General features: G+C 33.3%; 17 protein-coding genes and 1 pseudogene across 24 annotated transcripts; 3 read left to right on the top strand and 15 right to left on the bottom strand.

Moving 5' to 3' along the window:
- Positions 1–12368: 12368 nt before the first annotated feature.
- Positions 12369–13981, bottom strand: LOC137825476 (receptor-like protein kinase ANXUR2). Of its 2 annotated transcripts, none has more exons than XM_090293886.1 (3): positions 13686–13981; positions 12988–13560; positions 12369–12911 (listed from the first exon to the last, which is right to left on the bottom strand). In XM_090293886.1, the coding sequence occupies exons 2-3, from the start codon at positions 13247–13249 to the stop codon at positions 12529–12531; spliced, it is 645 nt and encodes a 214-aa protein (XP_090150012.1). In that variant the 5' UTR covers positions 13250–13560; positions 13686–13981; the 3' UTR covers positions 12369–12528. The 2 variants fall into 2 exon arrangements, with proteins under 2 accessions (XP_090150012.1, XP_090150011.1); XM_090293885.1 differs by having other exon boundaries at positions 12988–13514; positions 13686–13965.
- Positions 13982–22544: 8563 nt separating this feature from the next.
- LOC137825474 (receptor-like protein kinase ANXUR2) lies at positions 22545–24263 on the bottom strand. Its single transcript, XM_068631141.2, has 2 exons — positions 23144–24263; positions 22545–23062 (listed from the first exon to the last, which is right to left on the bottom strand). The coding sequence occupies exons 1-2, from the start codon at positions 23787–23789 to the stop codon at positions 22677–22679; spliced, it is 1032 nt and encodes a 343-aa protein (XP_068487242.2). The 5' UTR covers positions 23790–24263; the 3' UTR covers positions 22545–22676.
- Positions 24264–25868: 1605 nt separating this feature from the next.
- LOC137825473 (coumaroyl-CoA:anthocyanidin 3-O-glucoside-6''-O-coumaroyltransferase 1) lies at positions 25869–27626 on the bottom strand. Its single transcript, XM_090293881.1, has one exon. It carries the CDS (start codon positions 27352–27354, stop codon positions 25951–25953), a length of 1404 nt encoding a protein of 467 aa, XP_090150007.1. The 5' UTR covers positions 27355–27626; the 3' UTR covers positions 25869–25950.
- A 1721-nt stretch (positions 27627–29347) lies between these two features.
- Positions 29348–34625, bottom strand: LOC137825472 (uncharacterized). Of its 5 annotated transcripts, XR_016514670.1 has the most exons (7): positions 34218–34625; positions 33362–33743; positions 32396–32592; positions 31866–32005; positions 31624–31768; positions 31051–31204; positions 29348–29779 (listed from the first exon to the last, which is right to left on the bottom strand). XR_016514670.1 is itself a non-coding variant. In XM_068631139.2 (6 exons), exons 1-6 carry the CDS (start codon positions 34256–34258, stop codon positions 29754–29756), a joined length of 945 nt encoding a protein of 314 aa, XP_068487240.2. In that variant the 5' UTR covers positions 34259–34625; the 3' UTR covers positions 29348–29753. The 5 variants fall into 5 exon arrangements, 4 of the variants coding, with proteins under 4 accessions (XP_068487240.2, XP_090149793.1, XP_090149794.1 ...); XM_068631139.2 differs by lacking the exon at positions 31866–32005; XM_090293667.1 differs by lacking the exon at positions 31866–32005 and having other exon boundaries at positions 33412–33743.
- A 1257-nt stretch (positions 34626–35882) lies between these two features.
- LOC137825471 (protein COBRA) lies at positions 35883–39698 on the top strand. The gene is made up of 6 exons (XM_068631138.2): positions 35883–36333; positions 37185–37264; positions 37443–37899; positions 38500–38659; positions 38761–39038; positions 39173–39698. The coding sequence occupies exons 1-6, from the start codon at positions 36252–36254 to the stop codon at positions 39376–39378; spliced, it is 1263 nt and encodes a 420-aa protein (XP_068487239.2). The 5' UTR covers positions 35883–36251; the 3' UTR covers positions 39379–39698.
- Positions 39699–45391: 5693 nt separating this feature from the next.
- LOC137823440 (protein COBRA) lies at positions 45392–49248 on the top strand. Its single transcript, XM_068628576.2, has 6 exons — positions 45392–45794; positions 46729–46808; positions 47234–47690; positions 47896–48055; positions 48141–48418; positions 48578–49248. Exons 1-6 carry the CDS (start codon positions 45713–45715, stop codon positions 48865–48867), a joined length of 1347 nt encoding a protein of 448 aa, XP_068484677.1. The 5' UTR covers positions 45392–45712; the 3' UTR covers positions 48868–49248.
- A 29-nt stretch (positions 49249–49277) lies between these two features.
- LOC137823441 (COBRA-like protein 4) lies at positions 49278–51690 on the bottom strand. Its single transcript, XM_068628577.2, has 6 exons — positions 51473–51690; positions 51300–51379; positions 50501–50957; positions 50269–50416; positions 49913–50190; positions 49278–49820 (listed from the first exon to the last, which is right to left on the bottom strand). Exons 1-6 carry the CDS (start codon positions 51525–51527, stop codon positions 49540–49542), a joined length of 1299 nt encoding a protein of 432 aa, XP_068484678.1. The 5' UTR covers positions 51528–51690; the 3' UTR covers positions 49278–49539.
- Positions 51691–55167: 3477 nt separating this feature from the next.
- On the bottom strand, positions 55168–57568 carry LOC137825879 (UDP-arabinopyranose mutase 1). Its single transcript, XM_068631678.2, has 4 exons — positions 57159–57568; positions 56185–56435; positions 55934–56102; positions 55168–55826 (listed from the first exon to the last, which is right to left on the bottom strand). The coding sequence occupies exons 1-4, from the start codon at positions 57468–57470 to the stop codon at positions 55497–55499; spliced, it is 1062 nt and encodes a 353-aa protein (XP_068487779.1). The 5' UTR covers positions 57471–57568; the 3' UTR covers positions 55168–55496.
- Positions 57569–61473: 3905 nt separating this feature from the next.
- Positions 61474–65658, bottom strand: LOC137825481 (cytochrome P450 85A). Of its 2 annotated transcripts, XM_068631147.2 has the most exons (9): positions 64882–65658; positions 63762–64083; positions 63514–63663; positions 62896–63141; positions 62724–62810; positions 62524–62602; positions 62034–62140; positions 61819–61943; positions 61474–61684 (listed from the first exon to the last, which is right to left on the bottom strand). In XM_068631147.2, exons 1-9 carry the CDS (start codon positions 65070–65072, stop codon positions 61591–61593), a joined length of 1401 nt encoding a protein of 466 aa, XP_068487248.2. In that variant the 5' UTR covers positions 65073–65658; the 3' UTR covers positions 61474–61590. The 2 variants fall into 2 exon arrangements, with proteins under 2 accessions (XP_068487248.2, XP_090150125.1); XM_090293999.1 differs by having other exon boundaries at positions 61819–62140; positions 64882–65329.
- An 18301-nt stretch (positions 65659–83959) lies between these two features.
- On the bottom strand, positions 83960–84943 carry LOC137825805 (uncharacterized). The gene is made up of 3 exons (XM_068631594.2): positions 84820–84943; positions 84645–84733; positions 83960–84341 (listed from the first exon to the last, which is right to left on the bottom strand). The coding sequence occupies exons 1-3, from the start codon at positions 84928–84930 to the stop codon at positions 84194–84196; spliced, it is 348 nt and encodes a 115-aa protein (XP_068487695.1). The 5' UTR covers positions 84931–84943; the 3' UTR covers positions 83960–84193.
- A 3185-nt stretch (positions 84944–88128) lies between these two features.
- Positions 88129–89575, bottom strand: LOC137825508 (receptor-like protein kinase FERONIA). The gene is made up of 2 exons (XM_068631191.2): positions 88813–89575; positions 88129–88733 (listed from the first exon to the last, which is right to left on the bottom strand). The coding sequence occupies exons 1-2, from the start codon at positions 89441–89443 to the stop codon at positions 88333–88335; spliced, it is 1032 nt and encodes a 343-aa protein (XP_068487292.2). The 5' UTR covers positions 89444–89575; the 3' UTR covers positions 88129–88332.
- Positions 89576–96072: 6497 nt separating this feature from the next.
- Positions 96073–97493, bottom strand: LOC150025342 (putative receptor-like protein kinase At5g39000). Of its 2 annotated transcripts, none has more exons than XM_090294337.1 (2): positions 96863–97493; positions 96073–96781 (listed from the first exon to the last, which is right to left on the bottom strand). In XM_090294337.1, exons 1-2 carry the CDS (start codon positions 97491–97493, stop codon positions 96369–96371), a joined length of 1044 nt encoding a protein of 347 aa, XP_090150463.1. In that variant the 3' UTR covers positions 96073–96368. The 2 variants fall into 2 exon arrangements, with proteins under 2 accessions (XP_090150463.1, XP_090150464.1); XM_090294338.1 differs by having other exon boundaries at positions 96550–96781; positions 96879–97493.
- A 3-nt stretch (positions 97494–97496) lies between these two features.
- LOC137824202 (receptor-like protein kinase FERONIA) lies at positions 97497–100659 on the bottom strand. Its single transcript, XM_090294336.1, is given in 4 exon segments — positions 97497–97637; positions 99637–99982; positions 100064–100530; positions 100532–100659. Coding segments are annotated over 4 exon segments (1047 nt in total). The 3' UTR covers positions 97497–97531.
- A 7556-nt stretch (positions 100660–108215) lies between these two features.
- LOC137824201 (receptor-like protein kinase FERONIA) lies at positions 108216–109861 on the bottom strand. The gene is made up of 2 exons (XM_090294653.1): positions 108982–109861; positions 108216–108900 (listed from the first exon to the last, which is right to left on the bottom strand). The coding sequence occupies exons 1-2, from the start codon at positions 109610–109612 to the stop codon at positions 108485–108487; spliced, it is 1047 nt and encodes a 348-aa protein (XP_090150779.1). The 5' UTR covers positions 109613–109861; the 3' UTR covers positions 108216–108484.
- Positions 109862–110167: 306 nt separating this feature from the next.
- On the bottom strand, positions 110168–110939 carry LOC150025341 (receptor-like protein kinase ANXUR2; annotated as a pseudogene).
- A 1090-nt stretch (positions 110940–112029) lies between these two features.
- LOC137825722 (receptor-like protein kinase ANXUR2) lies at positions 112030–114112 on the bottom strand. Its single transcript, XM_068631465.2, has 2 exons — positions 113271–114112; positions 112030–112726 (listed from the first exon to the last, which is right to left on the bottom strand). Exons 1-2 carry the CDS (start codon positions 113875–113877, stop codon positions 112299–112301), a joined length of 1035 nt encoding a protein of 344 aa, XP_068487566.2. The 5' UTR covers positions 113878–114112; the 3' UTR covers positions 112030–112298.
- Positions 114113–115953: 1841 nt separating this feature from the next.
- On the top strand, positions 115954–121863 carry LOC150025340 (uncharacterized). The gene is made up of 3 exons (XM_090293573.1): positions 115954–116163; positions 116238–120408; positions 121027–121863. Exons 1-3 carry the CDS (start codon positions 116111–116113, stop codon positions 121861–121863), a joined length of 5061 nt encoding a protein of 1686 aa, XP_090149699.1. The 5' UTR covers positions 115954–116110.
- Positions 121864–123688: 1825 nt separating this feature from the next.
- Positions 123689–133785, bottom strand: LOC137826950 (protein DOWNY MILDEW RESISTANCE 6-like). Its single transcript, XM_090294606.1, has 5 exons — positions 133534–133785; positions 132747–132997; positions 131812–131882; positions 124249–124499; positions 123689–124079 (listed from the first exon to the last, which is right to left on the bottom strand). The coding sequence occupies exons 1-5, from the start codon at positions 133729–133731 to the stop codon at positions 123822–123824; spliced, it is 1029 nt and encodes a 342-aa protein (XP_090150732.1). The 5' UTR covers positions 133732–133785; the 3' UTR covers positions 123689–123821.
- Between the last annotated feature and the right edge of the window lie 8176 nt (positions 133786–141961).

Raw genomic sequence — 141961 nt, 5'->3', positions numbered from 1 at the left:
TGACATTTTGTGTGATATTCCAAATAGTTATGTTCTCTATTTCTAAAAATATGCAAAACTCCCCGACTTGTATTCTTTTTCTGAGATATCTATTGATGTTTTTTTTTTTAGAAATCTTACATCAACTAGGTGTAATCCTCATCTTATAAGTCAGTTTTATGAGGTTGAGTTAGGTTTAAAGTCCACTTCTTAATATGTTATCAGAGTCATTTAAATCATATCTTAAACGAGAGTTTGTTGGACCTATTGGACCATCCATTATCAGATCATTATCGAATCACTCATAACATAAATTTTCATACACGAGTTGTAACCTTGACGTGAAGGATGTGAGTACAAATCTTATCTTATAAGCCGGTTTTATGTAGTCAAGTCCAGCCGTATAAAATATGTTTCTTTGTAAATCCATGTAAGAATAATCCCCGTGAAAGAATTTGGTGTGAACTATATAGTTATATTCTGCCCTATAGCAGTTCCTGAATAATCAACATATCAGAACATGCAAGGTTAATCTCGTCCAGACAAATCAAAAGCTGGATACTTGTTAACAAAGCAAGTAAATTTTAAGAGACCACACTAGGGCTAGTTTAGTTTGTGACTAATTTCAGTTGATCCACCCCTCTCCTCTCAAACAAATAACAGGGAAACAAAAGTTCAGATGCTTTAATAAGGAAATGAATGATCAATAAGTTACTGCAAAAAAGATTGAGTAATACATAAAGAAAGTATATTTCTTGAATCTCTATGTATCTAATTCATATGCCATCTGCATTTCATATGTTTGTTTGATTGTAATTTGCTTTCTATCTTTTTTCATTACATAGATGGATGCAATGTTACTTTTACTGATATGGGGGAGATGAATCTCAATCTATGAAACTATCATCACTTCTAGCTGAACAAATTATTTGATGGTGATATGCAAAATATTAGAATTAAAGACACATTATTTCCTCTATCTTTCCTTTATTTTCCATTTTGAAATGAAACACAGGGAAATATGAGTACATTTCCTCTATCACTTCTCTTGTTATCTATACAATCACATTTCAGTTACATACTTTTCTACCAATTTTCTCCTGAGTCATGTTTTCTAACAGGTATCTAAAATTGGACAATGTGTATAAAAAAATTGATCTTCTGCTGTTTTAAGCATACTGGTTCATCTCGGGGACGGTATCCAACTGTGATAGAAGAGCTATGCCCTCAATTTTCTTTAGCCGATCTTAGAAAATCCACAAACAACTTTGACGAAAACAAAGGAAGCCCTTATATGGTTTTTCCAATTGTTACGAGCATATGTCACACCTCACTCAAATTTATGCATGATTACGGATAAAGGAACAACAATATTATCAACATTAAAATCTCCAGAAGTTGCTTCCGAAGATGGTTTAACCTCAGTGTATTGCATACGCAATATAGCATCCAATTTCAATAAGAGGTTTAAAAATGTTGACTTAAAGCAGAAACTAATCAACATGGGTAAACATTTCTTAACTTCAATCACACACTTCAAACATTTCACAACATTTTTCTTTAATACCTTTTTTGAAATTCTTACAAGTTATGAAATGAAGCAGCCAACTCTACAAGCAAAGTTATCAGCTATGCGAGCAGAATTTCCACAGGCAGTCTCTTGGATTGATCAAATACCATTGGAAAAATGGACACAAGCCTATGACGGGGGCAAGAGGTACGGGCATATGACAACAAATCTTGCTGAAAGCATCAACTCCGTTTTGAAAGGGTCCCGATCCTTACCGATTTGTGCTTTGGTTAAGACCATATTTGAAAGAACAAATGCTTGGTTTGTTGAACGAGCGACCAAAATACAATGCATGTTGCGAGTCGAACATCAATTCCCAGATGATATAGTCGCTTTGCTACGAAAGAATGAAGCACAATCTGCTATGTGCCATGTGCAAAGATATGACCGAGAAAATTCAGTTTTTGACGTTTAAGATATGCTGACTATCGAACATTGACGCTACCCAATAACATACATAGTTAAATTAAATGAATGGTGGTGTGATTGTGGGGAATTTCAAGCTTTACATCTGCCTTGTTCACATGTAATTGTTGTTTGCTCATTTTGTCATTTACAGGTAACGACATTTGTGGCCCCAGTATACAGTCTGCATAATATTTTAAAGGCTTATGAGGTCCAATTTAATCCAGTTCGAAATCAGGATTATTGGTCTACTTACACGGGACCAAATTTCTTACCTGACCCCATCATGCGTCTACATCAACCAGGAAGACCTAGCACTCAACGCATTCATAACGAAATGAATGATTCAATTCCAAATAAGCCAAAAAAATGTTCATATTGTAGAACGGAAGGTCACAATAAAAGCAATAGTCCGCACAAACAAGCTTAATAATAAAATTCAATTCAAGTTTGATTATTAATTTCCTCATTTTCTTTATCTATGTATTTATTCATTCATAACACTCTTAGAACATTCATTTTCTTTATCTATGTATTTATTCATTCAATTCAAACATAATCCATACACAATTATCCAATTTTTTGTTCTTTAAAACTAACACTCTTAAAAAATTATATATAAAATTAATTTTTAAAATTACATAACTTACTACCCAATATATAAACAATAAAATTAAAAAATAAAAAATAAAAAATTATGACGTGGCAGAAGTCGTGCCAAGTTGGCACGACTTCTGTATGACAGGGCAGAAGTCGTGCCAAGTTGGTACGACTTCAGTATGACGGGGCAGAAGTCGTGCCAAGTTGGCATGACTTCAGTATGACAAGGCAGAAGTCGTGTCAAGTTGGCACGACTTTAGTATGACATGGCAGAAGTCGTGCCTAATTGGTAAATTATTCATTATACACACATATATATTCTCGTTATAAAATATTTTATAATTTTGTGATAAATTTAATTTTTTTATTGTTTCTTTCTATTAAATATTATGAATAGGTTATAAAAGAAAAGGCTAAGGTATTTTTATAATAAAATATATAAAGTTTATAACTAAATATAAATAATAATATTCTAAAAACAAGTAATTAATTTTTTGTTGATGAATGTTTTACTAAAATGTCAAAATTGTTTAATTTCAGAAAACTGAAACATGAAATTAATATGATATATTTAATCATTGTAAAATTAAAAAGTTTACAAAATTATAGAAATAAAAAATAGATTGAAATTTTTGTATTTATAGTGAGTCAACAAGTCATGCAATTATCTATTTATTAAGTAGAATAAATATCTGTGGCTAGAAACCATAGTTGCTAACAAAATATGTAATTTTCTATCCTTCTGGCATTGATAGAAGCTGATATAAAAGCTGAAGTTGAAAGAAAAGACCTATGGAAGCATCCCATTGCGTCCAAATAAATGTTTATAATAATTTTATCAAGTCTTCACCTTCGTTCTTTGGTAGTTCAATATTTATTGTCCTTTCCTTTTCTCATTAAAAATACAAGTTTATGTGACTTTAAATTTCTATAACTAATTAAACTAAGTTAGTGTTCTTACCAGGAATTCATCTTTTAACGGAACATTTAATGATGTGAAATCTTTGATTTATTATACAAGATGAGGTGTGGACGATAAGGAAGAAAACATTCAAAAAATCAAGATGATTTTTTAATAGATCAGAAACAATTATTAAAAGTTATTAAGTATAATAGGGATGGTTACAAACAATAAAAAACATACACTTTACAAACCAATAAAATAATATTTGAATCATATTTAATTTATTTTTTAATTTTAAATATTATTATATTATTATAATATGATATCAACTACCTATAAAAAAAATAAAAATATTTGACACGGTTTATAATATAAAAAAATATATATAAAAAAAATATTAAAAAAAAATTAATTTGTTAAAGTATGAAGGGAATTTTTTATTCTTCTTATGTAGGTTAATACTGGGTTTTGACAATAAGATACAATCATCATGGATGTTTGTGATATCTGCTTGTTCTTGCAACGACAGAGCATACTCAAGTTGCACCTCCACTTCACCCATTGTTGGTCGTTCTTCTGCTTCAGAATCCATACATCTTTGGATGATATCTATAAACACTTTCCAACACTCTGGCACAATCTTTCCTTTGATCTCCAAATCAATATTCTCCTCAACAGGCTTCTCCAGATCAATCCGTCAAGGTCAATGAACCTCTTACGATCAAAGTTGTTGGTTGATTTCCTAATATCGGCAAGAGAGAAGTGATGACACAGGTCTTCTATTCTTGTTGTATACTGACATGAACTTGTGCGCTTAGAATGGCAGAAGCCCCAATATTTGAGAAACATTCTTGTTCCTAATTTCTTTACTCCTATGATTGTCTCTAGTTTCTAATATATAATTCACATTTGGCTACCCCGTCTTCTTTCATTGCCTATTTCCTTTGATTTTGTCAGAGTTTCCATGTTTTGGCTCTACACATTTCTTTCTCATAATATATTGATTACATTGTATTCCATATCTATTTTTTAATGTAGTGTTTTGTATCCAAAGTTTGTTTTTCAAGCTAAATCAGGTACATATACAGCGCAGAGTGGGGTTGACAGTGGAAGAAACAAACAAAAAGGATTAAAATGATTTCTAAACGCCGTCGTAAGTGACCATTTCATATAAGACAGATGAATGAAGGGATAGGGAAGAAGTCTGATATGAACTATTGTGCAACACGTTTTGATCTTCCTTTTCAAAGGGGAAACGCGTAAATTAAACCAAAACAGAGATGAATTCTAATGCGAAAGTGACTTGAGGAGTAATTAATGAAGACGGTATCACAAGCACACAAGTTTATCCCAGAGGAAGTATCCAACGATAAATGTTTTACTAAAAGTTCAAATGTTTTTAATTGTTGTTGATGAATGTTTTACTAAAAGATCAAAATTGTTTAATTTCAGAAAACTGAAACATGAAATTAATATGATATATTTAATCTTTGTAAAATTAAAAAAATTATAGAAATAAAAAATATATTGGAATTCTTATATTTATAGAGAGTCAACAAGTCAATGAGCAAGTCATGCAAGTAGAAGAAATATTTGTGGCTAGAAACCATAGTTGCAAACAAATCTATATAATTATCTATCCTTCTGGCATTGATAGAAGATCATAAAAGCTGAATAATAAGTGCTGTAAGTGACAAAGTGTTGAAGCTGAAAGAAAAGAGCTATGGAAGCATCCCATTGCGTCCGAATAAATGTTTTAATAATTTTATCAACTCTTCTTACAAGTCTTCGCCCTTGTTCTTGTTGGGAAAAACGGGTAATTCTTCCACTAAAACAAAACCTTAACAGAGCTACCCGACAAATAATATTGAATAAATAAAGCGGAATAATAAAAGAGATAAAGAGGAAAGAACACACCCGAAAATTGTTAATGGAGTTCGGCCTGTTTAACCTAATCTCTGAGCACAGCAAAAACAACTCACTTTTATTATGATGAGAGAAGATATTACAAATTGGGATATATAACAGTGAAGGAGAAGAGTTTAATTCATAACCCTCAAACCTCATTCCCAAACAATGAACCCACCGATGTGGGACTTGGGATTAAGCTAAAATCAACAAATCTCCACCTTGGCTTAATTTCAAGTCCCACTTAAAACAAATCTTCTCAAAACATAACAAAAACAAACTTTACAGTGCTTCAAATTTGCGCCTCCGGGCGCCAACTTCAAATGTGCAAAATATTAACCAAGTCTAAACAATGTTCAAACTTGGCCTTTGTAACCACCTTGCCTTGTAGCGAACATCTTCTTTATTAGAAAATTCTTCTTTCTTTGCAAATACCCATTTGCACCCAATTGCCTTCTTACCTTTCGGTAATTGTGCCAACTTCCACGTCTTGTTCTTCTTCAAAGACTGCATCTCCTCTTCCATCGCACCTGCCTAATTACCACTCTCTGAACTCAGAATGGCTTCTGGGTAAGTTGATGGAATGTCATCAACAACTGGAAGTGCATAGGCAACCATATCCATGAAACGAGCAGGCTTCTGAATATCCCTTCTCTGTCTTCTAACTGCAATTGACGCTGATTGCTGTTGAGATTCTTGGGTAGGAACCTCTTCCTCATCTGACTCTTCTTCTGCCATAGGAGAGTCACTTGTGGTATCTCGTGTTGGGATCACCACTGTCTGCTCAAACTCCACCTGCTTCCGAACACACTCCACCTGTTGTGGAGTACTATCAGCTCCTTCTGGATTTACCTTCTTTAACATGGCAGATTCATCAAAGGTAACATCCCTGCTGATAATCGTCTTCTTTGCCTCTAGACACCACAAACGGTATCCCTTCACTCCAGGACTAAAGCCCATGAAAAGAGCTTTCTTTGCCCGTGGATCCAACTTTGATTCAATCACATGAAAATATGCAATAGAACCAAAAACATGCAAAGAATCATAATCAGTTGCAGGTTTTCCAGACCATACCTCTAACGGGGTTTTGCCATCTATAGCAGATGATGGCAAACGATTGACGAGATGTTGAGCGTATGTCACAGCCTCAGCCCAAAACTCTCTGCCTAACTCAGCATTAGACAACATACAACGAACTTTCTCCACAAGTGTCTTGTTCATACGCTCCGAAACCCCATTCTGCTGTGGTGTTTTTCTAACAGTGAAGTGCCGAACTATGCCACAATCTTGGCATACCTTCAGGAACGGATCACTCTTGTATTCTCCTCCATTATCTGTTCGGAGAACCTTAATCTTCCTTCCTGTCTGGTTTTCAACTTGAGCTTTCCACTTAAGGAAAATTCCAAGCACATCATTTTTGTTCTTCATAGTAAACACCCAAACTCTCCTGGAAAAATCATCAACAAAAGTGACAAAATAATGCCTACCTCCGATTGACGGAGTCTTGGCAGGTCCCCACACATCTGAATGCACATAATCCAGAATACCCTTGGTATTGTGAATTGCAGTGCCAAACTTCACTCTTCGTTGTTTTCCCAGAACACAATGCTCACAAAATTCAAGTTTGCAAGCCTTCGTACCTTTCAACAATCCCTGCTTGGTAAGAATTTGCAAGGATTTCTCTCCAGCATGTCCCAACCTCATATGCCACAACTTCGCTGCCTCAGCATCCTTCTTAGAGTTAGAAGTTGCTGCCGCTACTGTCCCTACCACTGTACTACCTTGATAGTAATACAAATTGTTCTTCATCACGCCTTTCAACATCACCAGTGCTCCTGAAGTTGCTTTAAGAATTCCATCTCGCATCGTCACGACTAGGCCTTTAGATTCTAAAGCCCCCAATGAGATGAGATTCTTCTTCAACTTTGGCACGTACCGTACATCCCGCAAAATCCTGGTGGATCCATCATGATTCCGCAGCTTGATTGAACCTATTCCAGCTGTCTTACATGGATTATCATTACCCATGTAAACAACCCCGCCATCAAGTTCTTGAAATTCAAAGAACCAATCCCGAATGGGACACATATGATAGGTACAACCTGAATCCAATATCCACTCATCTGGATACGATGATGCTGAAAGCGATACAATTAAAGAGATATCTGATTCCACATCACTTTTGCATTCTGCAACATTTGCATCTTGCGGAACCTTCTCTTTCTTCTGTAGTTTTGGACAGTCTTTCTTCCAATGTCCTTTCTCATGACAGAAAGCACACTCATCTTTGGCAACGACTCGACCTTTAGACTTACACATCCCTCTTCTCTCCTTTGTTTGGCTTTGCTGACGACCTCTTGTCACCAATGCTTCTTCTGATGTCGTTGATTTGGTTTTCATCTTATCTTGCTTTCTCAATTCATGACTATATAAAGCTGAACAAACAACATCTAACGACACATTCTCCTTCCCGTGAAGGAGCGTAGTCTCCAAATGTTCAAATTCATCAGGAAGAGATGATAACAACATCAAAGCCAAATCCTCATCCTCAAACTTCACATCTAAATTCAACAGGTATGCTACTAATTGATTAAACATAGTGATGTGTGCATTCATAGTAGTACCTTGTTGGTAGTCAAATCGGAACAACCTTTTCTTCATCAGGAGCTTGTTCTGACCACTCTTCTTCAGAAACTTGTCCTCCAATGCCTTCCACAGTTTGTGTGCAGAAGTCTCGTTTTTTACAACGTACTTCTGCTCTCTGGACAGGCAGGATCGAATAGTTCCGCATGCTAACCGGTTGATGATACTCCAGTCTTTCTCCTCTACCTCTTTTGGTTTCTCTCCTTCAATAGCAATATCAAGACCCTGCTGAACACACCCGAAAATTGTTAACGGAGTTCGGCCTGTTTAGCCTAATCTCCGAGCACAGCAAAAACAACTCACTTTTATTATGATGAGAGAAGATATTACAAATTGGGATATATAACAGTGAAGGAGAAGAGTTTAATTTATAACCCTCAAACCTCCTTTCCAAACAATGAACCCACCGATGTGGGACTTGAGATTAAGCCAAAATCAACAGTTCTTTGGGAAGTTCAATATTTACTGTCCTTTCTTTTTCTCATTAAATTAAATTAATGTTCTTACTTCAAATTCAACTTTTTTTAACGGAACATTTGTGAAATCTTTGATTCACATTTATAACTTTTGCCTTTTTAGAAAATACAAGCTTGGTGTGATAATCAAATGATGTAATTTTGATTTTTATATACAAGTTATAATTTACAATTCTAATTAAAAATTTAAACATTATAAGCTATATGAAATTATTGAATCATTTATTATTATTACTTGTGAAAAACAAAATGAAAAAAAAAATTATGAGTAAATATCTCCGTATGTTGTGCACAATGGTCCAATGGACAGAGGACTACCTTATCAATTGCATGTGGACTTAATCTTATATGGGACATTTCTTATGGAATAATATCCCATGTTTTTCTCTTTGTTAGGAAAAAATATCATTCTTTATATTTTATATATATATATATATATATAAAGATAAAGTATATAAAAAGATGAAATAATTGACAAAATAAGAAACGTGAGTCTTATCACTGCAAGAAAATCATGAAATAAAAATCAATTTTTAGAGACAACATAATTAGTTGCAATAGTAACTAAATTATAGACGATTTTAGAAACTAAAAAAAAATGGTTTCTAAATTAGTTTTTATTATTGTTAAATACTTTCTAAATTGGTATCTAATTAATAATCAATGTTTTTGGTATCTACGAAACCTAACTTTGGGACGCCGCTGCAGCTGCAATTTTCCCGTTTCGTCGATTAATTTCTGCTGATCGAATCTCTAGTGTGTAAACGAATCAAGCTCTGATGTCACTTGATAGAAAAAACGCATGTGGAAGCAACACAAATAATCATGAATCAACTGCAGAAAAATAACGACACAAGATTTTCACCAACTGCAACCTACATCCACACAGACAACTATTAGGTTTTCATTATATGTGTTGCACACCAATTACAAGTACAAATATCTCTTTAAATAGAGATTATAAAAGAAACACAATGATTAAGCTCACTCACTAAATCTGGTGCCTAGTCAGCCCAACTAGTTCTGACTTCCTACCCAACCGAAAATAAATTTTATAATTTTAAACAAAAGATAATCCTAAGAGGTGACATTTTTGAAAAATCTTCGTGTTACATTTAAAAAAAATTATAATTAAATATATTCATTGGTCCACTTATTTCTTTTTTTACTCTTTATTTCGAGACATATTATATATTAATTTTTTAGGTTGTCATTTAATCCATAAAAATAAAATAAAACAATTAAATTTATTTAATAGATGAATCACTAAAATATTTAATTATATTTTAATATGAATCATGAGATTAAAAATGTGTAAATAATAATAAATTTAATTAATGGAAACTGAAAACATGATCGGATTATAACGAAGGAAAAATAAGGGAAACATTAGATTAAAAAAAGCACACTGATAGCTTGGACTTCCATACTTTTTTTTGCTAGAACAAGTATAAATTTAAAAACAGTGAAGAAATTCTTATTTTCACTAAAAACGTTATTAAAATCTCATTTCAATGATTTTATTCTCCCTGAACAGAAATGGAAAGATATTGTTGTCTGTAAGAAAATATTGTCAGTAATATTTTAAAGTGCCTATATATGTAGTTGAACCATGATTTTTTTTATATCAATGTTGTAGTTCCCTTAATGGTTGTATCATATTTATGTTGAAATATTCTATTAAAACTTCCAATTATGACAAAGCTAGTGTCTACAATGATCAGCAGTTATATTTTAATTTATATTCGTGTGATATTAAATAACAAAAATATAAGTGTTTTAAATTGAATTAACAGGACATAAAAAGTTAAATAAATAAATAAGATATTAATTAATTAAAATACATAAAAATATCACAAATTGAGTTCTGATATGCTTAAGCCATGATTTCATTTGTAATTTAATTTTTGGTACTATACCCCACATGTTGATTGAAAACTGAAAGGAAGCTACTCAGAATACAGAACATAAATGTTATGTATGCCCACACCGATACCCACCTTCCACACTCAAATATATATTAAACAAAACTTGTTTTAATTGAATATATATATATATATCGACCTTTTAATACTAATAAACACGCAGAAGCAGAAATTCAGAGATTGTGAAACACCCTTTCACTTCTTTCTTATGAAACGGGAAAACACGAAAATGAGACAGAGAGAAAAGAATAATGTTTCTTTCACATTATATTTATAGTAAAATTAAGTATTCTATAATTGATTTTTAGAATAAAATTGTTTCGGTATGGGCGAGGCCGACCCCTGACCTCCCTACCCGAGACCTGGTCAACCTGACTAAAATCAAAGGAAAGCCGATCGAGACTTGAGAGACTTGGCCGAGATGACGAGGTCGACTGCTTGCTTAACCGAGACCTTGGAAGACTTGGTCGAGACCTTAAGAGACTTGGCCGAGACGACCGACACCATTGGAATTTGGTCGAGGGTCGGCCCATACCATGGGTACTTGGTCGCCGGCAGACCCCTACTACAGTTAAAGCTCAAACCAAGATTAGTGAAGTTAATCCATCATTAAGAATTAGGTAATGCAACCTTAACCGGTATCCACATCAATAAACGAGTCCAACAAGGTAAGCCCATTAGAATAATATAAATAGTACGTATTCCAATGAATAAGGTATGTCATTTATTATTGTTCACCTACCTGAGAGTTGACCACCCGCTTTACTGACTTGAGCGTTGGAGTGTCTTCGCAGGTACCCCCACCATCCGGTGTTGGTCGAGACCGAGTGCCAAAGGAGAAGCAGGAGGACGAGAAGAATCCCAGCTCATCACCCAGTCACCTGACCGACCGAGGGAAGGAGAAGAAGACTTCAATAGTTCTCTAGTTCCATCTCCCTAGTCGGAACAAAAATGTTATATTATAATAAAATAATAATTTACCATCTCCCTAGCAGGAAAAAAAATGTTATATTATAATAAAATAATAATTTATTTAAATATTAAAGGAATGTAATGGCTGTAAGATATCATTACTCAAGATAGATTTTGTTACGATGTAAATAATACAATAAAATCATTCAATACAAACCAATTTTTAGAAAAAAATAATAATTAGTTGCAATAGTAACTAAATTAGAAACATTTTAGAAATTAAAAAAAAAATTCTAAATTAGTTTATATTATTGTTAAATAGTTTCTCATATCTAATTAGCTATCAAGATTTTAATTAACAATTATTTAGATTCTAAATTTGGTAACAAAAATTTTGGTCTCTAATTAGATACAAATTTAAAATCATTTAACAATAATATAAACTAATTTAGAAATCAAAAATTTATTTAGTCCCTAAAATAGTTTATAATTTAGTTACTATAGCAATTAATTCTTTTTTTTTCTATAAAATATATTTCTATTTCATAATTTTATTATAGTGAGATTTCGTTAAAAATTACTTAAAAAAGTAATTTTTTAAAATATTATATTTGTAGATATGTCTTATACGATAAATATGATTTTATTGTAAAGAAATTGCGTTTATAAATAAGACTTCAAACTCTAGGTACTATAAATTTTTAAAAGAAAATGATAGAGGAACATCTAAACCTTACTATAAATAATTTTAAATAAGAAGTCATGACGCATATTCACGAGCTTCTTTGTATTCAAAAGACAAAAAAAATTCATCACTTAATATTTTTTACAATAATTTTTAATTATACACATAGAAAATATAATTTTTTTAATAGATCAGAAACAATTATTAAAAGTTATTGAGTATAATAGGAATGGTGATATGTTGACACCACAAACAATAAAGAATAAAAAAAACATGTATATGTGTTTTACCGTGTGTCCAAGAGATCTTTTTCATGTTATAGATTTACAAGAACAGAAAAATTTGTTTTATACTATAAAAATAAAAATAAGAAACATATATTGACAATGTTTATAATATAAAACAAAATCATTTTTCAAAAAATGATTTTTTTACACCTTTGGATTACTTATGTGATAGGGGTATTCTTGTAAAATAATAGGTAAAAAGTAGATGTAATTTGGAGCATTGGAGGTCAAATTTTAATAATCGTTAATAATGGTTTTTGCCAATAAGATATAATGATGATGGATGTTTGTGATATCTGCTTGTTCTTGCAAGGACAGAGCATACTCAAGTTGCACCTCCACTTCACCCATTGTTGGTCGCTCTTCTGCTTCATAATCCACACATCTTTGGATGATATCTATAAACACTTTCCAACACTCTGGCGCAATCTTTCCTTTGATATCCATATCAATATTCTCCTCAACAGACTCCAGAAATCCATCTATTTCTCTCATGGAAAAATAGTTATTCTTTCCACACGCAACTTGTAATAGAACAATACCAAATGAGTAAACATCGGTTTTATCTGAGACGATACTGTTCTTGAAACACTCCTGAGCCAAGTAGCCAATAGCACCTATAAATGAAGTATGATCTTAGTCTATCTGACAAAATTTCATTACAGTAAGTAAAGTCATAAAATAAAACTTTACCAGCAATAGTATCTACTTTAATTGGCTTTGGCTTTGACATAAAACGTTGTCCCTGTAAGCTAATCCCAAAATTTGAAAGCTTTGGCTCCATGTTTGCATCCAAAAGAATGTTGAGAGGGTTGATATCACGATGAATGATGGTGCGCTTTGCTCCAGCATGAAGGTAGTGCAATCCCCTTGCTGCTCCTATGCATATCTCTAGCCTCTTCTTCCATGACAGTTCCCCACGTTGTAGGTGACTATACAGAGATCCATTGGGCATGTACTCCAACACAACAATCTTCTCTTTCTCGTGGTTGCAGAATCCAGTAAGAGAGATAATATTAGGGTGACGAAGCTGGCAGAGCAACTCAATTTCATTCTTAAACTGGTTCCATTGCTCCCCTCTTTCATGCGCATCCTTATTAAATCGCTTTATAGTGACTGTATAATCAGAACCATCGTACTGAAGACAACCTTTATATAGTTCGACACCAAATCCTTCATGGTCAATGAGCCTCTTATGATCAAAGTTGTTGGTTGATTTCCTAATATCGGCAAGAGAGAAGTGATGACACTGTTGTAAAAAAGAACCTAATATAGCAAAACAAAAACGAAAAACAGAGTGTGTGAAACGGAAATGGTTTGTGCGTGGAAAACCCTAGCTTTTTGATTCTGTTGGAGGAGATCTCGGAAGTGCAGTAGAAACTGGAACTTACCGAGATCTTCGCACTCGTTGCCCTCTCCACCCTGGATCGTGGCCGCATGACTGGGAAAGCACTACCTTGCCCTTCGAAAGTTGAAGAACGTTGCTCCGCTTCCGCGCACGCTGTGCCGCAGTTGCAAGGTTGGACGGAAACACGTGGGTTTGGAAGTTGGAACGGATTCTTGGATCCTCTCCCTATATAAGAGAGCTCCACCCTCTTCAGAAATGCATCTCTCACTCTCACTACTTCATCTTCTTCCTCCGATTCATCATCTTCTTCCTTTCCCCAATTTTTCTCTTTTTAATTTCTCTTTCCTCTTTATTTTAATATTATAATATTCTGGGTTCTATTTGATATTACTCTTTTAGAAGAGAAACTTGCTAGTTCTGATCCTCGGAAATTACCGGGAAGTTCCTGTTGTATCCTGGGGGATTTGCGGAATACACCGCGGATAAGTCCTTACGGACAGTGATTACTCACGCCTCGGGAAACCTTTTTGTTCGTTTTAAAGCCTATATTACTACAATCGTAAGGACTTATGGCTGAAAATCCGAACAACAACGACAACACTGCTCCGGAAACATCAAATGTTGTTTCCGCAACGCAAACCATTTTTGCGAAACTTTTTCCGGACGTCTCCAAAATTGAAGTCTTCACCGGTCAGAACTTCCGACGTTGGCAAGAACGCGTGTCCACCCTATTGGACATGTACGGAGTTGCTCATGCACTTACAACTGCCAAACCCGACTCAACCACGGCTGCGAAACAAGTTGACGACTGGATCCATGCGAATAAGGTATGCCGTCACACTTTACTCAGTGTGTTATCTAACGATCTGTTCGATGTTTATGCTTCTTATAAGAATGCGAAAGATATTTGGGATTCTCTTATCCTCAAATATACTGCTGAAGACATCGTCAGACAAAGGTTCGTAATTGCAAAATACTACCGCTGGGAGATGATCAAAGGCAAAGACATCAAAATCCAAATAAACGAATATCACAAGCTGATTGAAGATATCAAAACTGAAAGCATAAAATTGCCAGATGAATTCGTGTCTGAACTCTTGATCGAAAAGCTTCCGCAGTCTTGGACGGATTACAAACAACAACTGAAGCACAGACAGAAACAGATGTCTCTATCAGATTTGATCACCCACATCATCATTGAAGACACAAACAGGAAGGAGTGCGCTGCTGCAAAGGCCAAAGCTTTGTCTGCCAAAGCAAACGTGATAGAAGACAAACCAGCTCCAAAAAGGTACGAGAAAAAATTTGATCACAAAAAGAAACCTAATAACAAATTCTCTCGTCCCAGTGGAACTAACCCCACTTTCAAGAAAAAGGGTAATTGCTTTGTCTGTGGAAAGCCAGGCCATCATGCACCTCAGTGCAGACATAGGGCTAAAAACGACTATCCTCCTAAGGCAAATCTAGCCGAAGGGGAAGATACTATTGTGGCAGTCGTTTCACAAGTAAACCTTGTGACAAATGTGAGCAAATGGGTGGTAGACTCTGGGGCTACCAGACACATCTGTGCAAACAGAAATGTGTTCACCTCCTACACAAGTGTGGGGGATGGAGAAGAACAAGTATATCTCGGTGACTCCAGGACAACTCCTGTCCTAGGAAAAGGAAAAGTTCTTCTGAAGCTCACATCTGGTAAAACTCTAGCTTTGAATGATGTGCTACATGTACCATCAATTAGAGTTAATTTGGTCTCTGTGGCATTACTAAGCAAAGTTGGGGTTAAAGTGTCATTTGAATCTGATAAGATTGTTATAACAAAAAACAATGTTTTTGTGGGAAAGGGATATTGTGATCAAGGCCTTTTTGTATTAAACATTTCTGAAATTATGAATGAATCTACATCTTCTGCTTATATTGTTGACTCGTATGATATATGGCATGCTAGATTAGGACATGTGAATTCTTTGTATGTTATAAAATTGCAACGACTAGGATTAATCAACATGCATGACAAAGAAAGTAGTAAATGTGATGTATGCGTAGAATCTAAAATAACGAAGAAAACATGTCACTCTGTAGAAAATTCTTGGTTTAATTCATACCGACCTTGCTGATTTAAAACAAACCATGTCTAGAGGTGGTAAAAATTATTTTGTAACCTTTATAGATGATTTTTCTAGATACACCAAAGTGTATTTAATTAAACATAAGGATGAAGCTTTTGACATGTTTTTAACTTACAAAGCGGAAGTAGAAAATCAACTTAATAAGAAAATTAAGAGAATTAGATCAGATAGAGGTGGTGAATATGTTTTATTTAATGACTATTGTGTAAAAGAAGGTATTATTCATGAAGTAACCCCACCATATTCACCTGAGTCTAATGGAGTAGCTGAAAGGAAAAATAGGACTCTTAAAGAAATGATGAATGCCATGCTTATTAGTTCTAATGCTCCTGATAACTTATGGGGTGAATCTCTGCTTACTGCGTGTTTTTTACAAAATAGGATACCACATAGGAAAACTGGTAAAACACCCTATGAATTGTGGAAAGGTTATCAACCTAATTTGAAATACCTAAGAGTGTGGGGGAGTTTAGCTAAAGTGATGTTACCTGATCCTAAGAAAAGGAAAATAGGCTCTAAAACATCTGATTGTATGTTCTTAGGATATGCAGAACATAGTGCTGCCTATAGGTTTCTGGTTCTTAATAGTGACATAATTGAACGCAACACTATAGTAGAGACAAAAAACGCTGAGTTCTTTGAACACATCTTTCCGCTAAAGAGTAGTGGTACATCTGAACAACCTATAGATAGTGTTAGTGATACCTTGAGTGAGGATGTTAGAAGAAGTAAAAGACAGAGAAAGGAAACATCTTTTGGAAATGACTTTTATACTTATCTAGTTGAGAATGATCCAATAAGTTTTGTAGAAGCTACTAGTGCTCCTGATGCTAAACATTGGGATAAGGCCATTAAAACAGAGCTTGAATCAATTAAGAAAAATAATACGTGGACCTTAGTAGATCTGCCTAAAGGAGCAAAACCCATTGGTTGTAAGTGGATCTTTAAGAAGAAGTATCATCCTGATGGATCCATAGAGAAATATAAGGCAAGATTAGTTGCTAAAGGGTTTACTCAAAAACATAACATAGATTACTTTGATACTTTTGCACCTGTTACTAGGATTTCCTCTATTCGTGTATTGCTAGCCTTAGCATCTATCCATAAGTTAGTAATTCACCAAATGGATGTTAAAACAACTTTTCTGAATGGTGAATTAGAAGAGGAAATTTATATGACTCAACCTGAAGGTTGTGTAGTCCTAGGTCAAAAGGAAAAAGTATGCAAACTTTTAAAATCTTTGTATGGTTTGAAACAAGCACCAAAACAATGGCATGAAAAACTTGATAATGTTTTACTTTGTGAAGGTTTTTCTACCAATGATGCTGATAAATGTGTGTATTCTAGATCTGAGAATGGTGAATATGTCATTATATGTTTGTATGTGGATGACATGCTAATTTTTGGTACATGCAATGATATAGTTTTTAAAACAAAATTATTTCTTGGATCTAAGTTTGAGATGAAAGACATGGGTGAAGCAAGTGTGATTCTAGGAGTTAAAATCATAAGGAAGGGAGATAGTATATTACTATCCCAAGAAAAATACACTGAGAAACTTCTAAAGAAGTTTGGTTACTATGACTTTAAGTCAGTGAGTACCCCTTATGATGCTAACTCTAAATTAAAGAAGAACAGAGGAGAATCTATTTCTCAAACTCAGTATGCCCAGATAATTGGGAGCTTATTGCATTTAATGAGCTTTTCTAGACCAGATATTGCTTATGCAGTAGGTAGATTGAGTAGATGCACTCAATGTCCTAGTCAGGATCATTGGGAAGCACTTGCGAGACTCATGAAATACTTGAGAGGTACAATGGATTATGCCATTGAATATAGTGGATTTCCCGCTGTGCTAGAAGGGTACAGTGATGCTAACTGGATCTCTGATTCAGATGAGACAAAATCCACTAGTGGTTATGTATTTACACTTGGGGGTGGTGCAGTTACATGGAGATCAGCCAGACAAACTATTATTGCAAGATCAACAATGGAATCTGAGTTTGTTGCTCTAGAAATGGCTGGTAGTGAAGCTGAGTGGTTGAAAAACTTCTTAGCAAACATTCCTTTAGGAATGAAACCAACCCCATCTGTATCAATGCATTGTGATTGCCAATCGGCAATAGCCATAGCTAAAAATAAGAGCTATAATGGAAAGAATAGACATATACAATTAAGACACAATTTGGTGAAACAGCTGTTAAAGAGTGGAACGATTTCTATTGACTATGTCAAGTCAGAACGGGATTTGGCAGATCCTCTGACAAAACCCCTAGGGAGAAAAATGATTTTAGAAACATCGAGGGGAATGGGACTTAAGCCACTTGCAAACAAACAAGAGATGGAAACCCAACCTTTGTGATTGGAGATCCCATGAATAAGGTTCATATGGGTAAAAACAAGTCACTTGTTAGTTCTGTTAGCACTAATATTGATTTTAAATCAAGTTTGTCCATTCCTATGGTGTGTGTGAAAGTGCTAGATACTACATTATCGAGAGGATAACCTTTGTGGTTAAAATTCAGAAGTAAGAGAGTTTTAACGATTTACAAAGTTCTAATGATTTTCATATCCCTTATGGGTGGTGTATGATTTGTAGCATACACTTGATGAAATCACCTATATAAGTGTCAAGTGGGGCCGCTTGCATGAGATCTTGGCAAGATCTCTAGAGCACTCATGAATACCGGGCACGCGCATGGCCTAGTAGCGCAACACAGCGATAACAGCAAGTAATGTGGGGGTGTATTGTGACTGATAAACCTCTAACACATACTAAGTGTCTTGGTTCATATAGCTTGCTATACCAACTACACTATGTGTTACGTTCATCAATCTAAGACTGGTTCATATAGCTTGCTATACCAGATCTGATGCATTACATTTTAGATGAACCCAGAATATTCTTTTCTTTCTCTATCTCTATGTTTTATCTTTTGCAATATGTGGGGGATTGTTGTAAAACAGAACCTAATATAGCAAAACAAAAACGAAAAACAGAGTGTGTGAAACGGAAATGGTTTGTGCGTGGAAAACCCTAGCCTTTTGATTCTGTTGGAGGAGATCTCGGAAGTGCAGTAGAAACTGGAACTTACCAAGATCTTCGCACTCGTTGCCCTCTCCACCCTGGATCGTGGCCGCATGACTGGGAAAGCACTACCTTGCCCTTCGAAAGTTGAAGAACGTTGCTCCGCTTCCGCGCACGCTGTGCCGCAGTTGCAAGGTTGGACGGAAACACGTGGGTTTGGAAGTTGGAATGGATTCTTGGATCCTCTCCCTATATAAGAGAGCTCCACCCTCTTCAGAAATGCATCTCTCACTCTCACTACTTCATCTTCTTCCTCCGATTCATCATCTTCTTCCTTTCCCCAATTTTTCTCTTTTTAATTTCTCTTTCCTCTTTATTTTAATATTATAATATTCTGGGTTCTATTTGATATTACTCTTTTAGAAGAGAAACTTGCTAGTTCTGATCCTCGGAAATTACCAGGAAGTTCCTGTTGTATCCTGGGGGATTTGCGGAATACACCGCGGATAAGTCCTTACGGACAGTGATTACTCACGCCTCGGGAAACCTTTTTGTTCGTTTTAAAGCCTATATTACTACAGACACAGGTCTTCTATTCTTGTTGTATACTGACATGAACTTGTGCGCTTAGAATGGCAGAAGCCACAATATTTGAGAAACATTCTTGTTCCTAATTTCTTTACTCCAATGATTGTCTCTAGTTTCTAATATATAATTGACATTTGGCAACCCCGTCTTCTTTCATTGCCTATTTCCTTTGAGTTTCTCAGAGCTTCCATGTTTTGGCCCTACACGTTTCTTTCTCACAATATATTTATTACATTGTTTCCATATCTACTTTTTAATGTAGTGTTTTGTATCCAAAGTTTGTTTTTCAAGCTAAATCAGGAACATGTACAGCGCAGAGTGGGGTTGACAGTGGAAGAAACAAACAAAAAAGATTCAAATTATTTCTAAACGCCGTCCTAATTGACCATTTCATATATGACAGATGAATGAAGGGATAAGGAAGAAGTCTATATGGACTATTGTGCAACACGTTTTGATCTTCTTTTTCAAAAGGAGACGCGTAAATGAAACCAAAACAGAGATGAATGCTACTGGGAAAGTGACTTGACGAGTAATTAATGAAGACGGTATCACAAATTTTAACAATATTTGTCAAATGTGTGGGGTTCAACTGTTCCAAGCACACAAGTTCAAATCAGAGGAAGTATCTGCTTTAAAGATACTCTAAGTCTGATTTATTAAGCGTATTTAATTAACATCTAAATAATAGACACAAATATTTTTAGTTATTTAAAAAATTAGAAATTAATCATAAAAAAATAAATATTTTAGTTTTTTAAAAATCGTTAGAAACTAGTCTTCCAAAATAATTGACCTAACTCATCGAATTAATTTCATTTCTAGTGGAAATATTTGTGTTTAAAACTTAAGGTTCTTTAAATTAGTTTTTAAAGAACTAAAAATATAATTGTAGTTTTTTAGAGGTCTAATTTTTGCATCCTACGTAAGAATGTTTTTATTCACGCTCTCTGTGTTTCCTTAATTAAAATATAACGTTGATTATTAACTTCTAATTTTGTAGTGTTTTCTTCAAACTACTAAATTACCCTTTCTATTGAAATCCATGGTATTTCCTGTAAAATATTTTATAATTTTTATGATACATTAAATTTTTTATTGTTTGTTTCTATTAAATATTATGAATATGTTATAAAAAAATGCTAAGGGATTTGTATAATTAAAGTGTAAAGTTTATAATTAAATATAAATAATAATATTCTAAAACAAGTAATTAATTTGTTGTTGATGAATGTTTTACTAAAAGATCAAAATTGTTTAATTTCAGAAAACTGAAACATGAAATATATATATGATATTTAATCTTTGTAAAATTAAAAAAATTACAAAATTATAGAAATAAAAAATATATTGAAATTTTTATCTTTATAGTGAGTCCACAAGTCAATGAGCAAGTCATGCAACTATCTTTTTATTTATTAAGTAGAAAAGAAATATGTGTGGCTAGAAAGCATAGTTGCCGACAAATATATATAATTTTCTCTCTTTCTGGCATTGATAGAAGATGGTATAAAAGCTGAATAATAAGTGCTATAAGTGACAAAATGTTGAAGTTGAAAGAAAAGACCTATGGAAGCATCCCATTGCTCCAAATAAATGTTTATAATAATTTTATCAACTCTTCACCTTCGTTATTTGGTAGTTCAATATTTATTGTCCTTTCTTTTTCTCATTAAATTAAATTAGTGTTCTTACTTGGAATTCAACTTTTTTTAACGGAACATTTGTGAAATCTTTGATTTATTAGTATATAAGATGAGGTGTGGAAAATAAGGAAGAAAACATTTTTTTAATAACTAAAAGATGAATTATTTGGTTTAAGTTTAACAACTAAAGTAGGCTTTAAGTAATTATTTAAAGAAAAAGCAAATACCATTGAAAATCACTTTTTATATATCTCAATCAAATTGAATAAATAAACCTTAATTTCTTTTAAGTTAAATAAATGTGAACTATTTATCTAAAGTAAATAAAAGAGTATAAATTCTATATAATCAACTAATAATGGTTATTAAGAAGCTAAGACTTTTATAATTTATCACATATAATTATCTGTTTTATTATTTTTCTAGTTTTTAACTTTTAATTCACATTTATAATTTTTCTCTTTTACAAAATACAAAGTTTGGGTGTGATAATCAAAATGATGCACTTTTGATTTTTATATATATATAAGTTATAATTTACAATTCTAATAAAAAATTTAAACATTATATGCGATATGAAATTATTGAATCATTTATTTTTATTTGTGAAAAAAAGAAAAAGAAATTATCAGTAAATATCTCCCGTTGTATATGTTCCTAGTACGTGCACAATGATCCAATCGACAGAGAACTACCTAATCATTTGCATAAAAAACTTCATTCTTTATATATATATATATATATATATATATATATATATATATATATATATATATATATAAAAGATGAAATAATTGAGAAAATAAGAAAGGTGAGTCTTATTCTCTATAATAAAGATGTTTTTGTGTGTGTGTGTTTGTACGAAGATAACAAATGATCTTACTCTCTCATTATAATGTTAATTGTTATGTTTAAATAATGCTCCAGACAATAACTTTGTTGGTAATTACTCTTATACGGAAAATATAAAAAATACAATTTTCAATAAAAAAAAAATTATAAGTTGAAATCCAACAACAAATACTTTAATTTTTGCGAGAAAATCATGGTTTAAATTTAAAAAAAAAATATTAATTACATAAATTAATTTAAAATACAGATAAAAATTAAATTATTTTGTATTTGAGAAGTGCATGTCTAGAAGAAAAAATATTTATAATATTTGAGAAGTGTATGTCTACAATGATCAGCAGTTGTATTTTAATTTATATTCATGTGATATTAAGTAACAAAATATACGTGTTTTAAATTGAATTAACAGGACATAAAAAGTTAAGTAAATAAATAATATATTAATTAATTATTTAATTAAGATAGATAAAAATATCACAAATTGAGTTCTGTGAGGCTTAAGCATGATTTCATCTCTATTTTAATTATGGGTACTATACCCCCACCTGTTAATTAATTGAAAAGTGAAAGGAGGCTAACTTATGCCCACACCAATTGTCGTAATTGACCATATTAGTCAACCTTTTAATACTAATAAACACGCAGAAGCAGAGATTCAGAGATGGTGAAACACGCTTTCACTTCTTTGTATTCAAAGACAAAAAAAACACTTGAATATGGAATCACTTCCGTTACGTAATTTGTTTTTAATATATCGGAAACAATAACTAAAATTTATGACTCTCATCTTCCAACTAAGGCTTTAGGTTAACAATGGTTTTAGACAATAAGATATAATCACCATGGATGTTTGTGCTATCTGCTTGTTCCTGCAACGACAGAGCATACTCAAGTTGCACCTCTACCTCACCCATTGTTGGTCGCTCATCTGCTGCAGAATTCACACATCTTTGGATGATATCTATAAACACTTTCCAACACTCTGGCGCAATCTTTCCTTTTATATCCATATCAATATTCTCCTCAACAGGCTTCTCCAGAAATCCATCTATTTCCTTCATGGCAAAATACCTTCTTCCCCAGACTATTTCAAGAAGAAGCATACCAAATGTAAAAACATCACATTTATCTGTGACGATAGTGTCTCTGAAGTGCTGCATAGGATGGTAGCCATAACTACCTACAATTAAAATTATTAGCTTTGTTTAACTCACAAAAAATTCATAGCAGTAATGTCTTTATTAAATAAAATATTACGTACCCCAAGTATCATCATCTATTGGAATTGTTTTTGGCTTTGACATAAAGCGTGCTCCCTGTATGCTACGGCCGAAACCTGCTAGTTTTGGCTCCATTTGGTCGTCCAGAAGAATGTTTGAGAGACAAACGTCACGGTGAAAGATGGTGCGTTTGGCTCCAGCATGAAGGTAGTGCAGTCCACGAGCAACTCCTATGCATATCTCTATCCTTTTCCTCCATGACAGTGCTTCTCTAAACCTACCTTGTATGTATTGATCTAGAGATCCATTGGACATGTACTCGTACACAAGAATTTTCTCTTTTTTGTGATTGCAGAATCCTATAAGAGAGACACAATTAGGGTGATGAAGCTGACAGAGCAACTCTACTTCTTTGTTAAACTGGTTGTTTCCTTCGATGTTATCTTCTCCATATAATGGCTTTATTGTAACTGAATATTCAGAACCATCGTCGTGTTGGAGGCAACCTTTGTATAGTTTACCAAAGCTTGAGTATCCAATTAGTCTGGTATGATGAAAGTTGTTTGTCGATTTCTTAAGATCGGTGAGAGAAAATTGCTGGCACAACTCATGTATTAGCGTTGGATGCTGTTGCTGAGATGAACTAGTGTGCTTCCAACCGCAGAAACCCAAACATTTTGGAAACATGGTTCGAATTTGTGACTCCTCTGCTTGCTTATTACTTGTCACTTGTCAAAATCATTCAGCAATCTCTACATCTAACTTCTTAACTATTGGTAAGAAACTAAGGTTGTTCTCTTTCTGTCTCATTTACGCGTTTGGTTTCATAAGAAAAAAGTGAAAGCGTGTTGCACCATCTATGAGGTCAATTAAGACAACTTTTGTTTATTATATATTCGCTGTTGAAGGTGGGGATCGCTGTCAGAACCGGCAAAAACGCAGGAAGCTACAGAGTAAACGCGCATCAAGGAGTATCCAAATACTTGGCTAAAGCCAAGACGTGTATTTAACATGCAAAAAAACTTGTTGGATTCGAGTTTATGAAGTTAGTGTCACGATTAAGGCAAAGACTAGAAATAACCCATAGTTATTTTTTCTTACTAACTCTGTAATCATTTTCATTGACTAGACATGTTCCTTTGTAGTGAAGTCTTGTTCAATGTGATGTTTTTTTCATTTCTGATCACCATTTTATCTTCCCTTCTTTTAAATTGAAACAGTAAAAAGTTTAGCTTTTCAAATTTTTTGCTGTGAAAAAATTGAGAGAAAATGAAGATAGATGAAGATTTTTTTCCAAAATGCACCATTGAAAGTATGCATAGTGTGACATAACAAGAGAAAGCTACTTGGGTCTACTTAAAATATACAGAGATAAACACAATCCAAAAACTTACATAGGACAGAAAAGTTGTTGGAAGATAACGAAGAAAGTCAAATTCTAGACAAGGGTTCAAAAGACTTTATACATCTCAGTTACTGAATTAAATCAACAATGTCTGAGAGAGGTTGTTGTTAACGTTCAAACTCACATCAATTAGTTATCACTTTGAAGATTTTAAAAACATGACAATAATTCTTTATCTCTAAAACAAGACAATATTTAGTAGCATCTTCAAAGCCTTGATCTTGCTGATAATGACTTTAATCAATCTCAAATTCCCTCTAGGATAGGTGAGCTTCAACAGTTAAGATATCTGAACCTTTCTGAAGCCAATTATTTTGGCGAAATTCCATAAGAAGTTTCGCATTTGACCAAGTTACTGTCTCTTGATCTATGTAGTTTATTCTATTCACCAGAGCCAGTCAATCTGTTGAGTTTGAAAATATCCACTCTAAGAAGCTTAATTCGAAACTCAACTAATCTTGAAAGTATTCGTCTTAGTTATGTGTCGATTTCATCACCTGTACCTGATATATTCATAAATCTTACTTCATTAAAACAACTCTCTCTTTACAATTGTGAACTACATGGGGAATTTCCTAATGGAATATTTCCAAATTTTAATTCAAGTGCACAAATTACCATGTTACAACTTTCTTCCACAAGTTTCTATGGTACACTGCCTGCATCCTTTGGAAATCTTAAGTCTCTGAAATTTTTATTAATTTCACAGTGCAAATTTTTTGGTTTTATCCCTTCTACATTTGGAAACCTCACTGGGCTTACGTATCTAGATGTTGGATACAACAATTTCAAGGGTCATCTTTCCTCTTTATTGGTAAATCTTACCAAATTAAGCACCCTGAGAGCAGGTTTTAATGAATTTTCTAGTGACACCATCTCATGGATTTGTAAGCTGCCAGGAATAACTGATTTAGAACTAGACTTTGTAAATATTGGCTTCCACAGTCCACTCTGTTCTGCAAATCTCACCCAGCTATCTGTACTATCCCTACTTTACACCAATTCAAGTGGACTATTTCCATCTTGGATAACCAACCTAACCAACTTAGCTTTTAGGGTTTAGGATTTACATTTGCAAGGAACAAGAAGTTGGTCACAAAATGTTGTAGCTCTATCTACTACACAAGTCGAGAACATGACAACTACTTAAGCTTGCAAAGAAGTTATCTGGATTCATAGTTAATGGAGGAACTTGGACGTGAGCAATAAAAATGTATTGTATATTGTGATAATTGGAATGTCTTGCACATTGGAAGAAATAATAGGATATATCAAGATCTCTTCCTTTTATTTTCTATTGTTTTAGTGTTTGATAGGACAATAAACTTAAGAAAGAAAATTAGTTTTATATACCCAACATATTAATGAATGAACATGTGTTTATTGCAGTATAAAGAGACATAAACCTTCCCGGCTTAAGACAACTCATCAATATGAATTTGTTCAGTCAAGAACTCTAATCTCTGTGAGGTGCTCTTCCAAAATGGTACTGAATTTCTTCATTTGAATCTTCTGAAGTGCTAACCCAACTTCAATTCGACCTTCTTTGTCTCTACAGTCAGAAAGGGAAATTGTTCCTGAATTATCTACATGAACCACGTCACTCTTCTTAGGCTTTCCCCACCCAAAGTCAGTTTCATACACTTCCAGATTTGGCGACCCTGCAATTATTGTCATATGCTTCCCCAACGTGGCAAATTCAGTAAAATTTGACATCAATGTTTCAGCCCCTTCGAATGTTCCATGTTGCAAATGTCTAACTTCACTACCAATAGCAATGGCTGCCTCCAAAATACCATTTTCCCCAACAAGCTTGCTCCTCTTGACTTCAGCATTGCCACAAACCAGACAATTTCCAAAATATTCCACTGGAATTGAAAATTCAGGACGATTACGACAATCTGCCATAAAGGCCAAGATGTAGGACTCATCATTATTGGCAAGTACAGTAGCAGATTTAATCTCTTCTGATTTGACCTTACAAAACCAAATCAAAGCAGAAGTCACTACAAAGGTTGTTATGTGTGGTAATTCTAGACCATGGCTTTTGCATTTAATAGAGACCCATCTCTTGAGTTTCTCAACATGTTCATGACTAAAGACAAACGTGTGCCGCACCATGTCACTAGGAACATCACGTATTTCGCCCTTGGACTCTACATTTTCCGGTAAAAAATTCAACAATTTTTGTAAGAAAATGTGCTTAAGGCCTTTTGGGTCTTGAATGATATCCCTATTGTGCAGTGGCAGGGCAATGGAAGCCAAACCCAAGTCTCCATTAGACTTACAAACAGAGGCCCAGAATTTCATGAAGTGATGAAAAGCTCTCCCATCAGCAGCCGCGTGTCTGAAAGTGATGCATATGGTGAAGCCAGAATGGGGCATAACAGTGACCTGAATGGCCATGATAGGGATAAAAAACGTGCCATCTTCTAGAGTTTGTGGTGGAGGCAACACAGGAACAAAAGGGTGCAAAGCTGTGACATCTTTTGGGGAATCAGAGACAAGGGTGATGAAATCTGCTGAGGACTGAGCTACTGTGAAGGAGACAGAATGAGGTTGTGTGTAGACGATGTGAGGGGGGTTTGGCTTTGGAGGGAAGACAAGGTTGGAAGAGAAAGGGAAGAAGTGTTGGAGAGTGAGGGAAAGAGAGTTCTTGAGAGTTGGAAGGAGAGTTTGGAAGAAGTGTTGGGTGGAATAAGGGAAGTTATAGAAGAAGATACGTTTGAGAGGGGGGCAACAAAGCCATGGAAGATCGAAGAAAGTTAGAGGGATAGAGGTTGAAGGAACAGAACCTGGTGGAGGACTAACTTCACACTGTTCTATCACCTTCAGTGTGTCAGCCATGGATTACTGGGTTGAACTTGGATGTGAATGTGTGATTTTCACTGCTAGACAAGAACAAACACAGTTACACAGCACTCCAAATCCAAATTCTGATCTATACTGATATAATCATTACAAAGAGACAGTGCTCATTGAAAGATATACATAGAAACTTCCACCATGAAGTTGAGTAATCCAATTTGCCATTTTGTAATCGAATCTTATTTTATTTTAATGGTTGTCTTCTTCTTGCAAGTTTTTATTTTTTAATCAGATTGGTTAGGTGTTCAGTTGAATAACTACATTTTATTTTGTTTTACTTAATAATGATTTGGCTCCTTTCTAACTACAGTTTCTGACAGCTGATGTCAACGATTGCTTTTTAATTAGCATCAAATAAAATATATTTTTAACCAATAGTTAATTTAATATTATTTTTTTCAATAATGAGTAAAAATAAATGTAAGAAATCATAATACTTCTTCCTTTGTTCCTAATAGTAAGATATTATTTTTCAATTTTCTAGTCTTTTTTATGAAACTATTTTTTTTATTGTCTCCTATATTAATTCTTTTTTATTAAAATACTAGCTACTATTTTAATTCATAAATAATAAATATTATAAATTATTTTTATTTCTTATAAAAGCTTCAGAAGTAAGGAATTTAATTTTTAAAAAATCTTCAATATTTTTCCCATAGGTTAATTACTTATAGAAATTTTGAAAAAGAATTAAAATTTAATAGTATTAACTAAATTAACTAACTTTATCATAAGTATGAATTAGTCATCATTTTTACACATTTCGGATTAAAAAGAGTATATGTGGATGATAATCGTTGCTACTTATTATATTATTTTAACATTACAATATATAAATAAACAATAACCACAATCTCAAAAAATAGTTCTTGAAAGGACGAGTCGTGATTTTTTTTTTCATTCAAACACCAACTTTGTGGATAAAGAATAAGAAAATGCTTTAAGATCATTTTATTAAGTGGTACCTTGGTACTATAATTATAAATGTTTTTTATATATAAAATATAACATTTATAATAAATAAATACTTATATATTATATATAATAAATTTTGTACGGACATACATTAAAAGGCTGCATCCCTATATTTTTCTTTCTGTACCTAACAATTTTTTAAATCCCAAGATCTTCACCTTTTATTTGAAATCGGGATTTGGAAATGTGTTATGAATTCATAAATCTGAAAGTGAATCATGTTGCTTTCTGGATAAGGGGATATTCTGGAAGTAAAGTTTGCATAAATTGTTAATTTCTAGATTGTTGAATCTGGAAGCCTAATTTCTATTACAGATTAGTGGATCTGGAATGTTTTTTTCAATTATGGATTTCTGAATCAAAATGCATATTTTGAATTAAGGATTGACGAATCCAGAATGTTTTTTTCAATTATGGATGTTCTGCATTTTTTTAGTTTGGTTTAACACTATCACTAATGTACTACCGGAAACACCAATCCAAGAGGTTACCAGATGCGCCAATCCAAAATTTTACCGGAAGCGTCAATCTGAAAATTTACCAGATTTCATAATCCATAATGAAAAAAATAAATGTACAGTTTTATATAGGGACATTGTTGTCTTTGCACAACATTGTGGGGTGCATGAAGAAAAATTTAGGGGTGCAGGAAGGAAGAAACTGCCTACATTAAATTGAAAGCTTATTAATACATAATCCAACAAAACCCATCCAACACTTTTTCTCCATTCTGATAAAAAAAAAACATGGATGCTGTTTATCTTCGTGTTTTGACCAATGTGCTCACCATTTCTTCTTCAAAAGCATTTTGGAAAATCCTCAATCAGAGTTAAAGGAAGATAACATTGCGTAGAGAGCTTCTTAGTTATATTCTCGAACAAGAAAAACAAGTCCATATATTGTAGAGCTACACTCATGCTTGTAATAAAAACTATTATCAATTTAGAAACATAATTTTAACAATATGTAAATAAGAGCATCTGCAATAACTTCCCCGTTTGGAGTAAACAAGACTTAAAAGTTCAAATTTATTCTTCACATTTCTTTACAATACATTTATTTGCAATCTATTTCCTTCCCTTCCATAATACAGTATCCACGCCAATACAACAAAAAAAATACCCCAAATCCAATATAACTATTAAAAAGAATGATTCAACTCATCTTCTACTGAGAAGTTTTCTATATTTATATCCAGCAGGTGTTTAAAGAGTAATTGTTAGCATAGCTTTACTGCAAAAGTTTAACTCTAGTCATAGACTGATAAATGTTGAACAGCAACTCCAATGCTGAAGGTGCAGGTGTGCAGGGTTATTAAGCTATTGTGTGCTTAGCCAACATCATCATCCTAATCTTGGTTAATCAATCAATCAGTAAAATACAAGCTTTCAGATCAATTGCCTCTATTCATCTTTTGCGCATACACGTTCTGCACAAAGAAAAAGTTGAAATGCTTTTAGGTTAGTTATATATATGTACACAGAAACAAATGCAATGATAAATGAGGATTCATAGTTTAGCATATTTATTCCAAACTCGATAACCAATAACATAGCAATAGATGCAGCAGCAGCAGAAGAAAAATGTAACTTATTCAATAAATATGCAAATAAAATAAGAATGAAGAAGGGAATCAAAAGAAAAATGCGAGCAATCGGAAGATCAAATTAGATGGTGGACATAGATTGTGTGGTGTCACAGCTAAACAGTTTGAGAACTATTTTCTACAAGGCCAACAGGGATAATTCCCCTTTAGACAAATTTAGAGAAACTTGTAACACATAGCTTCTTGTCAAGAACATGTAAATAGATCATTTATAAAAGCCAAAGTTGTTATTAATTGGCATATCTAATAAGAAACGTGATGACCAAACCTTTGGCTACATTAATGGAATACCAAGAAAGGCTCTATACTGGAAAGTGTTGATCACAAGGAATACAGTTCAATAAAAAGGGCAAAGGGAATATCTTAAGAATCATTACATGAACAATTAAAAGAACTTTTTTTAACTAAATTACTTAAATAAAAAAGAAGGTTTTTTAGGAGAACTCAATGATGTAAACTTATCCACATGGGTCACTGCACCTGGTAGGCTAAAGCTTGGTTGTTGTATGATATATGGGTATTTTGATAGACAGATGCATGTGACTCTAAGGATATCTCTATCTCTCTCTTCCTTATCAATCTTCTTAGATAGGATTGTGTTAATGTCCTCTCTTTTACTCTTTGTTCATGTTGTTCAAAAGGAATTCCTATTGCTGTATGAAAAAATATTGGACAGCTTTGCAGTATACTCTTTTAGCTGGCCCACTGTTTTCTTTTCTATTTCCTTCAATTCAGGGGGGGATTTCTTATGCTCCCTCCAAATGTACTTTCTCAAATATATTGTTCTTCCACAATTTTGAAGACTAAAGAACATTCTACTGTAACTAAATTTTATCTTTTTTACTGTAACTGCTTTTAGGTTCAGTTTCATTTCAGTTGCTTTCTCAAGGGCAACATTGGATCTAAATATAAATACTAGGACGATGACATTAGCTGCCATTAATTAAATCATTCATTATACCAAAGTTTAAGTTGAACTATTATTCCAATATTTGCTTGCACTAAACCAGAGAGCACAAACAGATAATAAACATAAAAACAAGTGCACACACACATAAATAAAATGTAATAACCAGAGAGGAAGAGTTTCTTACTCAGATACTCATAAGTCAATATCATCGAAGTGCCCCATGCTGACATGCTAAAGAATCTTGGGCCAAACCCTCTATAAAAGCCTTTCCAACCATCTTCATTGATTAAATCTTTAGCAACTTGTTTTATAGAGCTTTTATTTTCATGACCCATTACCTGAAGTGTAGAACTAGCCACTCAGAAAAATTTAAACAGGGGGTAATTGGAATAAAAGTATTTTCGCGCGTAAAATGAAAATACTATGTTCATGAAATGTTCATTTCATTCTTTTATTCTCCTTTTAGTCTTCTCGTGGAGAATGAGGGTGCAATCTACCTGCCATTCACTCTAATAGTTCAATGAACTAATTCTGTATATACACTGAAGCAATAAGTGTATAATTATCTCTTCATCTTTACAATCTAAAGAGAAGATGATATGCACATAGAGAGAAGATGATGAGAGCTAAGAAAAGATTCATGAACAGAACTACACGAAAGAAGAAAAACCTGCTCTAGGGGTTGTAGTGATCAGTGACCACCGAAAATAATGAACTAAAAAACAGAAATAAACCTGTTCAATGAAACTATGCAAACCTGTAATCGTGTCTTGATAGTATCCAATGGGGTTGTAATGCAGGATGAAGATGCACCAGCAATAATCCCTCCCAAAGCCTGAACTAACATTATTTTCTGCATACTAGGAATGTGTTCATCATATTTGGTATCATGGCCCAAGAATCTGTTCATGCAAACAGGTGCTAATTGCTTTTAATATAGAAAGTTTGCATGATAAGAAATAAAAATAATAGCAAGCACGTGTACTAAAAGTGAATTACCATATTATTTACAAAAAGCACCACCATAAAAAATATTGAACCAGAAGCTTACAGCAGAAACTGCTATTCTCTTTTGGCAGGGTTTCTCTCACCAAATAAGAAATTCTACCTTTCCTGACTTAATATAATTTACTGTCAGCCTGCAGAATGGCAGATGCAAACACAGCATCATACACTTCAACTGGTGTAACTCCATGATTAGAGACTGAATCTGTTACCTTATCTGACCAAGATCACATTGAACTTAAACATGTCCTAGGAACACAACAGGCTTCCATAACTCTAACATAGATGGAAGACAGACCTATATGCGATGTTGTGCATACATCATAATTAACATTTGTATAGAAGACACCGTGTATTTTAATAAAGAATAACCTTTTAAATGGATTAAGACTTAAGAACACTATCAACGGGCACTCATACTATAATCAAAGAGATATATATTTTCTTATCATCTGTCAATTGATATAGTATAAAAATAACTTAAAAGGTAATGCAACAAAGATTCAGTTAGTATCATATTTTACCTCCAAATGTAGCGTTGGCTTGAACCATAGCTTGCCCACCATACTGCACTAGCAGGTGAATAAGTAATAACAGACAGACCAAACCCTCTATACAATCCCCGGATGCCATCAGATCTTAAAACCTTGCGAGCAACATCCAAACCCCCGCTATATTGGGCATGGCCTGAGTATCCTTGCACCATCAACTTTTGGCTAACCTGAATATCATTCAATGTGAATTAGATATTAGAATTATCCATAATGAGGTAAAGCAAGAAAAGAAATGAGACCAAATTAATAGAATAAGGAACTTCCATACCACCAAAGAAAGGGCAGAAAAAATAAAAATAAAAAATAGCTTTCTGTATGTTTCTGAACATCAACCATTACAATGCTTTAAAAGAAGCACCACTAGAACACCATGACAGACAAAATATATTTATAACAAAAAACTAAAAAGTTTGCGATTTGTAAGGTGTTACATCATTATACAATGGAATACACCATTGGTACAAAGACTAACACATCACTGCTAAACATTGCTTTCCATCCTTCATCCAAATAAATCTTCTGAGCTTTTAAAGAACCAATTTTGCATTTTATGTGTCCTACGTTGTAAATTCTAAAAAAATTACGAGCATTATTTTCCCAGTGGGAGTTTTACTTAAGAACATTGGGAAGCATTTAAAATAAACACTTAATATTACTTTTAAACACTTAAACAAAAATGAGAAGAAGAAACACTTATTTTGAATTGATTCAAATGAATCAGACATGATAGAACATTAGTAAACAAACTCCAAGTTCCCAACTAGTCAAAATGAGGAATGGATTGTTGAGCTGCCTAAAGAGCATGTTTAATAATGTATCATCATATTCATATGTATATAGAATGGCCGAGAGTCAGTCCAAAACAAAAGTATTTTGAGTTCAACAATATAAACACATGCAGTCAATCTCAAGGTTACACAAATTGGATTATCATACCACATCAATTGGTACAAACACAGATTGAGCAAAAATCGATGATGTCATGCCTGCAACTCCATTTGCAATGGCAGCTTGGGTCGTTTCAGATAGTTTAAACGGTTCAAGCATTCTGAAAGCAGCCACTTTTGTGGTCTCTAGAGTGGAGAGGAATATTATTCGGGCAGGAATAGCACCAGTGATAACTGTGCCAAACCCTCTATACAGACCAGGGACGCCATCTGTTTTAAGTATTCCTTTCATAACAGATAACACATTTCTCTCTACAGCATCCTTTGTGGCAACCTGCAGCCTAGTTTTCACAACCGAAATGGGGTAAAGTGCCACCGAAACACCTGTAAAGAGTCCAGCTCCTACGACATAGAACCTAGTTTTATCTAGCCTGTAGAATTGGGAGAAGTTCATTAGGATAAAAGCTTGTAGATGCAAAGTTCAATATAATACCATGGTCAAAAAGGTCAAAACATCTGCAAGATATTTTATTAATAAATCAAAGTAAGGGCAAGAAAGAAGATGGCCTCAATCTGCAAGATATGTTTTTCACTTTTCAGCGGTTCCCATCAAATCTGGAACTTCAGAAGATTTTTTTCTCCCTTTTCCTTTCATGAAAATTAGCTTACCCTTTTATAATTTTCACTGGATTCAGAGAATACAAACACAGCAGGAGTCATAACTCCTCCACCCCCAAAATAATTATTCCAAAGGAAAAAACTTTAGGGACCATGGTATATCAATTGATAATTTTTAAATGATGGGTATGTCGAAATACAGCAAACAAGAACAAAAATAAGAAAACAACTGCATCATTCAGAAAATTAAAATAAAAAAGGAGAAGAAGAAGAAGAAGAAACAGTACTTGTCCCAGTTTATCTCGGTCTGACCGAAGGACTGGGCCATTGGAAGAATGAAAAAATCTCTCTCAGAATAGAATCTAAGAACACGATCTGAGGTTGGCTTCCTTGTCTTGTAAAATTGTAAATTCTAATTCAAAGAACACGATAGTTGCAAATAAGGAAAATGGTTTGTTGAAGATTTGGTGAAAAGGCTGCGGCGTACGCGGAGTTGTCTTTGTGTTGTGGGAGAAGCACGCATCCCACGCCTTCCAATTTCAATTCCTTCATTTTTATTTTACTTTGACCATTCTCTATTCTCTTCTTCTCAACGCAGACCAATCCAATGGAATTATAATCTTCACATTTCTCATCATTTCCTCCAATACAAACCCCTATTAATTTAATTTATAATCACCAAGTGAATCTTGTTCAGAGGGAGAAGACTTCATTCAATTTTTTATATTCGTATTTTTTTTTATTGAATATTTGTGTAAATTTTTTTACGATATCCTGTGTACAAACTAAACTTTTACTTTTCTCAACTTTATCCACTCAAAAAATAATTTATTCAAATGTTATTTTCATTCTCATTTTATTTGTTATAAACTTGTTACGTAAATTAACATAACAATAATATTTACTGCAATATACTTGAAGTGTAAAATTCAGAACTTATCATTGACTTCATCTTTATTTTATGGATATAATTTATATATATTTTAATGTAAATAACTTCTTATAATTTTATTTTTTAAGTAACTATTTTTAAAAAAATAGTATTAATAAAAATATTCTCTTTATACTTACTTTTTTATATATATATACAATCTGATTTTAGTTTTTAAATATTTTTTTAATTCAAATAACTATTCACAGTAAAAAAATTATATGCATAATAAAAAAATTATGTTATTATTAAATTATTTTTCATAAAAACAGTGATTAAAAGATCATTTAATTCAAATAGTTAAAAAAAATAAAAGAAGATAAATGTTATATAAAATAAAGACTAGTACTCTAAAAAAATGTGGCATGTAATTTCTAAAATTGAGATATTACTCCTTCTTTATTCGTATTCTTAAAAGTAGAAATATGTTATATCTCACAATGATAAAAAGAATAAAGTATAAAATTAATCTTGAATTTTTAAAACAATATCAAGTAAATGTTAATAAGCTTACTTATTACAAACTATTCTTATTTAGAAATTTTAAATAAAATAACATATTGTAAAAGAGAAAAGTTATATAATAAAAACTATAAAAAATGAAATATTTTACAATAAACAAAAATAGTGACTTAAATAATATTATTTATATACTTAAATTATTAAATAAATAAAAAACTATCTAATACTACTACTAGGGGAAAAAAGTACTTTATGCCTCCATATTTTTTATAATTACAAAAATTATATATATGTAAGTTTCTTTCCATTACGTTTCATGTTTATTTTCTACATTTCATTTTTTGTTTTGTTATATATATTTTTAATTATATTAGTATTCATTATTATAAAAAAATTCACTGTAACTTTAAAATACTATTAAAAAAAATAGGAAAAGATTTTTGTCGGTAGAAAAATTCATTACATTATATTGTTGTAAGATTATACATTAATGGAGTCAACTAACTTAACTATATTTCTAGTCTAATATATTACAAGATTAAACTAAAACTTCAGGGCCAAATCTCTCAAGTAGTTCCTTCTCTGCATTTATAAGCTTCTACCTCACAGGAAAGATACTCTGCAGATTTTGTTGACTTTTATAAACATGATCTGCTTTTATTGTACGAATTTTAATGAGTTTGAGTTTCTTTGACCAAAAATAAGAAAATTAAAAATTCATAAATTATTATCTTAAAATTTTGTTGTTTGATAGTTTGTTAATAATGAATCTTCCCTTTTTCAATATATATTGACGCTAGCGCTTCTTGTGCCTCTTACTATGCAATGATGTGTTTGTAACCTTTAAAAGTTTGTTGACTTTGAGGTCAGCGCTTGAGGTTCTTCTGGTGCAAAGGTGTTGCTAAAATATTTTGCAGCAAGAAAAAAAATGGGATTCTCTCTGTTACCAAAACCAACTCCTTGCATTTTGTTCTTGGTTCTGCTTTCTTCTACTTGCTTCACTTCAACAGGTTCACTCCTTTGCTATTGTTTTCTTTCTTCCTCGTCTATGTCTTGAAAATGTAATTGCTTCCTTGTTTTTTGAATAATGGGTTCTTCAGTTTTCGTTAAATGCATAACCTTTTTATGGTGGTCTTCTGTTATGTTGTATATGGACCTTGCGTCCTGTTGGATTTTGATGTGCATAGGTATGCCTGAGAAAGATGCTACATTTGAACTTGATAAAGAAAATGTGGAAACTTTTTACCATTTCTTAACTTCTGGCTGCTGATCTAGTTGATGTCAAGTATATTTAGTTAAAGTGTGTCGTTTAGCTTGATCTGATTCTATGAAGATCTAGATATGGAACAAAAAAATTATATAAAATTGTGTTATGACTATTTGGTAATTAGAATAGTTGCTTTGGCATTTGAGTCATCTGAGAAATAAAGTTATGATTTTTTTATTTTTTTTTAAATATGTTTCTAAGTTGGAGATTGCACGAGATTTGTCCCCAAGAACTTCTGCAACTGGGAAAACTCCCCATGAGTGGGTGGTGATCACCAATAGAGATTTGTTTTGGCTGTAAATGGAATAATTCGTGTGTAAAGCTCCTCTCAGATTTTGGATCCAGTATATATAACTCGCAGTTCTTTGTCATTATTAGTATACGGATCATGAATCATTCTACAAGAAATAAATATGCAAAGATGAAGAACTATATCTTCACCCATAAAGAAAATGTGTGCTTGCTTCTTGCTTTCCTTTTTTATGACTACATAAGCAAGTAAATGATTGGAATATTTAGAGGTTCACCATTTATTTGCTTACTTTCTTTTCCTTTTAATCACTTTCCACTTGATGTTGGTTGTTTATCTTTCAGATGCTTATGATCCGCTTGACCCAAATGGGAATATCACAATCAAATGGGATGTTTTATCCTGGACCCCTGATGGATATGTAGTAAGTACATTCATCACCCATTAATATGAGAACATATGTTGTACATTATGCATGCTGTTGAAATGTCTTTTTTTGCTTTTCTTTCCACTGCTTGGTTGCATCTTTTGTAAATGATTTGTTTTGGCTTAGTTTTGTCGGGTTAGTTATTCAGAAATCTAAGAAAGAATTGAATGTACAGGCTGTTGTTACAATGAACAACTTCCAAAGATATCGTCACATTACATCACCTGGCTGGTCACTAGGATGGACATGGGCAAAAAGGGAGGTAATATGGAGCATGATGGGAGGGCAGACCACTGAACAAGGAGACTGCTCAAAATTTAAGGGAAATATTCCACATTCTTGTAAGAAAAATCCAACAGTGGTAGATTTGCTTCCTGGGACACCTTACAATCAACAAATTGCAAATTGTTGCAAAGGTGGGGTGCTCAGTTCATGGGTGCAGGATCCAAGCAGAGCAGCTGCATCTTTTCAAGTCAGTGTTGGTGATGCTGGAAACTCAAAGAGAACTGTCAAACTCCCAACAAACTTCACCTTGAAAACACCTGGACCAGGTTATACTTGTGGAAAAGCTAGGATTGTCAGACCCACTAAGTTCATTACTCCAGACAAAAGGAGAACGACCCAAGCACTGAGTAAGTTATAGGATTTTAATTGCATTTTCACAGTTGTCCACTCAATATGATCTCTATTTTCATCCTGCCTCCTATCAGCCTCATATTCTGTTGTTGGCAACTAGTAGTTAAGGATCCAGAGTTAATTCTTATTCTCCCTATAAATGTGGGTTTGATTCTTCTTAAAACTCTTTAGTCTTCCCTAGTGAGCAAACTTCTCCTGGAAGATCTTCTTGTTCCAAGGGACTAGTTGACTAATTGTGATTGAGTAAAACTGCTTGTGATTTAAGCTTGTGAAGTAGTCCTTTGGTTGGCCACTATTAACATGTCCGTGTTTGAAAACCCAATAAGTTAAGTTGGTGTTAAGGTCACTTGTTTTGTTAGCTTGTGGTTTTTATTAAAGATGTTTCAAGTGTTTCTCCTCCTGGGATTACTTACCACTTTTGTTTTCCAGTCTCATACTCTTCATTCATCAAAGTTTGTTGATACCAACATCTAGGACACACGTAGCTAATTCTCTGCTTAAATTTAAAACCAATTGAAGTTTACAGTTGTTATGAAGAACTGTCAGCAAATTCCTACAATTTATTGAATCCTTAATTTCGTTCTTATTCATTGCAGTGACATGGCAGGTGGTATGCACATATTCACTATTTCTAGCTCATAAAACTCCCACTTGCTGCCTCTCGCTTTCATCTTTCCATAATAATACTATTGTGCCTTGCCCAACATGTTCATGTGGCTGCCAACGTAATTCATCTCAGTCAGGGAAATGTGTAAAGTAGGTTTACAATCTATGAATCTCCATCGTAAAAGTATAGTGATTTCCTTGTACATACTAAGTTGTAAAGTCATATTTTTCCTTTCTTTGTGTGGTTACAGTCCAGGTACACCACATTTGGCCTCATTTGTTTCTGGCTTTGGGGAGAACAATCTTTCACCTATGGTTCAATGTTCTAATCACATGTGTCCAATCCGAGTCCACTGGCATGTTAAGTTCAGCTCCGAGAAGTACTGGCATGTGAAGGTTATGATTACTAATTTTAATTACAGGATGAAATATTCTGACTGGAACTTGGCTATTCAACATCCGAACTTTGACCATCGGACTCAAGTGTCCGGTTTCAACTACAAGCTAATAACTCCTTATGCTTCAATAAGTAAGTGTGTGATGTGAACCTAAATTGTATGTTTCAAAATTCTGGGGCTACAAATTTTCTTAAATGCTGTTAAATTTCTGTCTTAATTCTTGGTCATAAAATATCAAACTTTTCATATATTTTGGTTTGAACAGATGATACAGCAGAGTTGTGGGGAATGAAGTCCCAGCATAATGATGTTCTCAATCTAGCTGGCCCGAATGGCAAGGTTCAAGGAGATATACTCTTCCGAAAGGATAAAGCATCTTTAAGTTTTGATAAGGGTTGGGCTTTCCCTAGAAGGATCTACTTCAATGGTGACATGTGTGTGATGCCACCACCCAGTGCTTATCCCTTTTAGATTATAATCAGATTGCAGTTTTCGATCTCAACAAGTGTCCTATACTGAAGACAATGAGAATGAGGATAAGGAAACGAAACAAGTTGTCAAAGTTTGCTGAAAAATTTTCTGCATTATTTCTTTTAAGACCATAGTCTTTGCTTTGTTGCTTTAAAAGCTCAATAAGGTTGGTATTCGGATATAATCATGTAAGCATTGTGAAGTGTTTTCGTAGTATTATTAGTAAAGGCTGAAAACAAAGTATCATACATGTGATGATTGCAAACATTAGATTAAGATGAACAATAACAAAAAAGAGAAAGACAGAATGAATGTTTTAACTTGGATCCCCCATACTTTTTTGTTAGAACATTTTTAGCTTCCACCATGCAACAGGTAAATCATCAATCATGCACCATTCCAAGAAATGCAAACGATAAGAAGGAAGATAGCACAAGAGGAGGAAGTGATGGAATTATCACAATAATAGAAAAGATGGAGAAGCAAAATGAAAAGATGATGGAGGAGTCACAAAGGATGCAGGAGCTCTAGGGAAAGTAAATAATAAATGCCTATGGTGAAGTTTCACGAGAAGAGTGTGGAGTGTTGGGGACCACAAAGGAATTGATCACTTCAAATTACTTCATAATTTCTGTTCAGCTTTTTCTATACCTCTCAATTAGTTGATAATAAAGGATTCTGCAATCTACAACAAATAGTTTCATAATATGCATTAGAAATACCTTCACTTTTTTTGAAAAAAAATTAAATGATTACAAGTTCCATGTTTTTTTATGAGCAGCTTAAGGTCCAAGAAGATCTCACTAAAATACTTGAAGTTTATACCAAATTTATAGATTTGGAATTCATTATCGAAATACATCGTACACTTGATTTCATCACCAAATGTATATACACTTGGCATGGGTCGTCAATTGATGTTATTGTTAGGCCTATAGTTGAAGTTGTTGTCAAGTTTATGCACTTGTTATTAATTTCTTGATGTTTTGTCGCTAAGTATATGTGATTGATATTAATCACTTGATGTGGAGTAATCAATTAATGAAGATAACATTTCTAAAATTGCTATAATAAAAAGGTGTGCGAGTTCAAGACCATTTTTTCAGGTTTGACTTATAGGAGTGCATGATCAATTCATCCATTCTTTTAGTTTCTGGGTTCAAAATCCAAATTTAAAGGTTATGTATTGTTATGATCCAGATCCAATCGTCTTCACCCCAATCTCAGTACAGTAATATCTATAGTAAATCGTTGACCGACTTATAAAGATAAGATATGAAAATTAAATTTATCTAATAAGTGAGTCCTGAAAATATCATTAAGACATTTAAATCATTTTTAATATAAATCATGATAATAAAGAGGTGTAATTAGTAATAAATATAATGAGGCTGAAAACAATGTGAAAGAAAAAAAAGAGAGCAAATATTAAACTAAGATGAAGAATGACAAAAGAAGAAAGACAAAATAAATACTTTAGTTAAAGATCTCCACGTACCAGTCTCTAATCTAGAAGACAAAACAAATTTTCAATAAATAATTTAGAAAGAAAATCAGAAGATTTCTGAACCAGGCTGGCTCCAAAGGCAACAATGTTGAAGCAGAGCTACTCCTTCCACAGGATTACGTAACTGTACTTTTAGTAAAATGTTCGAGCTTTTCCTCCAAAGATTTATTTGACAATTGTGTGAAGGCACCACCTACACCTTTATCTGTTTTAGAGCATCATATTCAGTTTGCAGAGTTCGATCTCAAGAAGCGTGCTATATTGAAGACAATGAAAACGAGGTTAAGGAAAAGAAACATGTTGTTCAAGAGTTTCTTGCAAATTTTTCTTCATAAATTTTTTCAAGAGTAGGGGTGCGTACTAAGCGGGTATGAACGGGTTCAGATTTGAAATGGTTGTTCGATACCAATTCATTTTCACTTTCAATATTGGTTTGACTTTTTGTGTCCTATATAATTGCCGTTACATCCTTTTTCTTAAATAAACTTTCAATATTTTTTCGTCAAAATAAAAATAGTTTACATAAATAAGTCTCACTAATGTCTCCTAAATATTTAAGGAAATTTAAGTAGAAAATAAAGTGTTATAAAGATAATTTGAATATTTAACAACGAATAAAAACTTAAATAAGGATCAGATACAAGAACAGAAGGAACAGAAAATAAGCATAAAAGAAATATCCTAAGTATGAAAAAGACAACCAGTTAAAATCCTTCTTTCTGTCTACTTTTGAGCTATGTAGCACACGACACGGATACGGATACGGAGATACGTATAATTTTTAAAATATAGGATACGCCAACATGGATCTATATACTATATAATTTTAAATTATATAAATTGAAAATAAATATTTATGTGCAAAAGTATGTTCCAAATTCTTTTGAGAGTAATAAGATATTTTTCATGACTGGTTCAAAAGAATTTATTCCTTCTTTTTATAATCATAATAAAAATTTATACAATAAATTTGAGTTTTTAGAAAATTATTGTATTTATACATTTTAAAATTATGTTAGAACCGTGCTAGAATTTTCAAAAATCCAACAAATATTTTTTGAATTGAACATTTCACCGATAAGTGTCATACGAGTGTCAACACCGATACGTGTATTCGACATGAATACATCATTTAAGAGAAGTGTCTGAGCCTCATACCTTTTTGAGTGCTCTAATTAGAAGTGTTTTGATAGAAGAATATGTATAGTAGTTTTATTTTCGACAAAATAATTGAAAAATGAAAGCATGCAACAAAATAATTAAAAAAAAGGAAAAGCATGCGAGAGACTTTAGAAAAATAATAGCTGGCAATGACATTACAGTGTCAAACACAATATGACAAGTTGAGGACACACCAATTCTTACTTCCAGACCTTCCCGGGAGCTGTTTGTTCCTTTGTTTGGTCGGGTTTAGTTGTCTCGTGCTTACGAAAACGACAACAATAATGTTCACTATAATTATATATATATCATTCTACTATCTTATTTTTGTGGGGCTTATCAACCTACAATTTACTAAATCAATGAATACAAAATGTTCAAAATTATGTTTCTCAAATCCAAGTTTATCTATTAAGAACTGAAGTTTTAAGTTTAGTTCAATTCCATAAAATTAATTTAAAATTAATTTTTAAGATGAAATTTACACCTACTCGTATATAATTAGTTTTCTTTAGTTAATTTGAATCTCCAACATTATCACTATTTCAAAACTTAAATATCTATTCAAATTAAAAAAAAAATACAAAAAGAAAATCTTAAAAAAAAATGAAAAATTTCACAATAAAATAAAACAATATGTTTTATCCTATAAAATATATACCCTTAATCTAAATTTAAATTCTAGTTTTGTACTATCAAATGTCCCAAAAAAGAAAGAACCCCATTAACCAACTGTGTCGGTAAGCCATATATATATATATATATATATAACACAACCCTAAACCCTAATGTACAGCATAACACAAAATGCCCCACCGACACAACAAGTTATTCTGATTCATGTACAAATAAGTTTGTCCAACCACAAAAAGCCACGTGTAATTGTACTTCACAGAAAATATTTCTTTATTTAGAAAATAAATATGAAGCAGAAGAAATTATGAAAGAGCTGACCCAATGGGAAGGGTTGCTTTCATGAATCTTCAGACTTAGTTGGTTTGATTATGATGGGGATTAAGCAATAGCTGTTTATATTATTAATTAATTTGCATTCGTCTACTTTTTTTTGTTCTATTGTGCAATTAAAAACCATTAGGAAAACCATTGATATGGTAGGTGCAACTAAAGTTTATTTATTTTATTAGTTTTATATTTTAATCTTGACCACATTGCAAAAGTATATAAATTTAGGTTCGCAATAAAAAAAATACTAAATAGTAAAACGTGTTTTATAAAATCAAAATTGTTGTTTTTGGTGAAACACTTAATTATAGTTTATGAGACTAAGATACTACATATTACTCATTACTCGTATGACACTCGTAGAACACGTATCAGTGAATTGTCAAATTCAAAAAATATTTATTGAATTTATGACAATTCTAACACAATTTTTAAATTAAAAAATACATTAATTTTGTAAACCTAAAACTTATTATTGTATAAATTTTTAGTATGATTATAAAAATAAAGAATAATTTCTTATGAACCGGTCATGAAAAACATTTTTTTTTGTTAAAAAATATAAAATATATTTGTGCACATAAATCTTTATTTTTAATTTATATAATTCATAATTATATAATATATATATATATATATTCATGTTTTCATATCCTACACTTTAAAAATTATACGTATTTCTGTGTCCAAATCCATGTCGTATCAGTATTCACATAAGTATATTTGTTATACTCATGTAACCTTTGTATTAAATAATTTATATAATTTATATGATTAAATGTGAAAATATTTTGCATCGCTTATACATAAATTAAGCAAGTTTATTCAATTTGCCTTTTGGGTTTGGAGTACTTTGGGATGGGAGTATGTATTAGCAAAATAGAAGAAAACAAATAATTTATCTTCTAGGTCTGAAAATAGTGGCATATTTGTGTTGACTTCCTTTGTTTTTCTATACTCGTAATTCTTAATATTATTCTTTTGTTGGAGTGTTTTTGTCTTTAATTAAGGGGTGTTTATGGATATATTAATTGAATATCAATCCCATTTTATTAAATGCTTTACATTATTTTAAAAAATAATTTTAGAAGGTTTTTAATTTTATTAAATAAACAAATTTTTAATATCTTTTATGATTAAGTTAAAATTTACTTTTTAAATATGATATTAAAATGAATGCATCCGTCACTCATTTATTATATATTTTTTAAAATATATTTTAAAATATATGCAATTTCAACAAAGTATTTTTTAAAATTATTTTCAAAATAAAATTAATTTAGATTTGAAATAAAATATTTAACATAAAAATTTAAAATAATTGATTTAAGATTTTGAAGCTCAAAAATTTAACATAAAGAAAAATAATTGAAAAATTAAATTAAAATACCTACTAAATAATAGTAACATTCAGAATTATTAAACTTTGTCTTTATATTAAGAAAATGAATACTCAAATTTTAAATGTACGTATTAACCATGGTAAGTGTAGTATTGATTAAATCCTAAAAATGATGCACATTGATTAATAAAAGACAAATTCAATTAAAGCCGTTTCATTGTCATCCTACAAGTCAAACTAATTAAATGAAATCAAAATCTACAACAATTTTATGAAAAACATCTTAACATTTAGTAGGTTCTCTAAGTTTTTTCTAAGAGTAATTCACGTTTTCCAAGTAAAGTGTTAATGCAATAAGATTAATTTTCTGAAGAAACGCAACGTGAGAAAAAAAAAGAGTCAAAAATGATAAATTTCCATGCCAATTTTTTTTTTCCACATGTCATACAATACCACATTATTATATGTTAGAGAATCTGTTATAATTCATTGCATTATATTTTTACCATTTGACTTCAAATAAATAATGCACATAATTTTTAATTAATGTCGTGCAAAAAATAATTTCGTTTTAATACACTATTCCTAACACGGTCTGTCACCAACAAAAAAAAAAACATTTAAAATTACATATTTGAGAGAAATCACTTATAAATCAAGATAAATAATTATTAAATAAAAATCTTTAAAAAATGTAACTTTTAACAAATTTCTGTTAATAACAGACTATAAAAAAAGTATAGTTAACTTTTCTTTACATTGTAAATATAAAAAATTCTAAACGTAATTTTAAAAATTATTATTATAAAAAAAATCCTGTTATACACTATTGTACATTCTTAATTGACTTTTTTATTTTCTATATCTTAAATTGGATTGTTCTCATCATACACTAATCATATTCCTCTTTTACCATAACTTTTGCAGAGTATTAAGCTTCTTTCATTGTTGTCTTGTGGGGAAAATCAAAACCCATTTTGTTTCACCTAACAATCTTTAGTTTTTGTAAAAGGTAAGAGTTTGTCATCACAAATTTGCAAGGAAAAACATTTTTTTATGTTCAAAAAGCAATAGTTGTAGTTTATTTTAGAACACCGTCAATAATGAGTTTAGGTACTTGCATAGTATTTTATTTTATAGATACCAATTTGCATATATACCTTTCTTAAACACTGATGATGAGCCAACTGGGACAAACTAGATAGTCAGTTTCTGGCGCTCATCTTTTCCACTCTCTCTCTTTCTTTTCTTCACTCTCTCTCTCTCTCTTCTTTTTTTTCTTTATTGCTGGTTTTCTCTGTCACAGATCTTGAATTGTTCAGGCAAGAACTCAGACCAGTTATCATCTTGTACCATCCAAAATGGGTTTCTCTCTGTTACCAAAAGCAACTCCTTGCATTTTGCTCTTGGTTCTGCTGTATTGCACTTGCTTCACTTCAACAGGTTCACCCCATTACTGTTCTCTTGGGATTTTCTTTGTTTCTGTGACTTTGTTCACTCTTCATTAGATGCTTAAAGTTTTCAATTTTCTTGTGGTCTTCATTTTATGCTGCGTGGACCTTACGCCCTTTGGGTTCTTTAAATGAAGGCGTGTGAGTTATGAAAGATGCTTCCTTTGTTCTTTTGAATTTGATAAAGAAAGTGGGGTTTGTCCTATTGTGGAAAAGTTTGATCATTTATTAGCCTCTGGCGGCTAATCTTGTTGGTGCCAAATGTTTTATGTAGAAAATATGCTGTTTAGGTTGTTTTGTTACTATAAAGATTTACATTTTAAACTTGGAACTTAATGAAAATTGTGTTCTGACTATCTTTTAATTACAATTGATTTGGCATTTGAGTTTTCGTAGAGTCAAGTGAGAAGTAAGTCCATGGTTTGTCTTTCTTCTTCTTCTTTTTTTTTACCTATTGGCGTTTGTAAGAGTTTTAAGTTTGAAATTACTATTGCTTCCACGAGATTTCTGCCTAAGAACTTCTGTAATTGGGTATGCTCTGCATGAGGACTTGAGTAGGCAGTTACCATGCTGATCAGTTTTGGTTGTAGATGGAATAAGTCATGTATAAAGGTCCTTGCATATTTTAGATCCCAGGTATCTTCCAGTTTAAATGATGGAATTGTGAATCATACATGCTAAAATATGTACTGATAAAAAAACTAGAACTTCACCTGCCCCGTTGACTTCAACAGTATAATTGCTTATTTACTTTCTTTCTTTTTTTTGGGTGACTACTTGAGCAATTATGGCAATTGTGTGTCTCATAATTTCTACTGTGTGCTTTGTAGTATACTATAGGGATATTCAGAGGTTCAACATTTACTTTGTTTTCTTTCCTTTCCTTTTAATTACTTTCCTCTTGCTGTTGGCTGTTTATCTTTCAGATGCTTATGATCCGCTTGACCCAAATGGGAATATCACAATCAAATGGGATATTATAACTTGGACCCCTGATGGATATGTAGTAAGTATACCCTTTTCCAATAGTAACCATTAATACGAGAAGCAAATGATGTTATACATTATGCATGTATTTGCTCCTTTTCTTTCCACTGGTCATCTTCTTGTGATGCATGTGCATGTTTATGTCAGCTGCATCTCATGTAATATATCAATTCTTGGATAATATAGAGTTCTGGATAAGAAATGATTTTATTTCAACTAGAACCTGACATGGTTTGAATTTCGTATCTCAATCATGAGCCTGTTACAACTATTTTCTAAGTTTGTGTTTATTTACTATTTAAGTTTTAATTAAAGGATAAGGTTGATAACTCAATTATACAGATGAGTTTATTTAGTTTAGTGATTATAGAAATTTAAAGTGACTTTAGCTCAATTTTGTTCTATTAGTTACATTAGACATCTAAGATTCCATTGAATGTACAGGCTGTTGTTACAATGAACAATTTCCAACAATATCGTCATATTGCTTCACCTGGCTGGAGACTAGGATGGACATGGGCAAAAAAGGAGGTAATATGGAGCATGATGGGAGGGCAGACCACTGAACAAGGAGATTGTTCAAAATTTAAGGCAGGTATTCCACATTGCTGTAAGAAAGATCCGACGGTTGTGGATTTGCTTCCTGGAACACCTTACAATCAACAAATTGCAAATTGCTGCAAAGGTGGGGTGCTTGGTTCTTGGGTGCAGGATCCGACCAATGCAGTTTCATCATTTCAAGTTAGTGTTGGTAGAGCTGGAACCACAAACAAAACTGTCAAAGTCCCAAAAAACTTTACCTTGAGTGCACCAGGACCAGGTTATACTTGTGGTCCAGCCAAGATTGTGAAACCCACACAATTCATTCAAGCAGACAAAAGGAGAGTGACCCAAGCACTGAGTAAGTTATAGGACTTTTAATGTCATTTTCACAGTTGCCAATATGATTATATATTTTTCTGCTGCCTCCTTCCAACCTCACTAGTTGTAGGTTTTGTTGGTAACAAAATCTGAGACTCGTGTTAATAATTCTCTTAAATTTAAGACTAATTGAAGCTTACAGTTATAAGAAACTATATTCTTAACATCACTCTTGTTTATTGCAGTGACATGGAATGTGACATGCCAATACTCACAATTTCTAGCTCAGAAAACTCCCTCTTGCTGTGTCTCACTTTCATCTTTCTACAATGATACTATTGTGCCGTGCCCAACATGTGCATGTGGCTGCCAGGGTAACTCATCTCTGTCAGGAAGCTGTGTGAAGTAAGTTTCCACTACTAAGTGATTTGTCATTTCCTTCTAGCCACTAAGTTGTACCTTCATATATTTCCTTTATCTCTGGTTACAGTTCACAAACGCCACATTTGGCATCGGTTGTTTCTGGCTCTGGGAAGAATAACTTGTCACCTTTGGTTCAATGTACTAGTCATATGTGTCCAGTCCGAATCCACTGGCATGTGAAGGTAAACTACAAGGAGTACTGGCGTGTAAAGGTTACTATTACTAATTTTAATTACAGGATGAACTATTCTGAGTGGAACATGGTTGTTCAACATCCAAACTTCGACAATTTGACTCAATTGTTCAGTTTCAACTACAAGTCATTGACCCCTTACGGTTCAATAAGTAAGTGTGGCAACTTGTTTGTTTTAAATTTCTGGAGTTAAGAATTTTCTTAAATGCTGTGAATTTTATTTCTTAATTCTTTGAAAGGAAGCATCAAACTTTTACTCCTTTTTTTCATAAATTTGAAGGCAAGTACTGATTTTAAGTTCCCTTTTACAGATGACACAGCAATGCTATGGGGAGTTAAGTTCTATAATGATTTTCTGAGCCAAGCTGGCCCTAATGGCAATGTTCAATCCGAGCTACTCTTCCGAAAGGATAAAGCAACTTTTACTTTTGATAAGGGATGGGCTTTTCCTCGAAGGATCTATTTCAATGGTGACAATTGTGTCATGCCACCACCTGATGCTTATCCGTGGTTACCTAATGCTGGTTCTCGGCAAGAAGTTTCCTTGTTTGCCTTGGTGATAGCTTATTTGGTAGCCTTGGTATTTTATGCCCACGCATAAAGTTCCAATCTGTGGTACACTTAGGCTTGTAACAGAAAATTTTCAGTCAGACCAGTTTTGACTCATATTTGTGATGTCAGTTTATCATTTGAAGCATGAGGGAGGAATGAGGATGACATCCAGTGGCAACTCAAGATTAGCTTCACGTGTCCTATAGTTTGTTACCGAGGGTTCAGCACATTGGTGGTAGAATTTGTTTTTGTTTTTGTGTTTGTTGTAATTCAGTGATGTATGTATCGTTATTATGATGTAACTGTAATTATAATAAATATACACACCAACATGTCACATGAATATAGACTTGATGAATCATGTGAGTTTGAAATGATAGTGATCTTTTACTAAAAGTTTCCTACACAATAAAAATGTTTTTTTGTATCATACTCAATGTGGTCTAAAGAGAACCTGAGTAAAAGGAAGAGGTATCCAATATCCATTACAGCATTGCCATAAAAGCATTTACATGATTCAAACAAAATCATTGCATGGAATTATATTTGCTATTCAGCACCCCATCACCGCCAATGAATCAGCTCACAAATTTATGAGTTTAGCTTGGTGTTTTCAAACAGTTCCTAAAGAATCTTCATACCTGATGTACGTTATGTGGGTGCAAGAAAACTTGGCTTCAAAATTTCACAGAAAACAATTGTATCTTGCTTATGTGCTAGTTCACCAAAGAGCTAGCATAACAAGCATTGTTAAAATGAATACTGTGAAGTTCAATAGGTTCACAGGGGCAGAGTTAGGGAGGATCGGGTAGGTATCCGGCGGTGGAAGCATGCATTCTTCACCATTAAAGTAGACCTTGCGAGGAAATGCCCACCCCTGCTTGAGTGTGAACGTATCCTTATCTTTCTGAAGAAGAATTTCTGATTGAACATTCCCAGTTGGTCCAGCTTCCATCAAGAGATCGTTAAAGTATTTCATACCATAGAACATACCAGTGTCATCTGCATACAAAATGATAACACACATTAGCACTCATTCTTAAAAGTTATGATTTGACTTAGAAAACACAAAAGATTTATTTGTTGCCACTCACTTATGGACTCGTAAGGAAGTATAGGCTTGTAATCAAAGCTGAAAACTTGGGTGACGTTGTTAAGATTTGGATGCTGAACAGCAAGAGTCCAGAGGGAGTAATTCATACGGTAGTTGAAATTTGTTACGGCAACCTTGACTCGCCAATAGTCCATATAGTTGAGCTTCACGTGCCAGTGTACCCTTATTGGGCACATATGATGAGTGCACTGTAGCAATGGTTCATTGTCTTTCTTTGGAGTGTGAATCCCCACCATGTTGATACGTTTGGAGTCACTCCTGCATACCATAACAACATGTAAGAGAACGGTTCTAGTTATCAAGAGGTCATTGATTTTTTTGAAAATCAGACTTTACTTGATACAGTTCCTCTTGTTCTGGCATCCACAGGCACAAGAGGGACAAGGGGTGATGGTCTCATTGTAAAAGGATGACAAAGATACACAGCAACCTGGGTTCTTTCTTGCCAGAAATTGTGAGTATGTGCAAGTAACATTCCATGTCACTGTATGATATAAAACAAAAAGAAATTAAGAGAATAGTTTGGAAAATGGACAGGAAATTGATGTCACAAAGTTAAGGAACCGACTTAGTGCTTGAGTCTTGCGGCGCTTGTCAGCTGTAAGGAAAACGGTGGAAGGGACAACCTTAGCAGGACCACAAGTGTAGCCTGGTCCTGGACCCAAGAGAGTGAAGTTCTTGGGAAGTTTAACTGTCTTGTTTGAAGTGCCAGCTAGCCCAATACTGACTTGGAAGGATGAAACTGCTGATGAAGGGTCTTGGCCCCATGCTGCCACCACTCCACCCTTACAACAGTTTGAGAATTGTTGATTGTAAGGTACACCGGGGAGCAAGTCTACAACTGTGGGAGTTTTCTTGCAGCAGTGAGGTACATTGCCTTTGAACTTAGAGCAGTCTCCTTGCTCTGTGGTTTGAGCTCCTACCATGGACCATATTACTTCCTTCTTTGCCCATGACCACGACAAGGTCCATCCCGGATTCATGATGTGCCGAAACATTTGGAAATTGCTCATTGTTACCACTGCCTGGTAAAAAATGCAATACACAGAAACAGGTCATTTCATCAAATGAAAAGTTACTTTTCAATTGGTGTTGAAGTGACGTGCTTTATGTTTGAATGTGTTTAGTATAAAGCAAGTTAGTAATAAACTCCATAAAAAAATTTATCCAGCGCAAAAACTACCTAAAGTTACTTCAGCTTAGATCAATGCTTGACTCTTGAGTCAATTCTTCAATATGAAATCAAACATATGAAAATTTTACTTAAAACCATATTAATTAGGAGTTCAAGGTGATTAAGGAAGATCCTTCGTGAAACCAATTACAGATTATTTTGAACAAATAACAATTCAGTTTGTATTACTTACTACATAGCCATCTGGTGTCCAAGACACAACATCCCATTTGATCGTTACATTTCCATTTGGATCCAAAGGATCATACGCAGCTACAATGAGAAACATCAAGAAATCAGTTGGACGTGTGTGAAATGTAAATGAAAGTGAAGCAAATTCAGCATAGAGGGTACTTGTTATCTCACCAGCATAAGAAAATAGCACAAGAACACATACAGCTGCTGATATGACAAGCCTCATTCCCTGATGTTATGAACTATGACAAGAGTGGTGGTGAGAGTTAGCAACTTTTTTCAGTGGGATTGGAGTATCCTGAGCTGAATGGTATGGAATTGGATGTGTAGTATTGTAGAAAAAGAGCTCTGAAGGGAATTGTTTTGGGGTTCTAAGTGATGGCTCACCTAATGGTTGTTGGTTACCTTAACATTTATATTTCCATCGTTGTCTCAGCCTTGAGATTTCCTTTTGAACTTCCCATTTCTTAAAGCAACGGCCACTGACTAGAATAGGATACAAGAGTGAACATTACACGTCAACCGTTGTGTTTGAAGAGGCATTTGTTCTCTGATGGCTTAGGCTCACCATACCATCAACTTAGGCAGAAAAGTGCATAACACAATGTCATAATATTAGTAACACATGTTAATCAGAGATTAAATTGATGAATGCCCAATACTTTAAGAACTACTTATGTAATTTTATCAAGACCATTCAGAAAACAACATAATATTTCAACACCATATTGGTAATTTATTGAAAAAACATTATAGGTTTCTCCAAAATAAGCCTAAGGTGATGAAGGCTACATTTAACAAGTTTAGGCAATAACTACCCTCAAAAGGGTCATTTTCTTCATTTTTTTTTACCTTTTTTTAAAGTTTGATCTAGCCTAAACATTTTCATTTAGGCATTCAATGCATCCAAATGAATATGATAATAGTAACAGTGTGTATCTCTGGGAACTTCCCATTTCTTTGAATCATTTTTTAGCAAGAATGATAGGAAGACAAGGATTGAACAAGTGAGGGATGAGATGAAAACGTGGTACTATGTTGTGTCAAAAACTTGATCATTGTATTAGGTAACATATGTCACTTCTGTAGACCTTGCCAACTAATTTTGTGAACTATTCTTTATGATGTTTCTTTTTACACCACGTTGAATCAGAGACATGAGTTTGATGCAAGCAAGCCAAGTAGGGACTAGGTAGTGAGTTCCTTTCTAGTCAAAAGGACACTCTAGCTGCTGCATGCATCTTCACAAAACCTTGATTGCTTCAATCCTAGAACAGCAAAATTTATCAGTCAGATACTAATTTGTACTCTTTTGTCCCTAAAGAATTGTTCATGAAGTTTTTTATGTGCAAATTATCTGTTTTTTTGCCCGCATATTAATACAAACTAATACGAGTCTTGCATTGAAAACCGACAGGGTCGTTAGCCGTGTTGCTCATATGCATGCAATTTATTATGAAAATTAGGAATGAATATAAAATTATAAGCAAATAAATATTATAAAATTCAGCACATGAATCAGTACGTTTCAATATGATAGAGTTTGATGTGAATTTACTACATTAAAATTCAGATTAGGGAAAATTTACCCCACCTACAATTAAACCCTTAATCACTTTCGATATTAAAGAAAAAGAATTGTACAAGTGAATCTACTTGAGAGACTCTGATTTCCATAAAAAAAATTACATATATTTCTTAGGAACTTTATCGCCAAATAATTTCATTTGTTAATATAATGTAAATGCTAAATAATTTTACATTAAATTCGCGGGTAATATTTTCTTTTTACATTTAAACTCTTTTATTTTTAACTATGAATTAAATATACAATTTAGTAAATGAGATTTTAATTTTTTTAATTAGAATTAGGAAGTGAGTTTAAACTGATTTCATAGATATGATATTTTATTTTTAATTATGTGAAATCTTTAATTGATTCCTTCACATTAAGGTATGAATATTTCATAGCTCAACAATGGGTACTGTGATTGGTTCAATAAATTTTACTAAAGATAAACTCTAATATTATATTAAAAAATAAATTTAAACATAATTTATTTTCATAAAATTGATTTATAAAGTTAATTCTGTTTAGACTTTCAAACATTCACTCTCATTTTCAAACATTTACTCTCATCTCTTGTTTGGTTGTTAAAGAAAGTTCATTTGTTGGCACTATATCCTCTAAAGTTGTTCCTCATTTAGGTAGTATCACTTTGTTGCTCCTTCCATTGAATTTAGGAATTTGTTTAGTTAAATATTTTTTTCTCATTTATTTTGTATTTTTAATGAGGTTTATGTTTCAATTATTGCCTTTTTCCCTTAAAAGTACTTAGGCTAGTACCATTGATTTTAGTTAAGGTATTAGTTTAGACATAGACATAGATAAAGGCAAATAAACTCTTTTGAATTCATTGGCAATCCAATATTGTAGTTGAAGTTATACATTCTAAAGCCTTTTTAATAAAAAAAATAATGGATTATTTGATCCGAAAGTCATTTATGAATTCGAAGTATTATTTTAGATTGTATAATCCATAACTATTTTTTTATAAAATAATAATTTTTAAATTATATAATTTAGAGTATAAAATTATATATTAAATTCAAAAAGTTATATTAAATTACATATTACTGTTTTGGAATATATAACTTTTTAGTTCCAAATTCCACAAAAGGTTTCCGAATTTTAAAATCTGGAATGAACTTTAAAAAATCCGATTTCAAATTTATGAGGTATAAAAAGAAATCCCTTGATAATGAATTGAAAGAAAAAAATAATTGTAGTTTATGGATCGATAACGGGTTAGACATTAAGCAGCAGAGGCATTTGCTGAATACATTTAACTAAGCCCAATATCGTGCACTCTTTAAATATCTGCTGATTTCATTTTGCACCCTTATAATTTTCTTTTGCATCCCATTAATATGAAAATCTCCACGATGCTAATCACCTTACAAACAGACTCCAGATGTAATTAGCATATTGTTATTTTATATTAAATTGCTTTTCAAGCCATATTAAGGCAAATGATAAAATAGCTTCTGAAATATAATCTTTATGTAGATTCACTTAGTGGTCCAAGGAACATCTACAAAAACTACAATTTCTGCCAACCAAACTGACAAAAGTTTCAAAAATTTACCAGATAGTACGTACAAACATGGCCACCACAACTTCTCTAAAGCAATCATTTCCATGGCTAGCTGAATAATGGAGTTTAGTTGGGACAAATAGTAATAACAAGATTTTAAAGAATTAGAAAGCTGTATCCACCCAATAAAACCAAATAACACAGATCTGCAGGTTCAGTAACAACTTTCAAATAAAAACCAGTATCTAGAAGCTTCCAAATTTATAATGTATGGGAATGTAATGTCCATGTTCTTATATTAGCCACACTATAAAATGTTTACAGTCACGTGCGTCCTAATATGCTACTACCAAACCAAGACACTATCATTTTGGTCATCATTTTCACTTCAGCATTTTCTTATCTACACATGATGAACTGATGAAATTTTGTATTAATGCGGGATTTTAACTGTTGATATGAATATAGCTTCAAATTTGGCCTGTATAAATCATTCTATTCTCTTTTCTTTAGTCTGTGCTTGTCACATATACAAGAACAACATCATGGTCGACCAGATATGAATTTCAAATTGAATGACATTTATTTTTGCAAATTGCAGTTGCTATTGTAAGGAACTTCTAGGTTCAAGATTCCTGCAGTTCTTCTTACTAATTGTAAAGCCCTTGTAGATTTCTATGTTTTTCAGTTTCAAATTAGTATATGATGTTAGGACAATGTCAAAGTGACAGATAAAGTAGCAAAGACAAATCCAAAGCTCTGATCACATGGGTTAAAAATTGATCACTATGGATCTTTACTCAGTATTAAACAAGGTATACATCAATATGTGTCCTATCATTTCACATGTAACGAAATGCTGCCACCGATCTCTAACCATCAAACAATAATCAAAAGAAGACAACGCCCTATAACATGTGCTTATTATTTCTAAAAGCTCAAATTAAAAGTTACTATAGAGTTACAGCTAATAGTGCTGCAAATTTTAAGCCGACAATAACAGCTAAGGTGAAAATACATACTAGGAAACATAATACAGTATATAAATAATTTGAGTTGCAAGTTCTGTGGCTGTTATGCAGTTAACCAAAACTGATTCATGCTTTGCCATTGGCCTGTGATGCTCCAGCAGGGTTAAGCTCATCCCAAGCTTCAATCCAAGTGACCATGGCATCTGCCAACTTGTCAAAGTAAGGATCTATCTTGGAAAGCTTTTCCTTGACTTGCTTGGCAAGCACAATGTAGCACTTCTGAACAGTGGTAGCTTCTTTTGGCAGAACAAGGTTCTGGAAGAATGGGATAATGTCTTCTTGCCAGAATATGCCTTTGTACTCTTTCCTCAGGTTTACAAATGGGTTGCTGGCCTTGCTGTGATAGATATATGGCAAACCAGTCTTGATTCCCAATCCCAAGTGATCACAGATTACCTAAACGATCATCATATATCAGTTGGTTTCATGCAATGATATTCAGATAAATACAACAATCAATTGATTGCAAAGATTTGGTTCGATCGATTGCAAAGATTTGGTACCTTGCAGCACCAGCCAGCCCACATGTCATCGTAGCGTCCAATAGGCTGACCATCACCCATGAGACCAAAGTACATTGCTGGTCCTATGAGATCGCGATCAAAGGCCAAGTTCATTCCACACATGGGAAACAAAGTGCCCTTTGGTATGGTCAAAATAGCATCCACATACCTGATAAGAATCACAATATTCACGATCAAACTCACTTGCAAGTTAGTATTTTTTAATTTTTTTACGAGGGTAGAAGTAGTACCTAGTGTTCCTCTCAAGAGGCTTCACAAGCTGAGTAGGAGCATCGTAGTCTGGGATGTTGAGCCAAAGACCATGAGAAACTGCAGTTGGCACACCTTCACGGAGACTGAAGGGGTAACCGCGAACAAAATCTGCACCTTCTCGATAAGGTTCGTAGAGAGTGTTGAAAAAGTAAGGTGTGGATGGGCAGAGAATGTTTTTTATATGCTGCTCAAGTGCATTAATCTTTTCTCCAGATGGATTGTTGGCAACCTAAGTCACATCAAAAGATGATAAATCCTAAAATTTCAAATCACGAGTTGATAGAAATATTCCTTGATGAAACCCAAAAACTTAACAAAACATATAAATATATCAAACAAATGTCAACGTTAACACATATAGCTGGAGGGCATCTCAAGATTCCATCAGTTGGACATGATTAAATCTATATCATGTTATTATAAAACAAATGCAGACACTAAAGCTAGCCATAATTTCAAATTTCACTCCAACACTGGTTAAGGAGAGCGAAACGGATGACAAACCACGTTTACATCGTGGACCAACATCAATGCTTTACAGTAAAACAATAACACATCCTTAATTTAGGATGCTCTTCCAATGACAATTCAAATCCCATCTCATCACATTACCAAAGTCTAAGCCTTTCCATTGGACCCAACTCCATGGATTCAAAAATCACACTAGTTACATTGTAACAAGCAGGCATTCTGTTTCAAACAGATCATAAAGCCAGAAGGAATATCCGATCCATGCAATGGCCGGATATAGCAGAAGCAGTACCATCAGTTACACTTGCAAAAACAACATTAATAATCAACATAATAACAAGATCCAAATTTTACACCACTAAGGAAGAGATCAACCTTGCAAAGCAAACCATGTTAAGATCTAACCAAAACCAAAGTCAGAATGCAAAAACCAAAGAGATTCCAACAAATGGGTGATGAGATTGAGAGAGAAAAAACTCACAAAGCAGTCATCATCAATGGTGTAGATGTACTTCTTCTTGGACACCATGTAGCCAAAGCAACGGCATGCAGAGTCCTTGAATGAGATGCAACTGGCCTTGGGACCCAGAATCCTATTGATGTCATTGCGGTTGTAGAGCTCATAGTCAAAGCCTTCAGGGACCTTAATGGTCTTTGAAGGGTCACCATCTTGCACAATTATAAGATGGTAAGGCTGAAAGAATGGCCTCCACATCTCCAAGAAATCGAGGTTCCTGATGGTGGGGATCACGATGTCGAGCTCATCTTTCAAAGGGGGTGTTGGTGCTGCCATGGCACTGAATTGGAAACCGAACACAAGGTGGTGTGAGTTTTACACAGACACAGTGTTGTGTGTGTTTGTTTGAAGATGCAGGGGAGAAGAGGGAGTTTGTAGAGGACTATGATATAGACGAGTGGCACGTGCGAGTCCGCTGTTTTCGGCACGAGTTGGGGAGCTTGCACTGACACGTGTCTGATGTTTAAGGTTAGAGGACTCCTTCAACTTCAAACGTTGTTGATGTGTATTTGCCTTACATTCATAACTAAATCTAGAATTTTATTCACATTTACATTCTGAAGTTCAGAATAATCCTAATCAAGAAATAAATTCAAAAGGTTTAATTTTTTTATTATCTGAATCTCTGATTTTGTTAATGATGTTTTATTGTTTTTTTTTTCTCGAGTATGTTGAAGACAAATATCTGATTACGTCAATTATATTTGACCAATAACGCAAATTATTTGTGTGAAACTGAAATATATTCTTACCAAGAACAAACTAATTTTTTTTAAAAAAAGTAAATTGGATTACACAATTCTCCAATTATTAACTATATTTTTATTTATTTATGAGATGCATGAATTGCTTTGTGTTTTTTTATGGAATTCTTCTATGAAGAAAAGTCACCCAAATCCAACACTCATATTTGGCTTTTTCTTTCAGTGACTCAAATAGATATTTCTTGTCATTTTGACGAGGTTGACGTGTCTTTTCTCAAATCAAATGTTAAAAGTAACGTTATTTTTCATAGTTCCTAAGATAAGGGGAAAAGAAAAATGAATGCCTTTTACTGGAACAAAAAATGTCCTTTTCTAACAGAAAAATCTTATGGTGATGGCTTGGTCAAATTGGTAGTTACAAAAAGACCCAAACTTTGGATACTTTTGAAAGTGATTTGTCTCAAACTCTATCAACTTTGTTTTCATTTTCTCTTTTTTTCTTTTCCATTCAATCTGCACTATAATGGTCAAAATTGTTTGTGATGATTTTGCCAACCCTAATCTCACGTGGCTAAGACTATTCTCAACTCTTGAATTATTCTTTTTTTTTTCTTCATAATTGAAAACAAAATATAACTAGTTTTATTCAAATCCAAGCCAAAAAAATCTAAAAGTAATCAACATGACTTACACTTTTTTTTCCACTGTATCTCTTATTAAAAAGAGTAATTTTTATTTTGAAATTATCGATCTTTTTGTTCAAAATAATTTTATTTTAAACCATGTTTAATTGTTATATATAACAGATTCAAAAATTATCTTAGTTAACTTATAAAACTTTTATAAGAGAAAAATGTCACCAAATTTGATTATTTTTATATAATTTTATTTCATTACTTAAATTTCAAACAATTGTCATATTTTAGCTCTAAAGTATTATAAAAAGCAAACAAAATCATTTACTATATAACTTATCAAGTTTAGATACATTGTTGACCATCTATATAAACGATTATTTGTCCTAACAAACTTCACAATTTTATGTTTCTTTATGAGTTTTATATACGAGGAACATGTGAAGCTCAATATAAAATTTTGAACCAGTTGATTAACGTGATGAATGGTTGTAATAAATTAACTTTGTGAGATATAATATATTTTTTTCTTCTTCTTTATAGCATAACTTGTGGGTTCAATTTTGGTGTGGTTTCTTTTGATGCGGAAAATTGGAATGCGTATGCATGAAAATAGGAAGTTTTTGCTTCCAAAATGAAAAAGAAAGGAAGTTTCTTTGTGATGCAAGAAATATATTTACATTGATTGATATCAAAATGTTGCCATTTATTAATTTCTCACAATATGGTAAAAACAATATTTCAATTTCTTTTAGATATGCTCATATTTTGTACTAATTTGTGTTTCATTGTTATTGATATTTTCCTTTCTTTGCTTGACTTGACATGGCTAGGTTAACATCATATTAGGCACAATTGGTGGAAAATGCATCTGTTTGGACGTGATGAATGGGGCAAAGCACATTGATGATCCATTTACTGTGTTAGGCAATTTTTAAGTCTAAATGGTATCATGATTAGGTCACTCACCAACCATTTCAATTTTTTGGTCAATGGCTTGCCATTTACTTACCAACTTATCTCTTTTGGGGTCAAGAATTTAAGTTGAGTGAGAAACATAGGGTCAAGCCTCCAATTCCACAACAACACACTTAAAGAAGAGTGATTAAGAAAATATATCATTTGAAAATATCTTACAATACTATAATCTAAAATATTTTAAAAAAAATTATTTTGAATTGTAAAATTTAGATGGTATTTCTAGAAATATCTTTTAAATTTTATAATCTAAAATATATATATTTTTTTTATAAAAAATATTCTGAATTGTAAAATCCAAAAGATAAATACCTTTCAGATTTTGTAATTTAAAATATATTTTTTTTAAGAAACATATTTTACTAATATAAAGTAAGTTTGGTAGTTTAAGAAATATGAGAGTACCAAAAGAAACTATGGAGGTGTAGGAAGAAAAACACCTACATGTGGAAGAGTAAAATGAAATAGCCCAATATCCAAAAGGCTTAAAAAAATAGCAGGGAGTAATTTCTTCCTTCTGTAGCTCCTACTTTCAAAAGTACCAGAATTACCTTTTTAACACTGATTTATTTTTGGTTAGTTTTCCATAGACTTTTTTTTATAATTTCAGAACCTGGAATCCGAATACTTCTTCAATTATAGAATCTAAAAAATAAAAATTGTGAATTTTTTATTCTAGAATACAAATTCGGAAATATAATGTTTTTGTATAATTTAAAATATATTTTATTTATTTAAAATTACATAATTCGAAATATAAATTTTATATCCTGGTATTTTGACTTATAAAATTTAAAATCTATAACTTTGCTGTTTTTTATTCAAAATGAGGTGGAAGAGAAAAAAAAGGGGGGGACGTAGGAAGAAATTGTGTTAGAATGGGTATCTACAAAAATTATAACATTTAGTATTGATAGTTAAGAGAAACACATTTCGGCAAAATAAAACGCAATTTACTATTTATTGGGAGAAATAAAATTAAACATCCTTTGAGGGAGAAGTGCTTTTAAAAATTTATTGATTTCGGAATCATAGCAAGAAAAGTTGCAGAATTTTTTAAACGTTTCATTTCAGATTTGTTTGAACAGTTTTTTTTTTATAACAACTTTTATGATAAAAGACTTTTAAGATAAAAAAAAAACTGTACATAAGTTCAATTTTTCATAAAATTATATAAGAAAAATTCTAGAAATTAACTTATATTAAATAATTTTTTGCCTTATATTAAAATAAATTTTAAAAATAAATAATAATAAAATAATGTAATTAAAATTAATTTATAATAACTATGATATTTTTGCTTAAAAATGTATTATATTAAAAAAATCACTAACAATCTTTTTCAAACATTTTCTTTGTTTTTCTTTTCTTTTCACTTTCTTCTCCTTAATCTAAATTCATGACACTTCCACAAGCTAGCAAACCAAACATGCTTTAACGAGCTTTCTTCTCTGAACCGCGTGAAAGTTTCTTCAGGAATCACACTTTTATACAAAAATTGATTTCTTTTTCCACCGAACTAAACTCCTTAACATGTTTATCCACGTCTCATTTCTCATTATTTGTCTTTCTTTCAGTATTTTGGTTGTTTGAAGCAGAGGGTTGAAGTATTGAAGAATATGAATTTAGTATTGGCTGAAACTGAGTAATATATAGGCATAGCAAAGGCTTGGAAACCTGAGCCCAAGACTTGAAGGGCTAACCCATGTTGACCAAGTGTGCAACATATGAAAGGGAAAGGAGCATCCTAGAGTGTGGCACACTGGCCTCTAGCTTTGACCAAACCATGTACTTCTCTCATCCACAAATGAATATACTCTCAAAGGTTTACTAATTAAGCATGGGCTAGGCCTCAGCACTGACATCTCAGGCCTATAACCACTCCCCCAGATTTCTTCATTGCTCCTCATAAAGTTCCTCAAAGTAAAAGGGTTCTTCAAAAATTGTACAAAACACAAGAAATGGAAATAAGCTAATTTCATTGATTTCTCTCTACTTGTTAGAGCATATTATCATACAAAAGAACCCTTGGACCCTACTATTGCCTATATATATCTCATTACTGTACATGCACAAAGCCTAGTTAGAAAAAGATGAGACCCTTATGTGCAGTCCATTTGGTGCCACAACTCTAGGAAACTTCATTAGTTTATCTCCTCCTACTTCTTCCCATCTGCAATCAACATTAAATATCACATGTCACAAACTGCATGTAACCATTCTTTTATTACTGTGTAGGATCAGTAACATCAAACAAACGAATTTAGTTGTCATCGATGTTGTTTAGGTAAAGAGATCAATTCTCACCTGTATCTAGTTACAAAGTAGTGCAAGAACGTGGAAATCTCTGCTATCCCCAGCTCCTTCCCTGGACATTGTCTGGTGCCCCCTCCAAAAATCAAGAAGTGGCTTTGTGACTCCAGACTGTTACCCTGCATTTGCAGTTTCTCATTAATTATTCTGCTTTCCACTTTCCTAGGCTTCATGTTAAAATGGAAAAAGGTATAGGTTGTGTTACAAACCAGCCATCTCCATGGGTTGAATGTTAGTGGATCATGATACAGAAATGGATCATAATTGATCTCTCTCGTATATACATATATCCTCCACCCTTTAGGAATCAGATACCCTGAAAACAAGTAGAAAAGCTTCAATAAGTCTCTCTTGCTTGCAACAACATACTAGGTGACACATACTAAAAACAGGTAACATTTTTTGTGACTAAAACATTAAAAGTTTAAAGTAATAGCAGTAGCCAAGAGGATTTTGGGATAGAACCACAAGGGCATCATTTAATGAAAACTTGTTATATACTAATGGAATTGTGGAATGGGTTCAGTTAGGAAGTTTATCTCATAGGTAATACCATGTGTACAATTACATTATCCGAGGGATAACAAGTTTTGTTGAAGAAGAAAAAGTTGCTGAAAGAAGTCCCCAAAAGTCAAAAACAGCTTCTTGAGCCCATAAACCTAAGTATACAACAAAAGCTTGAGCAATACTATAACCCACCGTTTAGTTCCATGTCGTGAGTTGTCTTTCTCAGAACCCCATTAACTATTGTAGCTAATCTCGAGGTCTCAAAAATCACCTGCAAAAGGCAGAGATGGCAAACAGCATCAAATTTGTGATCAAAGATTCAACACGGTTATTGAGAAGAGAAAACCAAATCAAAGTGAATAGCATTAAATGAAAAGATAGCAGCATCTCACCGCACGAGTAAACCTCATTGACTTGAGATCATTACAGTCAATTGGATCCTCTGGCTTTTTCCTTTCCCTTATGGCAAAGTGCTCTTTCTGCATTCAGTGTTATCACTGTCAGGACAGAATATAATAAGGCCAAAACAACATACCTAGAGAACATGAGAACTTTTGCACTCACTCTGATTTCTTCAAGAACTTTGGGATGGTCATGGAGATACTTCACTGCCATCATTGATGTAGTTGAAACAGTTTCATAACCAGAATACATAATTGTAATAACTAGATCAATTATTTCCTCGTCAGATAGTTTGTATCGGTTTTCATCTTTTTTCATCAAGCAACCCAGCATGTCCACGTGGACGTCTTGGGATGCTTTCCTTTCCTCTAGTAACTGACTCAGAATGCTGATGATACTTTTCCTTGCCTATAAGACATATTGAAGTGTTATTGTCAATGGGATAATCAAAGAAATAGAGTGCAATGTGAATAACTAAATGCTCTTATACATTTGTGAAACATATGTATTTCAGTGTTCAATTGTAAAAGTGAATTTCTACATAAATTCTGGTTAAATTTGATTTCAACAAAAAGAAATTGTGTTTTATTTTAGAAAATAATTTAATCATAAAATTCAGTGTTATTTTTTATTAGATGCTTATTAGCTTTCTTAACTTGAGACCAAACATATATACCAAACCAAAAACATCATTAGCTGTCTGTGATTTTTTGATAAATTCAATGTGACATCAAACATGAGCAATATCAAGCACCAATGGATAAAGATCAAGGATCATACCTGCAATCCACCGCGATAATTTGTTCTAGGGAGGTTAATAGGCAAAGAGAGTGTTCCCAAAACTAGTTTAAAGAACTCTGTCATGAAGGGTTGAGCTATTGAGCTAGATTCCATACCAGCAATCTGCTTCAGGGAAGAGAGAAAAGCCATCTGTTCCAAATATTTGAGAATTAGCACTAAAAAAATCTGATAACTTTTCCAGTTAGTTTGTGAAGTCTATTCAGTTTTCAATTGATGGTGATCCAAACCTCTTTAGTTTTCTCCTGGATGTTTATGACTTTGTTATCCCAATCCATCAAGTGGGTTCTCATGAACTCATCAATTTTTGGTAAAAGCTGGTCCCTGATCAAGGTGGGGCTAATAATTGAAAGCAGTGCCCCTCTCATGTACTTGTGAGTGGAGCCATGAACAGCTGCAATATTGCGTGTGCCTAAGATATCTAACATGGATTGTGGGTACCCCGGAACAAGCCCTTTTGCTTCATTCATCAGTATGAATCTATTCAGCTCCGGATCCATGGATACAATGGTAGGACACCCCAGAATGTGAGATTTGAAAAAACTGCCATACCTGCCATTCACAAAAGAGAAGAAAGAAAGTTATAATCACAACCAATTAGGTAAAGACCAAAAGTACAAGAATGAATAGTATTTACCTCACACCCAGTTTAACTAGTTTGAGGAAAAATATTACTAAGATTCATGTTTTGTCCAACAGGTGTGATTGTTTTCGTGCTATTCCTATTACTCATTTTTTAACAATCTCCACAATCTTTTTTTTTCATATCTCCATCACATCAATTACATATCTCTCTTTGTTCTACAAAAACAACTATTCTAAAAAAAATTTGTTGTGCATATCCAATTTCTCTTTTTTTCATTTCACACATTGATGATGTGAGTGCCATTCGTGAGGGGGAGTGAGAGTTTATCTTTTTCCTGGATCTTCACGTCTATGCCTAATGACCCTACCCCACTTTCCTCTTCTCTTCACTCCCAGAACTACAACAGAAGAGAGTAGTTGTTCATTTATTTTACTCTGAAACAACGTTCATTGACATCTCTTAAACCACTTCATGAATGAACAGCCTCAAACTATTCTTCATGAAAATGCAAGATGCTAGGCCTAGTAATGCCATAACCTTAATTACTGTGACAAATCACAGTGTCATGCAGGGGATGCGGATGAAACAGCTTTCACTGAAAAAAAAGGCTAAAATATGCAACAAATCATGCTCACTCCAAAAGCACAAGAGTTACTTGAACTGTTACCAAAGAAGCTCTCTCCACTTACACAAACAAACAGAACGAGACTTATTTGGACACATGCACACAACTATGAGGAAACAAGCTCATATGAAGCAGTTACCTTGCCCTCTTGTTCTTCATGAAGTTTGGACCTTGCTTAAGAAACTCGGTAGTCTCTCCAAAAACTGGCCAACCCATTGCGCCAGGAGGCAAGCCTTTCCTCCTGAATCTCACTTCATTCCACTTCAAGAGAGCAGAGCAAAAACAGAGCAGCAACACAAGAACGCCAAGAATTGCCATGAACAAAGCCATTGGTGCCTTCAAGAAGAGACTTGAAGATAGCAACAGCCTGCTTCAGTTGAAGTCACGAGAAGTGCACCAACATACACACATATATATAGGTCCTTGAGCTACCATTTGCACATAACAAGAATAGCTACATAGAAAAAAACCGCCACTCTATAGTCTAGTGGCATCCCCTGTTGTAGGCCTTGGAGATTAAAAAATAAAAAAGTGAACACCCAAAGAAAAAAGAAAATGGATTGGAGACTATAGGGGTGGAAAAAGGAGTTTCCTTTTGGAGAGGATTTCAGGGGAGTGCACAACTCAACTCAACAGACATTAGCAACCTACAATGATTTGTGTATAAAAAATACAGATTTTAAACAAGAAACCTTTGTTGCCTTTATAGAAGGAAGAGAAGAAAAGAAGGGTCGGTTGGAAAGATGTTGATTGATGATTGTTCAATGAAGCATATAACAGTAAACTATTTACTGCTCCAGTTCTTTTAGTATAAGGTCTTGTTGGATTTCTGTTACCATTCGATGGAAAATGCTTTTTTTTCTATTTTTATTTTTTAAATAATGTAACCCTCAGGGATAACATTATTGCTACTTCCATTTTGACTTTATTTTCTACAACTTTTATCAGTGCTCACTCTTAATTACAACAAAGTGTGAGGATTATTTTAACTAATCATTCATGTTAAAACTTAAATAATAAGTTGTCTTATTTACAATGATCATATTCATCTTTGTAAATAACAACTTTATCTTCATCTTTTGGATTGTTCAGGCTTGTGATATTTCAGAATGAGTGAATTACCAAACAAGTACAATCAAGTTCATGAAAAAATAAGGAAAAACGAAAAGGAAAACAAATCCAGAATTAAAATGTACACACATAATTACCTAATCATAATTCTGCAGTTGCAGCAACACAGATAAGTACTTAGTTTTCTGCTAATCACTTCTGGTTGAATTAACATAAACAACCGTATAATTTTTTAGAGATGGTTACTATTCGATTTTCGGCTCATTGTAGATTACGAAAATTTGCATGGTTGAGACTTTATGAGAATCACATAATAGAATTTGTTTTATCACTTTTCGAAGATGGTTATCGATTAACTATTCAGTTTTGGCCTTCTTGATTGTTACAAAAATTTGCATGGTTCAGACTTGATAGGATGCACATGGAGGAATTTTTTATCAGTTTTCTAAGGGCATTAATTAAATAATTTAAAATAATTTTTTATTTGAAATTATTTAAAAAAAAAAACAGTTTAAGAAAATAATAATAGTATCTTTTGTGTATTTTAATAAAAATAATTCTACTTCTGATTTCTTAGTATCTCATCACTTAACATATCTGTCTTTTCGCTTTAGATTATGATATAATAACTAAATTAACTTCCATGTTTTGACAGTTTTTTGACAGTTAAAATAGTTTTTATTAATAATCTTACATAAAACCTGACAGTTTTTTCTCAAAAAGCTAAAGGAAAAGAAACAAGAGAAAACCCATGTAAAAAGTACAGAAAATTATCGGAAAAAAACATCAAAATAACTGTCGATGTTTTAGAATAAGAATAAATAATGTACGCAATAATGTTGTATAAGATTTTTATCGTGTTGTTCAATAATAAGTTGTAACAATCATTTATAATAGTTTTTTACTTTTACATAACTATCAAAATTTCTATTTCTTATTGGCTGCTATCATAAAAGCTTCACTGTCACAGAACACAAAATTTTAATTCGCAACAATTATATTATGATGTCATTATTTTTTCAATAATCTTATCATTTAAGATAAAAAAAAGTATAAATAAAATATATGATATAGTGATTATATATTTTTACTCACCAGATTAGAGGGTCGTGTATAATAAAAAGTGGGAGAATTTTTATGTTTTTTAGAGAAGAGAAGAAAGAATATTTATGTAAGACTTCAAAAAATAAACCATTCCTACTAAATGTCCTTCCAAAGAGAAGATTTATTTATTTTTCGTTAGTAACCCTCTCTTTTTTCTTTGTATTTAAACAATGTTTAAATGAATCTATTAAAAGTAAATGAAGAAAGCATCAACAAAAAATATATTCGTTTTCTCCTACTTGTAAATTTCAAGATAGGTAAGAATATGTGTTCCATTAATGAATGACATTATTATTAACATATGAAAACTTGCAATTAGCAGAAAATCTAATGTGTTAAAAAATTAGAGAGATATGATGTTAATTCTCTTATAATTTTGGTGATTAATTTTTTCTCCAATAAGTTTACTTTTTCCCTGGTATACATCATCATAGACAAAAAAAACATTTCCAATCATATATTATGGTCAGAACATAGAACGTGTAAACTTTTAGGGGCAAAAACCTTAAGCAGTATTCTGTTTGAAATTGATCTTTATCCTTAAAATCCTGAAAATTAGAAACCTTAAAGAAATTGAAGAAAGAAGAATGAGTTTGAGCCCTGTACACCGACTGAACATTGGACATTAACCGTACAAAAGATGGTGGCCAATCAAAGTCATTCGATGAAGATGAGATGAATAATGCCATGATCCTATTATAAAAACTGTCACTTTCTTCTTAGTATTATTTTTTTTATATGTTTCTTCTTAGTATTATTTGTAAAATATTTCCAACACTATTCACTCTTCAAAACACTTCAGTCACAAATCAATAAGTATTGCTTGTTAAGGAAACCATGGTACTGGATCGCAGGACAACCATGTATCAGTAGAAAGAAACACTTCCTTCTTCTTTTATTAATTTTATTGTTTCTCTTTTCTGTTTCCTTCTTCACAATTATGATTCTCCCATCAATATTAATTGAATTACATACTCACACCATGCAAATCCTAGAGATAGTTTCGCACAAATTCTTCATGGACAATATTTAACATATGTTTATCATCTTAGTTTTCTTTTCTTTCCCATCACATCACTTGTTGTACACATCTCTTCCTCTTTTTTTTTCTTCTATATATCTTTCTTTTTGCACATCAATCTCATCCATTAGAAAAAAAAAATTATTACACTATCACCAATAAGACACATTCATATTTGAAAAACGATGTCATCTTTTAATGTACCATGAAAGAAGAAAATCCCAAGTCGAAAATTTTCAACAAAAAAAAAGTATTTTATGTCTTATTTAAGTTTTTAAAATTGACCCATGAATAAATAAGTTCTGATAAAATAATATATAAATGAATTTTGAAGAGGTAGTGGTTTTCTTTTGGTCTTGTTTGCATACCAAATTATTAGAGACTAAAAGCAGATGTGAGATGGTGAAAGTGTGTAAGAAGTTATCGTTATTGAGAAGACTTTGATGATTGATATTGTACGTAGAAGTAGGAGATGATCACGGCTCTAAGATGATTCCAATGAGAGGTGTGATTTTTCTGGTTAATATGAATTTGTTTGCTGAATGGTGGTATTGTTTTTTTGACTAAATCTGCACGAAGAAGAGGACATGTCTTCAAGTGGCATAAAAGGTTAGATTGGATGGTGACCAAAAGAAAAGTGTGGATCCACGAGCAGATCCGTAGAAAGATTTGACACCAAACAATGAAAATCTTCTCTCATATCACAAATCAAACCATGGCTTAACAACAAATTAACATAATCGTTTTTTCCTTTCCATCTTTCATGTACTATTTCAGATTCTTGCTTTCTAAAACGCTTTTCAAAAAATTACACTGTTAGAGATCCCACATCGACTAGAGATTAGGACATTTCATTGTATATAAGTGGGTGCAAACCTCAATCCTATAAGTCGGTTTTATGGAGTTGAATTAGACTTAAAGTCTATTTTCTATTAACATTTACATTACCTTCAAATATATTAAGGTAATATTTGATCCATTTTTTTATATACTTTTAATGTTAAACTTGTTTACATAAACTCTAAATAAGAATTGATATGTTGTCGTTTTGTCATTCTATTTATTACTATCGTAGGTGATGATATCATATTTGTTTATTCATTGTCTGCGTAAAAATAAATTTCACTAATTATGTATATGAATTAAATTTTTAATATAAATAATGTTTTAATATTGTTGAGAAAGTGATTTAAGATAGAAGTTTTTCACATAGAATTTTCCAAATATATAGTTGGTGGTCTTTGCTTAAACTGTGGTTGAAAGTTTGAGTGAGAGACTTTGAGACAATTTTCTCTCCTCATGAATTATTGTCACTTAATCAACAAATGAGGTTCAAGTAATAAATAACTACTATTGATTTTCTTTTCACTATGAATTAATCATATCACTAAAGAGATATGAACTAACTATCACTTTAATAACAACTTGTAGTTCAATTAAAGGAAAAATATAAACTTTATTATTCTATGTAAAGAAGATGCTAAAAAGAAAAGGTCTCATTTCTTAATTAATATTTTTTTTAACGATTGTTACTACTATTAATAATAATAATAATAATTATTACTATTCATATTTATATTAAGCATGACATTATTTAATATATGCCATAATTTGTAGGATTTTTTTTCATGAATAATCATGATAATGTTTAACACATTAATTATAGGTGTATAAGTACTAGTGGAAGGAAAGTATGTATAAATACTAGTGGAACTATGTAGGGATGATATAATCAACATTGTGTTATTTAGTTATATTAGATGTAGAAATGATATAATAAACATTGTATTATTTAGTTATGTAATATAAATATATATTAAACATGAAATTCAAAAAATAATATATAGGTATTGTGAAATTTAGGTAAAACCATTATTGATAATATCTAAAAGACGAGAGGCTGAAAGGTTGTAACTACAAGGAACTCTTGGCCATAAAAATACCGTGTGATTAAAATAGAGGAATTTAATTATAAAATAGGAAAATGTAGAAGAATGAATATTTTTTATATTGTACCAAAGTCCAAAGGTTAAGCCTAAAATTAAGAATACATTAACTAAATACAAAGTACAAAAAGTAAAAATTCAATAAGGTTGATAAAGTCCAATAAAAGTAATATAAATAGGTAACTTGATTGACAGGTAAGTAGAGTGTCTTTTGGAAATTATTACTTAAGTTAATTGATTCTAACTTTATCATTGTAATACCTTACAAATACATCTATTTGTCGAGAGAATCGAGAACAACAATATATCCAAGAGAGACGAGATAAACCTGTGAGATCCAAAGGCCTACCTGAAAGAACCAATATCCACCTATCACCTATCGAAGTATACCAAAATCCACCTCTTAATAAACCAGTTTTAAGTCCCTTATAAACAAGTATATATTTATATTATATTTAAAAATACATTATCTTATAGATTATATGAAAGGGATAAGATAAGATATGGAGAGTTTAATGAAATGAATGATTGGGATGAATTTATGAGCAGTTAAGTTTATGAGCAAATATTCATTATGCATATTAATATCTCTACATTATGATATTGGTACCAACTTTTGTGTGAATAAAGCTAGCAACAAGTGGCAATTGGCAAGCCACGTGAGATGAAATTGTAATTACAGAACCTATATATGGGTGGCAGAGAAAGCATGGTTGGATACTCATTAATTAGATATGTAATTAGAAAATTAGTTAGTATTACTTTCTATTTATATTTATATATTTTTTAAAATCTTAAACTGCCAGTGGTATTGTTATTACTTTAGGTCAAATCTTAAAGTAGTTGTCTTTTGTATGAAAAAATATTGATTTAATTGTATTTTATTTTTAGGATATTGTAATTATATTATTTTAATTCTTTAAGTTTTAATTTCCAAACTAGATTTTGTTGTTGTGACATTGAATGTATTTACACTAAATTTTCATTTCTTCTTTGTATGTAATTATTAATCATGGAGTGTGCATTTTCTCTTTATATCTTTGTGAATGTGTGCATTCACTTAAACTTTTCTATGTTAGTGTGTGGATATAGATATGACGTTGATTGCGCTAACAATAATATTCGTTGATAATAATCTAAAAATAAATAAATAAATATAAAGATAAATTATTTGAAAGATAAAAATCCTACTTATTACGTATGATTTTTGTGTGCAATCATTACGAAGCCTATTTTCCTTTCTAACTATTGTATCATTAGATATATATATATAACTTCTGTACATGGTATCACAAAATTATGTAAAATTAATTAATAGTTATATTAAAATATCTTCTAATTTGTTCCTTCTTTCATAATTGTTTTTATTTCAATTTTGAAGCATAAAAACAGTTTATCTGGTTTTGGCTTCTTTCAACAGTGCAAGAAAGAACTTTTCTCGATTCTACGAAACCTAAATTTTCTCTTATGATTGTTACAAACATCCAAATTCGTCTGCATGATTGTTGTAATCATTTTTCAAATGTATGCTTTCGTGTACAATACAAGTCAATTTTCTTCTTACGTATAAAGATTGTTTTCTTTATATATATAAATTATAGTTGTCTCAGAATCAATATTAATCAGAAATATTAGTTTTATGTCTGCGTCATGAGAAAATTTAAAGTGTAAAATTATGACTCTAGATTCAATCACAATTTTATTGGTCAGATGTAATATTTAAAATCTGAAAAGAAAATTAAGTATTATTCTATTATTAAACCAGAGAAATGGAAAAGTGAAATTGAATTAAAAGATTGAAATTGAAGGTGGATGAGAAAAGAGATTGAGGAAGTGAAGTAGAGAGATAGAAGCATGTTATGGTGAAAGAAAGGTGTCAAATAATTGGTTTGGTTGAATTGGTTGGGAGAGGTGGGCCATGGCAATGGTTGCAGAAAAGAAAGAGAGGAATGTCTACCCACACGCATGCATCAAGTTTATACCCTTTCCCTTTTCATTTATTTCTCATTTAAACCAAAGTTTCAGCTATGCATTTTTTTGTCCCAAAAGTTTCTGATGTACAGAGACAACTATAGTTTGCACGAGGGTCTCTGTTCTGTTTTCTTCTGCTTTTTTCTGTCCCTTTTCATTCCTCAATTTCCCTCTCCACTCACATTATTTTCATCTCCCCTTTTCGGAGAATTTATTTCACAGGAAGAAAAAGGGAAAGAAGCTATAATACTGTAAAATAAAAACAAAGGGTGAATGAAGAAAGTTTTTTGTGTATTGAATGTGAGTTTTTGTTTAGACATGTGAGATGTGCAGTTGAATGAGGTTATGTAATTGAAGGAGCAATTGTGGGTCTAAGTTAGAGCTGAGAAAGAGTCCACAAATCTACTAGAGTCCCTTGAGCCATTTTTGGTGGTTTATGAGTTTTTTTTTTCTCTTTTGGTCAATTCTGGTGAGGTTGTCATGTAGTTCTTCATGATGTTTGGCTCCACATTTTGAGCTATCTCAATCGTGGATAGTTTGGCCATCATACTAGTACTTCTACTAGATGTTATTTTATAATATATCTCAAAGTTTCACCACACCATAATGGGATTGGGGAGGAACATTTATTGATCACTTTGTCTGAATAAAGCCAATGCATACCATTTCGATCACGGCTCTGTTTTTGGCTGATTCTATCGACCAGTGACTGTCAAGAAATTTCAATTTTTTTCAGCTCTTCGTTTTTTCCTTCGATAGGTGTACTATAATCATCAACTTTTGTTATCTTCTTTTGCTCCAAAAATGTGCACGATTGTTTGTATTTTTGTTTCGACGTGATCATTCATGAACCATCTCATTCAGTTTTTCTTTTTCACCAATGAATCCCTCATGACATCAATCTTTTCTGATTATGTGGTGCATAGCTTCATTTCACTTTTCCACTGCTACGGACTCTTTTCTATCAACTCATTATATGCCCCCAATCAATCCTCACCTTCCTACCCAATCTAACCTTTTCTCTTCTCTCTGTAAATATATCAAACACCTTCTACACAGTTTCACCTCTTTTTTCCTTTAAATTCACGCCTTTTACCAACATACTATAATACAACTCATGAATAAGCTTATTTTTTAAATATTTGATTTTTTTTATCAATGTAAGAAAAAAAAGGTAAACACTTACTTTCACCTAGTTTCCGTGTTGTTTAAAGAGAAAAATATGTAATGTAAAGTTTTATTATTTTTAACATAAAATGCTAAAAATAGAAAAAAAAATATTTTGAAAGAAACCATACATAGTTTACCTTGTTCCCTTACCGTGTGTTTGAGTACATTAGAGAGAAAATAATATAAGAGTAGGGATTTTTTTTGAAGTAGGAGAAAACAATAATTATTTTTTTCATGAATGAGAAGGAAATTGTGTTTTTTAGTGTTTTGTTTTAGATGTTTTAAAATAAACTTGTTCCACAACTTATAAACTAAAGCACTGGTGTAACAATTCATGTTCTACGTGAGCTTCAATCTACATAATAAAATTTGTATATATTTTCTAAGCTCTTTATTTTTAATTTTAGAAAAACATTTATATATTAAAATTTTAAGAGAGTTTGTGTCACGCTAATAAGAAGGTGTTCAAGAATAACAGTATATAATAAAAAAAAATCTAGATACCTAATAATGTCTTAAGTTTTAGATTAAAAATGTTACTTTAACTCTCATATGAAATACTATATTTTTTTTGCTAAATCGATGTTTTTTCGCAGAAAAAAATCCGTAAAACAAAGAAATATCAATAATTCATTTTTAGTATTTTTTAATATAGTTTTATTATAAACTAAATTTATTGCAAAAAAATATTTTCTTTTCATAGTTTTATCATTTAAATTGATAAAATTGTGACTGATGCAGTCACCATTTGGTATGTCTTCATTAAAAACATGAAAAAATGGTATATCTAATTAATTGCTTCCTATTGAAACCGTTAAATGACGCATCTGGGACCATATCTTAAAACATAAAATGAAATATTATCCAAAGATTCCAATGAAGATATCTGAAATGTGGCAATCTTCTTTCTCTGCTTGCTTCTCTTTTAACTACCATAATTATGTCACCAAATCTTACACGTGTCTGCACACGTGGAAATTCGTAACTTTTCTTCTTTTACTTCATCTATTGGCCCAAACTCATTCCGAAATAGGAGTATTTACTCATTGGTTTAAATACATTATTTATTTTAATTTGCAAATTTTATAATCTCATAAATTTAAACATTTTTAAGTTCATTAAAATTTTTACAGTGATTGATTAATCTAGTTTACTAATCATGCGATTGAATGATTGAATTTACGTATTAACCTACGTACAGACACCATACAGACAGACATTGATATGATACGGACACGAATACGGAGAAACGTAACATCCTTAGAATATAGGACACGGAGACACGGATCTATATATTATATATGTTGGATTAGGATTCCTTAATCATATAATAAAACGTAAATAATGATTAAATAATACCTGGTAGACCCGTGATCGTATGACTGAGGGACGAAGACATGATCTTGATCGGATTCCCCTTTAAGGTGTATCGCTTAGAATGAAATTATGTGGGTAGAGAGACAAAGAGATAAGAGAATCGAAAACCCCTTTAGGAAATGAGTTTCGGCCGTGTGATATTAGAATATGAGGGTGTTTCTTTGTCTGGTAATCTCTATTTATAATACACCTAAGGGAAAATCCTAATTATTTATGGTAAGAGTAATTACGTCCATCAAGTAATTACCAATAATATAATAGAATAAATATAATAATTGATTAATTAGGTTGTATTTTTTTTAGTTGACTCTATATACAATTGTACCTCAAATACAAACAAATTTATAAACTCACATTCTTATGTTTTAAAAAAAGTAAAAATTCTCTTAAATCCATCATATTATTTACAAACTTTAATCTTAACATTTTGTTGGTACTTTCTCTCAAATTCTCATTGATCTTCTCCTAATCCAAAACAATAAGTGCTTGAGTAAAATGTGGTAGCATTATTGATGGAAATCCCTTTGGCAGTGAGTGAGGCTAATGAGTGTGGCAACAACCATGTAGCAATAACGAAACGATGGATGATCATGCACCTTTCTTCTCCTAGAGATTCTGAAATAAAAAGAAAAAGAAAAAGAAAATAATAGAGGTTGCTTGTGCAGACCTACAAGTGTAGCAGTAGCAGCTAGACTGAGTTGTGTTCAGAGGTCAGAATGAGAGATGAATGGTGATTTGTTTTGTAGTTCTTTTCTTTACAACTTTATGAATCTATTATTCTCATCACACAACACAGGAGAAAGAGGAGAAAGAAAGAAAAGAGAGAAAGAGGGTGAAAAATCCGCATGATGATTGAGTACACGTGTGGCAGGTCCTATCCACGTGCACCTGTTTCTATCCTTTGAATCCATCTATTTGTCTCTTCTTTATCATATCTTTTCTACTTTTCTCCATTCCACGCTTCCATCTAACCAAATGTTCTTTTCTTTACCTTTTCCACTCCCCTTCCTCCAATCACTCATCGTTTAATATTATATTTTTTTTTATTTTCTTCTCCACACATACTTTTACTAATTATTAACTATACTCCATCAAATAAATAAATATACACACGCCTCTTTTTAATCTCCAATTCAAGACAATTTTCTTTTTCATTCTTTAATTTGAAAATTAATTATTTTAGTCCCTCCAATTGTACGAAATTCCTATGATTTTCTCTTTTAGAGATTAAATAAATAGAGAGGTGGAAGGGAGAAAATAAATAAATTAAAAATTAATTTAAATAAATTATTTAGAATCTAAATAATTGGTAGTAAAAACATTGGTTACTAATTATACACTAATTTATAAACCATTTAACAATAATAGAAACTAATTTAGAAATCAAAATTTTTGTAGTCTCTAAAATGTCTCTAATTTAGTCACTATAGCAACTAATTATTATTTTTTCTAAAAATTGGTTTCTATTTCATGATTTTTTTTATATTAAAAGTTACTATAAATGACCTAATAAACTAAAATTATTTTAGAAATTTAGAACAAGAATAAGTATGTAGACAAAATCAGATATTGCGATGACTATACGGACAAGGACATGTATGTATATGTTTGTCTCATCTCTATATCCAATTTAAAAATCAAGTATTACTCACACTCATATCCAATCAATTATAATTTCTCATCAAATCAAATCGAAACAACTTTAACGCTTCGTTTGTTTTTAAACAAGGAAAAGCGAAAAATTACTTTGCAGAAGGAAAGCTCGAAAATCAAAACATTAAAATATTAAAAACACAGAAAATCATAAAATTTTTGTCCTCTAAACTTTCTTAGAAATTTGCGAAGAAAGTTGAATATACGTATATTTATTTAATTACTTAATTATAATTTACTTTTATATCCTTTCTATTTTTAACTTAAATTATTATTATTTTTTTAAAAAAATAATTAAGATTATAAAAAAATAATTATTATAAAATAATATAATTAATCATATTATATATGTAATATATTATAAAACATAAATAATAATAATAATAAATATACTTTTTAATAATAAATAAATAAATTTATATAATAATTATATTAATTACAAAAAATTGAAGATAAAAATAATAATGTTATTTAATATAAAAATATTTTTTTATCAAATATTTATAATTATAAATATTTAAATAATATTTTAAATAAAAATAATAATTATAAATTATAAATAAATAAATAAAAATAATTTTTTAACAATTTTTAAATATATGGATAAATTTGTAAATTTATATTTTTATCAATTAAAAAATATATAATTTTAATCACATTCATTACCTCACTCACAAACTTTTATAAACTTTTCCTACACTTTTTTTCTCTATTTACCTTAATCCAAACATTTTAACTTTTTTTACACTTTCCCTTCAAATCATCTTAAATCCACTCCCTCATCTCCACTCCTTAATCCAAACAAACCCTAAATAAAAAAAATATATATTCATTTATCTTCCTATCCATATTTAATTATATTATGAGAGTCAATTACTCTCAACAACATTTTTACCTAACATAATGAATTATCAATTACACACTAACACTTTCCATGTTTTTCTATTGGAGAAGAGAGTTTTTTTAGTCCTATATTTTTCCCCTTAAACATCCATTTCCTAAATAATTATTGTTCTTTCCTTTTTTTTTCCGCCTTTCACGTTATTTCTCAATCAAACATTCTTCTAAAGGCTTGGTTTGTACTCGTTTAATAATTAAAAATATGAACAGAAATAGATGAGATTATTTGACATGAACTTATAATAATAGGTTTAAGTAATAATGTACTATTTTAGAAAAATAAACTATACTTAATTTTGTATATTCAATAACATTTTTGAAATTGGTTTGATAATGAAGTTGTTTTAGGCTCTTTTTAACTAATCGAATTAGAATTGTGTAGAGTGTCAAGTTTATAAGTTTCAAAATTTGTTAAACTCAACTCAATCTAGCTAATATATAGAATTGACAGTAAAATAATAACTATTCTAATTTTATTAATATGTTATGGGTGTGTCATTGCACAAAAAGAACATAATCAGAACAAATTTGTGGTTATGCCTTTCTTTGATACTCAAAGTAAAATTGGTATTTCACTTATTATTTTATTTATTTATTTCAAACTTTTAGTATGTATCATTATTTTATTTAGTTAGCTTAATAATCCTATCCAAATCAATACAACTAAGATAAAATAATATAACTTAAAAAAACTAATTTGATTGGATATTAAATTAGATCAAAATCAATCTAACTCTCTTATCAATAACATTCCTACATGTATTGTATCATTTATGTTGTATTCCTTATGATGAAAAAAAAACTAAAGTTAATCTAAAACAATACTCCAAGAACTAAGATTGACTAAAAAAGTATTATGGGATTATAAACGATCTTTGTAAAAAAAAAAATGAGAGATTAAATTAATAATATTTTTCGAGAAACTAAAATTAAATTTTGTAATAAATAAACGACTAAACAAATACTATACTAAAAAAAGGACATATAACTGTCACAAAAAACTAATTAGTGGTGATAATGATAAATATTAATAATGTTAAGTGAGAAAATTATAGAAACTAAAATGGATCAATATTTCATTTATTTAATAAAAGTAAAAGTTATAAAAATAATTAAAAACAGAGTTAACCATATTACTTTCTTGACATCCCCATAATGCAAAACATTCAACTGTAAAATTATTTAAAATTCGATTCATAAAAAAGTTTTACATAATTTTAAATTAAAATTAAAAATATTTACAAATATTTTCTGTCTTCAATCTCCTAAAACTAAACTTAATTATTAATCTATTTACTTAGATTTAGTTTGATTTATTGTGTTTTAATTTTTTTATATATTTTAAAATAATCTAGAGGTTCATTTTATTAATTTAAAATTTACATCATCACGTCAACAGTTTAATTCGCTACAAAGACCTTTTTTTAAATATGGTGACAACACATTATTCCCTTTTTTAAATTTGTCACTTTTTATTTATTTTATTGAGACACTTTTTTGCTTACAATAATTTATATTGACATAATATTAATGATGTCAGCTTTAGTTACATGAAACATAATAATATCACCTTTTTATTAATGTGATACTGGATAGTTTAATAATCAGCGTCGTATAAATTTCGGACCTTCTTTAAAGTGCGACGAATCAAAGACTAGAGTTAAAAAAATCTATATAGTTTTATTTTTATTTGTAAGTTATTTCATATAAGTTTTATAAATAGATTGAAATTGTTATTTCATTTCATTTTTCTTTTTGTTGTATGTGTATTAAATTGTGTTATACGTTATTTTTTGGTTTTTATATATTCATAATATTTTTTACTCATCTTAACTTGTCAAAATTAAAATTATAAAAGAAATAACACTAAAAGTTGATATATTGATAAAAAAAAAAAGCGGAGTCAAACAATTCATAAATGCAAGCAATAACCATTGAGTTATTATAGCAAAAGTTAATGGATTAGTTTAATAGTATCACTATTAATTTATTGAATGATAATTATATCTAACATATATTTGTAATACTTTGAAACAATTAATCCAAAATTCAGTGGTAGAGCATAAATTTTGAAGGGAGAGATCCTTATATTGTAATGTGTATTAGCATTGAACTTCTTTTTTATAAAGTAATTTTTTTAAAAATAAATTACAATATATAGTTTAAATGAATGAATTTGATATTAATTTATAAAATTATAAATAAAATGAAAAATATTTATAATCCATCTATTGTAATTGAAATCAAAATCTATCTAATCTATGACACCCTGCTTGTTACATGTACACAACTGTTGACAGCTCTTGAGAACTAAGTATGAAAGATCTGCATGAAACTTATATGAATTGATACGTAATTTGTGATCCTTTTCCTTAAACAATTGAAAAATATGAAGTGAATTTTTAATTGGAGAAAACGTATTCATATTGTTTTGACCAAAGTAACATCTTTCTATAATTTGCATTTTCTATATAGTTTTGATGTTTTGCATAACACCTGATGCACCATATTGCTGCTAAACTTTTGCCATCTAAATTTCTGCCAAATGCTTAATTGCAACAGTCTGAAAAGAACTCACAAGTTTACCATAATCAATCACTTGTTTTGTTACAATGAAAGTATAATGTCCCAGAAAAACACTTTTTCAAATATAGTTTGGTCCTTCAGGAATTCCCAATGCAAAACTTTATGCCATGGTCAATATAGTGTTAATTGGAGGATGGATTTGAGTAACACTTTAGACAGATAGAAGATATACAAGGAGGCTTGTAGCTATAGCTTATTTGAATCAGAACCATCTCTGAAAAGGAGATTGAAAATCATTTGAGTTTAATATGCAACTTTGATCTCATCAACATATATATGATTCACTCTGATAAACTTAAGCATCATATAATATGTAGTTGCTGATAGAATAGTTTGGCATTAATAAGGTAGTTTTAGCAAAAGATTCTTGGGTTTGTGGAGGCTGGCTCCACTTGACAATAACAAACACCTCACCCCATGTGTAGAAGGTCCCCTTTGGGTTTGTTTGATAGTTGAGGAGTGCTTTTGTCTTTGCTGTTGTTTCTTTCATTCCCACTGATGCAATTTGTATTAAAATCTTTCATTCTCTTGCTTTCAGCCCACATTAGGTAACCTTATGTTAGAAAGGAGTACCAAAACCCATGTGATCTGGTGTCTGCTTGGTCAGATTGAGGATGAAGCTCAAGAACTTGTGGGGCTGCCCTGGGACAACTCTTGTGCCACAAACAACAAGGGAAAATGATGCCTGATTGCATGTTACCCCCTCGTGGGAATATCGTACCTTGGTACAAAAACAAAGCTTTTGACAAGTACCAGACAGTTAACTTGTGAGCCCCGTTACCAAGTTTTGTACCTTCCCTCTCTTCCAATTCAACAAATCAAACCTATCAAATAATGCACACTCCATTGTTGCGATTTCTGTTTAGTTTTCAACATTCTCAATTACTTTTTAGGCCTTGAAGTTGACATCACATAAGCCATTCAAACTAAATTAGTTATCATCCTATAACTGTTTTTAAATGTACTCTGGTTTAGATCCATTCATCATTTTAAAGTATGTTCAGAAATTAAGTGCTTTTTAAAGCTTCTTGGACTTAGTAAGTCATTAAAAAAAGAAGGCCCATAATTATAACCATATCTCCTACATTAGGAATTCATCTCTCAATCATTAAGATTTCATGTTAAATTTCACTGTTCACATAAAAAAATAACTGGACAGTATGCATGTGGGCATGCTTTGAATTAGCTATCAAGTTTTTGTGATCAGTGAATCATGAAATTAAACACTTTTCACAAACTATGCCACAAAAACCGTCCACAACCCTTTTGTTCTTTCTTTTTTCTGCAGTGAATTACAACTTCCCACTATTATTATAGCAGAAAGGCACCAAATGATCTTGGAAGAGAAAGCAAGCATTAGGATAATCATCGGATCCTGTATTCTAGGCACAATATTTTTCAGAAAAAAAGGTGAAGATAGATTAGTTTTTTGTGATATTTTATTGTTGTGATATTGCAGCATGTGTGAGGCACTTACTAATCTACCTAATCACATGGTTGATAAGAAAATAAAAGTAGAAGGGGTGAGAGTAAGGGATTAAGGTGGTGAATAATAGAGATTGCACAGATAAATGATTGGTTGAAGTTGAAACTGTGAAGCATTGAAATGTGTGTTTGAATGATGAGTGTAGATTCACAAGCTAAGGTTGACTTGAGACCTCTTTTTGCTCACAATCTTATGGGCTCCCTCTGACCCTGACTCTCTGAATATGTGTCGGTGGATACATTTACTATACAAGAATATGAATGGAATGACTCTTCTGAAGTAGGAGTATCACATGTCTAAGTTAAAGGTTGGCCCCAAGAAATGTGGCTGGCTAATCTCAATGCAAATCCTACTTTCCTAATAAATCTACTTGTACAACAAACCAGTTTCATTTGTTTTCCAAATTCAGATTTGAAAATCCTAAAAGCTTCGTACCAACACCTCATTTTTTTTTTCTTCCAATGAAATGATCAAGCAAAAGGGTCTCTGAGGGCACGCTTCATTGATGCAAAATAGAAAAATGATTCCCTCAGTGAAAGTGATATTTCACATGCGTTTGAGGATCATGCTTTCAAAGTACTTTTATTTGTTTATCTGCAATTGCTTTCACACACACCTATGGGAGAGCTAAAGAATTGAAAGGAAAATAAAAAAAAGGAGAAGCTGAAAAGGATTAATTAAAGTACACTAAACCAAAAGGAGACCAAGGAAAAATATTAGATTTGCATGGTGAAATACAACTAAGTTGTTATGGATTTAAGCCACAAAAAGCTTGACCATTGATGTTTGTGTAGATTTAAAAACTGATAAGGTTTGTGTGTCGGGTCATAGGGTAGCGAAATGAGTAGCGAATGCCAGCAAATGGTGTTGGAGTTAAATGGATATGTGTAATTGTTTTGGGATTATCTTTTTGTTCTTTGATTACTTTCGCTTTAAATCATTCTTAAGTTGCAACCCATTATTCATACAGCAAAACATGGGAGGAGCATAACTGTGTGTGTATCTTGTGCTATGATTGAATAGCATCCAAAGAATCATAATGCATAACACAAAGAGGATTCTGGATATTTTCAATTGGCATCTTCACATGTACTTTCATCGCTTCTTTCTTAGTAGCTTCTCATGCACGTGGCCTTTATTTCATATCAACATACCCATCCATTTCATTACTCTCTTTTTTTTCAATATTAATATGCAATTAATTCTTTTTTTTTTAATTCGATTCGATTGAATGTTATTTTGGAATTTGAATTTTGATTCAATACATAAATTATATGACAAATTCTTCCTTCGCTGCAATACAAATGATTTTTGTATTTCAAATTATGCAAATAATTTTTTATTTCAGAATACAAATAATTTTTGTATTTTAAATAATAGAATCTGAAATAAATATTTCTGCAATTTGAAATACAATATATTCATGATTCTATTCTAATTGCCCGAATATATAATTCTGAATTTTAAAATCTATATTATATTGTATTTCAATATATTTTGGATTCTTAATTATACAATAAAAAATATATTTTATTATGAATTATACCATTTGAAATACAAAATTTATATTATAGATTCTAGAATTTGGATATTCATAATAATTTTTTTTTTTTTACGATGAAAGTAGGGATTACTACTATGAAGAAGAGAGTAAAATTGTAATTTCATTTCTTTTAAGAGATGAAAAATAGACATGGGAGATGCAAGAAGAAATTGTCAAATTATAGTACATTATTTTTACAGTTTCTTTCTGCACCCTTACATTTTTCTTCCTGCACCCCACAAGGTTGCGCAAAGACAAAACTGTCTCTATATAAAACTGTAAAATTATTATTTTTTGAAATTTCAGATTATGAAATCCGGTAAAATTTTGAATTGGTGCTCCGATAAAATTTTGGATTGACGCATCCGGTAATCTCTCAGATTGGTGCTTCCGATAGTACATGAATGATAATGTTAATCCAAAATAAAAAAATGCAAAACATTCATAATTGAAAAAACCATTATGGATCCACCAATAATTCAAAATATGCATTCCAGATTCAGAAATCCATAATGAAAAAAATCATTCTGGATCCACCAATCCGTAATAGAAATTAGACTTCCGGATTCAACAATCCGAAAATCAACAATTTATGCAAACTTTGCTTCCAAAATACTCCCTCATCCGGAAAACAATATGATTCACTTTCGGATTGATGAATCCGTAGCACACTCCCAGATCCCGAATTCAAATAACAGGTGAAGGTGAGTTTCAGAATTTAAAAAAATGTGGGGGTGCAAGAAGAAAAATGTAGTGGTGCAGGAAGAAACTGCCCATTATTTTTTGGTAAAAACAATGAGGACTAAAAGTCTAACGGCAGCTGGGCCCAAGTTCTAGTTTAGCATTGGGTTATTTGGGCTTATATGAATGGGCTTAAGCAAAGGTATTTCCTTTTGAACCCCTTTTCTCTCCTTTCGTCCCCTCATGCCATTTCGGTAATTATTATAGTTTATATATTGTGTAAGCCCAACTTTTATTTTTCTTCACAATCCTCCTTTTTTCTTTTTTACATTTTGAGAAAGTAAGAAAAATAAAATGATTGTTTAGAATTACCCTAAAAGAGGTGGCAAGCTGTCTCTGATTAAACACGGTTTCTTTAGACTTCTCCATGAAACTTCATGAAATTATTATTAGAATAATTATGATTGAGTTCTATCTAGCAAACATCTCAGTCATATATGTGTCTAGTGACCCATAAAATATGGTCAACTTATGTCATGATTGGGTTATTGAGCATAAGATGAGTATCGATTAATGTCGGTTATAATTCTATAATTAATATGGTTAACATTTTGGAGATTGTTAATTTCACCAAGTTTTGCTAATATTGATTAATCTTAATGCTGGTTAATCTATCTTAACATAGACGAATGATTCTAAATAAAACAATTCAAAAAAATCAAAATACTTATACATCTATTATGACTTATGAAAACATTTAATACTCTTCATTGGACGATAACATAATAAAGAATCACTAGTGATAAGAAAGAACAACAATGGTTTGTTTACAAACAAAATTCCAAAAGACTTTATGTTTAGTACTTTATTTTGCACAGAAAAACTGATAAACTTGGTTTTTCTTCCACAAGTTGAACACTTAAGATTTCTTGGTATTCTGTTTCATTTATCCTGGCTGAAGAAGTGGTTAATGGTTGGCATAATCTCTGGTGGTCGAGTACGAAGAAACTTCCTCAGACCATGCTCAGCATATTTCTCTCCCTCTTCTCTGTTATCCAACACTGCCATGCTGCGTCTAGTTTTGTTAACCCTATACCAATTTTCCGACCAAAAATTAATCACCAAAATGCTGCATTCAATCCATAATCATATCATTGTAATAATAACTTAATTAGAAAACGGTCAAACCACAAAGATTCTTTACATTGGGAGTATGTTTGCAAAATATTCATAGAGTTTAGTAACGTACGTCCATTTGTTTTCATCTTAAGATGTGTTTTAAGAAACACCCACCTTAAAAAAATACGTTGACAATGTAAAAAACTTTATACTAATTTCATATGAAAATTAAGCTCTTATGAAAGTCAATGAATTTGAGTTGAACAAGCTTTACCTAACATCAGGGTTTCCGAGCAGATTTCTTGTCAGTTGGAAGACACACATGCTGGTGACAAAGGTCATTGCAGCCAATAGAGGGTAAACCTAAAAAAGATAAAAGAAAGAGAAAAAAACACATAAATAAAGATTAGATTAATAAATGTTGTAAATTAAATTATGCATGGTAGTACCTCTGGTTTCATCCAGCGCCCCATGAAAATGTTCCTCTCGTGAACCTTAAAAGTGTTTTTGCTGTTGTCACAACGAACAACTGTGGTTTCGATCTTGATTTTTTGTTGCATGGCCTGAATTTCTGTGTGCCATCTGTATAAATAGTAGTTGGTAATGCAGAATTTGGAGGGCTAGTTAGAAGATTTGACATGCAAGTGTGGCATACAGTGGGCTGTGTTGAAGCATAAAATATTTGACTTTTGGAGAAAACTAGGGGCTGGCCTCATGTTTTTCTGGTTTTTTTAACGTAAGAATGACCCAAATAATAACCAATAGGGTAATGCAGCTATTCACGACAGCTTCAACCAGAGATAAAGATGAGATATGGAAAATTAATATCACTTTCTTGTTTGAAGGGACGAAGAATTGACTTCTTTGGTCAGACTCTTATTTTCTTCATTTGGTGTCTCTCTAGATTTTTTTTCTTTCTGAACTATTTAATTTTTAACTATTTTCTATCCACTTTAATACACACGACGTCTTAATTCAATCAATGAATTATTTATTTTATCCTTTAACGGATTGTTTTAATTTTAATTTGTGAGCTTATAAATAAATGCATGAGAGTTTTTTTCTTTAATTGGTGTGCTTTTATTCTAAGTGTATTTTTTTTATCATAATATCTTAAATACCATTTTTAATAAAAAAATTTGTTTAAATATACGATAGAATGATTTGAATTGTAATATTTTAAATACTTAATGATTATATGATTTTCGTATTCTTTTTAATTTGTGATAATATTGAAGTTAAACTTATAATTTGTTTTGATTATATCATAGCATTAAAAAAGATTTAGTTTTTTATAATTATGTTTGTGTTTCAATAATAACAAATTTGCTTTATTTTCTAATTTTTAATAAACTCATTATTACCAATGAATAGTATAATTAATTACTTTTAAAATGTTGTATTTAAATTATTAGAAATAAAGCTAAATATAATAGGATAGATAAATTATACTACAAGAAAAATTATTAAATAGAAATCAATTTTCGAGACAATAAATAATTAGACTTGATAGTTAAAATCTTGTTAAGTAATTAAATATTAATCTAAAAATTAATTTAGAAATTTATTAATAATAAAAAATATTTTAATCTTTAAAATAGTATTTAATTTAGTTAATATAGTGACTTATTATTATTTAAAAAAAATTAATTTATGTTTAATGATTTTTTTTTAGTTTTATAATTAAATTAAAGTTTTTTTTCTTAATGAATGAGTGTCAATAATTTGTTTAACTTTTTCATTTCAAATAAATCCTTATTTTATATATGGTCACTTATTTAAATCACTTTGTTTCACTTTTCAAATCACCATCTAAATAATTTGGGACAAAGAAAATGGATATTTTTTTTATTAAGATAAACAGATTAAATAAAATTTATTAGGGATGGAAAAAAAACTTTATTAGAGATAAAAACATGTTTAAATAGTATCAATGTCAACCATTAACACATCATCTTCCACAGTCAAAGTGACACAAGCTGCACAAGCTGCAGAAATTTATAGTATATATCATTACCATTGTCAAGAAAGGTTTTTAGTTTATTTAAATGCTGACTCAAAATGAAGCCAATGAAATTGGATTTTGTGAGCTCATACTGAATATTGTTTACACAAAAATACATAAAATGAAGATGATTTTACCGTTATTTTGCAGGTTTTTGAGGCAAAAAATTGCATAAATCTCCGGAAGATGGACACAAGTGTCTTAACGTGTCCCTCCAAAACTGGATCATGTCACGCCTTGTATAGAGCCTGCAACTTCCATTACATTACAGGCCTATTTCTCTTCTTCTACTTTTTCTTTTTTCTTTTCCAGTGCCATCCAATCTACCTATAAATTTGTGTGTAATCATTTAGCATTTTTCTGTTATTATAGTTCCTAACAGCATCTGTGCCACTGCCACTCATGTTGTCTTAACATCATGGCTCAGAAGCTTGTGTTGTGTCTAGCTGGTGCAATTTTCATATTCTTTGGTGCCATCATCATATGTGCAAGTGCAACCACCAGAAAAAAAAACCTGATAATGATGTTTTTGCCTCTGGAAAGTTAGTTCCAGTTATTGACCTTGGAGGACATGATCGAGCTCATATCATAAGGCTTTTTTCACTCATTTCACTACACGTGTTTCTCATGCATGACATGATGGATATATTGGTTCCACACACGTGTTTGTAGAGATAAACGAAAGCTCTCAGGATCCAAATGAAGGTGCAAGCTCCACACAAGTAGTGGAAGAGCCACCAAAGATATGGTTGAGTATTGGAAAGACTCATTATCACACTCATGTGAACCTATCTTTTGTGCTTTCTATTTTTCTCTTCCTTTTACTTAAACGTGCACGTTTCATCCTTCAAATTTTCAATTTATCTTAGTTAATGGTAGCAGAAAGATCAGTTAATACATGGCAAAATAGGTTACATGTGAGAGTATGGCTCACCTAATATGTTAAAAATAATGAATAAGAGTGAGGTTAGATGATTCAATTCACAAACAATAACTGTCATAATCACTTTGATATCTATAATCACTTTAGATCTATTAATATGAATTGACCCGTTTTATGTAATGCTTAAGTTAAATAATTTTATTATGTAAATTTTTAGTTTTTAAATTCAATTCATTTATATCAATAAACAAACTTAAAAACCTTTAATGGATATGTCAATTCTTGTCCCACTCTACTTTTTGGTAAATAAGTGGTGTCAATGTGGATTGAACAACTGATTTTATTAAGTTAGATATTGCAACAAACAAATACAATAATGTTATACAAATCATATAATTTCATAGAATCATATACTTAGAAAGAAAATAAATTATGAAGTTACACCTCTACTTCCCTTCAATTTTCACAGCTAAGATAATTTGGGTGCTTACAAGGTGTTAGGGTTAAGTATGGGATTTTCTTCCAAGGTAAGACTGTTAATATTTTAAATACATATCATTTTATCCTTTAAAAAAATCAAAACTAAAGAAAAGTGTTTAAGTACTTTATTTAATGCTCACATATTTTTAAGATGTATGCTACTGGGACATGTTACTAGTTGACTTTTCTGTTGTTAATATAGTTATTAAATTTCACTCAAGATTTTTTAAATTGAAAAAATCAGCAGTAAAAAATAATTTTGGTTCCACCAAATGCCTTAAAAACGACCAAGTCATTCCAACTAGGCTAACACACAGGGACAGTGGAGAGAACAATTTATAGCCTGAAACAGCAACTAATTTCTATAATTACTGGTTACTAATACACGATTATTGATGACAGCTTCTGTTAAAACGAAATAACTATTTTGACAACCCAATCTTCTATACTACAACCATTTAACTATTCTAAATAATTATAACATGTTGAATTCTATTACACTAAAAACATGTATCACAGCAAAAGCTACACAAGTATCTAAATTCTAAACTAATTTCAGCTTACTGTAAACTAAACTCAATTTCAGTGACCTGGTCACTTACATTTCTTCACTCCCAGGGAAATAATGGTTTTGGACAGTAAAGTATACTCAGAGTTGGAGTTTGTGATATCAGCTTGTTCCTGCATGGATAGAGCATGCTCAAGTTGCACCTCCACTTCACCAATTGTTGGTCTCTCATCTGGTTCATACTTCAAGCAAGTTACCATCATATCTACAAACACTTGCCAACAATCTGGTGCAATCTTCCCTTTGATAATCGGATCAATTCTCTCCTCAACAGGATTCTCCAGACATTCTTTTTTAGTCAGAGTTATCAAATAAAACATCCTCCTGCACACAACTTCTAGTAGAAGGAAACCAAATGAGAAAACATCCCATTTAGCTGTGATGATACCATCCATGAGATAGTCCGTAGCCGTGTAGCCCCTACAACCTATAACAAAGAGTAAGCTTAGTTTGATCCACAAAAAATCATGGCAGTGAGTGAGCTCATACAACAAAACAAAAATTACCCAAAACACGATCTACATTGATTTGCTTCTGCTTTGACATAAAACGTGATCCCTGCTCGCTAGCACCGAAACCAGCGAGTTTTGGCTCCATCTGGTCATCCAAAAGGACGGTACCAGGACCGAGGATACAGTGAAAGATGGAACGCTTGGCTCCGGTGTGAAGGTAGTGTAGTCCACGTGCTACTCCTATGCATATCTCTAGTCTCTTCTTCCATGATAGTTGACCTTCTTGTAGGTGTTTATCTAGAGATCCATTGGACATGTACTCGTATACAAGAATCTTCTCATTTTCGTGGTTGCAGAATCCTATAAGAGAAACACATCTAGGGTGACGAAGCTGGCATAGCAATTCGATTTCCTTGTTGAACGCTGCCCATCCTTGATAATCAAATCGCTTTATTGCGACCGTGTAATCAGAAGCACCATCGTGCTGCAGACACCCTTTGTATACTTCACTAAATAATCCACTTCCTATTACTCTCTTCTGATCAAAGTTATTGGTGGCTTTCCTAAGATCGGTGAGAGAAAATTGATGGCACAGCTCTTCTATCAACGTTGGAAACTGTCTCTGAGATGAAGTTGTATTTGTTGTGGGCTTCGAACAACACATGCCCACACAATTCAGAAACATAGTTCCAATTTGTGACACCTTCTTGCTTAAGTAGCTCTCACTTGTCACTTACCATACACATTGAACTATGTTGCTCCTCAATCGTTTGGCTTGTCATGCATATTTAAGGTTGGGTTGGAATCTTCCCCAAATAAGATCAGTTTTTAATAAGGCTGTGTTTTCTTCTTACGTGTCCATGTTATTTTGACATCCAATTACTCCAAATTACACCTTTCAAATGATAGAAGTTATCAAATGTAAAGGGATATTTTTATCATTTTAAGAGGTGTAATTTGAAGCAAGAAGATGTTAAATTATCATTGCTCTTCCGATAGAGTGACACACAACACTTACACTTATAAAACACGAGGTGTAAGTGTATTTGAGAAGAAAAATGATTTTTTTGACACCATGCTCCATTTTACACTCCACTAAATATTAATATTTTAATTTTTTTTAATTTTGAAAATTGTTTTAACATTTTGCATTTTGCCTATATTTTCATTAAGAACATTTTTTTTATTTTTTATAAATTTTTTTATTATAAATATTAATATATTTTTTTTATTTGTTTTTTTTTTAATCAGCAATGAATTAATAGAATAAAATGTAACACTCTAGGGGTGTTCCAATCCTTATACATAAAATACTCCTAGTTTAAGCCATCAACAAAACAAAGTAAGACTAAGTGACACACCAGAACTGGTTTTACAAAAATCAGCAAACCAAAACCAAAAACTTTGGCTATCTAGCCACTGGAATTTTAACAATCTAAAAACTTGAAGTCTAGCTAACTCCCTACCCATTGCAAAAAATACCAAAACTACAACCTTGTGCACTACATTTTATTGCCAAAGTGAGGCACGACCTCTCCTGCCAGTCTACTTTCAAAAGCTACTAAAATCTCCACATATCCTCATCTTTTAAGCTCTAAGAGGGGATCAACAAACCACACAAAACATGCATCTACCAAAACTGCAAAATGTTGACCAGCATTAACCAACATTAATATTTTCTTGTGGATGTAAAGTGGAGTAATGTGTCAAAATATCATCACCTAAGAAATAGCATATCAAAATTTGTATCATCTTTTCTTACACGAAATTGCTTCCTTGTCTCTACATGGATTGGGCACACACATACATATTTCAAACGGTGAATTAGGAGGACTTTTGTGCATTCAATATGGACTACGAAGTGGACATAGACAACTTCTTAGTAGGTTCCTCCAGTTTTTAATTAATGATTCTGTGTTTCTACTGAATTCTGTAAGTAAAATCTTTCTCAGTTATTTACTGTTGAATCTTTAAATAGTAAAAAATAATTATTCATTATATTAGAGAGTAAAAATTATTTTTTATTTAAAATATTTTTACTATTAATAAAATTTATAAAATATTTTTTAAATTTCCTTCAGTAAGGTCAGGTGTTGAGCTTCTTATCTTCAACCCTCTCATGCAATTTCGATTACTGCAGTGCTTTCGGGGTCGACTTTGGGATTTTTCTCTCTTTGATTTTAGGGTTTCTTTTGCTTAAAAGATGGGTTTTTTAGACGGAAAGATGATGGAAAAACAAAGTAAAGTAGACATGAAGGACAAATTTGTAAAAAAAAAAAAACTAGTTTTTTCATTAAAACATAAAACAAAAACAAAGATTTGGTTAGTTATAATAATGGAAAGAGAAATCAAATAATACATGCATTTTTATTAGTAAGATGAAGTTTCTCAATAAAAAGAAATTTAGGTACTACTGAAAGGAAAATATTTTAAGAACATAAACAATCAATTATTTAATATTCAATAATATTTGAAAAATATAGCGTTCTTAAAAAAAATTCTAGACTGAAAACACTCTTTAGGAATATATTACCTCTAGTACTTTTTTAATAAACGTGTGAGTGAGACCAAGAAAGTTAAAATGCAATAAGAATTATACCATTAAAATTCCTTTTAAAAAGAAGATTAAGGATAAGATTAAATATAAATTTGTATTTAAAAATATTTTAACACTATTGTTGATATAATTCCAGATTCAATAGTAAAAATATAAGAAATTGTTAATCATCATATCATTTTCAATACAAGAATTTTATCCTTACTTATTTTACTTCGAATGGTTCTATTATATTTTTTTTTATCAACAAATTTTATTCTTACTTATTTTACTTCAAATGGCTCTATTATATTTTTTTTATCAGTACAAATTAAAAATAATTATAGAGATAGTTTAAAGATATCTCAATCTGTATACAAAACTAACTATGTTTAGAACAATCCTAAAATCCATCCAAATACTAGAACATGTTATAGTCCAAAACCATCTATAGTATCTACTACAGAACCAAAACCAGGATAACAGAACACACAGAAAAAACTTAAAGCCAAAAGACCACATCACAGAGTCCTTCCCATCTGCAGAATTGGTGAAAACCCCCTGCTTCAGATTAACCTGCATGAAGCCAGCACCTGCAGAATTGGCCACATCCTTTGTCTAAGAGCAGCCATACACCGATTACCCTACACCAAAACAGCACCTGCAGAATTGATTGGCCACATCCCCTACATAAGAACAGCCATACACCCTTCTGATGTAACTCCCTATATGCTGCTGATGTGATTTCAAGACCTCAAAAGTCCCTCAACAGAGGTATTGACGAGGTTCAAAAGCAAAAGCCAAAGGTTTTTTTATCCATCCTGCTGCAGCTATCAAACCACCGTGATTTGATTCTATGACACAACACTTTGCAATCATGCTTCAGAAACCGAGCTCTTCACTTCCTTATAAGAACTTCCAATTTTCCAAGAATCTTCACACCAGTTAACAAATTTGCATCTGAAAAGAATCTATGCATGTGGATGTTTCAGTATATCTCACATCTGCTTGAGCTCCGCAGTCTATGCTGGTGAAGTCTTGAGCCACCTCCTCTCTAGCCATAGCTATTTGTACTACTTCCCATGTGCTCACAAGGTTCCTTTTGCTGCATAAAACAGAAATAGGCATAGAAAGCAAAAAACCAGAACAGAACCTGCTGGCTTGGCCCTTACAGGTTAACAACATAGCCTCAGCCTTGGCTTAAGCACCATAATCAGGGATCCACAATGCCAAATATACAAAACTGCACCAGCTGCTACCTAAGATTCGCATTAGCAAGGCACTTAAGAATACCACAAGCGTCCATAAGAACAAGACTAGCATGCTGCATGACGCAAGCATATTCAAGCAATGCCTCATTGCATAAATATGCAGATTATAACCAGAACACACATTTTCAAGTACCCTATAAAACATTGTTTGCTCTTCACACTTCCTTCTATAAATGCATCTCTTTGACTACCTCTAGCACTAGCACAGATACCATTACAGCGCTCTCCCTAGAATCTGTCCTGCAGCACCACCAAGAAGCTACAAGGTGACCTTTCCAAAGCGTCTGCAACAATTCCTCTACTGCATAAACGGTGCTGCTGCATCTCCTTACAGCTGCCATACACTCTCTGCTACACCTCCAATACAGCTCCGAAAACGGTTTTGGCAAGTACAACACCTTTGCCTTCACTAGAGCACCTCACAGCAAGCCATCTTCCAAGTCCTCCTGATCAAGATACCTTTCTATACTACTCAGAGCAAGAGCAGGTCTTACATCTCCCTGCTTGATGATCTGCACTATCTCTACTATTCCTTCCTCTGCCTTGTCCTCCCATCTCAAAGTTCTTTTAGCCGACTGACTGCACTCCCAAACAGGCTTCCCCTCCTTTTACATTTGACTTTTGATGGATAGGATCAGATTTAGGTGCCAATCCGAGAAAGAATAATTGAAAGAGCGAGTCTTATGTTTCAACCACAACCATGAATTAAGCTGTGTTATATGAAAGATTTCTTCCGCATCAGGAATCCTTCTTAAAAATAATAGAGTTTCTTTGTTCTCATAGTCGTCTCACCATTGTCCCCCACATAATTTTCCAGACCAAGTTCTGCTTTGAACTCAACTCTTCTAAGGGGAAGTTCTCGAAGTAACTTATGTTGTAAGAACAGGATACCTACCCACTTAAAGCAGAGAGACCACACTCTTTGTCCTATGGGACACTCTATAAATAGATGTTGAACAATCTCGTCCTCAGCTTGGCAAAGAGCACAACTAGTTGAATTAACCAACACTCCTCTCCTGATTAAGCCGGAACGAGTTGGAATTCTATCCAACAGGACCCTCCAAGCAGTTGTCCAGACTTTGAGCATTGCTTTAGACTGCCACAACTGTTTGAACACCCCGTTAGGAGGACTTATGTAAGAGTTAGATAAACGTTCATAAGCTGACTTCACAAAGAACCCTTCTTGTTGCATTCCCTCCCCACACTAGTGTGTCCTTTGCCTCCCTATTCAGAGTGCCCCCTAACAAAGACCAAAGCATTCCTGCTTCTTACACAACTTCCCATTCAAACCTGACCCTCCTCCATCTTAGTTTCCATATCTAAGCCGAGTCTTCCCATACGCCCACCTCGCTCACCGTTAGCCCCTGATCCTATGAAAGGGTGAACAACCTAGGATATACAGAACTAAGTTTATTTTCGCCCATCCGAACGTCCTCCCAGAATCTAACTTTGTCTCCACAACCCACTTTCCATTCTAGAGCTTCTTAGAACCACCCTTCTCATCCCCTTGTCAGATAGTTTAGATAAATCTCTCCACCACCTGGATTGATTTTTCAAAAGAGGTTGGTTACGACCTGAATCCAGACCGTATTTAGATACTAGGTTATCCTTCCACAGCCCTTTTTCTTCACCTACAAATCGCCAATTCCATTTAGCTAGAAGAACTCCATTGAACTTTCTTATATCTTTAACTCCCAAACCGTCTGCCTCCACTGGTTTACACAAATTCTCCCAACTTACTCAAGAGATTGACCTGCTCTCCCTCCCCAAGCCTAAACCGACTCCGGGACTTTAAAAAAGGATAAATTAGAATAGAGGAATACCAGTTAAAACTGATTTAATTATACATATTCTTCCCATCAACGACAGAAATCTCCACTTCCAATTGTTCTATTATACTATATTATTTTAAAGACTCTCGTGTAAATTTTGTTTTATAATGCAATACAATTTTTTATTACTTCAAATGGTTATATTTGTTTGTTTTTTCTTTTGCAGTGGCATCCAATCTACCTATAAATTTGTGTGAAATCATTTAGCATTTTTCTGTTACTATAGTTCCTAACAGCATCTGTGCCACTCATTCTGTCTTAAAAATCATGGCTGAGAAGCTTGTGTCTAGCTGGTACAATTTTCATTCTTTGGTGCCATCATCATATGTGCAACCACCAGAAAGAAGACCTGATAATGATGTCATAAGGCTTTTTCCAGCTTCATATTGTTTATTCACTCATTTCCTTGCTTTACTTTCTTCTAATTCACCACACGTGTTTCTCATGCATGACATGATGGATATTGGTTGAACACACATGTTTGTAGAGTTGGAATCTCCCATTTCTTGCAAATGTAGAGTAATTACATATCATGCATATATCTTTGGTGTTTTCTGATATATATAACTTGGTGTGGACAATAAATGATTTCTTATGAGAAATACTACACATTTTATATAGTCTTAGATGTTTGGCCTTGATTTTGTGTGCTTGTATGTATATCTGGTTAATCTGAAACTGTGATAAACTAGCTAGGTTATCAACCATAGAGTTTCTAAGGATATAGTGGATGCTACACGCAATATTTTCAAAAGAATTCCATGGCATGCCTGAGGATGAAAAGATAAACGACACTAAGGATCCAAATGGAAGGTGCAAGCTCTACACAAATAGTGGAAGAGCCACCAAAGATGTGGTTGAGTATTGGAAAGATGGGGAATGGATTGCTGTTGAGCCAATTCCCAATGCCTTTGTGGAAACATTGTGTTACAGGTAGTTTTTTCCTTCCTTTTTTTTCTTATAAAAAAGACAGACAAAGATTACCCCCAAAATTTATTTATAGGAAAAAAGAATACAATTAATTAATGAATTAAGAAGGTAAACTAAATCAAAGTTAAAATCAACTTATATAAGTAAACTTTTCTAGAACTAAAATATTTTTTCTTAGAAGTTCTCATAAAGTTGGAGGGTGAAATAATGGTTTTGAACAATAAGTTTTTTATTTTGGGGGGTTTATAATCATCAGCATTGGTGTTTGTGATATCAGTTTGTTCCTGCTACAGATCATGCTGAAGTTCCACTTCTACTTCACTCAAAGTTGGTCTTTTATCAGGTTCATACTTGAAGCATCTTTCACCTCTACTTCCCTTCAATTTTCACAGTTAAGCAAATTCGGGTACTTCCAAGGTAAGACTGTTAAAATTTTATATACATATAATTTTATTCATTAAAAAAATCAAAACTAAAGACAAGAGTTTAAGTACTTTATTTAATGGTCACACATTTTTAAAATGTATGCTACTGGGACATGTTACAAATTGACTTTCCTGTTGTTAATATAGTTATTAAATTTCACTGAAGATTTTTAAAATTGAAAAGATCAGCTGTAAGTAATGTGGGTTCGACCAGATGCCTTAAAAAAGATCAAGCATTTACTTTAATACTTAAAGTTAGTATAAGGGGAAAATGTTGGTGGCAAGTAATTCCAACTAGGCTAACACAGAGACAGTAGATAGAACAATTTAAAGCCTGGACCAGCAAGGAGTTTCTATCACTACTAGTTAGTTACTAATACACGATTATAGATGACAGCCTCTGTTACAACGAAAAACCTATTTTGACAACTCATGTTCGATATTACAACATTTAACAAATCTAAATAATTATAACATATCATTGAATTCTATGACATAAAAATAGAAAATGCTGGAAGCATGTATCACAGAAAAAGCTACACGTTCTAAACTAATTTCAGCTTACTCTAACTGTTTTGACTAAAAACACTAAACTCAATTTCAGTGACCTGGTCACTTACATTTCTTTAGTATCAAATTGTTTCACTCCCAGGGAAATAATGGTTTTGGACAGTAAGGTATACTCAGAGTTGGAGTTTGTGATATCAGCTTGTTCCTGCATTGATAGAGCATGCTCAAGTTGCACCTCCACTTCACCAATTGTTGGTCTCTCATCTGGTTCATACTTCAAGCAAGTTACCATCATATCTACAAACAATTGCCAACAATCTGGTGCAATCTTTCCTTTGATAATCGGATCAATTCTCTCCTCAACAGGATTCTCCAGACATTCTTTTTCAGTCAGGCTTATTAAATAAAACATCCCCCTGGACACAACTTTTAGTAGAAGGAAACCAAATGTGAAAACATCCCATTTAGCTGTGATGGTACCATCCATGATATAGTCCGTAGCCGGGTAGCCCCAAGTACCTACAACAAAGAGTATTGGCTTAGTTTGATCCACAAAAATTCATTGCAGTGAGTGAACTCATACAACAAAACAAAATTTACCCAAAATATGATCTACATTGATTTGCTTCTGCTTTGACATAAAACGTGATCCCTGCACGCTAACACCGAAACCAGCGAGTTTTGGCTCCATTTGGTCATCCAAAAGGATGGTACTAGGACCGAGGATACAGTGAAAGATGGAACGCTTGGCACCAGTGTGAAGGTAGTGTAGCCCACGTGCTACTCCTATGCAGATCTCTAGCCTCTTCTTCCATGATAGTTCACCATCTTGTAGGTGTTTATCTAGAGATCCATTGGACATGTACTCGTATACAAGAATCTTCTCATTTTGGTGGTTGCAGAATCCTATAAGAGAAACACATCTAGGGTGACGAAGCTGGCATAGCAATTCGATTTCCTTGTTGAACGCTTCCCATCCTTGATAATGAAATCGCTTTATTGCGACCGGGTAATCAGAAGCACCATCATGCTGCAGACACCCTTTGTATACTTCACTAAATAATCCACTTCCTATTACTCTCTTCTGATCAAAGTTATTGGTGGCTTTCCTAAGATCGGTGAGAGAAAATTGATGGCACAGCTCTTCTATCAACGTTGGAAACTGTCTCTGAGATGAAGTTGTATTTGTTGTGGGCTTCGAACAACACATGCCCAAACAATTCAGAAACATAGTTCCAATTTGTGACACCTTGCTTGCTTAAGTAGATCTCACTTGTCACTTACCATACACATTGAACTATGTTGCTCCTCAATTGTTTGGCTTGTGAAGCATATTAAGGTTGGGTTGGAATCTTCCCCAAATAAGATCCAAGGCCTGCATATAAAACTCTGACTTAGTCAAGATGTGAAAAAACTACTGCTAGTTCAATGATTTTTTTTTTCTAGAAATATTTATACAGAAATTCATCCAATATGGTCCTAGATATGGTTTGGTAGATTCATCTACTCTAATAATGGCAAGGGAAAAATTAAAGGTATCAGTCAAAATACTATTTCTTTGATTGCCGTTTTTACCCCTTCATTGTACCCAGTTGTACACTTTTTCGGGTAACGGTTATGGACAATAAAGTATAATCACAATTGGTCAAGTTGCACCTCTACTTGACATACTGTTGGTGGCTTATCCGATCCGTACTTAAAAGCAATTTATCATGGTATCTATAGAGAGTTCCCAACACTCTGCTGCAATCTGTATGATTTTGCTTTATATATCAGTGACTGGTTATGTGGTGAGGGTTCCTAGAAAAAGAAGAGCAAAAATTACAGACTGAAGCAAGGGAGTGCTATCATTATTGATTTTGTTGGCAATTCTTTCAAATTTATACTAGTACCAGATTATTGCCATGACAGCTTCCGGTAAGATGATAATGTTAGAAACAGAGATCACAATAAAAGGTACAGGTATCTCAATTAAACTTGATCTCTGCAGATGTCACTGTTTTGATTCAAAAACACTAAACTTAATTTCAGCTTAAATTAGGTGTGAATTCGTTACGTTTCTTCACTATCACTGTCTTCTGTGATGATTTCCAGTTCCACTTCTTCAATATCACTGTCTTCTGTGATTGTCTCCAGTTCCAACATAATCACATTTCGCAGGGCAGGGGGGATGAGCTTTTAACAATATTAGATAAGATTGATGATGGGTTTATCAAATAAATAATTTTTGTGTTGAGGTTGAATCTCATCCCACTCATCTAACCCTCCAAATGTTTTATTAAATCTTTAGTAGCATAGTTCATCTATATGATTGTGTTGCATGTATCAGTGGTTAGTTTGGAAGTGAGGGCATCTACAAGAGGAAGAGCAAATCATATAGACTCCATCAGGGGAGTTTTATCATTACTCTGTTCTTATTAAATTTCCTGCATTCCTTTCAATTTTACACCATTAGAGGATCATTGCAACGATTCTATGACAGTCTCTGGTAAAATTAAAATGCTAGAAAGAGATATCACAATAAAAGGTACAAGTATCTCAAATTAAAAGTCACTGCAAAAGCTTACTCTGACTATTTTGATTCAAAACACAAACCTATATTTTAGTTGCAGGATGGGGAATAATGGTTTTGGACAGTAAAGTATAATCATCAGTATTGGTGTTTGTGATATCTGCTTGTTTCTGCAATGCAAGGGCATGCTCAAGTAGCACCTCTACTTCACCCATTTGTATAATATTATACAAATGATCACTGATCACACTGATCTCCAACATTTAACAAATGTTGGAGATGTTAAATGAATGGCAAAGTGAAAATGTGGTTTTGAATGTAAGTTTTGCAGCTTTTTGATGCCAAGTTCAAAGATATTTTATAGACTAAAAATAATTATTAGAACTCTATGTAGGTTACAAATACAAAAGTCAAATGTATACACTACTAAATACTCTTAATAAACCTTCAATAAGCATTCTATTTATATAACAACTTTTGTTCACAAGTGTTTGTTTAGATTTGGTTAACTCCCTTGCCTTTTGTAGTCACTCGCTTTGGTTTAATTACAATTTTTTGGCTTGTTGTCCCTGCAAAGTGTCGTAGGGGCGTTAACTTATTTGGGATCGCCTAGAACTCTCTTTGACTTAACTCCCTGAGCCCATTTCTGCAATCATTTCATGTTTTCTTTTTATTCAAATTTTTCTATTTCTGTGCATGTGACTAAATCAAATGATAAATTGGATCTTGACAGAAATAGTTATTGTTCAGACTTTTTAATTTTCAGACCGAACATTAGTATAAGGTGAAATCTTGGCATTCTGGTGAACCAAAAATCAAATGCATATGATGAAATATCAGCTTATTGGACAGTAAGGTATACTCAGAGTTGGAGTTTGTGATATCAGCTTGTTCCTGCATTGATAGAGCATGCTCAAGTTGAACCTCCACTTCACCAATTGTTGGTCTCTCATCTGGGTCATACTTCAAGCAAGTTACCATCACATCTACAAACACTTGCCAACAATCTGGTGCAATCTTTCCTTTGATAATCGGATCAATTCCCTCCTTAACAGGATTCTCCAGACATTCTTTTTCAGTCAGGGTTATTAAATAAAATATGCTCCTGCACACAACTTTTAGTAGAAGCAAACCAAATAAGAAAACATCCCATTTAGCTGTGATGGTACCATCCATGACATAGTCCGTAGCCGGGTAGCCAAAAGTACCTATAACAAAGAGTATTAGCTTAGTTTGATCCACAAAAATTCATTGCAGTGAGTGAGCTCATACAACAAAACAAAAATTACCCAAAACACGATCTACATTGATTTGCTTCTGCTTTGACATAAAACGTGATCCCTGCATGCTAACACCGAAACCAGCGAGTTTTGGCTCCATTTGGTCATCCAAAAGGATGGTACTAGGACCGAGGATACAGTGAAAGATGGAACGCTTGGCACCAGTGTGAAGGTAGTGTAGTCCACGTGCTACTCCTATGCAGATCTCTAGCCTCTTCTTCCATGATAGTTCACCATCTTGTAGGTGTTTATCTAGAGATCCATTGGACATGTACTCGTATACAGGAATCTTCTCATTTTGGTGGTTGCAGAATCCTATAAGAGAAACACATCTAGGGTGACGAAGCTGGCATAGCAATTCGATTTCCTTGTTGAACGCTTCCCATCCTTGATAATGAAATCGCTTTATTGCGACCGTGTAATCAGAAGCACCATCATGCTGCAGACACCCTTAATATACTTCACTAAAAAATCCACTTCTGATCAAAGTTATTGATGGCTTTCCTAAGATCGGAGAGAGAAAATTGATGGCACAGCTCTTCTATCAACGTTGGAAACTGTCTCTGAGATGAAGTTGTATTTGTTGTGGGCTTCGTACAACACATGCCCACACAATTCAGAAACTTAGTTCCAATTTGTGACACTTTCTTGCTTAAGTAGATCTCACTTGTCACTTACCATACACATTGAACTATGTTGCTCTTCAATCGTTTGGCTTGTCATGCATATTAAGGTTGGGTTGGAATCTTCCCCAAATAAGATCTCCTGCAGTTTTTAATAAGGCGGCGTTTTCTTCTTACGTGTCCTTGTTTCCGACAGTGAACACACAACACTTATAAAACACGAGTGGTTAAAATCTCCATTTCAAAAGACATTGTTTTTTATATTTATGAAAATTTTAACACGGTTTCAACAAAATTTTAAAAAGTAAATAAAATGATTTTTTAATAATTTAAATTTATTATATAAATTTTTATTATAATTATAAAAATAAAAAATAAATTCTTTAAAATTGACATTTTTTAGTAAAAAAAATTCAACTTGTTCATATAAATCTTAATTCTATTTATAATAAGTAACTATGTGTTCTATATTTTGTAAATTACACTGACTCAAAAAATAAATAAATTAAAGCCTAAACCCTAAACTTAAAGCCAAAAGACCACATCACAGAGTCCTTCCCATCTGCAGAATTGGTGAAAATCCCCTGCTTCAGATTAACCTGCATGAAGCCAGCACCTGCAGAATTGGCCACATCCTTTGTCTAAGAGCAGCCATACACCGATTACCCTACACCAAAACAGCACCTGCAGAATTGATTGGCCACATCCCCTACATAAGAACAGCCATACACCCTTCTGATGTAACTCCCTATATGCTGCTGATGTGATTTCAAGACCTCAAAAGTCCCTCAACAGAGGTATTGACGAGGTTCAAAAGCAAAAGCCAAAGGTTTTTTTATCCATCCTGCTGCAGCTATCAAACCACCGTGATTTGATTCTATGACACAACACTTTGCAATCATGCTTCAGAAACCGAGCTCTTCACTTCCTTATAAGAACTTCCAATTTTCCAAGAATCTTCACACCAGTTAACAAATTTGCATCTGAAAAGAATCTATGCATGTGGATGTTTCAGTATATCTCACATCTGCTTGAGCTCCGCAGTCTATGCTGGTGAAGTCTTGAGCCACCTCCTCTCTAGCCATAGCTATTTGTACTACTTCCCATGTGCTCACAAGGTTCCTTTTGCTGCATAAAACAGAAATAGGCATAGAAAGCAAAAAACCAGAACAGAACCTGCTGGCTTGGCCCTTACAGGTTAACAACATAGCCTCAGCCTTGGCTTAAGCACCATAATCAGGGATCCACAATGCCAAATATACAAAACTGCACCAGCTGCTACCTAAGATTCGCATTAGCAAGGCACTTAAGAATACCACAAGCGTCCATAAGAACAAGACTAGCATGCTGCATGACGCAAGCATATTCAAGCAATGCCTCATTGCATAAATATGCAGATTATAACCAGAACACACATTTTCAAGTACCCTATAAAACATTGTTTGCTCTTCACACTTCCTTCTATAAATGCATCTCTTTGACTACCTCTAGCACTAGCACAGATATCATTACAGCGCTCTCCCTAGAATCTGTCCTGCAGCACCACCAAGAAGCTACAAGGTGACCTTTCCAAAGCGTCTACAACAATTCCTCTACTGCATAAACGGTGCTGCTGTATCTCCTTACAGCTGTCATACACTCTCTGCTACACCTCCAATACAGCTCCGAAAACGGTTTTGGCAAGTACAACACCTTTGCCTTCACTAGAGCACCTCACAGCAAGCCATCTTCCAAGTCCTCCTGATCAAGATACCTTTCTATACTACTCAGAGCAAGAGCAGGTCCTACATCTCCCTGCTTGATGATCTGCACTATCTCTACTATTCCTTCCTCTGCCTTGTCCTCCCATCTCAAACTTCATTTAGCCGACTGACTGCACTCCCAAACAGGCTTCCCCTCCTTTTACATTTGACTTTTGATGGATAGGATCAGATTTAGGCGCCAATCCGAGAAAGAATAATTGAAAGAGCGAGTCTTATGTTTCAAACCACAACCATGAATTAAGCTGTGTCATATGAAAGATTTCTTCCGCATCAGGAACCCTTCTTAAAAATAATAGAGTTTCTTTGTTCTCATAGTCGTCTCACCATTGTCCCCCATATAATTTTCCAGACCAAGTTCTGCTTTGAACTCAACTCTTCTAAGGGGAAGTTCTCGAAGTAACTTATGTTGTAAGAACAGGATACCTACCCACTTAAAGCAGAGAGACCACACTATTTGTCCTATGGGACACTCTATAAATAGATGTTGAACAACATGGCAAAGAGCACAACTAGTTGAATTAACCAAAACTCCTCTCCTGACTAAGCTGGAACGAGTTGGAATTCTATCTAAAAGAACCCTCCAAGCAGTTGTCCAGACTTTGAGCATTGCTTTAGATTGCCACAACTGTTTGAACAGCCCGTTAGGAGGACTTATGTAAGAGTTAGAAAAACGTTCATAAGCTTACTTCACAGAAAACTCTTCCTATTGCATTCCCTCTCCACACTAGTGTGTGTCCTTTGCCTCCCTATTCAGAGTGCCCCCTGACAAAGACCAAAGCATTTGCTCTTCTTGCACAACTTCCTATTCAAACCTAACCCTCCTCCATCTTAGTTTCCAGATCCAAGCCGAGTCTTCCCATACGCCCACCTCGCTCACTGTTAGCCCCTGATCCTTTCAAAGGGTGAACAACCTAGGATACACAGAACTAAGTTTATTTTCGCCCACCCAAACATCCTCCCAGAATCTAACTTTGTCTCCACAACCCACTTTCCATTCCAGAGCTTCTTAGAACCACCCTTCTCCTCCCCCTGGTCACATAGTTTAGATAAATCTCTCCACCACCTGGATTGATTTTTCAAAAGGGGTCGTATTTAGATACTAGGTTATTCTTCCACAACCCTTTTTCTTCACCTACAAATCGCCACTTCCATTTAGTTAGAACAACTCCATTGAACTTTCTTATATCTTTAACTCCCAAACCGTCTGCCTCCACTGTTTACACATATTCTCCCAACTTACCCAAGAGATTGACCTGCTATCCTTCCCCAAGCCTAACCGACTCCGAGGATTTAAAATAGGATAAAGAGAATAGAGGAATAGCGCTTAAAACTGATTTAATTATACATATTCTTCCCATCAACGACAGAAATCTCCACTTCCAATGGTTCTATTATACTATATTATTTTAAAGACTCTCTTGTAAATTTTGTTTTATAATGCAATACAATTTTTTATTACTTCAAATGGTTATATTTGTTTGTTTTTTCTTTTGCAGTGGCATCCAATCTACCTATAAATATGTGTGTAATCATTTAGCATTTTTCTGTTACTATAGTTCCTAACAGCATATGTGCCACTCATTCTGTCTTAAAAATCATGGCTGAGAAGCTTGTTGTCTAGCTGGTACAATTTTCATTCTTTGGTGCCATCATCATATGTGCAACCACCAGAAAGAAGACCTGATAATGATGTTTTCGCCTCTGGAAAGTTAGTTCCAGTTATTGATCTTGGAGGACATGATCCAGCTGATATCATAAGGCTTTTTCCAGCTTTATATTGTTTATTCACTCATTTCCTTGTTTTACTTTCTTCTTATTCACCACACGTGTTTCTCATGCATGACATGATGGATATTGGTTGAACACACGTGATGGATATCTTTGGTGTTGTCTGTGTTGGTGTTGAGGGAATAAAACAGAGCAAGATATTTGTGAACAGAAAATATATATTTTATTTCACTGTTATTTTTCAAATAAGAATACAATCTCTTTAAATAGTCTTACAATAGACTTCTCAAATTCTACCTTCTCTCATAAAACCTATATTATAATTTACATTTAAATCATAGTATAAATGACTTTCAAAACTAGAATTAAAGATAATAATTATTGTCTATTCAGATGCTAAAATAAAACTGATGACGGCTGAAGGCTTTGAGTTTAATGCTAACAAATTCCCCCTTAAACTCAAACCTTTCATATTATTCATTCAGATTGTTGCTTTTCTGATTGTCATCGCTCACACTGCCTCCAATATTTTCCTTCACTGCATCAATCCGTGCAGAATTTTGAATTGAATTACTTTTAATTTTCCAAACAAAAATCTTCTCCACTTTCACCCTTTGAATTAAAAGGATTTAAGAAAGACTTTGACTTCAATGAGCTTCGAAGATAATGATTATACCATATTTCTCTTTCAGATGATGTCTCAACACCATTCCATTTATGGTCTTCTCCTAAGTCAAAACCATTATTTTCAAGTAAAACACATGAACCAAAAGGGGCTTTTAATTTGAATTGTAATTCATTCACCTTTTCTTTTTGTGCCAAAAGCAACAAATGGAGTTCTTCAACTTGATTGACTCTACTTTCCTTGTCTTTCTCCATATCAACATATTTTTCTTCCAATTTTGTAAACCTTTTTTCCAAGTTATCAAATTTTGCTTCAACACTCTCCAATAATTTTCCCATACTGAGAATATTATTCTTCAAGTCAGGTACATAAATTTCTGTGACATTTTCTTTGGATTTAAAGGCAATGTGCTCCTCCTCCATTGGATTGAGAGCAAAACTTTTTCCCTTCATTTCAACTTTAAACAAATCTCTGCCATCAACATCTTTGATTAAACAATGTTTATTTTCAAACATCACCTTATAGCCTTTTTCCAACAATTGACCAACACTCAAAAGATTTTGATCAATCTCTGGCACAAAAAGAACATCTGTAATGATTTTTATACCTTTATAGCTTGTGATAGCTATTGTGTCTTTTCCTTTTACTGCCAGGTGTTCACCATTTCCAATCCTCACCCTTTTAACATCAGTAGTTCTCAATTCCTTGAAGAGTTCCTTGTCATGTGTCATGTGGTTGGTGCAGCCACTGTCAATTAACCAAGATGCACTTGAAATATTGCTGCAAAAACCAGTTGCAACGAAAAGCACATCCTCCTCCTCATTTGCAATTTGAGCATCTACATCTTGTTGCTCACTTTGGTTTCTACAAATAATTGCTTCATGCCCAAGTTGATTGCACTTGTTGCACTTAGCATCAGGTCTTCTCCAACACTTAAACGGTGGATGACCTAACTTGTTGCAATGCTTACAAGGAGGATAATTTCTACCTTTGTTTCTCCAGCCACCTTCATGTTTGACTAGTAAGACTCCTTCTATTGCTCCATCTTGTCTCATGGCTCTCCTTTGTTCTTGTGCTTGTAAAGCATTTAAGAGCTCTGCAAGAGAAATCTTTGATAGGTCCTTTGTGTTCTCCAGGGTTGTTATGGTGGCTTCAAACCTCTCTGGAACTGTTACAAACAGTTTTTCCACAATTTTTTAATCTTTAAACACAGATCCAAGCAACCTCACTTTGTTGGCAATGGTTAGAAGTCTGTCTGAGTACTCTTTTATGGATTCCGACTCCTTCATTTTCTGCAATTCAAACTCTCTGATTAGATTCAGGGCTTGCATTCCCCGAATCCTCTCATCACCTTCATATTCTGCCTTGAGGTAATCCCAGATTTCTTTTGCTGACTTCAAGGACATTATCCTTGTGAATACCATAGGAGATACAGCTGCAAATAGGCATGCTTTTGCCTTTGATCTCTTCATCTTTTTATCTTTCTGTGATTTTATTTGTGCCACCGTAGGGTTTTCTGGAAGGGACTGAATTTCATAGTCCTCTTCTACAGCTTCCCATAAATCCAATGCTTCTAGATAGGTCTCCATACGAACAGCCCACATTTGATAACTGTCTCCATCAAAGACAGGTGGTGCCATTGCTGAAAAATTTGATCCTCCTTCCATTGGTGCACTCTACTAACCTCACAGATCCCTCAAGAAAATAGCTCCGATACCAATTGTTGGTGTTGAGGGAATAAAACAGAGCAAGATATTTGTGAATAGAAAATATATATTTTATTTCACTGTTATTTTTCAAATAAGAATACAATCTCTTTAAATAGTCTTACAATAGACTTCTCAAATTCTACCTTCTCTCTCATAAAACCTATACTATAATTTACATTTAAATCATAGTATAAATGACTTTCAAAACTAGAATTAAAGATAATAATTATTGTCTATTCAGATGCTAAAATAAAACTGATGACGGCTGAAGGCTTTGAGTTTAATGCTAACAGTCTGATATATATAACTTGGTGTGGCCAATAAATTATTTCTTATGAGAAATACTACACATTTTATATAGTCTTAGATGTTTGGCCTTGATTTTGTGTGCTTGTATGTATATCTGGTTAATCTGAAACTGTGATAAACTAGCTAGGTTATCAACCATAGAGTTTCTAAGGATATAGTGGATGCTACACGCAATATTTTCAAAAGAATTCCATGGCATGCCTGAGGATGAAAAGATAAACGACACTAAGGATCCAAATGGAAGGTGCAAGCTCTACACAAATAGTGGAAGAGCCACCAAAGATGTGGTTGAGTATTGGAAAGATGGGGAATGGATTGCTGTTGAGCCAATTCCCAATGCCTTTGTGGAAACATTGTGTTACAGGTAGTTTTTTTCTTCCTTTTTTTCTTCTAAAAAAGACAGACAAAGATTATACCCCAAAAGTTATTTATAGGAAAAAAGAATACAATTAATTAATAAATTAAGAAGGTAAACTAAATCAAAGTTAAAATCAACTTATATAAGTAAACTTTTCTAGAACTAAAATAATTTATCTTAGAAGTTCTCATAAAGTGGGAGGATTCAAATTGAGCCTAAATAGAGTGAGTGTTTATTTCCACATAGCTAACTTTTTTGGTTCAAAGAATTATATTATAATACTTTGTCTTACTATATAGATTCATACAATGGTGGTGTTATAAGCAAGGAAAAACTGATGTAAAACAGTAAGGAGAATATACAGAATCTCATAAAAAAGGACCAATCAAAAGGAAGGTACCAAATGTTAGAAATAAATAATAGAAATCTCACAGATAACAATCCTGTTGGTGCAATGGCAGAGCATGCTCAAATTCCCAGTTTTGGATGAATAATGGTTTTGAACAATAAGTTTTTTTTGGGGGGGTTTATAATCATCAGCATTGGTGTTTTTGATATCAGTTTATTCCTGCTACAGATCATGCTGAAGTTCCACTTCTACTTCACTCAAAGTTGGTCCATTTATCAGGTTCATACTTGAAGCATCTTTCACCTCTACTTCCCTTCAATTTTCACAGTTAAGCAAATTGGGGTACTTCCAAGGTAAGACTGTTAATATTTTAAATACATATCCTTTTATCCATTAAAAAAATCAAAACTAAAGACAAGTGTTTAAGTACTTTATTTAATGGTCACACATTTTTAAGATGTATGCTACTGGGACATGTTACAAACTGACTTTTCTGTTGTTAATATAGTTATTAAATTTCATTCAAGATTTTTGAAATTGAAAAGATCAGCTGTAAATAATGTTGGTTCGACCAGATGCCTTAAAAAAGATCAAGCATTTACTTTAATACTTAAAGATAGTATAAGGGAAAATGTTGGTGGCAAGTAATTCCAACTAGGCTAACACAGAGACAGAGACAGTAGATAGAACAATTTAAAGCCTGAACCAGCAAGGAGTTTCTATCATTACTAGTTAGTTACTAATACACGATTATAGATGACAGCCTTGTTAAAACGAAAAACCTATTTTGACAACCCATGTTCGATATTCCAACATTTAAGAATTCTAAATAATTATAACATATTATTGAATTCTATGACATAAAAATAGAAAATGCTGGAAGCATGTATCACAGCAAAAGCTACACGTTCTAAACTAATATTTCAGCTTACTCTAACTGTTTTGACTAAAAACACTAACTCAATTTCAGAGAATTTTTTCAGTATCAAATTGTTTCACTCCCAGGGAAATAATGGTTTTGGACAGTAAGGTATACTCAGAGTTGGAGTTTGTGATATCAGCTTGTTCCTGCATGGATAGAGCATGCTCAAGTTGCACCTCCACTTCACCAATTGTTGGTCGCTCATCTGGTTCATACTTCAAGCAAGTTACCATCATATCTACAAACACTTGCCAACAATCTGGTGCAATCTTTCCTTTGATAATCGGGTCAAGTCCCTCCTCAACAGGGTTCTCGAGACATTCTTTTTCAGTCAGGCTTATTAAATAAAACATCCCCCTGCACACAACTTCTAGTAGAAGGAAACCAAATGAGAAAGCATCCCATTTAGCTGTGATGGTACCATCCATGACATAGTCCGTAGTCGTGTAGCCCCAAGTACCTACAACAAAGAGTATTGGCTTAGTTTGATCCACAAAAATGCATTGCAGTGAGTGAGCTCATACAACAAAACAAAAATTACCCAAAACACGATCTACATTGATTTGCTTCTGCTTTAACATAAAACGTGATCCCTGCACGCTAACACCGAAACCAGCAAGTTTTGGCTCCATGTGGTCATCCAAAAGGATGGTACTAGGACCGAGGATACAGTGAAAGATGGAACGCTTGGCACCAGTGTGAAGGTAGTGTAGTCCACGTGCTACTCCTATGCAGATCTCTAGCCTCTTCTTCCATGATAGTTCACCATCTTGTAGGTGTTTATCTAGAGATCCATTGGACATGTACTCGTATACAAGAATCTTCTCATTTTGGTGGTTGCAGAATCCTATGAGAGAAACACATCTAGGGTGACGAAGCTGGCATAGCAATTCTATTTCCTTGTTGAACGCTTCCCTTCCTTGATTATCAAATCGCTTTATTGCGACCGTGTAATCAGAAGCACCATCATGCTGCAGACACCCTTTATATACTTTACTAAATAATCCACTTCCTATTACTCTCTTCTGATCAAAGTTATTGGTGGCTTTCCTAATATCGGTGAGAGAATATTGATGGCACAGCTCTTCTATCAACGTTGGAAACCGTCTCTGAGATGAATTTGTATTCGTTGTGAGCTTCGAACAACACATGCCCAAACAATTCAGAAACATAGTTCCAATTTGTGACACCTTCTTGCTTAAGTAGATCTCACTTGTCACCTACCATACACATTGAACTATGTTGCTCCTCAATTGTTTGGCTTGTGAAGCATATTAAGGTTGGGTTGGAATCTTCCCCAAATAAGATCCAAGGCCTGCATATAAAACTCTGACTTAGTCAAGATGAGAAAAAACTACTGCTAGTTCAAAGATTTTTTTTTTCTAGAAATATTTATAGAGAAATTCATCCAATATGGTCCTAGATATGGTTTGGTAGATTCATCTACTCTAATAATGGCAAGGGAAAAATTAAAGGTATCAGTCAAAATACTATTTCTGTGATTGCCGCTTTTACCCCTTCATTGTACCTAGTCGTACACTTTTTCGGGTAACGGTTATCCGGTCCGTACTTAAAAGCAATTTATCATGGTATCTATAGAGAGTTCCCAACACTCTGCTGCAATCTGTATGATTTTGTTTTATATATCAGTGACTGGTTATATAGTGAGGGTGCCTAGAAAAAGAAGAGCAAAAATTATAGACTGAAGCAAGGGAGTGCTATCATTATTCGTTTTGTTGGCAATTCTTTCAAATTTATAGTAGTACCAGATTATTACAATGACAATTTCCAGTAAGATGAGAATGTTAGAAACAGAGATCACAGAGCATGCTCAAGTTGCACCTCTACTTCACCCATTGTTGGTCTCTCATCCGATTCATACTTGATGCATCTATGGATGATATCTATAAAAACTTGCCAACATGGAGGTGCAATCTTTCCTTGGATATTTGGATCAATACTCTCCTCAATAGGATTTTCCATAAGTTTTATTGCTGGTGTGGTCAATAAACAATTGGTTTTCCCCATAAAACTTCTAGTAGATCCACACCAAAAGAATAAACATCATATTTGTCAGTGACGACACAGTCCTTTAAATACTCCCTAGGCATGTAGTCCCAAGAACCTATAAGTGTGAGTATTAGCGAAGTTTTAACTGACAAAAATCCTATGAGACACACAATTAGGGTGGCAAAGCTGGCAGAGCAACTCTATTTCGGTCTTGAACTCTCCCAATGCTTGATAGAGTTCCAACTGGAATCGCTTTATTGCAACTGCATAATCTGAAGCATCATTGTGTTGGAGACAACCTTTGTATACTTTGCCAGATTTTCCACGTCCAATTATTGTGTTCTGATCAAAGTTGTTGGTGGATTTCCTAAGATCAGTGAGAGAAAATTGGTGGCAAAGCTCTTCTATTACTGTTGTTGGATACTGTCTCCGGGATGAACTTGTTTCTCCAAAACATTGTTCAATTTCTGACAACACCTGCTTCCTTAATCACTTGTCACTAACTGAGAAAGGAAAATACATTACGATTTTTAAACCTAACTCAATCTTATAAAACCAGCTCCAACACACTTTCTCATGCCGAAAGTGATACTTATGTGAGAGAACACTATATTTATAGGTGGTCTGATAGAGCTAGGATGACTTCTAGAAATAAAACAAAATATGGTTCAATTTTTTTTTCTTTTACTTAAACGTGTACGTTACAACTTTCAATCCATCTTTTTAATTAATGGTTGTAGTTGGTGTTATGGACTTATAATATTTTTCCTGTTTGTTGTTTTTATAATATTACACAAATGATCGCTGATCACACTGATGCGCAAAAATATATACAAAATTTGAGAGGATAAAGCTGACTGTATATTATAAATTTAAATACTGATAAGTTGAATGATATAATAACAAATGTTGGAGATGTTAAAGTATCAAAGTGAAAATGTGATTTTGAACGTAAGTTTTGCAGCTTTTTGATGCCAAGTTCAAAAATATTTTATAGAGTAAAAATAATTATTAGAATGGTTACAAATACAAAAGTCAAATGTTTACACTACTAAATACTCTTAATAAACATTCAATAAGCAAATTTATATTAAACATTAATAACAACTTTTGTTCACAAGTGTTTGTTTAGATTTGGTTAACTCGTTTTGGTAGTCACTCGTTTTGGTTTAATTACAATTTTTTGGGTCGTTGTCCCTGCAAAGTGTCATAGGGGCGTTAACTTACTTGGGATCGTCTAGAACTCTCTTTGACTTAACTCCCTGAGTCCATTTCTGCAATCATCTCATGTTTTCTTTTTATTCAAATCTTCCTATTTCTGTGAATGTGACTAAATCAAAGGCTAAATTGGATCTTGACAGAAAAATTATTGTTCAGGCTTTTTAATTTTCAGACCGAACTAGTATAAGGTGAAATCTTGGCATACTGGTGAACCAAAAATCAAATGCATATCATGAAATATGTTTTGATGTGCAGATTTGGAAAAACATGTCACAATATGCTTTCTTCTTTGTTATTAAGGCTAACTAAAGTATACAATTAAAGCTAACTAAAACTAAGTTCCGTTCAGTAATGAGACAGATATTGACTGCTTGAAGAAACTAGATGAACATGTTGCAAAGTAGAGTTTGCAAATCAGACAGAAAATAACTACTTTTCTGTGGGAATAGGGAAGTGAAACTTTTATTTTTATCTAATAACGAAAGTCCCATCTTGATACATATAATAACATTAGATAAATCTCACGATGGTTTATCAACTAAATACTTTATGCTTATGTTGAGTCACACAGCAGCTATCTATCTATACGATTGTGTTGTTCTACATAGTAGTGTTTAATTATCTACGTTATATTTCTTCAGTATCACTGTTTTCTGTGCTGTATACCAGTTCAGCTCCTGGGTGAATAACTGTGGTGGAAAATAAGATATAATCACCATTAGTATTTGTGATATCAGCTTGTTCCTGCAACGACAAAGCATGCTCTAGTTGCACCTCTACTTCACCCATTGTTGGTCGCTCATCTGGTTCATACATCACGCATCTTTTGGTTATATCTATAAAGATTTCCCAACACTTTGGTGCAATCTTTCCCTTGATGCTCGCATCAACTTTTTCCTCAAGTGGCTTCTCCAGAAATTCTCTTTCAATTGGCATTGTTACGTATTTCCTTCCACACACAACTTCTAGCAAAACCATACCAAATGAATAAACATCAGATTTCTCTGTGATGGCATCGTCCGTGAAAAGCTCCCTAGCCATGTATCCAGGAGTACCTGCAAGTAAAAATATTAGCTTACTATAATACAAAAAGTTCATTTTAGCAAGTGAGCTCATAAAGCAAAGAACAATTTTTGTAGTTTATGCAGGGAGTCAGAGGAGTCCACAAGTCATCTATTCTTCAGTTGCAGAGTAGTTTATCTAGCTTGGAATCTTTGTTACGCTTGGTTAGGAGTGAGTTCCGTAAATCTTCTCTCTCTTGGATCATATTTCGAGCTGTCCAAATCTTGATGCGATGTTTGAATTGCATCGGTAAGCAAGATTTGGAGGAATAAGAATAATTGTTTATTCAATGGAGGAATGTAGACTATTCTAAAATCTTCTCCTTAACACAAGTTAAGGTTTGGTCTTGAATCCCGTCAAAGGTACCTTCAACGAGATTTCTTATTCTGTGATTGGTGCGTAACCTCTGTTATGTATGTACTCAATTAATAGTTGCTGATAAGTGGGTGCAAACCTCATCTCATAAACCGGTTTAATAGATTGAATTAGACTTAAAGTTCACTTCTTAATACTCAAGGAAAGAAAAAAAAATTTTACCTGCCACAACATTAACTTTAATTGGCTTTGGCTTTGACATGAAGCGTGACCCCTTTACGCTAATGCAGAAACCTGTGAGTTTTGGTTGCATGTTGTCGTCCAAAAGAATGTTTCTAGGTTTGACAATACGGTGAATGATGGTGCGCTTGGCTCCTGCATGAAGGTAGTGTAGTCCACGCGCTGCTCCTATGCAAATTTCCAACCTTTGGTTCCATGATAGTTCCCCACGTTGTAGGTGTCGATCCAAAGATTCATTGGACATGTACTCGTACACAAGAATCTTCTCTTTCTTGTGGTTGCAGAATCCTATAAGAGACACACAATTAGGGTGACGAAGCTGGCACAGCAACTCTATTTCATTCTTGAACACTTCACTGTGTTCCACAGAAAACCGCTTCACTGCTACTACATAATTAGAAGCAGCATAATGTTGGAGATACCCTTTATACACTTCACCAAATCCTCCACGTCCAATTAGTCTCTTTCTATCGAAGTTGTTGGTTGACTTTCTTAGCTCCGCAAGAGAAAACTGATGGCACAACTCTTCTATTACTGTTAGATACGGTTTCTTAGATGAACTTTTGTTGCCTAAACATTTCAGAAACATTGTACAAATTTGTGAGAGACACCCTTCTTCATTAATTTTTTTCCACTGACTAAAAACATTTACCTCTTCTCCTCTTCACTCTTTACACCTGATTAACTGATTAACCTTCTCTACTTTATAATTAAGATTTCACACTCTGATCTTCTTTCATTCCGCGTTTTTATCTGTTTCTTTCGCTGCAAATAGTATTGGTTTACACAAAAAGGTTTAAAAACATAACTTGGATGCTGATGGATTCGACTAATTCAATTTAAACTAAGTTAAATTACCAATTCGGTTCAGTCAACCAAAATATGAATGAAGCAAAATATAGTTAAGAAATTTCTTTTAATTATTTAAACATATTGGAGATCCCAATTAAGACATTTCATAAATATATAAATAATTACAAATCTTGTTTTATAAATAATTCTACGAAGTTGAGTTAGACTTCAAGTTCATTCCTTAATCTGATCTCCTATTAACTGTTATCGGACAAACCATAATATATAATCTCACGTTTTAAAATATGTTTAATTTTTTCTTCCTACTAATAGTTTTCAAGTAGCTGGTTTGTTTTAATAGTACATAAAAACACAGGGGATGCCTTTTTAAATTGCAAAATAATAGCTGCTTACATGGTCATTGCAAAAGTCTTCCTCTAACTATTGTTTAATAATAATGTCACTTATATGTGATAAATATATTCAGAATTTGACATCATAAAGTTGACTGAGTGTATATTATAGATTGAGAAGTGTTATTTAGTACATGATTTTTCATAGGAAATTGTTCCATGTAACTTATAGCTAATAAAATATCATTACTATTGAATCAAGGCAGAGTTATCAAGTGTTATAATAAGAAATTTCATCTTGAGTTGTTTACTATTTTCATTATATATAGATTATAAGTGTCATTTTGGAAGAGATCATATGAAATTGCATAAAATGAATTATAAGTAAAATATCAGCACTAATCCATCAAGTTAGGTGTTTTCAGTTATGGGTAGAGAGGGGAAATTAAATAACATAACAAGTATTTTTAGTCTCGTTGTTTGTTACTGTAGTTATATAGAAGTGTCAAGGTAAATTGAATAAACAAATAAGATTATTCTTGTAAGAAGAAGACAGCAATCTTATATGCAGGTTTTGCTGCATAATTCTGCCGGAAGCTTATGCCTTCAAATGCATTGGTCTTGTTTGCTTTTCTTTTTTTTATATATATATATTTGTAATGTTTATCTGGATTTGTACACAAGATAATGAGATTCTACGTACTTGTATAACAGTTAGAATATTTTTGAAGTGCTTTTTTTAGTTTATTTATTTTATACTGATAAAAAAATAAAATAAGTTGAACAAAATTAGGTATTGTAATAATTTTATATGCATTATTTTTAGTTGAAAGAATATTAAAGTAATTAAAAAAGTCTAAAAAAAACTACTTTAAATATTAATAATTTTTTAATATATAAAATACTATTTAATTTAATAAATATAATAACTAATTAATTTTTGTTATTAAAATTAATTTTTATTTAATAATTTTCTAGTAATGTAACTATTACTCCATAATTAAGTTTAAGTTAATTGAAAAATAAATATTCATGTTAGCACTCTTCATTAACAAAAACAAACTTGACGCACTAAGGAACTATAACTTGTTCAATAAATTCTATTTTGAAAACGTCATTTTGAGTTTAAAAAATTCATGAATTACATGGTGTTATATTTTAAGAATAAAAAAAAATCAATTGTGATGTGTACAATTTTTCATTGATCAGTAGTTGGTGTTTAACTCTTCAATCTATTATTTTGCGAAAGGAAGATTTGACTATATGTGCACCTGAATCATGAGGTAAAAGTTGCTACCGAAAATTAATCATAAAGCGTAGTAATAAATAAATAAAGCTCAACTTTATTAACTTTCAACGATAGGATTGGGTACAATACTTACTGTACCGGTCCGCACCGGACGACCGCAGGATACTCATGGTAAAATCATCACAAAACCCTGCGTCTTATACGACTCTTCGTCCTTCCATGACCTTTAGCCGGACGAACGAGTGGTTTATGTCGAATAAATCGAATTTAATCCAGAACGTGGTTACACGTGTAGAAAAGAGCAGTTATAACAACCATTGACGAAGTAAAAACACGTCCTCTAGACCACTCCCCTGGTTTTCAGGAAACCACCAGGCACGACCCAAAGACCACTAAGCATGTCTCTAACCATCAACTGATTGGCCCACATGGCCAAGGCCCAGGTCAACCTACTAAAGGGACTTCTGAAAAGGGGGGAAAGGTACGTTTTCCATACTATCAGAGAATTCACACTTGAGCACCATCGCTGACTTGAGCGTCGGAGTGCAATCGCAGGTACCCCCGCCGGCCGACCGAAGCACGCGAAGAGAAAGAAGACTTGAAGAATAGGACAACCAAGAGTGAAGAAGACACCTTGTATCGACGTGGATCAACATTACTCAGTCCCCAATATCCATACAGGTACAATTGGCGCCCACCGTGGGGCCCGAGTAATCATTATTCCCAGACCCAAGGATCCCAACGCTTGAAGATGGACTCAACGGCAAACAACAACAATGATATCTCCGAAGAGCATAGGACCATACTCCAAACCCTCCAGATTCAGATGCAGGAGTTACTCCAAAAAGGAGTCATCGATCAACTTCGCCAGGATGAAGAAAGGAAAAGACGAGAAGAAGAGCGTCAACAACACGCAGAGGAGATAGCACAATTGAAAGAACAGAACAAGAGATTGTTGGATAGACTTGAGCAATCTGAACGCGAAGGGCATTCACGTGCACCTTCTCCATCACCGTTCCAATCAGGAACAAGAACAATAGCCCAGGCTATACCTCACACGTCACTCGTTCAACACACCCGTCAGAGTGCAAAGCCAGTAACCCCAAACGAGGTAGCAAACCCGAAAGGCCATCCGTTCACTGATGACATCATAGCCACTCCTCTCCCTGACAAGTGGAGGGGCCTAACGATAAACCTTTATGACGGTTCCACAGACCCAGACGAACATCTGAATATATTTAGAACTCAAATGACCCTTTACACAACCGACCGAACGGTATGGTGTAAAGTCTTCCCCACCTCTCTCAGGGAAGGCCCCCTTGGATGGTTTTCGGACCTTCCACCCAATTCCATTGCAAGCTTCGACGCTTTGGAATTGAAGTTCACCACGCAATACGCCACAAGTAGACCTCATCGGACATCCTCCATGTCTCTTCTAAATGTCAAACAAGAAAGGGGAGAATCATTGAGAACATTCATGAACAGATTTAGCAAAGTGTGTATGAACATTCGTAATCTTAATCCAGAAATAGCCATGCATCATTTGGTCTCGGCCATACTACCAGGAAGGTTCACTGAAAGCCTTATCAAACGACCTCCGTGCAATATGGATGAATTAAGAACAAGAGCAACAAAGTTCATGCAGATAGAAGAACATATTGACTACCATCGAAAAACTTATGCTGAGAACACGGACAATAGCAAAGGAATTCGTCCCCCCACAATACCGACCGACCGAGAACGACATCGCCCCAATAGGGGACCCCGTTTCCACAACTACACTCCCTTGATTGTACCAAGGGGTAAGGTTCTCGACGAAGCACTGCAGATTGAATTGATTCCGACATTGAGGCCATCACAAACCCCTCCCAATGCCGACACCAGTAAACGTTGCCAATACCATCGTAACTATGGCCACACGACCGAAGGATGCCAAGCACTGAAAGATAAAATTGAAGAGCTCGTCCAGGCCGGTCATCTGCGCAAGTTCGTGAAAACCACCATCACTGCACCCAGGTCACCCCAGCGTGATCATGATCCCCGCGAACGTTCGGGACGAAGAGACGACCGGACCCGTGACAACCACTATCGTTCAAGCAGAAGAAAAAGAAGCGAAAGTCCGATCAGACGAACGAGGCCTAAAAGCGAAAGCCCTGAACGTAGAAGTCGAACTAAACAAAAAGTTCGCACAGTCATCAATACAATCGCTGGACCGGTATCGCTCGGTCAGCCCCCTCAAGAAATTAATTACATTGCAGGCGGCTTTGCGGGTGGAGGATGCTCTAATTCGGCAAGGAAAAAACATTTGAGAGCAATTCAATCCGTTCATTCGACTCCCACACAACGCCGACCGCATATACCACCAATCACTTTCACTGACGAAGACTTCACAGCAATCGATCCATCTCAAGATGACCCCATGGTAATAACTGTGGAGATAGATAAATTTGCAATTGCAAAAGTTTTGGTAGATCAGGGTAGCTCGGTCGACATCCTATATTGGGAAACGTTTAAGAAGATGAAGATTCCAGAAGCAGAGATACAACCCTACAACGAGCAGATAGTTGGTTTCTCAAGGGAAAGAGTGGATACGAAAGGATTTATCGATCTATACACCACGTTCGGGGATGATTACCTCAGCAAGACCATCAACATACGATATCTACTCGTTAATGCCAATACATCGTACAATATTTTGCTCGGTCGACCATCTATCAACAGATTGAAAGCCATTGTCTCAACTCCTCATTTAGCTATGAAGTTCCCCTCGGTCAATGGAGACATAGCAACCGTACATATAGACCAGAAGACAGCACGAGAGTGTTATGTAGCTAGCCTGAAGGTGGAGCCGACCCGAAGGCTTTATACCACGTCAGCCGAACGGACCACAGAGCGAAGAGGTCGGTCAACAGAAAGACGCTCCAGAGGAAGAGAATCTAGAAGACACTTGGTCGCTTTAGTCGATCTAGATCCTCGACTGGATGATCCCCGAATGGAAGCAGGAGAAGATCTTCAACCCATATTCCTTCGGGACAAAGACCGGAAAACATACATGGGAACATCCCTCAAACCAGACGACCGAGAGACGATAGGTAAAACATTAACAAAGAACGCTGATCTTTTCGCCTGGACGGCTGCAGACATGCCAGGGGTAAAATCAGATGTGATTACCCATCGATTGTCTGTTTATACAGAGGCCAGGCCGATCGCTCAAAAGAAAAGGAAACTAGGTGAAGAACGGCGGAAAGCCGCACGAGAAGAAACCGACAAGCTAATTCAAGCTGGTTTTATTCAAAAGGCCCACTATACGACATGGCTAGCCAATGTAGTGATGGTAAAAAAGACGAATGGAAAATGGAGAATGTGCGTAGACTACACAGACCTTAACAAAGCGTGCCCAAAGGACTCGTATCCTCTACCTACTATCGACCGGCTGGTCGACGGTGCAGCCGGTCATCAAATCCTAAGTTTCCTTGATGCTTATTCAGGTTACAATCAAATACAAATGTACCACCGTGATCGAGAAAAAACCGCGTTTAGAACAGATTCTGATAATTTCTTCTATGAAGTCATGCCGTTCGGCCTCAAGAATGCAGGAGCCACATACCAACGACTCATGGATCACGTATTCCACGACATGATCGGTCGGAATGTAGAAGTATACGTTGACGACATCGTCGTCAAATCAGACTCTTGCGAACAACATGTTTCTGACTTAAAAGAGGTTTTTCAAGCCTTGCGTCAATACCGCATGCGTTTAAACCCGGAGAAGTGCGCGTTCGGCGTAGAAGGGGGGAAGTTCTTAGGCTTCATGCTCACACATCGGGGTATAGAGGCTAATCCAGAAAAATGCAAGGCAATCACCGAAATGCGAAGTCCCAAGGGACTCAAAGAGATCCAGAGACTAGTCAGCCGTCTCACTTCGTTGTCTCGATTCGTACCTAAGCTTGCCGAACGAACGAGACCCATCATAAAACTTCTGAAGAAGACAAGTAAATTTGAATGGACAGATGAATGTGAACAAAATTTCCAACAGTTAAAAGCATTTCTGGCATCTCCACCGGTCATCCAGAAACCGAACGCACGGGAACCCATTGTGGTCTACCTCGCCGTCTCCAATGAAGCGGTGAGTTCCGCTCTGGTACAAGAAATTAAAGCGGAAGAACGACCGGTATATTTTGTAAGTCGAGTCTTACATGACGCAGAAACCCGGTACCAAATGGTCGAAAAAGTTGCCTTCGCTTTGGTCATCACCGCACGACGGATGCGGATGTATTTCCAAAATCACAAGGTCATTGTTAGGACTAACTATCCCATTATGAAGATTCTCACCAAACCTGACCTCGCCGGACGAATGATAGGTTGGGCAGTCGAACTGTCAGAATTCCACATCGAATACCAACCCAGGGGAGCCATCAAGTCCCAAGCCCTCGCCGACTTCACAGCAGAACTCACTCCCTATCTGACCGAACGGACTCCCCGATGGACACTATACGTAGATGGGTCATCTAACAGTCGTTCGTCCGGAGCAGGAGTTGTACTTGAAGGACCAGGGGAGATTGTTGTCGAACAAGCCATGAAATTTGAATTTAAAACTTCCAATAATCAAGCCGAATACGAAGCTATAATCGCAGGTTTGCATCTGGCGATTGAATTGGAGGTAACAAATATAACTTGTAAAAGCGACTCCCGTCTAGTCGTCGGACAGCTTACAGGGGAGTATGAGGTAAGAGAAACATTACTCCAACAGTATTTTCATTTCGTAAAAAATCTTCTAAACAGGTTCAAAGAAATCTCCTTCCAACACGTACGGAGGGAAAATAATACTAGGGCGGACGCTCTATCGAGATTGGCTACCCTAAAAAAGAAAGGCGCCCACCGGTCGGCCATACACGTGACCCTGGCTAAACCAAGTGTTGGTACCGAAGAATGCATGGCGACTGACACCCAACCTAACTGGATGACTCCCATAAAACAATATCTTACCGATGGTGTATGCGATCCACATTTGGAGAAAACGATGAAGTTACAAGCCGCCCGATACATACTGATTGGCGAAGATCTTTACAGGAGAGGGTATTCCCGTCCCCTCCTAAAATGCCTTGGTCCAGAACAAGTCACTTATGTAATGACCGAGTTACACGAAGGGATATGCGGAACCCATTCAGGAGCGCGGACTATGTCCGCCAAAATTCTGAGAGCAGGATACTACTGGCCGACCTTACAAGGAGACTGCACTGAATACGTTCAAAAGTGCGTGAAATGTCAAGAGTTCGGCACCCTATTGCACCAAAAACCAGAGCATTTGCACTACATCCTATCCCCTTGGCCGTTCGTGAAATAGGGAATGGATATTATCGGACCTTTCACACCCGGAAAAGGGCAATGCAAGTTCCTACTGGTGGGTATAGATTACTTTACCAAATGGATTGAGGCTGAACCACTAACAGCCATCACCGCCCGGAACGTACAAAGCTTTGTGTGGAAAAACATTGTCTGCAGGTTCGGCCTACCTCAGATCATTATCACAGACAACGGTCGACAGTTCACCGACCGTGGGCTAGCTGAATTCTATGAGAAACTTCACATCAAACATATAACGAGTTCGGTCGAACACCCTCAAACCAACGGTCAGGCGGAAGCCGCCAACAAAGTTATTCTCAATGAGTTAAAGAAGAGACTTGGCCCGTCCAAGGGAAATTGGACTGAAGAATTGTTAGAGGTTCTGTGGGCTTATCGTTGTACTCCCCAGTCAACAACTCAAGAAACACCTTATAGCCTGACGTACGGCACAGAAGCCATGATTCCGGTCGAAATCGGCGAGCCTTCACTACGCCGACAGACGTTAGACCTAGACTTAAACAAGGAAAGTCTACTAGTCGGCCTCGACCTCATCAATGAATTAAGGGACAAATGCAAGATAAGGGAAGAAGCATGCAAGATACGAGCAGCACGAAGGTACAACTCCAAAGTGAAGCCACGAAGCTATCAGAAAGGAGATCTAGTTTGGCGCATGCGCAGCGACGCCCGGAAGGACGGAGGAAAGTTTTCAAGCAATTGGGAAGGTCCGTTCCGCATCTCCAACACAGCAACAGGAGGAGCTTATTACTTAGAATATTTGTCAGGAAAATCTGCACCGAGAACGTGGAATGCCACGCATCTCAAATTCTATTACAGTTGATGAATAAACTTAGTGCACTCTTTCCTCGCTCGGTAGTTTTATCCCTAAGGAGGGTTTTCTACCGAGAAGGTTTTAACGAGGCACTTTAAATCACCAATCTTGGTCAGAAATTCAGTTAATTCACCGTTCATTCGGTCGGAATACATAACGAAAGTTATCCGAATTATAACTTAAACGTTATTCACCAATCTTGGTCAGAAATTCAATTAATTCACCGTTCATTCGGTCGGAATACATAACGAAAGTTATCCGAATTATAACTTAAACGTTATTCACCAACCTTGGTCAGAAATCGAAATTATTTATGCCTCGTTCGGCATCAGAATTATTCAGAATTATTTATGCCTCGTCCGGCATCAGAATTATCTTATTACTTTAATGTAATCAGAATTATTTATGCCTCGTCCGGCATCAGAATTATCTTATTACTTTAAGGTAATCCGAATTATTTATGCCTCGTCCGGCATCCGAATTATCTATTAATTCATTAACCGTGCGTTCGGCCAGAATATATAACGAATTATAACTTCAACGTTATTCACCAACCTTGGTCAGAAATCGAAATTATTTATTAATTAACCGTTCATCCGGTCGAGATTATATAACTACGGCTATCCGAATCATATACTTCTTCAAAACCCGGATCTATGCTCACAACAATCTCTGCAACATAAACACGAAAGTAAGAAACAGATACGCTATTAGCCGAACGACCGCAAGAAGAAGGTGCTCACCTTTTAGTTCCGCCTACTGCTTGGACGACCCATAAAGAGCTATCAGTTCCCACGTAGGGAGCCTACACGGTAGTTGATTCAAGACCATCAAAATTTCTTGGTCGATGGGAGACAAAGATTCCCAAAGCCGATGGTCAAGAGAGGTGGGATTCTCCGTCCAATAGAATGGAAATTTTGTGCCTCCAGCAGCATTATAGAATAGATTTCGTGCACCGGACGACCGCAGGGTACTCATGGTAAAATTATCACAAAAACCCCTGCGTCTCATACGACTCTTCGTCCTTCCATGACCTCGAGCCTGGGGGGCAAGTGTACCGGTCCGCACCGGACGACCGCAGGATATTCATGGTAAAATCATCACAAAACCCTGCGTCTTATACGACTCTTCGTCCTTCCATGACCTCTAGCCGGACGAACGAGTGGTTTATGTCGAATAAATCTAATTTAATCCAGAACGTGGTTACACGTGTAGAAAACCCCTGCGTCTCATACGACTCTTCGTCCTTCCATGACCTCGAGCCTGGGGGGCAAGTGTACCGGTCCGCACCGGACGACCGCAGGATATTCATGGTAAAATCATCACAAAAACCCTGCGTCTTATACGACTCTTCGTCCTTCCATGACCTCTAGCCGGACGAACGAGTGGTTTATGTCGAATAAATCGAATTTAATCCAGAACGTGGTTACACGTGTAGAAAAGAGCAGTTATAACAACCATTGACGAAGTAAAAACACGTCCTCTAGACCACTCCCCTGGTTTTCAGGAAACCACCAGGCACGACCCAAAGACCACTAAGCATGTCTCTAACCATCAACTGATTGGCCCACATGGCCAAGGCCCAGGTCAACCTACTAAAGGGACTTCTGAAAAGGGGGGAAAGGTACGTTTTCCATACTATCAGAGAATTCACACTTGAGCACCATCGCTGACTTGAGCGTCGGAGTGCAATCGCAGGTACCCCCGCCGGCCGACCGAAGCACGCGAAGAGAAAGAAGACTTGAAGAATAGGACAACCAAGAGTGAAGAAGACACCTTGTATCGACGTGGATCAACATTACTCAGTCCCCAATATCCATACAGGTACACTTACCATTAGTCTTTAACAGCACATAATTACATTACAAACACTTTAATAATAATATGAAAACATTAAATTCTTTAGATAATTCGCAGTAGACTAAGAAGATAAAGTTGTAAGAAATCTGATAGGGGCATTAATGTGTCTACAGTGCAGCTTTCTGCTTAGGTTCCAAGAGCAGTTCTTGTTCGATGTCAGCACCGTTGATCATGAAATTTTTCAAGAACTCTTCATATGTAATTGACCTGTAGATGGGTTCAGCACCACAACTTATCAAAGACTTTGCAGGTTCTATAATCTGTTCGCTTGTTGGACGGATGAAATACGCAACTGTGGTCCTTGCAAATTCTGAATTTGTCACCACACGGTGTTCAGCACCGATTAACCTTCCATTACTAATCACCTGCACATTCATTACTCACAGACACTTAACTTCAATTTCATCATGCAAAACCATATCTCATGTTTTTCCTAATCATGTGTCAGAAAAAAGTGTACAAAAATTATGCCAATTAATGTCAAACAGTTGATTATTTCTGAATAATTTTATATGTGGAGAAACATGTATATACCTGCAACATAAGTCCAATGTTAACCACAAAAGCATAAGGAATTGGTTCAACAACAAGCCATTCTCCATCCTTGAAGACTTGAAGTGCATTTATATCTTTTTCTTGAAGCAGAATGGTAACAAGGTTTGGATCTCTGTGCTTGGGAGCTCCCAAGGTTAAACCTGGTTCTGGGCATGGTGGGTAGTGATGAGCTAGCAGTAATGGACTATCACTAAGTCCACCACAACAGTATTTTGGGTCAAGTCCTAAACCTTCACATAGCAGCTCCAAAATTGTTACTCCCACTCTCCTCATTTCTGATGGAAACCAAGTAGAGGATGCTCTAGGCCATGAAGCCCAAGCCCAACAAGGGGCCCAAGCCCATCAAGGGGTCCAAGCCCAACAAGGGGCCCAAGCCCAACGAATTACTAGGAGCATGGCAAGAGCTTTGGGACAAGAGTATAATAAAATGGCTCTTCTTATTTCTTTTATAGAATAGGGGTGTGAATGTAATAAAAAGGTGTAAGTAGTAAGGGAGTCTAGTGGGGAGTGTAGATAGGAGCCTAGGGGGTGCCAAACCGAATTTCATTGCATTTGTGTGCCATTTAGCTTGCATTTTCAGCACCTCTAGGCTATAAATAAAGGTGCTTAGCTTGTACAATTCAGATTGGAATTTTATAGTAGAGAGACTATACTCAATTTGGGAGAGAATTTGTGAGTTTTGAGTCTTCCTCTTCTTTGCCTTATCTTGTGAGCTATGGTGAGCTTCAAGTGGTGGCACTCCATCACTTATCTTGGTTCAAGGTTCCAAGTGGCGTGAATGGCTTCTTCCAATTCTCAAAATCCAGCAAGCATCTTATTCTATAAGTGTTCTTCTTCCCTTTTCTTCAATTTTCCATTCGGTAGTTTTGATTCCTAGAGTTTACTTCTTTTTCTACCGTTTATTTTGTGTTTCCAGCATTGTGTTCTTAATTCTGTTTTGGTTCAGTAGCTATCATTTAAATTCTGTCCAGTTTTAATTCTTGTTCTTCTTTCCTTTTGTTTTGATTCAATTTGACAATACATGGACTTCAATATGAGTCTTGGTTGGTGCTTAGTTTTGGTGAGTTCTTGAATTTAGAACATTGATCCAATTCTAAAGTAGAGTGCCTTTTAAATCCAGCTCAAGTTGTTCCTAAGAATGTCAAGAATCATGTGTTCTTGTAGTTACATTCACATCATGTGGTATCTAGAGTCTAGGCTTGTTTTTGCTTAATTCTTGAGTTGTATTGCACTTTACTTTCAAGAGCTCTTTAATTCAAGTTGTTTACCATTCTGTTTTAGGATTTATTTTGAGTTTTCTTGCTGTTTTCTTTTGTTACACCATGTGTTTGTGAAAAGGACTCTAGCACTCATTGTTCATATGAGTATGGCTGCTCTTTTGGAATGGCATTCTCCTTCCTAGAGCTGACCTTAAGCTTCCTTTCACTTGTGGTTATACCTTGTTATATGTCTTTTAATTTTGTAATCATGTCAAGTTTTGTCTTAGTCATGTTATTCCATAATTGTCATTACTTCTTGTAGTACTTTTATTGCTTTGATTGTTTCTTGCTTTGGTATTACTTTCTGTTTTTTAGTTTATTGCTTGATCCTTTGTGCATTTTCATTTTTAGATTTGAGTTCATGCTTGTATCTTCATTCTATACAAGTTCTTTTACACAAATTCCATTATGTCTTTGCTAGTTCATCTTACTGTTTTTCTTTCCTGAATAGGATACTCTGTTTTCTTACAAACGTGCTACTGTTTTCAATTTACTGCAATTAATTGGCTCACTGAAAATTTGTGAAAATTTGGATTTACATACTTCAAAGTGTTACAAAAGCATAGAAAAAAGAATCACTCAAAAATTCCAAGTACACAAAAAATGATAAATAAAATACGAAAAGTGTACAATACTGCCGAAAAGAATACGGTAATTGGGCAGCAATTTTGAAGAAATTATTTCTCTCAATTGGCTTACTGTTTTTACCTCATTCCAGTGCCATTTTTGAGTTAAGACATTGAAGTTTCTGTGGTTAATTTTTCACAGTCCAGTTCGCTTTCAATCGGTACAGTTAAATCTGTAAACATAGCACAGTTTGCTTTAAAAAAAAAAAAACAATACATTTCCAGTAGCTGTTTTCTGTTTTCTTTAATCTACTCTAGCACTTTTCTTTAGAACTCTTTTTGTGTGCCTTCTTTATTCATTGAGTTCCTTATTTTTCTTGATTGTCTTTCATTCATATTCTTTCTAGTTTGTCATACATTACTCTCTGTTTTTGGTTTAGCTTTTATTGTTTACACCTTTTTCTTGCTTGTCTTTTTGTTCTTCTTAAAAGTTGTGTGGAGACTTGTTCTTAAGTAAGTTGGTTTGCTGTAACATATTTCACTTGAAGCTACTCCATTTCACAAGCAAGGCTTGGTTGAGGACAGAATTTTTTCTTGGAGTGGTTTGAGTGCTTTCTTGGGCATTTTTCCAGCAACCTATATCTCACTGTTTTTAATTGTTTAACAAGTTTCTTTCACTGTTTTGTTTTCTGTTTTTGTGTATTTTCTGCTCATGGCTCATTTCTCTAGTGGAGAGTCCTCCAAACCGTGCTCACCACAAAAGGCAGCCCTTTATGAGGACTTAAAGAATGCCAAGCAATCCAATGCTCACTATCTTGAGGTGATAAGGAAGATGGAAGCACGGCTCCAAAGTTTGGAGTTAAACCGAGAGGAAATGCATCAAAACCGTGAGAAAAGAACTCCTCCTCCTAGTCGGCATTCTTCAAGGCACTCCCATGGTTATTATGAAGACAATCCAAGGCCAAGACATCATCACCATGAAGAGAGGCGCCAACATGTGGCTGGCCCTTGTTCTCCAAATGTAAAACTTCCTAGTTTTAGTGGTGATAGTGATCCCAATGTATACTTAGGATGGGAGGCTAAGGTGGACCAAATTTTTGATGTAAATGGGGTTAGGGATGAGCATAGGGTTAAGTTAGCTTCTTTAGAATTTTTGGACTATGCCATGCAATGGTGGCATCAATACCTCATGGACATTGACCTACACAAGAGGCCGCCCGTGGTCTCTTGGAACGATTTGAAAGCATGTTTACGCGCTAGATTCGTACCCCCACACTTTAGGAAAGACCTTATGTTGAAACTCCAACGGTTTCATCAAGGCGCGCTAAGTGTGGATGATTACTTTAAACAACTAGACACGCTTTTAATTCGAGTTAATATGGATGAGAGTGAGGAGGCTAAGATAGCTAGGTTTGTGAGTGGACTTCGAAGGGATATTCAAGACGTGGTAGAGTTACAAGAATATTCTTCTTTGGAAAATGTGGTGCACCTTGCTAGCAAAATTGAAAATCAACTTGCAAGGAAAAATGCTTTCAAAAATTCTTCTAAAGATAACTACTACCACTCTTCTTGGAAAAATAAAAACTCTTTTTCAAACATCCCTTCTAAGGACTCTACTTTCAAACCTAGAGAGTCTAAGCCTTCCACTTCCAATGCTAGGCCTAAATCACCACAAAAATCGTCTAGTAAGAAGTGTTTTAAATGTTTAAGCTATGGACATATTGCTTCTAATTGCCCTACTAAACGAACTATGTATATGCATGATGGGGTAGATAGTAGTGAGCATGGGTCCGAATCTTCTAGACATTCCTCACCTTCTAGATCCCCAAGTGAGAGTGAAAGTGAAAGCCCACATGAGGGTGACCTATTAGTAATAAGGCGCATGCTTGGACAAGTGTTAAAACCTTTTGATGAAACTCAAAGAGAAAATATTTTTCATTCAAGGTGTCTTATTAATGATAGAGTTTGCTCTTTGATTGTGGATGGGGGGAGTTGTGCAAATGTGGCAAGCACAAGAGTGGTAGACAAACTTGGATTGCCTACCATCTCTCATGCCAAGCCCTACAAGTTACAATGGTTGAGTGAGGTGGGTGAGATAGTGGTGAACAAACAAGTCCTCATTACATTTTCCATTGGCAAATATAAAGATGAGGTCTTGTGTGATGTTGTTCCAATGGAAGCTACTCATATCCTTTTAGGTAGGCCATGGCAATTTGATAGAAAAATTTTTCATGATGGCTTTACCAACAAAATTTCTTTTAACTTCCATGGACACAAAGTCATTCTCAAGTCTCTCTCTCCAAAGGAGGTACATGAGGACCAAGTCAAAATGAGAGAAAAGAGAGAGAAAGAAAAAGAAATTAAAAATTCCAAGAGAAGCCTTCTCATATCTTCCCAACAAGTTCAAAAGGTAATAGTTACTCACAAGCCTATTTTTTTAGCTATTCCTAGACCTATTGAATATGAGTCGGCTAAGGATAGTCCCACATGTTTGGACCATTTGGTAAAGGAATATGAAGATGTGTTTCAAGATCCTCCTAAAGGCTTACCACCTCTAAGAGGGATTGAACACCAAATAGACTTCATGCCCGGGGTTTCTTTACCAAATCGCCCTGCATATAGGACCAATCCCCAAGAGACCAAAGAAATTCAAAGACAAGTTGAGGATTTATTAGCTAAGGGGTGGGTACAAGATAGCATGAGCCCATGTGCTATGCCTGTCATACTTGTCCCTAAAAAGGATGGGACATGGAGGATGTGTACGGATTGTCGCGCTATAAATAACATCACCATCAAATATAGGCATCCCATTCCTAGGTTAGATGACTTGTTGGATGAATTACATGGGTCTAAAATATTTTCCAAAATTGATCTTAAGAGTGGTTACAATCAAATTCGAATTAAACATGGTGATGAATGGAAAACCGCTTTTAAAACCAAATTTGGTTTATATGAGTGGTTGGTCATGCCTTTTGGCTTGACTAATGCTCCTAGTACCTTCATGCGACTCATGCATCATGTTTTAAGAGCATTCATTGGCAAGTTTGTTGTGGTTTACTTTGATGATATTCTTATATATAGCTTGTCCTTAGAAGATCATGAGTCACATGTTAGACAAGTTCTAGAAACCCTTAGGAAGGAGAAGTTGTATGCTAACCATGCTAAATGTTTCTTTGCATTAGATCATATAGACTTCCTAGGGTTTGTGGTTAGTCATAAAGGGGTGCATGTAGATCAAACAAAAGTTGCAGCAATTCAACATTGGCCTACACCCACCAATGTCAACGAAGTACGAAGCTTTCATGGCCTTGCTAGTTTTTATAGGCGGTTTGTGAAAGACTTTAGTACAATTGCCGCACCTTTAAATGCCATAGTAAAGAAGGATGTGGTTTTTAAGTGGGGACAAGAGCAAGAAAACGCTTTTCAAACTTTGAAGGATAAATTAACTAAAGCCCCCATTCTAGCCCTTCCTAACTTTGCTAAGACATTTGAAATAGAGTGTGATGCCTCTAATATAGGCATTGGGGCCGTCCTCCTTCAAGAAGGACACCCCATCGCTTATTTTAGTGAGAAACTCAAAGGGAGTCATCTCAATTACTCCACTTATGATAAAGAACTTTATGCTCTTGTTAGAGCTTTGCAAAGTTGGCAACATTATCTTTTTCCAAAGGAATTTGTGATTCATAGTGATCATGAGTCCCTTAAATATTTGAAAAGCCAAAGCAAGCTTAATAAGAGACATGCTAAGTGGGTGGAGTTTATTGAGCAATTTCCTTATGTGATCAAACATAAACAAGGTAAAATTAATGTAGTGGCCGATGCTCTTTCACGAAGATATACCTTGTTAAATGTTTTAAATGTTCAATATTTAGGTTTTGATCACATAAAGGAACTTTATCATGATGACTTAGATTTCTCTCTAATCTATCAAGAGTGTTCCAAGGGAGGTCATAAAGACTTTTTCTTACATAATGGTTTTCTTTTCAAAGGAAAAAGACTTTGTGTTCCCCAAGGATCTATTAGACAATCTCTTGTTAGAGAGGCTCATGAGGGTGGGCTTATGGGACATTTTGGGGTAGCTAAGACCTTAGAAACATTGCATGAACATTTCTTTTGGCCTCACATGCGCAAATCCGTACATACCTTCTGTGATAGATGTATAGCATGTAGGAAGGCTAAATCTAAGGTCCAACCCCATGGTTTATATACCCCTCTTCCTATCCCTACAATGCCTTGGGTTGATATTTCTATGGATTTTATCTTAGGACTACCCAAGACATCGAAGGGTAAGGATTCCATCTTTGTGGTAGTGGACCGTTTTTCTAAAATGGCTCATTTTATTCCATGCCACAAAGTGGATGATGCATGCCATATTGCAAATCTTTTCTTCAAGGAAGTTGTTCGTTTGCATGGACTTCCTAGAAGTATAGTATCTGATAGGGATTCTAAGTTCTTAAGTCACTTTTGGCGGACCTTATGGGGGAAACTTGGCACCAAACTTCTGTTTTCTACTACCTGCCACCCCCAAACTGATGGTCAAACCGAAGTGGTTAATAGAACTTTGGGTCAATTATTAAGATGCTTTATTTCCGGGAATCCAAGGGCTTGGGAGGATTTACTACCTCATGTTGAATTTGCCTATAATAGAGTAGTGAATTCCACCACTAACCATTCTCCTTTTGAGGTTGTTTATGGGTTTAATCCCCTCACACCTCTAGATCTTCTTCCCATTCCTGTCCTTGATGAGGTTCTATGCAAAGACGGTTTTGAAAAGGCATCTTTTGTTAAAGATTTGCATAACCGCATCAAGTTACAAATTGAGAAGAAAGTTGGTAAGTATGCTGACACTGCCAACCAAAGGAGAAAGGCATTAATCTTTGAGCTCGGTGATTGGGTTTGGCTTCATTTGAGAAAGGATAGATTTCCTTCTCTAAGGAAGTCCAAACTTATGCCTCGTGGTGATGGCCCTTTCCAAGTCATCAAGAGGATTAATGATAATGCCTATGAGTTAGATATGCCCTCTACTTATCTTGGTAGTAATTCTTTCAATGTTACTGATCTCACTCCTTTTGCTGCAGGTTTCCCAAATTCGTGGACGAATTCTCTCCAACCCGGGGAGCATGATGGAAACCAAGTAGAGGATGCTCTAGGCCATGAAGCCCAAGCCCAACAAGGGGCCCAAGCCCATCAAGGGGTCCAAGCCCAACAAGGGGCCCAAGCCCAACGAATTACTAGGAGCATGGCAAGAGCTTTGGGACAAGAGTATAATAAAATGGCTCTTCTTATTTCTTTTATAGAATAGGGGTGTGAATGTAATAAAAAGGTGTAAGTAGTAAGGGAGTCTAGTGGGGAGTGTAAGCATCTTATTCTATAAGTGTTCTTCTTCCCTTTTCTTCAATTTTCCATTCGGTAGTTTTGATTCCTAGAGTTTACTTCTTTTTCTACCGTTTATTTTGTGTTTCCAGCATTGTGTTCTTAATTCTGTTTTGGTTCAGTAGCTATCATTTAAATTCTGTCCAGTTTTAATTCTTGTTCTTCTTTCCTTTTGTTTTGATTCAATTTGACAATACATGGACTTCAATATGAGTCTTGGTTGGTGCTTAGTTTTGGTGAGTTCTTGAATTTAGAACATTGATCCAATTCTAAAGTAGAGTGCCTTTTAAATCCAGCTCAAGTTGTTCCTAAGAATGTCAAGAATCATGTGTTCTTGTAGTTACCTTCACATAGCAGCTCCAAAATTGTTACTCCCACTCTCCTCATTTCTTCTGTGTATTTTGCAACAACTTCACTGCAAGTTGTCATCACCAAAAAAAAATTTAGTTATCTGAATTATCAAACTATAATAGCCTTTGTAGTGAACACAAGAATCTTTTCATTAGTCAGATTGAGATTATAGTTTTAAAGAAGATGATAAAACTTTACTTGACAATACCAATAATAATAATTAATAAATTAATAACAATCATTATGCTTAATAGTTATATTCTGCTAATTAACCTGCCATATTGAGCTGGATTATTTGTGGTGGCTATAGTGTTGATGACAATGGTACTTATTAGACGTGACTATATGGTGGATATGTGCTGTTAATTGTGACTTTTTGATAACTAGACGCAAAAATAGTAATTAGGTAGTGGTTACCAACTCAGTGATGAAGGAAAACTTAATGTTAAAGGAAAAAGTTGTCTTAATTAAACCTTTAGTTGCCCACGTGTAACAAAAATGTCTACTCACCTTTCACAACAATCAATGATGACTCAGAAATGTTCAGATTAAACCAAGTGCAATGGTTAAAATCTCATTATCAACCATTTAATTAAAAAAGAAAAAAAAGCCAGAAGAATATGAACAATCTACAAGAATATCTATAGGAGTCAATTATGCTTCAAAGAATGTGATGGAATTAAGGAATTTAAAACTTGATAGTTATTAGTCATTTTTTAAGACATCATTGTCAACCGAGAACACATCAACTTCCACCGTCAAAGCATCTGACACAAGCTGAAATTTCTAGTATATATCATTACCATTACCAAGAAAGGTTTTTAGTTTATTTAAATGCTGACTCAAAGATGAAGCCAACGAAATTGGATTTTGTGAGCTCATATTGAATATTATTTACAAAAAATACATAAAATGAAGATGATTTTACCGATATTTTGCAGGTTTTTGAGGCAAAAATTGCATGTAATCTTCAGAAGATGGACACGAGTGTCTTAACGTGTCCCTCCAAAACTGGATGGAATCTTTGTTGTTAATCTCACGGCTTGAATAGAGTCTGCAACTTCCATTTGGATCTCTGGAGCTTTCCCTTATCTTTTCTTCAACAGGCATGCCATGAAATTCCTTGAAAATACTCAGCGTATTATCCATCAACTCTTTGGAAACTCCATGCTCGATTACCTACCATTTTCAAGAACGAACCAATCTTTATACAACTCATTCAACCAATAAAATATTAACTAAATTATTCTTAAACCAACCAAGTACTCAAAAGTAAGAATTTCAAAACTAACTAGCAAGCTAGAATGAAATCTGAATAAGAATGAGAATCAAGAAGAATTATAACTTAGCTAATCGATAGTTTTAGTTTTTTCATGCATAACCACTCGTGTATGTACACTGAACCTGTTTTTTTACGAGCATGTGTTCAAATCTTCAAATTAAAACACTCTCCTGCACTAATATTAGCATATAGTTCTGGACTAAAATTACTGTAAAAAGCTAAATTTCAACGCTGACATTTTCACAATTTCAAGAACTAATAATATTGCAGTGCTTATTCTACTTTTAGTGCAAGAAAGAAAAGAAGCTCTTTGTTATCTGGAATTTATTTCAAAAATGATTAGTTTCAAAAATGAGAATCTGTGAGATGGAAGCAGAAAGCTTATAGTGAAATTAATCATGACAAAAGGGAAAGAAAAGTCTTGGGAAAGAACCTGGAAAAATCCATAGTCCTTGGAGGCTTTCAAAATGTGCTTGATGGTTTCATCACGATCATGCACCCGGAGATCCACCACCGGGATTTTCTTGCCGGGAGAAAAAACCATGCCAGGTCTACTTTCCGGTGGTTGCACGTAGGATAAGGGCACTGAGGAATGAAGATGGAACCAGCTGGAGACAAGCTTCTGATCCATATATGTTGTTTATGTTATGTGTTCTCTATGCAACGCAATGAAGTTTGATTTCATATATTCATGGATGTGTGGATTATATAGAGAAGAAACCATAATATAAAATTATTAAGTCTGAACTCTGATTAGTGGATTTTTGACTTTGTAACCTACTTAATAAATGTATGAGAAATGTCATGTGATGGAAAGTTTAGTATTATGGAATTCACAAATTTGACTTCTCAAGTCTACTAAAATACTAGTGTACGACTATAAACTTCATTGCCACCTCACCATATCAACTTCATAATTAGATCATTTTACAAAATTGTTTTAATCAATTAATTGAACTATAGTTACTTGTTGCAATTAAGAAGTAGGTATTATAGCCCTAAAAAGAGTAAAAGATAGAACACGGGTTTATTTTTAAATACTATTAAGCTTGTGATTAAAAGAAAATTACTTTATTTAAAAAAATTAAAAGAATAAATGTTTAATGTATTCTAACAAACTATTTTAAAAGCAAAAAATAACTATAATAAACAGTTTTTCATCTACATCACTCTTTTTAAAATTCTCTTTTTTTTTATAAAAATATAGTTAATTCATTTTTATGAATATTAATTCTCATTAGCAGATATTTTGCAGCACATAATGGAAAAAAGATATTAAAATTTAATCAAATTTTGGATTCAGTTTTGTTTATGAAAAGACATTAAAAAATTGATGATATCCAATATCATTAATCATGTTTTTTTAATAGATATTAATTTTGGATAAAGATATTTTTTATATCATGAAAAAAAAATAGCTTATTTTTATCTAATTAAGGTGTAGAAGAGGATTTATTACAATTCCTTTAATGCATGAACGTATTGATAAAAAAAGATAAGAGTTACTGAGATTAGTTGGCATAGTAAATGCAGAAGGAGCTTACATCATACATTTTTCTATTTACTTTGTGGGATATGGAGCCCAGCCAGCTAGATCAGAAGAAAATAGTATGTTGAAGTCGGTAATTAATTATAAATTATTAAACTTTTTAATTAATTAATTGATTATTGAAAAATTATGCAGATTAATTGCATGAAAAGGTAAATGAGTGGGAAAACAATAACATCAGATGATGAGTCAGAAGGACAGGGTTGAAAGACATCAAGTTTCTGTTCATATGTTGAGCAACAGTTCATGAACTTGGATGCTTTTTTGCGTATGCTTCTAAATAAATGCCATTTTCTAAATTTAGCTGTTTTCAAGTATAATCTTCATCTCACATTTATATATTACCATTTTGTTTCTTAATGCACATTTAATACTGGAATTAATCTGAACCCTATAATTAATTAATTGTTAAATAAACTAAATGTTGAATTTTTTTTATAGTTTTAGGATACAAATATATTTAATGTTTATATGGAAAAATTAGGTTTAAGGTTACTCATATTTGTCGTGAAAGGATGCGTTTGCTGATAAATTGGTTAATTTATGATTTATTCATAGAGAACCATTTTATTGGTATAATAGATTTCATCTAGTCTATTATTAAAAAAATTTATGAATAAATATAGTTTACCTATGTATTATTTTTGTTAACATGAATTTTGCTTAGTTCTTCATATTTTTGTATTTTTTTTAATAATATTTTTTTATATGATGACAAATGATTGTTATTACTTAAGGTGTCAGTCTAACTGAGATGTCAAGTTGCATAATAATGCCTAACATGAAACATTTTTATAAAAAAAAATAATATTTTTATAAACTATAGTTTATAATTATTTTGTCATTGTCAAAAGAAATTTTTCTTTTATAAAAATTTTAGCTTGCCAATAACTCTATAAAGCGAGTAGTGATTAAATGAAAACTAAAAAAAATATTAAATAAAACAAAAAATAATTAGTTAGTATGGTGATTAAATTATAAATATTTTTAAAGACTAAAAATATTTTTAGTTTTTAAATTAATTTTTATTATTAATAAATAATTTTTAAATTAATATTTAATTAGTTATGAAGATACGAAATTTAAAACTTATAACTTTTTTATGTTAAACTCGTTTGTTGTCACCCGAACATTAGTCATCACCTCTTCATATACTTGTAGCTGTTTTGTCCTCTTTCGATTTTTCTAAGTGTTCTTCCTAAACTGCCCCTTTCTGTACTTTACTTGTTACACTCACATGTAAAACTTATTTCAATATTTTTTAATTTCAAAGGACAAAAATAGGATGTTGGCTATATTTCAATATTTTAAGTTTCAAAGGAGAAAAATAGGATGTTGGGTAAGTGACTTTGTTTACCTTTTCACACTACATCAACGAACCACTTCAAATTAAAATTTATACACGTCTTTGATAATTAGCATGCATAGTGACAATACTAGTAAATTCCATAAATTTAACTTTATTCAATGTATTTAAAATGTGTAATCCTACATTAACATATTAATTAGAGAACAAAATCATTATTTATTTTCCAAAACATGCATACCCAAACCATATATATATATATATATATATATATATATATATATATATATTTTGATTGAAAAGTCATATTTACTTTCTTCATCACAAAAAAAAAATAAAGGACAATGATTAATATCTAAACCATAATGTTGTGTTTCAAAACGAAAAAAACTACAAAGTAAAGAATATGTTCCTGTTAGGGAGATGTGACCTGGAGAACTATTGAACTCTTCGTCTTCCTTTTTCGGTCAGATAGCTTGTTAGGGCTTCATTGGGATCTTTCTCGCCTTCGGCTCTCGGTCTTGGGTGAATACCGAATAGGGTACCTGCAGAAGACACTCCGACGCTTAAGTCAGTAAAGCGGGTGATCGGCACTCAGGTAGGTGCACAGTAATAAATGACGTACATTTCTCCTTGGAATGTATGTTATTTATATTATTTTAATGGGCTTACCTTATTGGGTACGATTAGTGGAATGGATCACACTTATGGATGTATTACCTAATCCTTAATAACAAATTAGCTCCATTGACCTTGGTTTGAGCGTTAATGGATTTATGTGTCGGTCGGTCAGGCCGTCCGTGGTGGTTTCCCTCGTCTCGGTCGAGTTTCCCTTGTCTCGGCTAGGTTTTCACGGTCTCAGTCAGGTAGACCGAATCTCGGTGTCGCCCATACCAGTAAAAAATAATTTATAAAAAAATAATATATGGTTCATAGAGATTGAAAGTTACACATTGTGATATGCTACAAAAACATCACATTCTCCACTCAACTAACCCTTTGAAATTAGTACACCTTCATTGTTGAATTTATTTGCCATTTAGTATACTTTTCCCAAACCTAATTAACTCTTTATATTCTACACATTAGCAAAATAAATGTGTACGATCAAATCTGTAGATCCACTTAAACTATCACAAAGGCATCTTTAGATTCATGGTAGAAGTAGGTAAATTAATAATGTGGTTGAACATAAAGAAATAGATGATAAAGTAAATAAAAATAAAGAAATATATGATAAAATAAATGAAAATAAAGAAATAGATGATTTTACGTTCACAAGTCATCCACGTTGTGCTGAATCATTAAATGTAGTAAACGCGTGAAAATTTGACTTGAGGAGATTCGGATGCATTACAAATGCTTTTATACACACTTTAATAACTTTTCTTCACAAAAAGGTTGAATCATAACCATTGTCTCGTACATGCATGTTTGACCTAAATATGTAGGTCAGTTCAAAAAAAAGAATTCTAATTTTTTCAATTTAGATGTTTAATGTTTTTACTTTTTGTAGTATTATTTTGATATTTTAGTTTTTAAAAAAAGTATTTTTATTTATTTTTATTTATTAGAATAATGAGGTGGTACTTGGGCACGTGGAATGAGAAGGTGAGAGTGGTGGTGTGGTCCTTAGCAAGGAAGAAAAATAGAAAGGTTTGGTTGCGAAGATATGGAAAAAGAGAGATTGCAGCCATGCATCTCAAATTACCCTTCTTCTTCTTTTTAAGTGAAAGGCTATGAAGAGGTAAAGTGCATAATTTTTTAATAATAAAATAAAGAAAAATATATTAGAAACTTATCACAGATCAAAACTAATCCGTCAAGCATAATGAAAAATAAAAGTGCCTAGTTCTAGTTCTAAATAAAGTCATGTGTTAAGAAATTGGACAGTACATTTCATTACATGGAGTAACATTTATTATTAATTTTAAAATTAATTTTTAAGGAGGGAATTTTAACTTTAAATCAACCTTATCATATTGATTTGTAAAGTTTGCATTTACTCATAAAGTCATTAAATATAAACTATTTTTTAAGATAAAAATAATTACTTACTATATTAATTAGATTATATATTATTTGAGAGACAAAACAAATTATTAATATTTAAAATAGTTTATATTATTAATAAATAATTTTTAATTTAATATTTAATTAATTATCAAATTTTTAGATATTATTTATTAATAATATAAATTACTTTAAATATGGATAAAAAAAATTAGTCCATAGAATAATATTTAATTTAGTTATTATAGTGACTAATTATGTTTTTATATCTAAAAATTAGTCTTTATTTAATGATTTTTTTTATAGTGTATATACTATAGAAAGTCTTTATTTTTAATTGATGTAGGATCTCCAACACATTTTCCTTACGTTGAGACTTGACAACTCGTGTGTGCGAGAGACTATATATTTATGGGTGATCCGAGAGTAGTCTGATAACACTACTAGAAAATCATTAAACATAAATCAATTTTAAAGACAAAAAATAATTAGTGGTTATATTGACTAAATTATATATTATTTTAGAGACTAAAAAAACTATTTGTATCTAATTTAGTTTCTAGTATTAATAAATAGTTTCTAAATTCGTATCTAATTAGCTTCCAATATTTTAGCTATTAACTATTTAGATTCTAAAGTTGTTAACTAAAACCTTGTTAACTAATTAGATATTAATTTAGAAACTATTTATTAATAATATAAACTATTTAGAAACGAATATTTTTTTATTCTCTAAAATAGTATATAATTTAGTCAATATATTAGTTAATTTTTTTTTTACTTATAAGTCCAATAAACTTTCGATAGAATAAACTCTTGATAACTCTGATACCGAAGTGATTTTAAATCTAACTCAAACTTATAAAATCGATACATAAATTAACATTTGTACCATTTATATATGAAATATCTTTATTTTTAGTCGATGTGAGATCTTCAAACGTAAGTAAATTTATCCACACAAGTTTTTCCTTTTTCTAGAAATGTAAGGAGAATAGAAATTAATATTAAGAACAAATAACATGCATTTTCTTCATAAGTTTAAAAGTTGTCATGTGATCGCAATTAATCTGTTGTTGAAAGCATGAAGAACGAGCTTGAAGTGACATTCAATTCATATATAGTATTATTTCATTTTTCTTATGTGTTCCAAAGAAAATATAATGACAAAGATTTTAGCAACAAAAGCATACTCCTGACCAATGAAATTAGCCAAACCATCAACAAAAGCATAATGCACAAACTGCGTTTCGCATTCCCAAAGAAATTCTAGAGGATTCTTGGCATGCGAGTATTAACAAGGTTCTTCTCTTTGCATTGAATTCAATCACATGCTCCACCGCTTTATAAATTCACTTGGTTGGTAGGAGTCAAAGTCATTATTCTATTTGGTACATTACAAAATTTGATCTCACAGAGTTGAATACTTGTTCCCAAATCAGTGACTAATAGGAAGTACAACTCTACTTTCTTTAGTGTTGTGTTCAACTTCCCTCTCGTTTTTAATTTCAGAAATTTGGTGAGACTCTATGCATTCCTTTATTAATTATTTTCTTTGTACTTTTTATCAATAATAATAAAAAAAAGACTATTAAGAGTACTTCAATCTATATATAAAAAATTTCATCTACGTATGAAAGTAGAGAAAAAAAAAATCAATTACCTGATTTACATAATTAATATCTACAAGTATTTCAGATAAAAGTTTCTTTCTACACATGTCAGTAAATTACGAAATGAAGTACAAAAGTATCAATAGATGGATATCTTCAAGTTACAATAAAAATTATATTTTTATTTATTGAAAATCTCACATCGACTAGACATGAGGACATTTCTTAATCTATAAATCGGTTTTATAGGGTTGAGTTAAAGTTAAGGTCGATTTCATAATTTTGACGTTTTGAGAATTTATATTTTACTCATATTGAAACCTTGACTTTTAAGTCATAGGAAAAATTTCAATCGACCACTGCCTAATTAAAAATTCCTCATCTGGTTTCTGTTTTTGTTTAATACACTTTATGATATAGCACATCATATTTTAATAACTAAAATATTCTTTTATGAAATTAGAATTTATATTCCAAAATTCTTATATTTCTTATATTCCAAATTCACACACATTTCCAAATTATGACTTCCTTTTGTGATTGGAACGAACTTCCAAATTTTAGATTTTTGTAATTTTAACTCTTTGTTGTGGGTTATGGTCTGGTGGTCCTAATAACAGGAGACATATTTTCCGTCAAACAAAATTTATTGCTTGTCAGGCCCAACAAAATTTATTGCATGTCTCTATGGCCCAACAAGAGGCCATAGACAAGGTTACCATGAGTCAATTTTGGGCAAATGCTCCCTGCACCCAACACTTTTTAACCTACACCCAACATAATTTTGAAAATTTCACAAATACCCTTTATTCCGGAAATAAAAATTCGAAAGTGAAACTAATGCATTCTGGAAAAATAAATCTGGAAGAGATTTTTGTGTTTCGGATATAAAAATCTGGAAAAAAAAAACAAAATCTCATTCTGGATAAAAAAATCTGGAACTGAAAATAATACATTCCGGATAAAAAATTATCCAGAAGAGATTATTGTGTTCCGGAAAAGGGGGTCCAGAATGTAATTTTATATATAACCCATTTTTTTAAGGGTATTTTCGGGTTTTTCCCTGTGATTGGGTGCAGTGATATGGTACAGGAAGCAATTGCCTCAATTTTGTTGCGGTGGAGTTTACATATGAGTTTCACAAATATTTGTGACAGAATTTAAAATTTAAATAATTGGTAATTAAAACATTGTTAGTTAATTAGATATTAATTTAAAAATTATTTAATAATAATAAAATTATTAATTTTTAAATAGTTTTTAATTTAATTATTATTATTGTAATTAATTATTTTTGTTTTTATTTTATGATTTTTTTATAGTGATTTTTTTTTTAATACTTGAGTTTGAGTTTTAGTAGAGTGTATGTAGTTGATCTATCATGTTATGTATCTTTTGGACTAGAATTAAAGGTTATAATTGATATATAATCTTAATTTTTTTGTACGAAAACATCTCTTAAATACCCCCAACTTATTTTTATTATTTTTTGTTGATTAAACTTTTATTATAAAGTTAACTAGATATTGTATTCTTAAGTTACAAGTAGAAGATTATGAAACATTTTGTATTCTTAAATTACAAGATAGAAGATTATGAAACATTTTTTTATTTTAATCTCTTCGTTCATTTTTCAAGTTTTTGTATACTTATTAAAACACTTCAAGTGCTTTTTTTTTATTGTTTTTACTGATACAACAATCCATACAACATTCATAATAAGGGCAATAAAGATCATAAAGTACTGACCACAGTGATATGATCATTAATAAGTTATTTTTCAAAATTAAAATTTTCACATAAATTTTAAAAGTGGTTCATAAAAGATTTGATTAAAATTAATTTATAATAATAATTTTTTTAATTTTATATCATTTGATTAAAAGATAATTGTCATGTTTTTAGCTCTGAGTATAGATCTGAACCCTATAATAATTTCTCACGTACACAAGGCATATCACCCTACAGAATAAAAAAGTCACTAAATAAACTCAGCCAAACATTTGTATGGATAAAACATTGAAGTGAGATTTAATGAAATTAGATTTTGGTAAGAAGATCGTAATCTTTTCTAGCATGACACGTGCACGTAAACGCCACTAATCTCTACTTTTAAAACATTTAAAATTCTTAAACAAATAGATTCATTAATCTTTCCATAATCTTTTCTGCACTATCAAATCTAGCATCCCATAACATAACCCAAGAAACTTTAGAAGATCTTGAAGTTTCCTTGTGACTTTTGGCCAACACACCTTCACATTTTTCAATTGTTTAAGTTGCAATCAATACCTATTTACGGGCAAAACTCCTTTCATTAGCATATGCATTAAGGAAGTAAACAATATGGTACTAAATAAAGTAAATGAGGCCACGTGTT

The sequence above is a fragment of the Phaseolus vulgaris genome, chromosome 8 (genome assembly GCF_051622355.1).
Source record: "Phaseolus vulgaris cultivar YP4 chromosome 8, ASM5162235v1, whole genome shotgun sequence".
In the NCBI taxonomy this organism is placed as follows: domain Eukaryota; kingdom Viridiplantae; phylum Streptophyta; class Magnoliopsida; order Fabales; family Fabaceae; genus Phaseolus; species Phaseolus vulgaris.
The sequence above is the reverse complement of the archived record's forward strand: the minus strand, read 5'-3'. Positions and strand labels throughout refer to the sequence as shown.

Bases quoted from the DNA above. Each gene is read 5' to 3' on its own strand.
- LOC137825722 (XM_068631465.2), bottom strand. From the start codon at position 113,877: ATGTTTCTGAAATGTTTAGGCAACAAAAGTTCATCTAAGAAACCGTAT. The intron at 112,727-113,270 runs GTAAAATTTTTT...TTTTACTTGCAG, and splicing joins TAAAGTTAATGTTGTGGCAG to GTACTCCTGGATACATGGCT.
- LOC137825879 (XM_068631678.2), bottom strand. From the start codon at position 57,470: ATGGCAGCACCAACACCCCCTTTGAAAGATGAGCTCGACATCGTGATC. The intron at 56,436-57,158 runs GTGAGTTTTTTC...GATGTGACTTAG, and splicing joins CCATTGATGATGACTGCTTT to GTTGCCAACAATCCATCTGG. The intron at 55,827-55,933 runs GTACCAAATCTT...ATGATCGTTTAG, and splicing joins GGGCTGGCTGGTGCTGCAAG to GTAATCTGTGATCACTTGGG.
- LOC137823440 (XM_068628576.2), top strand. From the start codon at position 45,713: ATGGGTTTCTCTCTGTTACCAAAAGCAACTCCTTGCATTTTGCTCTTG. The intron at 46,809-47,233 runs GTAAGTATACCC...TTGAATGTACAG, and splicing joins GGACCCCTGATGGATATGTA to GCTGTTGTTACAATGAACAA. The intron at 47,691-47,895 runs GTAAGTTATAGG...TGTTTATTGCAG, and splicing joins GAGAGTGACCCAAGCACTGA to TGACATGGAATGTGACATGC.
- LOC137825508 (XM_068631191.2), bottom strand. From the start codon at position 89,443: ATGTTTCTGAATTGTGTGGGCATGTGTTGTTCGAAGCCCACAACAAAT. The intron at 88,734-88,812 runs GTAATTTTTGTT...TCTTTGTTATAG, and splicing joins CAATGTAGATCGTGTTTTGG to GTTGTAGGGGCTACACGGCT.
- LOC137825473 (XM_090293881.1), bottom strand. From the start codon at position 27,354: ATGGCTGACACACTGAAGGTGATAGAACAGTGTGAAGTTAGTCCTCCA.
- LOC150025340 (XM_090293573.1), top strand. From the start codon at position 116,111: ATGGCCAAGGCCCAGGTCAACCTACTAAAGGGACTTCTGAAAAGGGGG. The intron at 116,164-116,237 runs GTACGTTTTCCA...GTGCAATCGCAG, and splicing joins CTTCTGAAAAGGGGGGAAAG to GTACCCCCGCCGGCCGACCG. The intron at 120,409-121,026 runs GTAAGAGAAACA...TTCGTGAAATAG, and splicing joins AGCTTACAGGGGAGTATGAG to GGAATGGATATTATCGGACC.
- LOC137825481 (XM_090293999.1), bottom strand. From the start codon at position 65,072: ATGGCTTTGTTCATGGCAATTCTTGGCGTTCTTGTGTTGCTGCTCTGT. The intron at 62,603-62,723 runs GTGAGATGCTGC...TGCCTTTTGCAG, and splicing joins CAATGAGGTTTACTCGTGCG to GTGATTTTTGAGACCTCGAG. The intron at 61,685-61,818 runs GTGAGAATTGAT...TGTTGATTGCAG, and splicing joins TACTTTGTAACTAGATACAG to ATGGGAAGAAGTAGGAGGAG.
- LOC137824201 (XM_090294653.1), bottom strand. From the start codon at position 109,612: ATGTTTCTGAATTGTTTGGGCATGTGTTGTTCGAAGCTCACAACGAAT. The intron at 108,901-108,981 runs GTAATTTTTGTT...TCTTTGTTGTAG, and splicing joins CAATGTAGATCGTGTTTTGG to GTACTTGGGGCTACACGACT.
- LOC137826950 (XM_090294606.1), bottom strand. From the start codon at position 133,731: ATGGATCAGAAGCTTGTCTCCAGCTGGTTCCATCTTCATTCCTCAGTG. The intron at 131,883-132,746 runs GTAAAATCATCT...GACAACTTGCAG, and splicing joins CAAAAACCTGCAAAATATCG to TGAAGTTGTTGCAAAATACA. The intron at 124,080-124,248 runs GTATATACATGT...ATGAATGTGCAG, and splicing joins ACATTGGACTTATGTTGCAG to GTGATTAGTAATGGAAGGTT.
- LOC137825476 (XM_090293886.1), bottom strand. From the start codon at position 13,249: ATGCCCAATGGATCTCTGTATAGTCACCTACAACGTGGGGAACTGTCA. The intron at 12,912-12,987 runs GTAAAGTTTTAT...CTTCATTTATAG, and splicing joins TAAAGTAGATACTATTGCTG to GTGCTATTGGCTACTTGGCT.
- LOC137823441 (XM_068628577.2), bottom strand. From the start codon at position 51,527: ATGAGGCTTGTCATATCAGCAGCTGTATGTGTTCTTGTGCTATTTTCT. The intron at 50,958-51,299 runs GTAAGTAATACA...ATTTTTTACCAG, and splicing joins GGACACCAGATGGCTATGTA to GCAGTGGTAACAATGAGCAA. The intron at 50,191-50,268 runs GTAAAGTCTGAT...TATGGTATGCAG, and splicing joins AACAAGAGGAACTGTATCAA to GAGTGACTCCAAACGTATCA.
- LOC137825805 (XM_068631594.2), bottom strand. From the start codon at position 84,930: ATGCAACAAAAAATCAAGATCGAAACCACAGTTGTTCGTTGTGACAAC. The intron at 84,734-84,819 runs GTACTACCATGC...TATCTTTTTTAG, and splicing joins GGCGCTGGATGAAACCAGAG to GTTTACCCTCTATTGGCTGC. The intron at 84,342-84,644 runs GTAAAGCTTGTT...AAATTGGTATAG, and splicing joins CTCGGAAACCCTGATGTTAG to GGTTAACAAAACTAGACGCA.
- LOC150025342 (XM_090294337.1), bottom strand. From the start codon at position 97,493: ATGTTTCTGAATTGTTTGGGCATGTGTTGTTCGAAGCCCACAACAAAT. The intron at 96,782-96,862 runs GTAAATTTTGTT...TCTTTGTTGTAG, and splicing joins CAATGTAGATCATATTTTGG to GTACTTGGGGCTACCCGGCT.
- LOC137825471 (XM_068631138.2), top strand. From the start codon at position 36,252: ATGGGATTCTCTCTGTTACCAAAACCAACTCCTTGCATTTTGTTCTTG. The intron at 36,334-37,184 runs GTTCACTCCTTT...TTTATCTTTCAG, and splicing joins TACTTGCTTCACTTCAACAG to ATGCTTATGATCCGCTTGAC. The intron at 37,265-37,442 runs GTAAGTACATTC...TTGAATGTACAG, and splicing joins GGACCCCTGATGGATATGTA to GCTGTTGTTACAATGAACAA.
- LOC137825472 (XM_068631139.2), bottom strand. From the start codon at position 34,258: ATGGCCCAGTCCTTCGGTCAGACCGAGATAAACTGGGACAA. The intron at 33,744-34,217 runs GTACTGTTTCTT...CCAATTCTACAG, and splicing joins ACCGAGATAAACTGGGACAA to GCTAGATAAAACTAGGTTCT. The intron at 31,769-32,395 runs GTAAAATATGAT...TTGCATGAACAG, and splicing joins AGCCAACGCTACATTTGGAG to ATTCTTGGGCCATGATACCA.
- LOC137825474 (XM_068631141.2), bottom strand. From the start codon at position 23,789: ATGTTTCCAAAATGTTTGGGTTTCTGCGGTTGGAAGCACACTAGTTCA. The intron at 23,063-23,143 runs GTACGTAATATT...TTTTAATTGTAG, and splicing joins AATAGATGATGATACTTGGG to GTAGTTATGGCTACCATCCT.